At 41.6% G+C, this 110,213-nt stretch overlaps 9 protein-coding genes and 1 long non-coding RNA gene across 17 annotated transcripts; 5 read left to right on the plus strand and 5 right to left on the minus strand.

Moving 5' to 3' along the window:
- Positions 1 to 9,162: 9,162 nt before the first annotated feature.
- Positions 9,163 to 10,981, minus strand: LOC133027271 (uncharacterized). The gene is made up of 4 exons (XM_061094302.1): positions 10,967 to 10,981; positions 10,716 to 10,841; positions 10,451 to 10,601; positions 9,163 to 10,365 (listed from the first exon to the last, which is right to left on the minus strand). Exons 1-4 carry the CDS (start codon positions 10,979 to 10,981, stop codon positions 9,296 to 9,298), a joined length of 1,362 nt encoding a protein of 453 aa, XP_060950285.1. The 3' UTR covers positions 9,163 to 9,295.
- Positions 10,982 to 18,703: 7,722 nt separating this feature from the next.
- LOC133027273 (centrosome and spindle pole associated protein 1) lies at positions 18,704 to 28,623 on the minus strand. The gene is made up of 27 exons (XM_061094304.1): positions 28,575 to 28,623; positions 28,372 to 28,469; positions 28,189 to 28,269; positions 26,956 to 27,305; positions 26,795 to 26,872; positions 26,224 to 26,315; positions 26,034 to 26,130; positions 25,885 to 25,940; positions 25,170 to 25,264; positions 25,030 to 25,118; positions 24,817 to 24,941; positions 24,047 to 24,116; positions 23,822 to 23,915; positions 23,451 to 23,598; positions 23,214 to 23,354; positions 23,042 to 23,112; positions 22,738 to 22,865; positions 22,466 to 22,625; positions 22,266 to 22,383; positions 21,381 to 21,507; positions 20,609 to 20,739; positions 20,039 to 20,182; positions 19,915 to 19,949; positions 19,727 to 19,793; positions 19,213 to 19,316; positions 19,066 to 19,123; positions 18,704 to 18,888 (listed from the first exon to the last, which is right to left on the minus strand). The coding sequence occupies exons 1-27, from the start codon at positions 28,621 to 28,623 to the stop codon at positions 18,704 to 18,706; spliced, it is 2,991 nt and encodes a 996-aa protein (XP_060950287.1).
- A 1,595-nt stretch (positions 28,624 to 30,218) lies between these two features.
- On the plus strand, positions 30,219 to 35,450 carry cops5 (COP9 signalosome subunit 5). The gene is made up of 8 exons (XM_061093740.1): positions 30,219 to 30,491; positions 31,317 to 31,551; positions 32,379 to 32,507; positions 32,921 to 32,986; positions 33,269 to 33,354; positions 33,539 to 33,650; positions 34,399 to 34,547; positions 35,179 to 35,450. Exons 1-8 carry the CDS (start codon positions 30,355 to 30,357, stop codon positions 35,267 to 35,269), a joined length of 1,005 nt encoding a protein of 334 aa, XP_060949723.1. The 5' UTR covers positions 30,219 to 30,354; the 3' UTR covers positions 35,270 to 35,450.
- A 3,831-nt stretch (positions 35,451 to 39,281) lies between these two features.
- Positions 39,282 to 42,917, plus strand: ppp1r42 (protein phosphatase 1, regulatory subunit 42). The gene is made up of 6 exons (XM_061094231.1): positions 39,282 to 39,413; positions 39,493 to 39,659; positions 39,748 to 39,886; positions 40,781 to 40,897; positions 42,523 to 42,640; positions 42,778 to 42,917. Exons 1-6 carry the CDS (start codon positions 39,282 to 39,284, stop codon positions 42,915 to 42,917), a joined length of 813 nt encoding a protein of 270 aa, XP_060950214.1.
- Positions 42,918 to 45,781: 2,864 nt separating this feature from the next.
- Positions 45,782 to 46,634, plus strand: LOC133027087 (transcription factor 24-like). The gene is made up of 2 exons (XM_061094111.1): positions 45,782 to 46,234; positions 46,521 to 46,634. The coding sequence occupies exons 1-2, from the start codon at positions 45,782 to 45,784 to the stop codon at positions 46,632 to 46,634; spliced, it is 567 nt and encodes a 188-aa protein (XP_060950094.1).
- On the minus strand, positions 45,964 to 59,482 carry mcmdc2 (minichromosome maintenance domain containing 2). Its single transcript, XM_061094110.1, has 15 exons — positions 59,386 to 59,482; positions 59,156 to 59,286; positions 58,989 to 59,048; positions 57,788 to 57,983; positions 57,520 to 57,642; positions 57,303 to 57,404; positions 55,845 to 55,973; positions 55,429 to 55,666; positions 55,139 to 55,344; positions 54,845 to 55,002; positions 54,258 to 54,437; positions 54,013 to 54,152; positions 53,501 to 53,610; positions 53,094 to 53,283; positions 45,964 to 46,141 (listed from the first exon to the last, which is right to left on the minus strand). The coding sequence occupies exons 1-14, from the start codon at positions 59,480 to 59,482 to the stop codon at positions 53,117 to 53,119; spliced, it is 2,037 nt and encodes a 678-aa protein (XP_060950093.1). The 3' UTR covers positions 45,964 to 46,141; positions 53,094 to 53,116.
- On the plus strand, positions 48,057 to 52,877 carry LOC133026805 (uncharacterized). Of its 7 annotated transcripts, none has more exons than XR_009683226.1 (10): positions 48,057 to 48,161; positions 48,644 to 48,777; positions 49,529 to 49,600; positions 49,900 to 49,958; positions 50,350 to 50,864; positions 51,257 to 51,322; positions 51,709 to 51,775; positions 52,204 to 52,261; positions 52,616 to 52,669; positions 52,800 to 52,877. It is a non-coding gene; the product is annotated as an uncharacterized LOC133026805 (long non-coding RNA). The 7 variants fall into 7 exon arrangements; XR_009683228.1 differs by lacking the exon at positions 48,644 to 48,777 and having other exon boundaries at positions 50,350 to 50,691; positions 50,799 to 50,864; XR_009683225.1 differs by lacking the exon at positions 48,644 to 48,777 and having other exon boundaries at positions 50,350 to 50,415; positions 50,574 to 50,864.
- Positions 59,483 to 59,740: 258 nt separating the features above from the next.
- Positions 59,741 to 71,280, minus strand: sgk3 (serum/glucocorticoid regulated kinase family member 3). Of its 2 annotated transcripts, none has more exons than XM_061093558.1 (17): positions 71,064 to 71,280; positions 65,993 to 66,173; positions 65,797 to 65,880; positions 65,523 to 65,595; positions 65,278 to 65,353; positions 65,005 to 65,080; positions 64,576 to 64,625; positions 64,385 to 64,442; positions 63,969 to 64,052; positions 63,737 to 63,868; positions 63,122 to 63,234; positions 62,991 to 63,027; positions 62,042 to 62,128; positions 61,643 to 61,738; positions 61,323 to 61,478; positions 61,019 to 61,108; positions 59,741 to 60,518 (listed from the first exon to the last, which is right to left on the minus strand). In XM_061093558.1, the coding sequence occupies exons 2-17, from the start codon at positions 66,086 to 66,088 to the stop codon at positions 60,348 to 60,350; spliced, it is 1,479 nt and encodes a 492-aa protein (XP_060949541.1). In that variant the 5' UTR covers positions 66,089 to 66,173; positions 71,064 to 71,280; the 3' UTR covers positions 59,741 to 60,347. The 2 variants fall into 2 exon arrangements, with proteins under 2 accessions (XP_060949541.1, XP_060949542.1); XM_061093559.1 differs by lacking the exon at positions 71,064 to 71,280 and adding an exon at positions 70,813 to 70,893.
- A 3,754-nt stretch (positions 71,281 to 75,034) lies between these two features.
- On the plus strand, positions 75,035 to 83,361 carry mybl1 (v-myb avian myeloblastosis viral oncogene homolog-like 1). Its single transcript, XM_061094144.1, has 16 exons — positions 75,035 to 75,057; positions 77,416 to 77,521; positions 77,771 to 77,842; positions 78,109 to 78,201; positions 78,930 to 79,150; positions 79,239 to 79,440; positions 79,555 to 79,629; positions 79,924 to 80,034; positions 80,854 to 81,093; positions 81,180 to 81,572; positions 81,698 to 81,837; positions 81,974 to 82,088; positions 82,226 to 82,342; positions 82,520 to 82,624; positions 82,833 to 83,024; positions 83,236 to 83,361. Exons 1-16 carry the CDS (start codon positions 75,035 to 75,037, stop codon positions 83,359 to 83,361), a joined length of 2,331 nt encoding a protein of 776 aa, XP_060950127.1.
- A 12,300-nt stretch (positions 83,362 to 95,661) lies between these two features.
- rrs1 (ribosome biogenesis regulator 1 homolog) lies at positions 95,662 to 96,997 on the minus strand. The gene has a single exon (XM_061093846.1). The coding sequence runs from the start codon at positions 96,962 to 96,964 to the stop codon at positions 95,852 to 95,854; it is 1,113 nt and encodes a 370-aa protein (XP_060949829.1). The 5' UTR covers positions 96,965 to 96,997; the 3' UTR covers positions 95,662 to 95,851.
- Positions 96,998 to 110,213: the final 13,216 nt, after the last annotated feature.

A 110,213-nucleotide genomic window follows, 5' to 3' on the forward strand; every position in this document is an offset into this window, starting at 1 on the left:
TGAAGATGTGACAGTGGATGTTTTACTGCCACAATCAGAGCCCAAGACCAGAGCTGACTTCTTAAAATATTCACAGGAAATCACACTTGATCCAAACACAGCATACGAATATCTGTTATTACACAAGGGAAACAGAAAAGTAACTTTAACGAGAGAAGATCAGTATAATTCAAATTACCGAGACGATTTCACTGTTTGGCCTCAGGTCCTGATTAGAGAGAGTCTGACTGGATGTTATTACTGGGAGCTGAAGGTGAGGAGGAGAGGAGGAGTTTGTGTAGCAGTGGCATACAAGAATATCAGGCGAGCAGGACACTCAGATAATTGTGGATTTGGATTTAATGATACATCTTGGTTGTTATTTTGTGTTGGAAACGGTTATAACTTTTATTGCAACAACATCGACACCAGTGCCTTGTCCTCAGTCCTCCAGAGTTGGAGTTTACCTGGATCACAGTGCAGGTGTTCTGTCCTTCTACAGCGTCTCTGACCACATGACTCTCCTCCACAGAGTCCAGACCACATTCACTCAGCCTCTCTGTGCCGGAGTTACGGTTTATTCTTATGGATCCACAGCTGAGTTCTGTAAACTCAAATGGACTCAAGTCATTAAAAGCAGTGATTCAAAGTAATAGTTTAAATCTTTAATTTCTTTTGAGTCCATGTTTGTTGCTCAAAGTTCGTCATCGTGACGTTTCTGCTTCGCACAGAGATCAGCTGTCAATCAAACACTGCCCTTCCTTTATCACAGATATTTAGTTCTCTCTATAAAAAAAGAAAGCTATAATTACACTGACATGATTGTGTTTGAAAGAAATAATGTTGCTGTTGTTTTCTAAATCAATGTAGAATAAATTCCTCTGATGTGTTATAAACTGGATTGAGATGTGATAAAGATCTGAGAGGAAAGGGAAATGCTCAGTTTGTGTTTCTAAACTTTGGTTTTCAACTGTACTCACGACAAAACTCCACTTTCTGCCAATTCAACATCTTTAAATACGTTGTCAGTTCTGAGCAGTGGAGATTTGAAAAAGGATGTGTCACTCATTAGGTTTTAATCGATATAAACCTCAATGAAGTTCATGGAGCTGTGAATGACTGAACTGTTATTAGCTTCACCTGGAGGCTCCATGGCTTCCGTCTGCCATGATGTCTTCAGAGATCCTGTTTTTTCTGTTGTGTATAAATACTGTGTGAAGAGATGGTGGAACCAGAAAGAAGCAAAAGCGGGTTCAATGTGTAAGAGAAAATCTTCAAAGTCAGAACCACCTTGTAACCAGGTGTTTAAGACTGTGTGTGAGTCTTTCTTACAGGAGAGAGATTTTGTCCACTTTGTCCTGGGCTCTGAGGGTTTGAACTCAGGGACTCACAGCTTGGATGTCCAGGTCGGAGAAAATACATTCTGCTTCCTGGGTGTCAGCAGAGTCTGTCCAGAGGAATTTTCTGATCTTTATATCTGTTTTATTTTATTTATTTTTTCATGAAAAATGTTGGTTATCATTTAGATTTTGTGTGGATCCATGAAGTCGAGCAAACTGATGAAGATACACATACAAACACATTAACAATAACAGCTGATCATTGTTCCTATTCAACAAACTTTATTTAAAACTTTTTAGATATGATTCATGTTTCATTACATAAAGTCTGTTCACATGTGAAATAATCCAACATATATGAACATTTGTCTGTTCAATGTGATGAAGCCAAATTATTCCGTCTGTAAGTGTTTATTCAACAGCAGCATAGTGATACATTTGTGATTGTGTTTCTTATGTATATTAACTATACATAAGAAACACAGTTTTGACCTTTTTGAAGTTGAAATGTAAATATAAAGCCAAAATGATTCTGTTGTTGAATATACTGACTGAATATTTCATCAAAGTATTCAAACACAAACACAGATTGACAATCGAATTGTTTTGCATTACAAACGCAGCATGGAATACACACGTGTGAATTAACTGCAAACAATGATGGAGGAACTTTCGAGTTTGGTTTCAAAAGAAACAAGGGAAGTGCTTTAAAGTGACCTTGGGTCTTTCTCAAACATCCCAGGTTAATTATCTGTTGGAGGAAGTGATGGCTGTCTCTTTGACACACGAGAGGAACTGATGTGTCCCAAACCGAGTCGGGGGTGTCAGTATAAATGCCAATGTCACAAACTTTTGAAGCTGCAGTGTTTAAACTTTGTGTCCTCTGCCCCAATTTTATCACAGGACAAGAAACCAGGAAAATGCAACTGACGTGTTTATTGTCAGGGTCATCAGGTCAGAGGATAGAGTGATAAATAAAATTAGAATGATAAATAACATGCTAATCACAGAGAGCCACACTGGGAGCTCTGGACCTGGGTGCTCCTGAAGTGATGCTGTGATCGGATCCATCAGCTGTTGAACGACAGTAAGAGGTGTGACAACAGACATATTCCTTCACTGTATGGTGCAAGGAGTGAGAAATAAGACACAGTTACACATTTACGAACAAAAGAACAATTTATTAAAAAACAAAAGAACAATCAAATATAATAAGAACACACATATCATTTCTAGGTGGTGGGTCAAGGGCTGTAGTTTCCTGCCTGGAACATACAGAAAGAGAAAACTTAAATTGTAAATGCAGAATATCTAATGTAGATACTGAATATCAAGTAACAAGTATTCATTCATATGTCATGCGCTGTGGAGATGGATTCCTGTTAGATCAATGGCTCAAGTTTCTAAAACTTGAGTTCTGTTTATGTTGATCAGATAATATCTCATGTCGTACCTGCTGCAATTGCCCCTGTCTCATGGGACCGGCCTGCTGCCGTTGCCATCTCTCCAGGTCGTCCTGGTCCTTTCCAAACTCAAGAAAGGTAAAGCTAGAATTGGACAGGAAGGAAGAATGTGTAAGAAACACTGACAGAAACCTGGGGCGGCTGTTTAATATAGTATAGTATATTATCAAGAAGGTTTGTCCTGCCGGCTACCTCTTAATATCATCGTCCAATCAGCTGCAGCGCCGAGCCCTGTCTAATAGACTATAAGGCGATGTCCATATGGCTGAAAATCGCCCCACATCTCTTATAGACTTTCATTGTCAAACGTTTTTTTTTTTCCAATCTTCAGGCACTGCAATGCATTCCCTATGACTTCAGGGAGGGCTCGCACTAACATGATTTCATCATACGTAAGCGGTTACACGTGCAACTGGGCGGTCCAATCACGGCGCACCTATGATTACACTACTGTCAGTCATTTTGAAGCAAGGCCTTTGTTCTAAGAGACACGTTTTTTCACGACCATCTCCTAATGCAAAGGCATTTACAATCTGCAAATATATTTTCTGTGTGAACAAAAGAAGTTGCACATTTTGAAATTGCCTTAAATTATGTACACTGAATTTCATCTGAATGAATAAACTTGTGACTTATGATGGCCAATGACTCACGGGTGGTGAACAGGCGTGAAGTGCGCAGGCTGCCATTCAGGCTGCTGCGCCACTAGTCCGGGGGGCTGAGCAGCTCCTGACGCCACCGATACGGGCTGGACAACAGGTCCTATAGCTGCTGGAGGCCCGGGCTGCTGAACAGGTCCAAGTGGAGTAAAATTAGTAAACTACAGGGACTACACTAATCCATTACTTCAAATCATCATCAACAACATATATCATGTCTCCTTCCTCACCTGGACTAGACTCCAGTCGTTATATGTCAAATCTGAAAGGACCCAAAAACAGTCATCGTTACACACAAACCTTTTGGCAGCTGGACAGAGATTAGGGACATTAAAGTTCAGATCTATTTAACAAAAGAGCCAACAGTAAACAGGCTGCTGCGGAGCATTAATGTGGTTGTAAACTGTAGCTTTAAATAATTAACCATCTCCGCAGCGCATGAAATATGAATGAATACTTGTTACTAAGATAAATTGGACAGAAAGTGATTTATCAGTAAAAACTTTCTCAAACATGTCATTTGGTTCAGTAGCAGAGCAGTGACTCTAAAATACAAATATAATGATTTAGTGAAAATGGAACTGCTCCTCAGTAATAATCAATCCCAAAGTCACCTGTGCACTGCAAAAAAGGAGGAATGACGAGGTTCACTTAACCAAGCAGATGAAATCCCTACCTGTCGCCTGGCCACCACCTCGTCCCACTCCGCCCGCTGGGCCGCCTGCTCAGCAGCGACCTTGCGGTCTAGCCGCTGCTGTGCTGCCATCTCCTGTGCTTTCCTCCTCCGCTTGGCAACTTTTTTTTTGGCTTCCTGTCAGATTTGGTTTTAGTTAGTTACAATTCTTTGACTCCTTCAAAGTGGTCAGGAGCATAAATGTAGTGGTAAACAGTAACAAGTATTCATTCATATTTCATGCGCTGTGGAGATGGAATCCTGTTAGATCAATGGCTCACGTTTCTAAAACTTGAGTTCTGTTTATGTTGATCAGATAATATCTCATGTCGTACCTGCTGCATTTGTCCTTTTAAAAGCAGCCCAGCCTGCTGCCGTTGCCATGTCTTCCTCTGGTCCTGTTCATGTCCGAACTGTCCGACTGTCTCTTGTTCTGTTTATGTTGATCAGATAATATCTCATGTCGTACCTGCTGCAATTGTCCCTGTCTCATCAGCCCGGCCTGCTGCCGTCGCCATCTCTCCAGGTCCTCCTGGTCCTTTCCGAACTCAAGAAAGGTAAAGCTAGAATTGGACAGGAAGGAAGAATGTGTAAGAAACACTGACAGAAACCTGGGGCGGCTGTTTAATATAGTATAGTATATTATCAAGAAGGTTTGTCCTGCCGGCTACCTCTGAATATCATCGTCCAATCAGCTGCAGCGCCGAGCCCTGTCTAATAGACTATGGGGCGATTTCCATATGGCTGAAAATACACGTGCAACTGGGCGGTCCAATCACTGCGTACCTAGGATTACACCACTGTTAGTCATTTTGAAGCAAGGCCTTTGTTCTAAGAGAAAGACATTTTTTCACAACCATCAAATTAATTTATCTGCTGTTGAGTTGTCTTGCCTTTTACAAATACAAACATTTGTGAAAGCAAACTTTAAACACAAAAAAACACTGTATTACGGTCATTTAAACTCTCCATTAATTATTAACTGGATAGTTAATGTATTAAAAGTGAAATGATATGCCAAACATACAGAAAACAGCCTAAATCTTAACTCTGACTCAACTTGTTGTGTACAGTACCTTGAGTTAAAACTACTATATGAAAGTGCTGTACAAAATCATACACTGTCCAGCCACATATACTAGTCCACTGTTTTGCATTTAGCATTTCACTTTTTACTTTACTTTTTATATTTTTTATATATTTTTATTCAGAAATGTTTATCTCAAAATAAAAGTTACTTTGTATAAATTTTGGTAAAAGGTGAGTAAATAAGAAGTAAACAGTGAGTAAATATATACTGGTTTCCCATTTTTTATTGCTCTCCTATGCATGTTGTATTTATTGCGTTTTTATGTTTCTATGTTAATTGTTTGCACCAATACCCAGAGCAAATTCCTTGTATGTGTGAACGTACTTGGCAATAAAATACTTCTGATTCTGATCTGATTCTGATTCACAGTCATAAATGAATAACTGAATATGAAAAGATCGAATGATACACGGATTTTACCTTCCTAACTGTAGAGGATTACCACACAAGATGGCGGCGGTACTTGCGCGTCCTCTGGGACTTCACCACTGGCCTGGGAGTCAGGTGCGGTGACAGGTACGAGCAGGCTGGAGAATCCCAGGCTGCTGCAGCGTCCATCCGGAGAATCCAGTGAAGGAAATACACAAACATTGTACAGGAAACTGAACACAAAGTATGTAACAGCCCTCTGCTGCTCCCGTCTGCCAGCTTCTATTTCCAACGGGAAGAAAGAAAGAGAGTAAGAAAAGTGCTGCGTAGGCTGCAAATAGCTGGGTGCAGCTAAGACTAAACCATTTGTTTGTAGGGGTGAGAGAGGTGACCTCAGGAAACCTATTTGGATACAAATTTCTTTCAGTCAATCGACTTATTCAGTCAGTTTAGCCAATTACAGTAACTACTTGGAAATTAATTGAATAAGATTAATTTAAATGTTTTAATAATTAAAATTCATTCAGGCATTTAATGGCCCCCCCCCCCCTCCCCCTTGGAGCCCTGGAAAGTGGGGGCATACGTTTCCCGCCACTGCGCGTTCGCGGGTCTTTTCCGTCAAGGCCGCCAGAGGGGACAGTCGCATCTCCACGGCTCCGCTCTCAAACACTTCTCTGAGCTCGAATTCACATTTGTGTTCGACGTAAATCGTGATGGCGGCGGCAGCAGCGCTCAGACAACCCGGGAGCTGAAGAGCAGCAGCACCAGGAGCTACAGAGCCCAGACGACAGGTACTAACACGACGGAAATCTTCGCTGCGCAGCCCTGGACGAAGGAGTAAGTACACAACAGTAGTGATGCAGTGACTTGTTTGTTTTCGGGTAAATGTCTGAAACCTTGTCGTGTCACAATAGTTCAATACAGTTTGGTCATGAGTCAGCAGTTTGTCGTTAGCTAGCTGCGTGGTGGCTGGGCAGGTGGATGGTCATGGCAGCGAAGGGCGTGGCCCTCCCAAAGGAAAAATATGTTAGTGATGCATTTAGTTAATTATCATTCTTCATTATTATCTTTTAAATGAACTGATTATACACATTTTTCCTGCCTGCTGCCTCGGAATATCATAGTGCTACCAGCTGCAGCGTGGAGTCCTATTCGATTGATTGTGAGTGCGTCATACATAAGCTGTTAATCTTGCACTTTGGGCCAATCACGACGTGCCTTTCATCTCGTCGAGACACTTCATGTACGATGAGCTGAACGAATCAGTTTACATATGATGAACGTTCATCTTTTAAAGCATCATCGCATCACGTGATCGAGTAAAATACTTGGAGCCGCCGGCGCCAAGTGCCCCTGGCTGCAGCTCGCACATCGAGGAGGAGCTTAAATTTCCCTAAATGTGGGCTGGTCTAAACGTTTTGCTCGAGCTCGGGGGTGCCATCTTGTGGCGCAAATCCGGCAGCACATTCTCAAACGTCAATACAGCACAGCACAATGACTTAGAGACATACTTTTAACTTGTCAAATGTCTTTTTTTACTATGAAAAATGAATAAATAAATATATATAAAAACCAGACACATATTATTTTGAACACTCAATTATATTAGCTAAGTCAAATAAACCAGACAGAAGACTGCATCATTGATTTTTTTTATTTTCACCATCCTTCCAACCCTGTTCCCGGTTTGCAGTTTGTCAATTTCCCAGCGTCTATAAAGGAAACAGATTGCAGTTCTTATAGGCACAATAACAATGCAAGATGTAAAACAGATAATTGAAATAAGTGGAGGGATTACGATTTGGTCTAGCAATAGTTGACTACAAGACTAATTAATCACATGACCTCTCACCTGTAGCCCTTCTTCCACTCGTCGCCGTTTCCTGTCCTGCAATCGGTCTTCTTCAGACCTAAGTGATTTAATGACAACATACATTCACTATGAAAACATTCATGTTGGTCTGTTGACAGTGAGTAAAACTGTTTTTTTTTGTGATTTGATTCAAAAGTGTGATATTCAGGGCACTTACGGCATAGGGACGTTCTGCAGGAGAGTGAGACACCACCATCTCCTAATTTGCAGCATGTTTTCCTTTGAAGAAGGAAATGCAGGAAGATGTTAATATGTTGTAAAAAAAAATAACACCTTGTACACTAAGCATAATGTATCACGATTTACACATACCTCGCTGAAATCGCACTTGGCCCCCATTACAATGTACAGAGTGTACTGTAAGTCAAGAGGTACTGGTTAATATAATGTCAGGCGTATTCCCAATGATACATTTTTTTCAATACAAATTAATGTGGTTTTAATGTAGCAAGCAAACATTTTTACAGCAATGCTATAACATGCTGATTAGGTCTTACCATCAAAACAAACACGCCGCAGTTGTTGGAGAACTCTTGCTTTGTTAGGCCCTGAGGTGTGAACAATGTATTTTAATAAAAGTATGGCAAGAAAATAGTAAAAAGTTAGCAAATGCTATTATGTAATGTCTCACCTGGACATCATCCACACCAAGCTCTCTCCAGGGGCCAGAAGAGAGGCTGTGAGCTACGTGTCTGTACAAATAATAAGCGAAGTAAATAAAAGTAACTCAACTTCAATCAACTTTTGATTGAAAAGCATGCATAAACGCTTGGAACAAAGCTTGAACTGAAGAAGGAAGAGGTTGGAACTTCAAATAAAAAAGTTTTCATAACGGGCTTAAACAGAACTGCCCAACTCAAAAAGATAAATAGTTCTGTTTCCATCTGTTTAAGGAATGAAAATTGTTGGAATATGGAATGGAATATTTTAGATCAAATAAAAACAGAACCATTGATTAAAACCAACAAAAGGACAAGTGGTTTAAAACAGAACTACCACTGTCCAGATGGGATTATGTGAGTTGCCCTAAAAACCTGAATAGACTGGTTCTACTCTCATCTCTCCAACCGCTGCCCCAGAGGGAATCTAGGAAGAAAATCTCCCTAGCCTGTGGCCTCAGTATCTGTTAAATATTTCAATTCAAATAAAACCAGTTGCAGTGAGTTGTGTAATGTTCCTGGAATCCCAGCAGAACTCACATGGATTTAATTATAGAAAAACATTCAAATCAGCAATGAGCAACTTGTTGTGTAAAGAAAAAAAAGGAAGAAAATATAAAAAGGTATTTACACAGAGTATCCAATGTCCAGGTACGGACACTGGGAAAATAATCCACTGCAGACTGGCTGCATTATCCTGTAAAAAGACAACGATAGCTGAATATTAAATGCTCAAACTTCACTCAATAAAGCAAAACTTTTAAACAAATTACCGGAAGGTGATCCATGGGGTTCCTCGATGATGGTGGGAACCAAGAGGAAATGTATGACATAATATAAATTATGTCACCCATTAACTGATAAGAACACAATAGAAAGACCTGTGATGGTACCAACCTTCAACTACACCTGTGCTTGTCAGGATCTTGCCTTTCGCTGTTATCAAATGTTCACAGAGTGTGTATTCACATTCTACACACTTTGTTTCTTTGGGGATAAGGTGCTTAGGAAAGCTGTCGTCTCTTCTCCCCTCTCTCGACTGCTCTGAGAGCCTGGGGTATATTTGCCGGGAGCTTTTTGTTGTTGAGGAGGTATTTAAGCATCCTTGCGATTTTTCTGTCATCTGGTGGATAACTGTCCTCAGAGTCGCTGTCGTATTGGACTGTGCTGATCTCGGTAAGATTAAGTGTCTATTCCTCTGTGCTCTTCACCTTCCTAAAAAGCTCCCTCTTTGTTACAAACAGATGCCATTTAGCAACAGCTTTATGGATACAGGATTGTCTCGCTTTAGAGCAGGGACAATGCCAGGTGTTTTGCTTTGCATCATATGCCACAATAACTCTTCCCAACCTGCTGTGGTATGTTACCTTTTTTTCATAAACAGATATATGAAATTTAGATGGTGGACCACCTACAGTCAAGTGCACAGACAGAGGCACACCCTCAGCATCAGCATTTTTTTGGAAACGCAAGAGGCCGGCCTTACGCTCCTCACCAAACCACTTGTTTTCCACCATTCTTTCCAAGGCCTCACCTGGAAGTGTCACGGTTTGACCGTCAGTGCGTGGGCAATACAATAATGATTGGATGTGGTGGCACTCGAAAGGCAACATCCCGCTCCTTTGAGCAAAGTCAGCATTCAAACGACACTGGTCGACCTCACAGATGATCTTCTGTGCTGGCCCCCACATATTCTTGATTACATGTATGGGTGTTGCAGGACCACAAAAAGATTTTTCAACTGCAAACACACCATGTGTGCCATCGATACACTGACAGGCCAAAAATCTGTCCTTCGTTATTGTCTCAAGGAGGTTGGTGTGTTTTCTCCTGCTGTGTGTTTTGAAGTTTTTTTTGTTTAAAATCAACTTGCAATGAGGACAACAGAATTTATTTTGCTCACTTGATGCTTTAGTGGCAGTGGAACATTCTGCAGGAGCCAATGGGAGCTGAGCGAGGGCCACAGGGAGCTGAGGGACCTTAGCGAGGGCCACAGGGAGCTGAGGGAGGGCCACGGGGAGCTGAGGGACCTTAGAGACCTTAGCGAGGGCCACGGGGAGCTGAGGGAGGGCCACGGGGAGCTGAGGGAGTTGAGCGGGGGCCACAAAGTGCTGTACAGGGGCTGCAGCTTGCACCTCCTCCTGGTGTATTTGTAGGTGCCTTACCAATTGCGATCGATTTCTAAGTGTTGCTGCACAATAGCAACAATGAAAATGTGTTGCCGTCCGACAACTTAATCCACACTTGATTATTGTGAACTCTGTAAGAGAGGAATTGAGGGAGTAAGATTCATACTTGTGAAAAAATACAGAGTAATTCATTTGTGTAATATTTTAGATAAGCACCTTTGTGTTTCACTGACGAATGGCCTTTTACATGGTAGTCGACCTTGAATTTTGCACCCACGTATTTACAGAAGGGACAGTGGAACAGTTCACTGTTGGTGATCTTATTAATGTTTGGTGTATCACCATCCGTAAGTATAGTAATGTGTCTCTATATATCAGAGGGGAAAAGAATAAACATTAAAAGGCACAGCATCACTTAAACCCCTGCTAAAACATAACTTTTACCATCTGAAATTGACACTGAAATTGTTATCTTTTTTACCACATTGACGTCATCGGGGGTGGCCTCAGGAAGAGGATACTTCAAATGAGCCTGAGCTTGAGCATGAGAGGCCTCCAGCCCAGGATGTGGGGCTCCATGTAGCGGGGGGGGACCGCAGTGGGACACCTGTCACGCACATACACACACACACACACACGCACGCACATGTATGAAGGCAACACAAGGTCAATCAAAGTAGCTGTGGGTAACAAATGGACACACATAAGGAATAAAGGAATGTATTTCATTACATTTATTTTGACCATTGTCAATGCAGAATTCCAATTTCAAAATGTAATGCACTATGCAAAGAATAAGGCCATGCATTAGATGTTGATATTGGAATCCTGTTATTATGCCTTATCATACTCTAATTCCAGTGAATGATTTATTGATTAACTTCTTTATTTCTCTCAGACATACTATAGGGTAGAAACACACACAAATATAGCGCATTAGTTACTGTTTTTATAAACCTGGATATGAAATATGATTTTTTTTTAAGCATTGCAGTGAACCTACCTGACCAGAGAAAATCAGGACAGTGACTGACAGTCAGACAGACACACAGGCAGACAGACAGACAGACACACAGTAGTTCTTAAAAGAACTATTGGTTTTGTAATGTGTGTGTTATGTGGTGCAATGTGGTGCAATATGGTTGTGCAGTGTGCGTGTGCGAGCTGTGGTAGGATGGCGATACAATGGCGATACAATGTAGGCAAATCTGGAGGGGAAAAGCAAAATTTAAATCAGGTTTCAATGTTTCACGAAATATATTTCACCAATGTGGTTTTAGAGAATATTACCATGATAAGCCCAAAATATTGGAGTTTATTTAATTGTCGTCATATGTGGACGCCATGCACAAAAGGGTTAAAAAAGCTGGAAAAACACTGCCTAAATGCTATTATTCAAACGACCTCATGACATAAACATTAGGCCTATGCATGTTACTTGCATGAATATTTTAATTATCAACTTGTTGGTCTATCCATACATTAGTTTACAATGTACACTAACAGAGAGCGGCAACTTACCTCTAGGCAGAAAAGCGCGCAGTATTATGGACTCAGACGGAAATACGATCTCCCGCTTTTTTGCTTAAACGTTTAGACCAGCCCACATTTAGGGAAAATTAAGCTCCTCCTCGATCTGCGAGCTGCAGCCAGGGGTTCCTCGCCGGCGCACACACAGGCTCCGCCCCCGCTCACATGCTCAATACGAGACGCGCAGTGAGATGAGGAGCGTTACCGTAAAGCCGGTAAGAGACTTTGTTAAAGAACAGTGAAAACACCAGGTTTCTCTCTGGTCACAGCTGCTGAGTGATCAGAGCAGAAGCTGCAGTTGGTTTGTACCGAACTGGATTTTCCTGCCTAACTAACTAACTTAGTGTTGGATTTGCTTAAGAATTTATGAGGCTTCATTTAAACATCATGAAAAATGAATGGTCAACATTTTGAATGACAAGTGACGTGAACAGCAGGAATCATTGTTAAAGTGACCGGAGCGACACGGATTCATGTATTTACCCATTAAACAGGTCACCTTATATATACCTGGTGTTGATCAGGTGACGTTTCTTTGCCTCAGTCACCACTACTTCAACAACTGTAAGATCTCAGCTCGGCCCTGCTATAGATGGTGATGCACGCCAGGTCCGGAGGAAACCTGGAGGTGATGGGCTTCATGCTGGGGAAGGTCAACGGCGAAACCATGATGATCATAGACAGCAGTGGAGGTCGCAGAGACCAGAGTCAACGCCCAGGCTGCAGCCAAAGAATACAAGGCAGCGTACAGAAAAAATGCCAAACAGGTCTGACACCCACACATCTGACTTTATTCATGGTTGAGATATTTAGAATCAACCCCTTCACTGTTTAGTTATAACGTGATGCTTTGTAGTTCATCACTGCCTGTAGATGTTCAGAACCATATTTATTTATAAGACATTATAAAATATACTATATCAATATTAAGGTATAAAGTTCACATTCAGCTGCAGAGAATGGTTATTCATATCATGCATCCCTGTGTCACCAGTATTGTGTAATTCTGTTTTAATTTCTGTTAAAAGTCAAAGCTCATTGTTTTTCATGTTTAATACTCTTTGACATTGCTTCTCTAGACATGCTTCTTCTCTTAGAAAACACAACAATAATCAGTCAATATTTCAGACTATTTGTGTTTTTCAATATTTATAATGATAATAATAGTTTTCAAATGGTAAAGGCTTCATATCTTGGGTGACATCGTCCGTCTTATCTCTTATCCCTCAGGTTGGCCTTCTGGAGAACGCTATTGGCTTTTACCACAGTCATCCAGGCTACGGATCACAGAACACACCACAGATTAAAGTGAAGGTAACGGATTTGCACACAGTCAGCCAAAAGACACCTGTTACTATGGTGCTGTGACCTTAAAAGGATTGGTCTATGGATCCTTGTCAGCTTGTTTGCCGTGGGAGGCTGCTGTCGCTCATGGTACTCAGGGCGTGCGGGATTCTGGAGATGGAGATGTGCCTGCAGTCTCAGCACGTACACGTTCTCCCCTGCTGGTGCCGCGGCCCGCTGCCTATCCATTCAACTCGCGTCGCAGGTTGACACCTCGGTTCACCCTTGCACAGACACGCGTTCACTTTGTGGGGGGACAGTGGGGGAGGTTGGTGAAATCAGTTAATACACTGATAGAAATCAAGGTTCAGAATTCATTTCTGAGAAGTTAAAAGGTTTTATTTTGAGTTTCAATTTGTATTTTGTCTGTTCTTTCTGGTTTTAAAAGATGAGCCTTAATATATGTGCATGTAACAAATGAAGCGGGACATTTTTCTTTTGTATGTGTTCAGATGTTTATGAGGCAAGTTTTCTTTTAAGTCAAGTGTTGTGTGGCGTACAATGCGTCACATTCAGCTAGGGGGAATTAACAGACCTGATCAACCTCTTTCTTCCCTGAACCATGTATATGGGAGGTCACTTCTAAGTTGATTGTGAGGACTAGGTCATTATTTCTGCTTGTACCAGATTGCGCCATTAGCCACCTACCCAGTGGCAACTAACGTGTTTATTGAAAGAGACAGCAGGTCATCAGGTCAGAGGGTAAATTAGAGTGATAAATAACATGCTAATCACAGAGAGCCACACTGGGAGCTCTGGACCTGGGCGCTCCTGAAGTGATGCTGTGATCAGGTCCATCAGCTGCTGAACGACAGTAAGAGGTGTGACTACAGACATATTCCTTTACTGTATGGTTCAATGAGTGAGAAATAAGAGACGGTTACACATTTTTTTAACAAAAGAACAATTTATTAAAATAACAATAAAATAGAACTAGAACATCGAGACTGTCAGGGAAAGCGTGGCGGGGTGGTCCATCCCAGCTGGAACATACAGAAAGAGAAAAATTAACTTGTAAACGCAGAATATCTAATGTAGATACTGAATATCACTGTATCCAATGTTAAATACATGTGAACATTACACATTTACACATCACTTAACCAAGCAGATGAAATCCCTACCCCTCGCCTGGCCTGCACCTCGTCCCACTTCGCCTGCTGGGCCGCCTGCTCAGCAGCGACTTTCGCATCTAGCCGCTGCTGAGCTGCTTGATTCCTGGCTCTCTCCCTCAGCTCCGCCGCTTTTTTTTGCGATTCCTGTCAGATTTTGTTTAAGTTAGTTACAATTCTCTGACTCCTTCAAAGTGCTCAGGAGCATAAATGTGGTGGTAAACAGTAACAAGTATTCATTTATATGTCATGCGCTGTGGAGATCCAATCCTGTTAGATCAATGGCTCAAGTTTCTAAAACTTGAGTTCTGTTTATGTTGATCAGATAATATCTCATGTCGTACCTGCTGCAATTGTGCATTCAACAGCGGCCCAGCCTGCTGCCGTTGCCATTTGTCCCGGTGGTCCTGGTCCTGTCCAAACTCCAGAAAGGTAAATCTAGAATTGGACAGGAAGGAAGAATGTGTAAGAAACACTGACAGAAACCAGGGGCGGCTGTTTAATATAGTATAGTATATTATCAAGAAGGTTTGTCCTGCCGGCTACCTCTGAATATCATCGTTCAATCAGCTGCAGCGCCGAGCCCTGTCTAATAGACTAGAAGGCGATGGCCATATGGCTGAAAATCGCCCCACATCGCTCTTATAGACTTTCATTGTCAAAAGTTTTTTTTTTCCAATCTTCAGGCACTGCAATGCATTCCCTATGACTTCAGGGAGGGCTCGCACTAACATGATTTCATCATACGTAAGCGGTTACACGTGCAACTGGGCGGTCCAATCACGCGTACCTATGATTACGCCACTGTCAGTCATTTTGAAGCAAGGCCTTTGTTCTAAGAGAGACGTTTTTTCACGACCATCTCCTAATGCAAAGGCATTTACATCATCATCAACAACATATATCATGTCTCCTTCCTCACCTGGACCAGGATCCATTGATAATTTGTAACATCTGAAAGGACCCAAAAACAGTCATCGTTACACACAAACCTTTTGGCAGCTGGACAGAGATTAGGGACATTAAAGTTCAGATCTATTTAACAAAAGAGTCAACAGTAAAAAAGGAAAGATGTATAACTATATATTATATAATATAATCATATTTGTGCTTCCAATTCCGCTCTTCCCTCCTGAGTGTCTTCACTACACTGACTCTGGGTCTGTGACGTAAGTGTGACCTGATTATCAAGTAAAACTGTTGCTCCTTAAAATTAATCCTGTGTGTCATCAATGAAGAGAGTCTGTCATGACTCCTGTATTGAAGGCAAATCTCCGAGACATCTTGTCCTGAACAAAGGAGGTGAGCATAACTTTAAACAGTACAATTTATTAAATTAAAGCAGCCTGCTGCATGAAATCCCTACCTGTCGCCTGGCCAACACCTCGTCCCACTCCCTCTGCATGGCCGCCTGCTCAGCAGCGACCTTGCCATCTAGCCGCTGCTGCTCTGACATCTCCTGGACTCTCTCCCTTTGGTCGGCAGCTTTTTTTGTTGGCATGCTGTCAGATTTGGTTTAAGTTAGTTACAATTCTCTTACTCCTTCAAAGTGCTCAGGAGCAAAAATGTGGTGGTAAACAATAACAAGTATTCATTCATATTTCATGCGCTGTGGAGATGGATTCCTGTTAGATCAATGGCTCAAGTTTCTAAAACTTGAGTTCTGTTTATGTTGATCAGATAATATCTCATGTCGTACCTGCTGCATTTGTGCTTTTAACAGCAGCACAGCCTGCTGCCGTCGCCATTTCTTTTTTTCTTCCTGTTCTTGCCCAAACTTTGCGAAGGTAATTCTAGAATTGGACAGGAAGGAAGAATGTTTAAGAAACACTGACAGAAACCAGGGGCGGCTGTTTAATATAGTATAGTATATTAACAATAAGGTTTGTCCTGCCGGCTACCTCTGAATATCATCGTCCAATCAGCTGCAGCGCCGAGCCCTGTCTAATAGACTATAAGGCGATGTCCATATGGCTGAAAATCGCCCCACATCGCTCTTATAGACTTTCATTGAAAAACTTTTTTTTTTTTTTCAATCTTCAGGCACTGCAATGCATTCCCTATGACTTCAGGGAGGGCTTGCACTAACATGATTTCATCATACGTAAGCGGTTACAAGTGCAACTGGGCGGTCCAATCACTGCGTACCTATGATTACAACACTGTCAGTCATTTTGAAGTAAGGCCTTTGTTCTAAGAGACACGTTTTTTCACGACCATCTCCTAATGCAAAGGCATTTACAATCTGCAAATAGATTTTCTGTGTGAACAAAAGAAGTTGCACATGTTGAAATTGCCTTAAATTATGTACACTGAATTTCATCTGAATGAATAAACTTGTGACTTATGATGGCCAATGACTCACGGGTGGTGAGGTGGATGATACTGGGCCGGCTGCTATTCAGGCGCCACCGGAATGGGTGCTGCTGCAGCCGCTGGAGCCCCGGGCTGCTGAACAGGTCAAGGTTGAGTAAAATTAGAAAACTACAGGGACTAAACTAATCCAGTACTTCAAATCATCATCAACAACATATATCATGTCTCCTTCCTCACCTGGACTAGACTCCAGTCGTTATATGTAAAATCTGAAAGGACCCAAAAACAGTCATCCTTACACACAAACCTTTTGGCAGCTGGACAGAGATTAGGGACATTAAAGTTCAGATCTATTTCGCACAACCTCAACTCTGGCAGCAGCATCCTCTCTGGGTCTTCTGCTCGTCCTGAACAAAGGAGCAGAGCACAACTTTTAACAGAACTGCCTCTGATGACCTGCAAGTCTCCTTCTGAAAATGTGGTAACAGTACATTGTCTTGGATGTTTTCTACAAAGTTCCTTTTCTGTGTTATCAGCTTATTTTGTAACAGTTCTGTGTGCGAAAAGCTCACTTGGGATTTGTAACTGGCTGCTAACTTGTTAAGTTTATGCAATTTGTTTGTGATTATTTATTATTTGTGTTGGGTTCATTTTGTTTTTCATATTCTCCATACAATGTATCTTGTTTTTTAAATATGTAGTTTGTTGTCCTTTTAATTTGGCGTCTCACCTCGTAATTGCCTGTAGCTTACGCGGAGGGGACCGATATTATGCACGAGAAATCACTCGCTCGGGTTAATTAGAGACTTCCTGTTTGAGCTTGATAAAACACCTGCTGCACATCGAAGTCTTCAATTGCAGCAGCGGGAAAACGGTATATGGTTTTCGGAATATGAAGAAGAATGCTTTAACACGGAGAGGAATGAGGTACGAGGCGGTTTAATTCCCTTTGCTACAGGTAGTGCGGGGTGGGAGTCGCTCATTCACGGTGGTCAGCTGTTCTCTGTTTACATTGACGACGCACATCGTGTGAGTCGTGTTCACTTGATTGAGATTCAGCGTTGTAACCTTTGATACCTGTCAAACTTCTCATGTTTTAGATGCTCTGTTCAATATCTATGTTATAGGAATTGGGGTTATTTGCCTTGATGTTTAGATATTTTGAATATTTGTATTTCATTTTTATTAAATTATTATCCTGTACTTACTGTATAAATTATTTACATTTTATATATTTCCTCCAAGTTTAACTGTTTATGCTGAGATGGTGAATTGTGTGATTAAAGAGCCTTGAAGCATCAGTTTGGGACTCTTGAGTCTTTTGTTTTTCAGTCAGGAGCTGTTAAAGAATTTCTTACATTTTTTATCCACTAAGGAAGTTGTGTTTTCACCCAGCAGGATTACCCTTAAACTGCTTTTTAGATTTTCGTGAAACTTGGTTGAAGGTTGAAACAGAAGGCTAACATTAGCAATGACAGCCTCTTGGATGAAACTAGTTGTACAGATCAGCTGCTATGTAATATACTCTCATAACATTAGATTTCATCTATCTTTGTTTATTTCTTTCTACTGGAGATTTTACTTTGTGATAATTTATTTTGACTCCATCTTGTGCAGATTTTCCTACACAGTACATTTAGTATTTTTTGAGCAAGAACACGGAAAGTGAATGGTTAAATTATTACATTTTATGTTGTTAGGTTTGTCACAGAGAGATGATAACTGGGCTTCTGAAACTGGAGGACGAGAGAGCGACCTGATGCTAGCTGCTTTTACGTCACCTGTCTGTTTTCATGTTTGAGTTTAGTTTTCACTCCTGTGTACAAAATCAAAAGTTCATATTTCATGTTTTCTTTTCCTTTGGTTGCAGGATGGTCAAAGATGAGAAACGTTAGCTGCGCTTTAAGTATGAATGGGGATGCGTTCCTGCTCATGGAGCTAAAGCTAAATGTTCATGATACAGCAATGTAAAGATTAAAAATGAGCACAGACAAAATTTGAATCAGGACTTTATTTTATTAGAAAATAGTCTGTGACATACATTAGCTAAACATAACTCAAATTACAGCATATTTCTTATCTATTAAGCTTTTTATTGTCCACCACTTGTACATATAGAGAAGTGAGGTCAGCAAACTAGGTTCTGTTTTCCCTCCTTGGACACGAGCTACGTGACGCGGTGTGTGAGCCCCGGAGATGGAGTATCCAGCCTCTTCCTACAGGCTGAGCCTTCCATGTTTGTCGAGGTGCCAGGCCGCAGCCAGGGCTCTGAGGCGATGCTCTCCACGGAGACACGCCTCTCCGGGGCCGAACGCAGAGACCAGATGTCCCCTTCGTCAACGGACAGCCCCTCTGGAGAAGACGGCAGCAATCAGACAGGGCGATTCAAATCCAAATGTACATGTCACATACATATTTTTATCAGTTTCACAGTTAAAATGGAGTGTTAGAATGAGACTGTAGTGTTGTTGTGAACACCAGCGTTTGAGTCTCGTCTGCTCTGGCTGTGCCCTCTGACCTTGACCTCACCGTTCTGACTGGTCGGCAACTTTGGAGGCTCAACCTCTGGCTCAATGTCTCGCTCCCTCTGATTCACGAAAATCTGTCAAGGAATAAAATTTGAAAATTACAGGGACTAAACTAATACAGTATTTCAAATCATCATAAGCAACATACATCTCGTCTCCTTCGTCGGGACGTCCTCTCTTGGTGCTCTGCTGACGGCTGAGGGGATCCACGCTGATGAGCCTGTTGTCCACAGGTGTCCCCGCCGTAACCATCTGAAAGGGCCCAAAAGCACTCGTGGTTACACACAAACCTGTTTAGCAGCTGGACAGAGATTAGGGACATTAAAGTTCAGATTTGATGTGTGAATACCAACAAGATGAAAATGAGCCTATCCACCAAAACCTTTTAATAAAAAGGCAGTGAAATAAAAAACAAGCGTCCCTTCCTGCATCAGGCTTTTAAATAAAACGCCTATACTGGCGTCCAGCAGCTGCCACGGGCCCCTTGCATCCGGTGCTGGCAACAGATGCAACACAGAGACACAAGCTGGCAAGTAGGCCGAGAGGTAAATAAGCCTGGCACCCAGACAGATGTATTGTGAGGGAAAACACCTGGAGCCCCCCCCAACGTGTGTGTTGTGTACTGACAGATGTAAACAGAGTCTGTGTTTGGCCCGAATTACCTGTTAAAGTTGACGGAGTAGATGGAAACAAGGAGTCATTGAGGACGAAGGGCGTAGGCTTGTTCTTCTGAGAGAAGATGCAACAAAGGAAGACACCAGTCAAACATCTCCACTGAAGAACAAGCCCGACTCATCAAGCCTGTCAGAATAAACGTGCATCACTGCTGTATGATGTCATGATCACTCACATGATGATAGCAGTTCAGATACACCTTCCAGAGGTCTGTAGAGAAACACAGCAGTCAGTGTAAGATCACAACAATCTGAGAGGTGTGTGTGTGCGTGTGTGTGTGTGTGTGTGTCCTCACTGACCACGGTCACCGTGTTCTCGTATCCTCATGAGGCTGATTTTGCGTCTGTACTCTTGGAGGAGGGCCTGCTGCTGGACGTCCAGAGTTTGTCCATCAGTGGGGGTGTCGGGGAACATCTGGAGGACCTCATCACGAGATGATGAGTCTGACAAATGAAAAGGCGGTTGAGCCAGTTTTTGAGATATTGTCCAGTCATTGTTTCTGGCAGGGAAATATATGATAAAAATAAACTAGTCACCTAGTCACAACAATAACCATCGCAATTTGTTAAGAATTTTTATGTTGTACGCTTTTGTAAAACTTAAATGTCTTACTGCTGTTAAGTATAGTATAATAAGTTTATTGTATGGCCTCTTCTTGCAGCAGCATCTACTTTGCACCTCTGGCTCCTTAAGAAGTACTAACATCAGCTTTCAGACGGTCACTGCTCATTATATTGGACACATTTCAGGCAGATCACACATAAAACTGACTCAGGGTCGGTGACCTAAGTGGGATCTGATCATTAAGTAAAACTGTTGCTCCCTAAAATGAATCCTGTTTGTCATCAATGAAGAGAATCGGTCATTACCCTTGTATTTAAGCTTGTTTAACTCACAGAAGTTTTTTGTGTTAACTGGAGCAGTGGAGTCAGTTCTCGACGTTGACGGCTGTCCGGCCTCCCTGTGCACAGCAGCATCCACTCTGGGTCGTCTGCTTGTCCTGAACAAAGGAGCAGAGCACAACTTTTAACAGAACAACTGCCTCTGATGACCTGCAAGTGTCTTTCTGAAAATGTGGTTACAGTACATTGTCTTGGATGTTTTCTACAAAGTTCCTTTTCTGTATATATATTATCTTGAAAGAGTTCTGTATGCGAAAAGCTCACTTAGGATTTTGATTAGTTTTGATCTGTTTCTTTTACTGTGCCATTCAGCGACATTCTGACTCCCTACTGGATCCTGCACTGCAGCTGACCATGCTGGTCTTGCAAGGTGAAGACAGTCGGAGGAAATAAATGTTCTTGTCAGGGATCGTACTGTTATATTACTGCAGCAATGAGTCGCTGAAACAAATCTTTATGTGGATTAGAAGATTTGACCTGGGTCACTACATTAGCATGGAACACAAGGATGCCCCTTTAAATATCCAAATTGTGAAATTGCCATTCCACAAGACAGAATTAGTATAGTGTCTTCCCCTCAGTGCATCTGGTGAAATTTGTAACTTAAAGGGTAGAGAACATCTAATAGCCTTTATATATTATTCATGTCTCTGCTGAAAAATAGTGAAGAAATACCATTTATCCTGGACATGTTATAGCAAAATTACCAATGGTGCTCAGGGGTGTCTGACCTCATTACCTGATGGAGGGAGTGTGGCTACTCTCCTGTCGATCTGTTTGGTTCATCTGTGCCTCCAGTTGCATTTGCTCTTTCCTCAGGTGCCTCCGAAGGACTGACAGCTCTCTGATCACTTCATCTTTAGGGTCTAAACCAAGCAGAGAGGGTGTGAGTAGGGACATTGATGGATTTGATTTTTAGGCGTTTGGGTAAGGACAGTCTTACCTCGTGGTGGGAGCATTTTCACAGGGAGTGAGTGTGGTGCCCACGCAGTGTGCTCCTGTTGTGAAAAATCCTTTTTATCCTTACAGATTTACACCATAGCAGTCTTGATGTGAAAATATTTACTGCACTTATTGACTGAGAAGAGTTTTGCTCACATCAGAGGAAGGTCTGGATGCCACAATGTTTGTCTTCTTCCGCGGGGCTGGGATGGGAGGAGACTTCTCTCGCTGCTAAAGTTATGAGAAGAATCACATTTGACAAGGCCATTCAATATAAATGTAAGCAACATTACCAATGTCTTTTCGAACATACAGTACCTTGTAACTCAAAGGTGTGCTCCTCTCCTCTCTGTCCCTCAAAGGTGTGCTCCTCTCCTCTCTGTCCCTGGTGCTCCGAGGCACATTTTTCTCCATCTCTTGTTCCTGCTTCACCTTCTTTTCCTCCAAAATCCTCATTTGTTCTATCAGATTCACCTCCTTTCTCTTGCTTTCTTCTATCTGTCAGATTTGGTTTAAGTTGGTTGGTTAAGTGTCAGAAGAACACACTGTCACACACCACAACTAACCTCTGTCTCTTTTGCAAGCATTTCACAGTCACAGTGTGCTCCTGTTGTGGAAATCGTGAATACTTTTTTATCCTGACAGATTTACACCATAAAAGTCTTGATGTGAACATATATACTGCACTTATTGACTGTGTGACTCCTGGAGGAGAGTTGGCTCACATCAGAGGAAGGTCTGGATGCCACCATTTTTTTCTCCGTCCGCAGGGTTGGGACGGGAGGAGACTTCTCTCGCTGCTAAAGTTATGAGCAGAGTCACATTTGACAAAGTCATTCAATATAAATGTACATTACCAATATCTTTGCGGACATACAGTACCTCGTAACTCAAAGGTGTGGTTTTCTCCTCTCTGTCTCTGGTGCTCCAGGGCACCTTTTCCACCGTCTCTTGTTCTGGCTTCACCTTCTTTTCCTTCTCCTGACAATGTGTGTCAGGTTGGTTGGAACTGCTGTTTACCTGCAGAAAGTACAAGGAAATGCTGCTCAATTCTAATCAATCTGGAAGCCACCAACTCACTACAAAGAAAGGAGGACTGACGAGGTGCCCTTCAGCAAACGGCTGAACCGCTCACCTTATGCTTCTCTTGGTGCCTTCTTTGCTCCTCTTCATATTTCTGCTGGAGGCGAGCACATTCCTCCTCTATCCTCCTCATATCTTTCTCCTCCTCCATCCTCTTTCTTTCTTTCTCCTTCTCCTTCTTTCTCTTGTTTTCCTCCATCTGTCAGATTTGGTTTAAGTTAGTTACAATTCTCTGACTCCTTCAAAGTGCTCAGGAGCATGAAAGTGGTTTTAAACAGTAACAGGTATTCATTCATATTTCATGTGATGTTTAATCAGCCTTGTCAATTGTATCCAGGTATCTCCACAGATTGAAGACTGTGGCCTGGGACCTACCTGCTGTTTCAGGTCTACTATGTATGATTCCTGCAAGTTGAGTCGCTGTGGAGATGGTTGATCATTTAAAGCTGCAGATACAAGTTAAACAGAAAGTGATTTATCAGTAAATAAGATGCACAGCCCACAAAATTAACTCTGTGACAGATTGCTTTGGTACAGTCACACAGACCTGATATCTGCTGAGAGAGGGGAGCCCTGACTTCGTCTCCAGGAGTGTCTCCATTCCTCATTAAGAGGTTTTGCTCACGATTCTTAGGCACAGGATTGTTGTACAACTCCATATTGATCCTGTGCATTTGACCCAAGTCGCCTGAGTGCATGGAAACGGTTATAAGTAACTAAAACATGCTGTGTGCATCGTCAAAATATCTCAGGTTTAAGAAACTTCATTAGGAAGTGAACTTACTAATAAGATTGCCCTTTTGGTCTTTAATCGGAGCGCCTCCCCCACTTCGTCCCCAGGGGTTGTACACCACCATCTTGGCTTCTGTCTCGGCTTCATGTCGCAACTTCTCTTCTTTTTCTCTTCTTTTACGCTCCTCACTTTCTTTGATCTGAAAGTGTCAGGCGTTTAGACACTGTCACAGACCACATCTAAACTCTGTCTCTATTACCATAACTCCAAAGTGATCTACTTTCTGATTGGCAAAACATTGAGATCTGCCCCTAGAATGTAAATAGTAAAAGTAAATGTGCTGGATTCCTGTTACAGCAATCGCTCAAGTTTCCAAAACTTGGTTTCTGTTTATGTTGATCCGTTAATATCTTGTGTTGTACCTGCTGCTTGAGGGCCTCCTGGTGACTCACTTCATTCTCTCTCCTTTTCTTCGACTTCTCTTCAGGAAACTCTCCAATAGCAAGGGGAGATGCACTAAGAGGGGACAGGGAGGAAGAATGTGTTCAAAAAATTCTGACAGAAAGACTCATTTTATAAAAGAGAGACAATTTGTACAATGAATTTCATCTGAATGAATAAACTTGTGACTCATGATGGACACTGACTCTGTGCGGCGACCAGGTACCAGAGCAGGCTGGAGTGTCCCAGGCTGCTGCACCCGTCCACGCTGAGAATCTAGTGAAGGAAATACAAAAACATTGTACAAGATACTGAAAACAAATTTATTCAACAGCTCTCTGCTGTCACCATCTGTCAGCTTCTCTCTCCAACAGTAAAAAACCTGGATGAAGTCAGGTCCATCCGGCTCTGCTGAACTCGTGTCCAACAAACTGTACATCCCCTAGTCTAACCAAATCAGTTCTGCTGTAAAATGAGATTGATGAACTGATGTCAAGTCCTCTTAGCCATTGATAGGGTGTCAAAGTGGCACCATAACGAATGGTGATTCTCTACAGAGAAGCGTTGCAGTTTATTGAAGGCAATGTGAATTAGTCCCATCGAAGTTGACAGTGTCAGATACGTAAGTCATTTTATTGACTGACTGTACTCCCAACTAGTATCACTAAAATATTGCATTGCAGACTTGCATTGTTGAAACTTGCAGGAAAGGCAGCTAATCCCTCATAGTGAAGTCTGTTTTTGTCAATATGATTTTGCTGCATTTTGTTACCACTGCATTGCTACACTATGACACGTGACGGTTTAGAAGTTCACTTCAAACCATATTGAGAATCAAATACTGCTGTACAAGAAAATGTAATCTTGAAAAATGGTCAGCAGTGATGGAAAGTAAATATTACATTCAGCAAAAGACAAAACAGCTCAAACATTTCTTATAATTAACGTTTTTTTGTCAAAAAATGTAAAACTATACTTTGATGATGAGGAAGATTCGGTTCCAGGGGATTTCTTGAACCATAATAATAATAAGCTTCATCATGTGGAGTCCTGTAAATATCATTTACAGTGGGAGGAATTGGAGGTGGAACACCAGCAACCCTAATGACAAACAAAAACAAAAGCTCAGAAACTACAATGAATTAAAAGCAGAATTGTTGTATGAGAACATTGAGCAGCGGTGAACTACCTTGGGATGGTCACCTCTCCTAGCATGTTTGAAAAGTCCCTGTGGTAGTCACCATTGAAATAACCCAGTGAGGGGACACCTTGTGCTGGCTCTGTGTTTCCCGGGGTCCCTCTCTGTGGATTGGGTTCCATCTCCTCGGCCTCCAGATCTACCCCAAGCATGTGGGAAATCTCGTCTCGTCTCGAGCTGACGTGTCGCCGATTTACGGCTCCAAACTGCTTGATTCGGTCAGGCGGAGGAGGTGATACATATATATATCGAGCAGGAGAGATCCATAAAAAGAGAGTGAGACAAGAATATTGAGAAAAGATGAAGTGTCGCTCAAGGTGGCATTGTGCCATCACATCAATCATAACCATCATCCACGATTGTGGTGATGTGAGAAGTGTTGACTGAGCCGTAGACACTTCTCCAACACAAGTGTGAAAGATACAGCCACATGTGCTGGACTGTGATGATTCTATTACAACAAAAGTGTATGGTATATTATTTTATGTTGTTATGTTGTAATACTATGTCATGTTACAATATGCTATGTCATCAGAATCAGGTCTATTGCCCAGTCGGTTTACACATAGAAGCAATTTGCTGTGGTGTGTTTATGCAAGTATAAATATATAAAATGTAGGGAATATAAAAATACCAAATTAAATATAAAAAAAAAAAAAAAATTATGCTGTGTTGGGTTGTGTTGTGTTGTGGTGTGGTGTGTTGTGCAGCAGGGTTGTGTTGTGTTGCGCTATGCTGGGTCGTGTTGTGTTGTGCAATGCTGGGTTGTGTTGTTTTGTGCTATGCTGGGTTGTGTTGTGTTGTGCTATGCTGGGTTGTGTTGTGTTGTGTTATCTTATGTTACCGTCTTTTCCGGGTTTGTGGCTCCAGTGGCTTCAACCCTGAGCTCAAGTTTCTTCTCCCTGAAGACAAAGACGAGTACAAATGACTCCTGATGTACCAGATGAAATAACACCTTTTAATAATAATTTGTAATTTAGTGGATAAAGACTTACCTAAACTTGTTCCTCTTCTTCTCAGCAATTTGTTTCAGAAGCTCCTGCTTAAGCTGTTCTTTCCTCATCTGAGAGGCCCCCTTCTCTTCTGTTGCCCCTGCACAAAAACAGATTTTAAGCGACTAATTCCATCTGTAATCCCACAAGTCAATGCATGTCCATACGCATCATGAATAAGACTGTTATTTACCAATAAGTAATCCAGTAGCAAACTCAGCCTTATCATTGTTGCTGACAGGACCATATCTTGCAGACCTCCTCCTACTGTCTTGCAGGTGCAGGCTATTGAACACAGAAAGAACAAGACACGGCACAAGATACACATGTTTAGCTTATAAAAGTAACAGCACAGCAATCGATTTACATCTTAGCCACACCCAACCACCAGTTTCCCTGCAGAGCTTCCTGTCCTGTCACCCACAGACATTGCCAAATCAATCCAGCTCCTCTGTTCGAACCGAGGTGAGTGATTGTTTGTCTGGAGCTGGGCTTCCCGTTAATTATGTACCGACAGTAGCTCAAGTTGATGGCATGAACCGGAAACAATGAGATAGCATGGGAGAGAAGAGCAACAACTAAGTATGGCAGTAATTGTCAATACCTGCCTGGTGTTGCATTTACCCTTTATTGGCTCATTCAATCAGTGCTCTATTGATTGAGAGAAGTTATGTGACCTTCCATGAGGATGTTAGTGGCTCTGCATGTGAATACTGTTGCTGTCTGGAATCATTCTTAATGAACGTGGTATGAATCTCACTTACTCTGAGTTCCAAAGCAAATCGTTGTTGTTCTGATCATGAACAGTAGGGGCCTCCATCTCCTGTATGTCCTGACGAAATCTGCCACAGAAACAGACAGGTGAGACTTTATTACCCAGGCCATTATTCTTTAGTAGCAGAGAATACCAGTTAAAAGCTAAAACCTGTTTGCTCTGCGTTCTCTCCTCTCTTCTTCGACCTCAGACTCTGGAGGGTTTCTCTCCTTTCTCCTCCTGGGTCTAAAATCCAGCTCCTCTCTGCCTGTGAGTGACTCCTCCTCAGAGTCACAGGGCTCTACTGGTCTGTAGAGACCGTGCGTTTGCCGACGTTGGCTTAGATTCCAGGTCCCTCCGCTTTTTCCATTATTCCCTGCCTCAGTCCACATGGCAGCTTCTCTCTTGGAAGCAGGGATCCTTCTGGTTGGAGCGGGCATGTTTGTGTGGTTGTTGGAGGTGGGCAGGGGAGAAGCTGGAGAAGAAATGTGTCCAGCATCTGGAGATTGCACCTGTCCAGGCTGAAAGTGAAAATGTGGACATTAGATTAATTTTATATGAGGGTGAAATCCTCTTTTTTAACAGAACAAGACAAAAATCTGTTTCGACAAACAATAAAGAAATGACATGTGTTTTTAATTGATTATTCAGATTACCTTAAAAGTAATAGGAGAAGTTCTGCTTTGAGCTTTTTCCTTGAGGAAGAGGTTGAATTCTTTCTTCCTCTCCTCTCTCAAATTTTCCTGTGAAAGAAACAAATTCAACTCTCTGAAGATGATATCGTTCAGACAGTGCAGGAGCTACATATTTCCAATGCTGTGGTTGAATCTGACAAATTAATAATGTGTCATCGTGTCCCTTTCCCCAACTTTGATTCAATGCTATGTTGATGTCTAAGTAATGAATCTAAAAGATGTATAAAATAGCGAGAACATTTATAAATAAACTTAATATATTGTACAAAATCTCCTTTTGAAAATATGTGAACATCCTGTGTGTTTTACACATCACAATCTGTAATGTCATACACCACATACACACTCAATATTCTTACACAATGATGCACACATGCATTAGCAGATGCTTCCAAATTGAGGGGTTTTAATTTTTGTCAAGTTAAAAAGACACACTGTCAATTAGAACCTATGCTATACTGACTATAATGATGGATTATGGTTCAGACTGAGAAATTTCAAATATTCTAAATACTAAGTACAGCACTTTGGCATTTCCTTAAACTATGACCTTTCTTTAACCCAGGTGGGACTTACACCCACAATCCCCAGCTCCGGAGGCTGATCCTTGTCCTTTATTTTTTTTTTATAAGCCTGGAGCCACATGTCAACAAAAGCAGTTGCCATGGAATAATGTGTATTATGTGATTATCACACAGATTATCCTCACCTGAGCTTTTTTCTTCTCAATAACAGGTAGGAAGAAAACTTGTGGTTGTGGACGAGGTTCACTGGTTTTCACATCCTTTTTCTAGAGGAGGAATAACAAAGGACGGGGTGGTAAATCAGCAAAGAGAAACAAGGAGGCAACATAAAATTAAAACCGGTTTACAAATCATTTATTTTTTCAGACCTTGGCAATATAAAGTTGGTATTCCAGCTGACGCTCCTGGTTGAGTTTCTGTTTCTTCCTTTCATAGTCTGTTCCCAGCAGCAAACTTAAGCCCCACCCTGGAAAACCACAGAATATACCGTATAATACACAGATTGTATAATGTTCACCAAAGGCTAGATAATGCATCCTCTTCACTTTCATATGATGGTACAGTACAGTACCTCTGTCTGGATAAGAGTCTACTCCTTGTACTGCTGATCCTGGAGGCATATTCACTGTGTTGTTTCTTTCACCAGCTCTTGACTGAGGAGAACATTCACATATCAAATTGAATAAAACCCTAACAAGCACATTAACAGTTACAAGGGGATTGATAAAGCATATACATTTTACATACCTCCATTTGCATGTCTGCATGCAACAGAAAGAGCTACTGATATGCAGAGGCAGCTGCATCTGCATTCACTGTTTTTTTGCCTATGATGCCAAACTGTTTAAAGGCAGCAGCCTTTGTTGCCAACTTGCCACACTTTTTAAAGGCATCTGCATTTGTTGCCACACTGTTTGGAGGCAGCTGTCTGTCACAGTGTGTGTGGACAACTATCCGTGCCACCACACTGAGAGCAACCAAAGCTGCTTGTGATTTATTCAATGAGATATACACTGGTTTATGAAACTTTATTAGATAGATCTAAAAGCATGATATTGGTGCCTATGGATAGGTAAGAAGTCAAAGACTGTATTGTCAGTATCAGTATCTTTTATTAATATCTTTCGACTCCTTGTTAGAGAGAGCATCATTGCGTTGCTAGGGGCAACCATGAAACAAACGCTCCTCCTGGGAGAAGCTACATATAACCTAGGTAAAACAAAGAACATATATCTGAGGACACTGCTTCCTTATATCTGTTTACATTCACACAGCACTCCAGATTACATTTGGTGACGTTTCATGGCTCGATTCCCGAGAAGTAAAGTGAACAAACGGAGTAAATAATCAAGTACCGCGATTCGTCGTCGTCGCCAATAGAAGAATTGTCCTTCCTTGTTGACGATTAGCTGCAGTTTTGTCGATTCGTGAAAAACCCTCCGTGTTAACCTCTCATGCTAGGTTAACACGGAGACCGCAGTCGGGAAGTACAGGTGAGAAGCCTGGTTTCCTCCCGGGCTGAAGCCGCTTCTTGCTCCAGGTTAAACAAACATCACCTTGTCAGCAGCTGAACAATGATGGAGGACACTTCACCTGGCCTGGAGAAGCTGCTGTTCTTATTTCCCAGCACTGTACAACTATTCTCTATTCTATTCACTTCTTCTTTTACTTCCTTTGCTCTTCCTCTCTCTCACTTCACCACTCACTCTCTTACACACACGCACACACGCACGCACACCCACACACACACACACACACACACACACACACACACACACACACACACACACACACACACACACACACACACACACACACTTAAAGGCACTGGCCTAACATCAGGCCTGTTTACAAGTTCAGCGCTGGGAGCTGTAGAGTAAAAAAAGAAAAAGCTCGTCTCTGTATTTCTAACCTGAGACTGTGCAGTTCCACTGAGCGCCGCTAGATGTCAGTGCCTCATTAACTGTCAGTTCGCGTCCTCTCTGGGACTTTACCACTTTCCTCTGAGGGAGGGGTGCTTCTACTTTAAATCTGGATAACACTAGATAAATAGCTGGAGTGCCGTGTTAGATTATGACGAACGCGGTTTAGTTATAACGTCAATAACGCTGTGTCACTAGCCAAACACATTAATGTTATATAGCGTGGACATTAGCACGAACGTCCCCCTGTGACTGCGAGTCGTGGTGTTGGTATCACTCACTGTCATGGCCGCCTGAGTGAATGGACGTTCTCGCCTCTGCTCCGCTAACAAACGCTTAGAAAACAACAACAACAACAACAACAACAACAACAACCGAGTCCTCGCTTCTCTGAGCTCGGGTCCGTGTGTGTGTTCGTCACAGCTCGTCATGGCGGGCAGCAGCACCGCGCAGAAGACATGGGAGATGTCCAACAGCATGCAGGAGGTGCAGAGCATCGATGAGATCTACAAGTACGACAAAAAGCAGCAACAAGAAATCCTCGCTGCCAAGCCATGGACGAAGGAGTAAGTACACAACAGCAGTGGTGTAGTGACTGGTTTGTTTTCGGGTAAATGTCTGGAACCTTAACGTGTCACTATAGTTCAATACAGTTTGGTCATGAGTTAGCAGTTTGTTGTTAGCTAACTGCGTGGTAGCTATTCACAACCGTATCGTATTCCTTGAATACCATACGTAATAGGGACGGGAATCGGCAGGGACCTCCCGATACGATACTATCACGATATTTAGGTGGCGATACGATATGTATTGCGATTCTGTGGGTATTGCGATTCTGTAAGTATTGCGATTCGATATTACGATTTCCTGGGATTTCTTTTGGTTATTTTTTTTTTTAAATACTGGACCATGGAAAAATGTTGAATCATACCTTCAAATACAATACCAGTTATTCACTTAGAGCTTTACAAGTTTTATTTCAAATATTAACATTAACTTAATGACTGCACACAAACTGACAGATTAAGAAAAGTATGCCACTTTTAAACAATAAATAAAAGGTAAATTAAATAGAATGAATAAAAGTTTACTTAAAATATAAACTTTGAAATAAACAAAAAGTAGGCTATCGTTGTTTGCATGTAGGCGATGCAAAGCTAGTGCTTGGGTATGTTTAGATTCTTGGGCAAAAACAAGAGCTGGTCAAAATGCTCTGGGGTGATGTTGCTCCCCCCATATATCCCCTCGGTATAAACCAGTAAATATGTTTAAAAAAAAAAAAAAATCGTCATTCACAAGAATCGCGATTTGTAACTGAATCGATTTTTCCCCCCATCCCTAATACGTAATGTAGCTGGTGTTGATCAGGTGACGTTTCTTTGCCTCTACAGTCACCACTACTTCAAGTACTGTAAGATCTCAGCTCTGGCCCTGCTGAAGATGGTGATGCACGCCAGGTCCGGAGGAAACCTGGAGGTGATGGGCCTCATGCTGGGGAAGGTCGACGGCGAAACCATGATGATCATGGACAGCTTTGCTCTGCCGGTGGAGGGCACAGAGACCAGAGTTAACGCCCAGGCTGCAGCCTACGAGTACATGGCAGCGTACATTGAAAATGCCAAACAGGTCTGACACCCACACACCTGACTTTAATCATGGCGAAGACATTTAGAATCAAACCCTTCATGTGTAGTTATAACGTGATGCTTTATAGTTCATCACTGAACGTAGATGTTATCAACTATATTTATTTATTGGCCAATATCAGAATCAGAATCAGAACGTATTTATTGCCAAGTAGCAGGTTTACAACTACCTGGAATTTGCTTTGGTTATTGGTGCATACAATGAACATAAAAACACAATAAATACACCACACATAAGAAAAACAATATATATTTACTCACTATTTACTTCTTATTTACTCACTTTTTCTAATATTTATACAAGGTAGCATTTATTTAGACATAAACATATCTATATAAAAATATATAAAAGATAAAAGCTATAAAAAATGAAGTAAAAGGTGAAATGCACAATGCCCTCTAATATATAATTTAATATCAGATATATCATCACTTCCTGTAGATGTTATTAACCATATTTATTCATAAGGCAAGGAAGGCAGTTCCTATATAAATACTACAGTATAGTATATTTCTCATCCAGTGACAGAGAATGGTTATTCATATCCTGCACCTCTGTGTCATCAGTATTGTTCAATACTCTTGTCATTTCTTTTAAAGTCCAACCTCAAATTGTTATTCATGTTAAATACTCTCAGGCATTGCTCCTCTAGACATGATTTTTCTCTTAGAAAACAAAACAATTATAATCAATCAATATTTTCAGACTATTTGTGTTTTTCAATAATTTTTCCAGTGTAATAGTTTTCATATGGTAAAGGCTTCATATCTTGGATAACAACCTCCGTCTTATCTCTTTTCCCTCAGGTTGGCCGTCTGGAGAACGCCATTGGCTGGTACCACAGTCATCCAGGCTACGGCTGCTGGCTGTCGGGCATCGATGTCAGCACTCAGATGCTCAACCAGCAGTTTCAGGAGCCATTTGTGGCTGTTGTGGTAAGACAGGAAACAGGAACCATTGCTATTTCAAGTCAAACACTTGTTAAACAGTGATTTCTAATTGCACCTCATTAAAAAGTAGTTTTGGAAAGTGAGCTCTTTTCATTCTTAATATGACGATACACGTTGCTGTGGGTGTAACTGAGAACGGGGTGACATTTTTGATTCATGAGTTGTAGGTTTCCGTGTTGTACAGATTAATATTTTGCTATTGCAACCATATATGTTATTTATACTTCATTCGGTTCAGCGGTGCTTAAATGCCACGGGCATTGTCTAATTAAGTGCCTATTTTCAGCACACTGACAGCAACAGCAAAAGGCTCCTGGTGGCCAGATCTGAGTAATCCCCAGAGGTTCGTTTGACCCCTGACTTTGTTTTCCTGTTCTACTGTATCTTGCTTCCTACAGATCGACCCCACTCGGACTATTTCTGCAGGGAAAGTCAACCTTGGCGCCTTCAGAACCTACCCAAAGGTAAAGCAAAGACCGCAGTTCCCTTTTAAGAGTATACATTTCAAAGTAATAAAAAAAAATGCTATTAATGATTCTTATAACCATTTTCTGTTCATATTTGTAGTTTACAGTTTTAGTTTAAGTCTTGTACTTCAGTTCTATTGCCTTTATTTCTTATTTGGTTCCATTTTAGGACTAGGCGATACAATCATCTCTTAATTATTTGTTTATTATTACCTATAGATATATACATTGGAGAAAATGTTGTTGTTTGTTCTCAGTATTTCCTCTTTGGATTTTCAGGGTTACAAACCTCCTGATGAAGGACCCTCAGAATATCAGACAATACCTCTCAACAAGATTGAAGACTTTGGTGTTCACTGCAAACAGTGAGTGTTAACATATACAGTCTATTAAATTGTTCTCGCCATATTTAATACTAACATAAGACCCACATTGTGTACATAATTTTTACCTTAATTACAGTACTGTAATGAACTTTGTTCTTTACTGTTCGATTGTGTTACTATGCTGTACATAGCTGATGTTTTTGTTTTGATTCATCTCTTTCAGGTATTATGCCTTGGAGGTAACTTACTTTAAGTCCTCCCTCGATAGAAAGCTCCTGGAACTCCTTTGGAATAAATACTGGGTCAATACCTTAAGCTCCTCAAGTCTCCTCACGGTAAGAAGGCAACTTCAAAAATCCAAAATGTTCGCTAATTGTTTGACATTTTGATTTATGGTTAAATATTACACTATAACTCATTGAGACATGCAGTCATCAGCTTGTGATGCTGTGATTTATTGCTGCCTATTAGCAAAGCGCCTCTGTTTATTGATGTTAGTAATAAGCTTAATTTGAAACTTTCGAATAAGGGTTATAAGTATTAAAAGTTGGACCTGGCGCTAATGACACAGACGCCGTTGTGATTCATCATGGATCATCTGCTTTCACCCAGGAGTTCATTGTAAAGATTGAAAAGCCCTCATGTGAATTCCCATTGTGGTCGCAGTCACTCTGTCCCGAGCTTCACTAAGCAGTCTAAATAGGCATCGGGCTTATCCAAACAGTTAGCTCTTTGGCATTCTGGATGAAGATGAATTGACTAGATGTCAAGAACGAGCTGCTCCACGGGTGACGGGCTTTGTCAGTTGCTACACTGTCACCCTCGTCAGGGGCCCCTGTGTCATTGTGGTTTAATTACCTTTTCCACTAAAAACATGGCCTCACCTTAAGCAAACTCTTCTCAGTCTTCTTTTCATTCACCGCGGAGCACAGGCGGCTCCTGCAGCTTGTTACACAGATTTGCTGCAAAACAATCTTGTTCTTTGTGGAAAATCGGTTGTCAAGCTTTTGTTGTCAAATTGTGCATGAATTGGCTTCTATGTGTTTGTTTGTGTGTGTGTGTGTGTGTGTGTTGGATGGTCAGAATTCGGACTACACCACAGGCCAAGTGTTTGACCTGTCTGAGAAGCTGGAGCAGTCAGAGGCACAGCTGGGCAGAGGCAGCTTCATGCTCGGGTTGGACACACATGACAGGAAGTCTGAGGACAAACTGGCCAAAGCAACACGAGACAGGTAAATGTTTTTCTTTATTTAACACTTGTGGGCAGTAAAAGATCAGCGCTGAGTGTGGCTGCTTTCACATCGCTTGCTCTATATTGTACATCCTAAAAGGAAAGTAGTGGATGGTGTAACTTTTATAAAAATTTTACAGTGTGATTAACAGCATTTAACTCAATTAAAGGATAATATATATTCTTGTGTTTATAATTAATATGTATTTTTTAAAGTACATTTAACAAATTATTTCAATTAAATTCTTTTTTAATTTCAATTAAAAATCATTGTTAGAGGTTTGAATTTGGGCCGTCACGGATTATGTTTATTATTGAATAATCAGATTATTTTCTCAATCAATCAATATATCTCTTTGTATACAAAATTACTAATTGTTATTATTTCAACTCTAGACTAAATCTAATTCCTTTTTTCATTGATTTGGTCTTTTTTGTGCTATATTATTAAATATATTTGAGATTAATTATCACTGATATCAGATTCACAGGAAGACACAATAGATATAACTTTACTATGTATTATTGTTGGAGGTCTACTGGTACCAGGGTGAATGTTACATCTCTGGACACTGTATCTGTTTTGCTGGAGGTAATTACTGATCTCCATTTTCCACCGTGTTCTGTTTTAGCTGCAAGACGACCATCGAGGCGATTCACGGCCTGATGTCTCAGGTCATCAAGGACAAACTCTTCAATCAAATCAACACATCTGCCAATTAAACCTGGACAATGAGCTGATTTGGATTTCACCTGGAAATGTTTACTTGTGCATGTCCAGCACTTACTGGTTTATGGTGATTCTTTTTTTTTTTTATTCAAATTTTTTGTGTTTTAGGTAGCTAAGGAATACAGCAAGGACTCCTGCTCCAAAAAAATAAAAAAAGATATATAAAAAATGCCAGTACTTAATGTGTGTATTTTCATACTTTTAGATAAAATTTTGGTATTTTTTTCTGGTCAGTGTTATGCAGCTTAAGCAGATTTTGTACCTGGGTAGTTTATCAAATTCACTGGATATTCGTCTTCATGTATTCAATCTTCCATATAAATATAATACAGATTCTTAAGGTGCACTGCGTTATTGCTTGCCGTCACGCTCTGGCTGTTGTTACAAATCCTCTTACACATCGGGCCTGTGCTCAGCTGCAGCCCGGCCGAGGACCAGTCAGCCTTTCAAGCGCAGTCTGTCACGGCGTTACATAATGGAACAACAAATTCAAGTCTCTGCATAGGCTCAAATGGAATGGGCTGCCGTGTGTGGGACGTCTCTGCGGAGTCACTCCCTGCACAGTTTGGCTCTTGGTGGTACACAGTCCAGCGAAGTGGCCGGCTCGTCAGGTTGTGGTGTGGCAGTGATGCAGTGCAGAAACAGAAGCCGCACACACTGGAGTCCATTCACCCAACGTGTCTGCTCTCCATCGAAGCAGACACTCGCCGAGTCTGCCTGTGTTTTTCACAGACAGCTGCTTTGGCCTGGGTTTGTGTCATGTCTTTTTCATGGTATTGTAATGGCTAAATGTATATTTTTTATGTCATGTATCGCAAAGCAGAGAATCCCAGCGGGGCAGAGTAGGCGTCTGTTTTTTCTCATATGCATGAGCTTTGGCACCACTTCTTATAATGATTTTCTTTAAGTATTATAAAGGTGTGTCTTGAAATTCAGGGTGCTCAGTGCAGTGGTTTAGGAATATGACATTTATAGCGCTATATTTTAATGTAATTTGTTTTTTTTCTTAGATTATTGTATAGGTTCAATCGAACACATGTTCCTCTGAAGAGCTCATGTTTTTGCCAGATATTTAAATGTTTTACATGGATGACTGTCACAGAGCTGAGAAAGTATTCAGAGTATGCACTTAAAATAGTTGCTTCCAATGTTCTGTCTTCCATGGTGATTTAAGAACCAATGAAACACATTGAACTCATTGGACATGTAAATATTTTGATTATCACCAGATGGACATTTGTATGCATGACTAAAGGTGGAATAGGTAAATGTATGTAAATTCTAATCAAGTCAAATTGTGGGCAGCCAAAAATCAATTTCCCTTACTTTATTATTTTAATATTTAGCACAAAGTATGTTCTCCATTACTATAAAAATGCTTTCACATATTGCAGTGGAATGCCTTCAACTTTGCTGTTCCCACTAAAATATATGATGGTAAATGACACGGGTATGAGAGCAGCAGGTTGATAAAGCTCATGACTAATAGCTGAAGTATTCAGATGCTCTGTTTAGTTTTGGCTCTCAGCAGAATGAACCCTACGAGCACAGTGTTGTGTGTGAAGTGTTGGAGCCCGGCTCAGAGAGGTGCTACACCCCCTCTCAGACATGTGGTCCTGCATAAGTGGCGTAAAGTCGCTCCCTCACAGGAAACCCAGGTCATGGCATGATATAGATCAACAATGCAGGGGTCAGTGGGAGAAGAATGCTGTGGTCCTGACACATCACGCTGTGCACTTACACTTTGACACATAGGCACAGAGTAGCTTGTGCCACAGTAGCTGCAAAAAGCGTTAGTTAGTAAATATGAACAGCAGAAAGTTGTACAGTTAAGGACATTGTAAGACCCTCAACTTTATTAGTATTCATTACTTATTAGTAACTTTTATTTAATCCAACTTTACTAGAAACTAGAAGGTTTTGCTTGAATTTTCAGAATTATATTAAATTAAATGTGTCCCACACTGTGATTGTTGTAAAGCGTCAGAAACAAGCAATAGGTTTTTAAAGCATGTTAAATCATCCAGTATCTAAAATCCAAAAATATAAAAGTAACTTTTAAGTAAGGCTGTCAAATATATGTACTAGAGTAGAATATATATACAATGGTTTTCTCTGAAATGTGTATCCAAAGCAGCATAAAATGATTGACTACTGATTGACTGCTGTTGTAGCTCTTAGATATTAGGATATTACCTATGAAATAAAATATATACTAAAACCAGGATTGCTCAACCCTGGAAAGTACCAACTATCAAATACAATTTCTGAAATGTCTAGGACTGCAAAGCAGCACTGAGCGGCCGAGCACATGCATTTTGAAGCGTTGCATGCCTTTTGCCTTTTGCCTGAAAAAATGAATAATAATTACAACAACTTCATTTTCACACTGATTGATAGGTGGCGCTATGAGCCTGAGGAAATATTGACACCTAGAGCTGTTCAGGCTTGGACTCTGATCATGAAAATTCCTCCGGAATACGTACATTTTCACCACTTTCTAATTTTCTGCAAATTTTTGTAAGAATGTTAAAGCCCTCAAAGAGCCAATTTATTGAATAATAATAATAATAATAATCCTTACAATTTCAAAAGGGCCTCACTGTCTGTCAGTGCTCCGGCACCTAAATAGTTTGCAACATTCCTGTTGAATTTCTAAAATCTATGAAATATTTGAAAAGAAAGCATTATTATGGTGTAGTTAGTAGAATAACAGAGCAGGATCTAATTTGTCTGTCCAGTATTTGCAGTTGTCCATGTATTTACAGCATTTAAATAAATTTCCTATTCATATCAATCAATATAATTTAGTTTAATAAATATTGCACTTGTCCCATAATATTGATTATAGTTAAAAAGGTTTATTTTTTAACCCAAATAATATTTGTTAAAGATAACAAATAACAAGATGAGTGCTGAGTTACCCATCATAGGCAGCTGCCTTTCAACCACTGGGGCAACAAAGGTCCTTTACATATCAGTGGCAGATTCTGTTGACACCGGAAGTGCCTGTACGATCTCCTCGCTCGTCCTGACCGATCAGCTGTGACAGCGGCGCTGCTTCCGTAGTTTCCACGGCAACTGCGCTTCTCGTCTCAAACAAAACGACATTGCTCCGTTGCTGTTCGCTGTAAAACTTCGTAGAAATGGCCTAACATGCCCGTTTTTGGAAATTCTTCATCGAGCAGAGAGGTAGGAGGGTTTAACTTATAACTGACACATTCAACGTACAAAGGGGAAATTCGATTTTTGGGCTCCTGTAACTACACGTGGATGGTATCACCGACATGTTGTGGATATTTACATTGTTTTAATCTATGTTCCTCACGAACTGCACCCGGACACCTTTGAGTGTGGCGCACTGTGTTTGACAGTGATAAACTGCTGCTCCCAAGCGAGAGAAGATCCTCCGAGGTTCGTAAGTTCACGTCATTAGCGTCTGTCCATACTTCAGCTCTTATCGATCACCCCCTACCAGTCCCTCTCCTTGTGTTAGCTAGCTACACTCTGTACAACCAGCAAAGGAGAGGTGATGTAAAATAATGCCTCTGAGTGGAGTTCAAAGTGCAACATTTCATATCTCAGTGTCAGGTCCAGCTAATATATGAGCCCCGTGGGTACAGAAGAAGCTCAGGGAATTGAACCCTCTAATTGCAACAAAGATTGAGTGGTCACTCTACGTTTGGCCTCTTAGCAAGTTTGCTGGAGAACAATGATGTTTTTCCATCAAATATCCCCAACTGTGAATGGACAGTTCGGATTTAGGCCGCTTATAGTCTAGTGTTTGACAATTTGTCATCTATGATCCCGATGGCTGAAGTAAGTTGGCCTCAATAGATAAACAGAGGAAACCTCGGTTTGCCTGCTTATGTCTTTTTCAGCTCACACGTGTATTTGTCTCCCAGACCGACAGATGGACAGACAGCTGTAGTCTGTGCTGCGGGCTGAACGCTTGGCTGAAGCTGAAAAGGATCCTTTCTGAAGGTGTGTCTGTGAGCAGCCACCATGGTACAGCTGAACATAGATCTGATCGCTAAATCCAGAAACCACTTCAAGAAGAAAAGGGGCCTCTCCTTCCCAGACTACCTCAAGACACTCACGCACCTTCACTTCTCCAGCAAGAACATCGAAGACATTGTAAGTGTCCGTTAAGGAACGTCATCCATTCTTTGCTTTTCTTGCTCTTCTATGCCTCATGTTTTCATTTGACTTTCAGGGAGATGTCTCCATGTGCAAAAACCTCACTGTTCTGTACCTGTACGACAATCAGATCACAAACATCTGCAACCTCGGCTCTGCCTCCAACCTCACCCATCTGTATATGCAGAACAACAACATTGCTCGTATAGAAAATCTCTCCAATCTGCAGATGCTCTCCAAACTGTGAGTGTATAAAGTTGAACTCATTGTTGTCCCGTTCGTGGAGCTTGAGGTCTGTGGAAACATTAGTTTGGTTTTTCCGTCTCTGCAGGTATCTTGGTGGAAACCGGATTGCAGTATTGGAGGGCTTAGAGCAGCTCCGCGAGCTCAAGGAGCTTCATCTGGAGAATCAGAAGCTGGCACCAGGGGAAAAGCTGCTCTTTGACCCCAGGACTCTCCTCTCACTCGCTGTATGACGTATTTTCACACTGTTCAGTACAAGTTTAGTTTGAGAAAATAAGGTTCATACACACTCCCTAAATGATTTGAGTTGTCTTCCTTTGAAATTATAGGTATTAAGTCATGAAAAGGTCAGAGAAAAAGGCTCATTTTAACTCTTTTAAATAATAATGTGTGTGGCGTATCAAGCCGGTAGGTGATCACATCCAGTGTAAAAGATTTCAGATTTCTACGAGACGAGTGATCCCTGTAAAAGCAGAATATTGTGCTGGGTTTGATGATGTCAAAGGGACCTCTGTGGCTCTCTCTGGTCTGACAAATCAGTTAGGTCTGTTTACTGCGTTTACTGGCCAGGCCATGGATAAACACACCAAAAGTCTCAGCTTCTTGTTTGTTTGGATAATTAATGAAATTGCTGTGCAAATTTGAAGAGTTCCAGCTTTTTATAAATGTGCCGTTAGAGAACTTCAAACCAAGATGAATATTTAGCAGCAGCACTATCTAAGAGTATGATTTGGACATGATCCTATAAGTTCAGGCTCATAAAGAGGCCAGATGCAGATGCTTAATCCAAATGGATCAAAAACCAATAAAAAGATAAAAACTGTACCATAAGTTTGGATTTATTTTGGACACACACAATAGTTTTGTAATGTTGTTCCTCTCAGAAACAAATTGTAGACGGTGGTATTTTCTTTGAGTATGTGTGTCCATAATAAACACATTTTAATGTTCCATGCGATTTTCTCCTTTTTATGGGAAGTTGTGTTCATACTGTTTATATTTTAAATGCAATTGATTTGCTCCGTCTCCTCCTTTTCTCCCGGGGCTTCTTTATGTTATGCTTATTTGTGATATTCTCTCATTTTATTGACTGTAAAATGAAACCTGTTTTATTTGCACAGGAATCTCTTTGTGTTCTGAATATCAGTAACAACAACATTGATGATATCAGGGACCTGGCAGTGCTGAGGGAAATCCAGAATTTTTCTGCTGCTGACAATGAATTACACAACCTGGAGGTAAATATAGCTTCTTCTTTAAGTGTCTGAAATTAGCTGCACTTCAGGGATTCTTCTCCAGTGCGACAGAGGTAGATACTGGCTGTGTGCTGTGCGCTGCAGTCAAAGTAAATAGTCCCACATCACAGCATGACATGCCATATTTAAGTCAACATTCCACGATTAGTTGATCAGGTCATCATGAATATTGTTCCGTAGCTTTCTGCAGTGATGTGTGAAATGAGATGGAGAACAGGGTTCTAAAGAACCAAATCCTGCAAATCCTGCCATAGGTTCCCAGTCTGCATGACTTGCACAGGGTCAGAATTATTCAACAAATCAACCAGCCTTTCCCCCTGAGACTTTTCTCGCTGACAGCTTTAAACAAGCACAAGTTTCTCCTTTTCCTTGGGAGGCAGATTTTTCCTCTCTGCCTTAGAATCCTCTGTTTGATACCCTAAACCACCGCTACTTAACTTTATGGGAGATTCATCTGATGCAGAGATATGATTTATGCCCAGTCACTTCTTTGAAAAATGACCTGCTTGATATTTCTGTTTGAATTGATTTACTCACTGAAACGGTGGATGGCTTCATGAAAAGGGAATAATTCCTCTTCTCTTTTTTATTAGTGTTTCACACCCGGATGACACATTGAAAGCATTTAGTTATCGACTACTTTGCTCAGGCTACTTTCTCAGCACCAATGATTTGCTTTCGAGAAGTTGATGCAGGTAATTGTTGTACACGTGCCATTTTGAGCAGATAACTATAATTTATTCAACCCATCTGCCAATATTGATTCTGCAAAGACAGCACTCCAAAGTATCAGTCCCTTCTTCGGTGCATTTGGTCAGAGTCCAGAGGAAACGTTATGGATTTTTAAAATAGATTATGACAGGCAGTCAGCCAGGGTGACAAATGGGGAGCATCTTCAGAGGCCGTTAGCTGTGTGCAGGGCAGAGAGGACGGGGGAATTGAAGCCCTGGTCAAATACAGGTTCATAACTGGCCCATCATTAGTCCAGGCGAGAGAGCTGGCCAAGCTCAGCGAGTATCCAGCCTTCGCTGCTCTCCACACCCCCGCGTGGGGGGCAATTTGGGGCTGGGCTGCTCTTCGGTGAGGGCCTTCTGAGTGACAGCCCTGACACGATCATTTATCAAAGCCTGGGAGCGCGCGGTGCTCAGGGGTCCCCTCTGAACTGATTGCAGCACGAGCTGGAAAAGTGGAAGCGCTTTGGCCAAGACAGGAAGGCAATGAACAATCAGAGCGTGTCCAGAGAGTATTCATATTTCCAGGCTTGGATTAATGTGCCTTTAGATAAACATACAACTGCAGGCAACTCGCTGGAGGAGCCAGCCTCACACTGCCCCAGGAGAAAACTTGTAGTTACATGACACCGGCGACACTGTTTATTAAAATAGACTGATGTGTTGTTTATGCACTTTCCCCTGGCCCTTGTACTTCACATTAGCATTCACTTACACCGGGTCTTTAAAAGTTTTCTGATGTTTGTCTCTGATTAGTTATCATATCAGAAAAATGTGTTTCAGAGAAAGTTTTCTATTAGTCATTGAGTGTGGATTTGCCATTTGAAACGAAAACACCTCACATGAGTAAAAGATTCTCTTTTTCTGCATTTTCAGGAGTTAGAGGATGTGTTTGGCTTCTGGCCTCAGCTGCTTCAAATGGATCTGAGAGGAAATCCTACGAGTAAAAAACCAAAGTACAGAGATCGTCTAATAACCACATGCGAAACACTCGGTAGAGAATTACAAATTTTCTTGCTCAATGGCATTTGACTGATAATTATTTATTTTCATTTAATAGTAACATGTTCACTTTTATAATTCAAAATATATTTTTTTCTCTTTTTTTGTATTCCTCATATATTTTTGCAGGGGTTCTTGACGGAAGGGAAATTAATGAGTTCACCAGACAGTTCCTCATTAGATGGAAAACATCCAAAGAGGCCAAGAAGAAAAAACACAACCCGCTCCTGCTGCCTGGACCGTTGAGCTCCGATCCCTTTACAAGTTAGTCTCTCAATTCTGAACCTTTCTTTTATTGTCCCACTCTCAATCCACGTTTCTGATTTAATATGGATGTTGGTTATTAAGGTTCACTGCTTATGTGATAGTTTGGATACTGGGCTACATTCTTGAAACATATCATTTTTAATATATTTCAAAATCCCTAAAAATGTGTTCCCTTGATTTTAATGACTTTTATAGTATTTTCTGTTCCCATTTTAGTCATTATTCTTTACTTAATTATTCTGGGTCAGTTTTACACATTTGAGTGAGTGTGTGTGTGTGTGTGTGTGTGTTCTCTTCTGACTTTGTTTGTATTCCAGATGACTTCAATATGGCTCAGCGTCCACATCCCGGTCACGTCTGCAGCCATAATAGGCAGAGGTGGAAGCCACAGCAGTCTCTCAGCTCCACTGTCATCGCTCGCACAGATCTCAGCTGTGAGTACACGCTTTTTTCTAGACTGACTCCATTTAATTATTGCCTTTTGTAGACACACACATTCAGCTTTTCTATAGAATTTACATGCTAAAGGGTCTAAATTCTGATGGATGACAATGTCCAATAGGTTTACAAACACTCTAATCTGTCTTCTTTCTCTCCAAAATTAAATTTAAAAAATGATCTCTATTCCAAGCCAAAATTCTGATGATTTCAATGCTTGTTGAACCATAATCTGCTTCCTTTTGGTTTTATCTGAACTCTAAGGACATTAACGACAACATTGAAGATTCCTATGAGGGGGCTTCACAAAGTGGCAAAGGTGCTGAGGACAAACCCACCAGTCCGATGACCTGTCCACCCACAGCCCAGAACTAACAGAGCTTCTGCTTTATTAACTGTTCAATTCAGCTGCAGCTCTTTTATCATATTGTTATTTATAGTCCGTGTCCTCCACTCGGTGTGAGCTCCATCGCTGTCAAGTCCTTGCGGTTCTTGACCCATTGGATTATATCGTCTGCCTTGTCTGGTTTCACAGAAATACTGTCACATGTTCTAATGTTTTGATTTGTTCTTTGTCTTAACTTAATCTGCATTGTTATGAATGTAGCTTAATAAGGCTGGAATACGTTAAGAAGATCAAACAACAAAATAATGAATAGTTTGCTTTATGTTCATAATTTTGACCCCCGCTGCATTTCTCCTCCTCACTTTCTGATTCATCTATAATTGTATTTTTTGGGGTCTGAAGACATTGGTAAATTTTACAAATGAATCCGATGTTGTGTGTGTGTGTGGTTTTTCTTTTTCTACAAATGATCCAGGAGACGTGGAGTGGCACAATCTGAATGATGGCTCTGCCCCGACATTACAAGGCCAACAACACATGCTTCTTTTCATCTATTCATCTGGGATCAATGACTCATCCCTCTGTTATAGTGTGTAATAAAACGGATGTAGCTGTTGTCATCCTTGTTACTAGATGTTTAAATGAATTTTTAGGAGCCACGTGGGCGTGTAACCCCAGAAAGATGTTGGGGGGTAATTAGGGAAACCAGCTTACTTAACCTCCTCTTACTTCACCTTGTAATTAGCGTCCCGGGGCAACGCTGGTATACTTCATCCTTACAAAAACAATGTTTATTAAGAACAGTCCGAGGACATACACATTATGAATAATTCCTTTCATTAATTTGCCGACATCTCCGTTTGGAGCCCTGGAAATCAGAGTGATTAATTTATGACTCTCCCAAGAATTTCCCCCAACGCCTGCCTGTTGATTGCAGCGCTGCAGTTTATTTATTAGCTGCTCCAATGCAATTCAACACACCCTGACAATTAGTCCCATGTTTTGCATATCGCCTTACACTTGTCAGGTTGTCTTCACGGTCCACTGCAAATAGCCTTTTGACGATATAGCCTTTATAGTGAAGCACGATTTTGAGGTAATTTCGACTCAATTTCTTCCCGTTTCCCACTGTTTGATAGGCTTGAAAAAAAATACAGTGTCAGGTTCGTAGCCAATTAGAGCGAGGATGTGGCCCTACCACATTTCAGCGTTCGAGGAAAAAAGGGAGTTGTGCCTCTGGCGTTGAAAACGAGCCTCTGCTGCCCTCAGAAATAAGTTGGGAGAGGGGGAAAGGAGCGGACTTCTCCTTCAGGAGGGAGTGATTAATTAGGTCGGAGGGAAATACTCGTCCGCCGCTTTGTGTATCCAATAAATTAAGGGCTCCTGAGACTTTTACGCACACAGGTGAAGGGTTTGGATGCGCGCACAGGAGGGAGCGTTGCGCGCCTTCTCTGCAGACGCGCCACTTTATTTAAGGATAAGCTGGACGTCGACTGGGACTGTTCCAGGTTGAAGAGCCAATCCTCTGTCCCATCGAAGCACTCTTTGGATCGCCTTCATGTCGGTTCTCAAGACGCTGAGAAACACCAGAGGTAATAAACTCCATAATACAGAGATCCCAGCAGTTTGTGCACCGCCTGGCTGCAGGGACTCTGACATGTCACCGAGCCATCAGCACACATTCTGTTGGATTTGCCGGAGCTATGGATAAAAATCTGTTGTCATACGTATTGTCAACGTTTTGTAAGGAGATTAACTGTAGGATTAACAAGAAGTTGTGTGTTTGGATCACCATGCAATTTGACAACAAACATCTAAAAAATTGGAACTTAAGTTATCGTTTAATAAATACACAAATACAATAACTTACATGTACAATTGTAGATTTCAGTAGGCTATAAGTTAAAGGGTTACGTTTAACAGAACAGAAGGTAAATGACTGAAAATATCCTAAATAAATAATGTGTTATCTAAATTACTCTTTTGCAGTATTAACTTAAATTCATATAAATCGTGCCAAGCAGGTTAAACTATTAAAACTAACTTCTAGTATCTAACTTCCAGCTCTTTAATCGCACTCTGATGGTGGGAAGACAGACGCTCCGAATGGACAGCGGCACTTGCTCCGGGACGGTGGCGGACGAAAGCCCCGCGTCGAGTCCCAGCTCCAGCCCCAGTCCGGACGGTGGTCGCCGGGAGCTCCAGCGGGCCAGGGGGCTCCAGGGGGCCAGGGAGCTCCAGGGGGGCTGCAGCAGCGGCCTCGGGGGCAGGGGGCGGCCGGCGGCGGCGAACGCGGCCCGGGAGAGGAGCCGCGTACAGACGCTGAGGACCGCGTTCCTGGAGCTGCAGAGGACTTTGCCCTCGGTGCCGCCGGACACCAAGCTGTCCAAACTCGACGTGTTGATACTGGCCACCACATATATTGCCCATTTGACTCGGACACTGCAGGAGGAAGGTGCGGAGGAGGGAGAGAGCACAAAACAAACAGAGGCGTTACGCTCATTGAAGGGAGATGGCTACCTGCACCCTGTGAAGGTCAGTGCAAACAACAATAATAACGACCATCATAATGATAACCGTAATTTAGATTTGTTACATTTGTTTTCTGTGTCAGATTGTGTATTCAGCATCAATTTAGTTTCTAAATTATTTTAGTAGATCTGAAAAAAGGAAAACGTATTATTCTTATCTTATATGTGACTTAAATTGACATTTTTTCTAAGCATGCAACATCCTCCTCACTGGCCTTTTGGGGCCTATTTGAGATATATACATATATATATCCATTTCTCTTTTACTAACATATGAAATGTCCTTGCAGAAATGGCCGATGCGCTCCAGACTGTACGTCGGTGCCTCCGGACAGTTCCTGAACAACACACACTCCTCAGAGTCAGAGAACCAAGGTCCATCATCGTCCACCTCCAAGAAATAAATCACTTGTGTGGAGCAGTTTCACAATTGCATGAGTTGACGCTGTTTCGGCCTCATCACTTGTCCACTGACTGTAGAACAATTATCCTTCACCTGATTCCACTCCCCCTACAAGCCCTACCTGTAGGAAGACGTTGTAAATTAATATATTACTTGTGAATTTTTATTGTATATTTTTTTTCTCCAAAAGAAGGCATTTTACATTTTGTTGTTATTTTGGCTGGTCCTTGTTTTGCCCTGCATCGTGCAGTTCCATACATGTCGCGATCATCTTCGGAAATTCCGCGGGGTAACGAGTCCGTCATGCTTGAGGTGTGCACTTTGAGTTGAAAACATTTGCACTAAATGCATGTGTGAATAACTTAACATCTGTCATGTGAAGTGGTCTGTCAGCGAGAGTCAACAATGGGGGCTCTCCAGCTCATGTTCCGGCTCATTTTTACACGCATGCTTGTAAATGTGTTTGTGAATAAATGACCTCGGTGAAAGAGAAGACGAGTCTCCGAAGGTCTTTGACGATGATTGAAAGAAAAAGAAAAGAAAAATGAATGAAAAACGCCCCAGACGATCAGACCTGTTTATGGTATTAAAAAGAAAATAATACAATTTATATTTATTTGAATAATATATAATCCGCATTTTTAAGAACATATTATTATTATTATTATTATTATTATTATTATTATTATTATCTGATCATTTAAGTTTACTCTTGTGGTCATTGGTTGATGTACTTATACTCAGTTACAGGCTAGACTCAGGTTTTAATAGGTGAAAACACAACATTGATTTACAGCATAAATACTGACTTCAGTATTCTTTAGTCTGGTAGAGATCCAATGCGTTAAATGAGAAAAGAAAGAATATTATACAGATAGATGACTAAATGTCTGTAGAACATATTCTTTCAGTTTCAGCAGGGCTTAAACGTTGACCACAATGAGTTTGAAAAATAAATCCAACAAGAATCAGGCTACCCATATTTCGAAAAATCAACACCAGCTATTTTCATAACGTAAATAATAAGAAAATAAACCTCACGCATGAAACATTTCAACATTTAAGCAAATACAAATTTGGAATGATTACGTTCATATCTGTTCAATTCATATATTTCAAAATGCGCAGGCAGATCACAACATTTTATGGGGGCGGAAGGACAGTACATATTTAGTTTGTAGGATATCGGGGAGGTTGCAGTTAAAAAAAGGTTGTAATCTATTTTGAACGTTTTTTATAAATATAATAATATAACCAGGATTCCAGTTCTGGCACTTGTGGGTAATGAAAAGGATTCAATGCATTAATCAGCGGGTTACCTTATTGAAATAAAAACGTCTTAAATAGTGCGAGGTGTTTGACCCTCCTCGCCACCTCTAGTCGCAGTGCGCAGATCTACGGCGCAGTTTCCGGAGCCGGGACCGGAAGAGCTGCCTCTCGTCCCGGAGACATGGTGGAGAGCGGTCGTGCTTCCTCCTGTGTCCCGGCTGAACCATGTCCTCTTTTGGAGGAATCTCCACACATGCAGGTAAGCGACGGTGGAGTTGGGTTTGTGTGTTAAATTGTGCAACTCGTAGCGAAGTTGGAAAAACCGGTTTGAAACCGACCCTGGCCTGCTGGCAGTTAGCATGAAGCTAGTTAGCATGAAGCTAGATAGCATGTCCGCCACGTGGGTAACCCGAGAGTGTGCTACAGCTCATCTGCAGTGGTTGTCGTGAAGATTTCAACACCGTAATTACCTATAATATGTTATAATACCCTCATTCAAAGTTGATCAATTAAAGTCAGTATTGCACGGTAATTTCTCTGATCTCTTGGCAACTAACCTGTAACACGTGGATTTGAAATGGAATTCAAATTAGGGCTTAAGTTGTGTCTCATCCGAATTACTTTTTTTGGTGTGTTTTTGCTTCTAAGGCTCATTTTAGAGTAGAAAAAAACCCTGCCATGTTGCAGGCGGAATGTAGAACCAGTCGAACCCACTGATTCGGTTTCAATGTCTGTCTATAGACGGGTCCCTTCCCTGAAGAAACGCAATAAATCATTCTTAGAGACAGTTCAAAGGCGGAAGGCGCCCCCCCCGTCACTCTGCTTCACACAGCACCGTATCTGGCCGTGTCCAGGGGTCAGCAGAACAGCGGCTGGTAAGGGAATCGACCCCCTCCCCTCCCATTATTTCACTGTGGAAAGTCATCATGATCTCTTCTGAGGACTGGAGGTCATGGCAGAGGTCGTGACCTGCTGTTGAACCCGTCCTCAGACCTGCGGTGGTCGCCGTGCTCCCAAGCTGCGTTACACTGCCCCCTCTGACCTTCGGGTGATCACTCATCTGTCCTCGCCATATTGGCTATTCCTTCAGTAGGTCTTATTCATGTGAGCTTTGAATCAATACGAGACTCCTGAGGGCAATTAGTTGTGAGGTTTGGTTAAGTTACTGCGACAGACTTGTGGGGTTTGAATCGTGGCTGAAATAGGGATGAAAACAAATTAAGACTGTAAATGTATCATGATTTTTATATGCATGTGGCTTTCGTCTTTTTAGGAATGCAGGGGGAAATGGCTGAAGCAATAACTGGCCCATCATCTGCTAATATAAAGGGATATATTAATAAATGTTTGAAATCAACCATAATGATAAATTACCAAAGTCTCCAGATGCTCAGTGTTATCTGTGTACTTAGTAATCCCTCTGTGGATGTTAAGGCGATTTCTCAGGTGTTCAACATTGTGCTGCTAGAATAATTATGACTTAACTCATTCATTATTGCTGTCCAATCAGACAATAAGGTGGTGAAACTGTGATTTACTAAAACGGCAGACGAATATTTGTTTTTATAAAGGATGCAGATAATTCTTTTCCAACGTTAATCTTAGTCCTGTCATTTCTCGTTTCAGATGCTTCAGGTTACAAGATGTGGTGCCTGGAGATGCACCTGATGTTATCATGTGTCCTGTGTTAAACAGGAGGTGAGTTCCTACATGTATTTTTATATTTTAAATGATTGTGGTAGAATTGCACTGGAGAGCAAGGCTCAATGCGTCAAACTTGGACAGAATTCCCAATCCCAATTATTTGTTACGCATTGGCCGCTCTTGCAGCTGGAATAGTGATGATTTAACAACTTTGCCGTTTACCCGTCAGACAACACAGTGGTGAGATTGTGACTACTGAATTACCAGCTGCAACCTTATTGTCACGCTGCTTAATCCAAACCCTATGGTGTGATAGTTGGTCAATCCCATTTCTGTTTTTGTTTTCCCTTCAGTTGCCAAATGAGGTGACAGGATGAACCTGGTGTCATCCCTTGGGTCCTGTGCTGATGTGGTGAGTTCCTTACTACACTACGTCCTTTTTAATGCTCCTGGAGCACGTTATATTTAAAATGTTTTGTTTGTAGAATTGGAAACAATTTCTCAATAATTCCAAACTGGTTAAATATCTTAAAACTCTGATAACTAGTTTCAGTTTAACTTACTCAATAGCAGATGCATACAAAATGGCACAAGTCTATTATCTTTCTGGACTGTGAGCGATGGCAACTTTTGCAGCTGGAATAGTGATGAGTTTACAACTTTGCCGTTTACCCGTCAGACAACACAGTGGTGAGATTGTGACGACTGAATTACCAGCTGCAACCTTATTGTGGCCCTGCTTAATCCAAACCCTATGGTGCGATAGTTGGTCAATCCCATTTCTGTTTTTCTTTTCCTTTCAGTTTCCCCTGATTACATGAGGTGACAGGATGAACCTGGTGTCATCCCTTGGGTCCTGTGCTGATGCGGTGAGTTCCTTACTACACTACGTCCTTTTTAATGCTCCTGGAGCATGTTAAATTTAAAATATTTTGTTTGTAGAATTGGAAACGATATCTCAATAAATCCAAACTGGTTAAATATCTTAAAACTCTGATAACTAGTTTCAGTTTAACTTGCTCAATAGCAGATAAATCCAAAATGGCACAAGTCTATTATCTTTCTGGACTGAGCCATGGCAACTTTTGCAGCTGGAATAGTGATGAGTTTACAACTTTGCCGTTTACCCGTCAGACAACACAGTGGTGAGATTGTGACGACTGAATTACCAGCTGCAACCTTATAGTCACCCTGCTTAATCCAAACCCTATGGTGCGATAGTTGGTCATTCCTGTTTTTGTTTTCCCTTCAGTTTTCCCTGATTACATGAGGTGACAGGATGAACCTGGTGTCATCCCTTGTGTCCTGTGCTGATGCGGTGAGTTCCTTACTACACTACGTCCTTTTTAATGCTCCTGGAGCACGTTAAATTTAAAATATTTAGTTTGTAGAATTGGAAACTATTTCTCAATACATCCAAACTGGTTAAATATCTTAAAACCCTGATGACTAGTTTCAGTTTAACCTACTCAATAGCAAATAAATCCAAAATGGCACAAGTCTATTATCTTTCTGGACTGTGAGCGATGGCAACTTTTGCAGCTGGAATAGTGATGAGTTTACAACTTTGCCGTTTACCCGTCAGACAACACAGTGGTGAGATTGTGACGACTGAATTACCAGCTGCAACCTTATTGTCACCCTGCTTAATCCAAACCCTATGGTGCGATAGTTGGTCAATCCCATTTCTGATTTTGTTTTTCCCTTCAGTTGCATCTGATTACATGAGGTGACAGGATGAACCTGGTGTCATCCCTTGGGTCCTGTGCTGATGCGGTGAGTTCCCTACTACAGTACGTCCTTTTTAATGCTCCTGGAGCACGTTAGATTTAAAATATTTAGTTTGTAGAATTGGAAACGATTTCACAATAATTCCAAACTGGTTAAATATCTTAAAACTCTGATAACTACTTTAGTTTAACTTACCAAATAGCAGATAAATACGAAATGGCTCAAGTATATTATCTTTCTGGATTGTGAGCCATGGCAACTTTTGCAGCTGGAATAGTGATGAGTTTACAACTTTGCCGTTTACCCGTCAGACAACACAGTGGTGAGATTGTGACTACTGAATTACCAGCTGCAACTATAGATGTACCCTGCCCAACACTATTTTTCTTTATGGTCAATCTCATTCCTGAAATTTCCTGTTATTCCCTCAGGTGCTTCGGATCATATGATATGGTGGCTGGAGATGCACCTGAAGTATAATCCTGTGCTGATCAGGAGGTGAGTTCATAACTACAGCATGTTATTATTTACATTGCGAAATTATTGATGCTGCACAAAACAATATGATTATATCTGAAACTATTCGGAAGGCAATGTACAACTAGTCAAACCTCATAAATTATTTCCCAAACTATTACTTGCACCATAACGGCTAAATTCTTAGGTGATTTTTTTTTTTTTTAACATTGAGAGATGGTACCTCTTGCAGCTGGAATAGTGATGAGTTAACAACTTTGCCGTTTACCCGTCAGACAAAAAAGTGGTGAGACTGTGACTACTGAATTACCAGCTGCAAGTATAGTTTTACCCTGCGTGTGGCGCTGTTGTCCCAATGTTCTGGATTTCACAGGAAATGCCATCTTGACCCATCAACGTGTAAGGTTTGAGTGCTGTGTAGAGAACTGATTCATTTCCGTTTTTAACAGATAAGCAGCTGCTGTAATGGAGTCAAAGTCTCTGAGAACTAGCGTTATCTCATCCCTGGTAAGTAGTGAAAAGGGTTTTTAGTAGTTTTTCCTTACTCTTGTTGAGGGTTAAGGACAGAGGATGTCACACAATGTTAAAGCCCCATGAGACGAATTGTTATATGTGAATGTGGGCTATACAAATAAAACTTGATTGATTGATAGATCTTAAAATCTATTCTTATGTTCATTTCACTGGTTTATGCCTTGTTTTTGAAGTAGTTATGAATTGATTTTATCGCTGTTTACCCATCAGACCAAAATAGGATGCTGAGAATGTTACTAACTGAACTAAAAGACAAAGATGTAATACCATAGAAATGTTTTGTTTTCCCCTCAATTAAACTGAAATTTATTTTGTATTTATTGGCAGGGTTACGGAGCCAGTTGACTGATCACATGTTTATAGGAAAACCTAATTTCAAACGTAGGTACCAACTCCAAATCCCTGTCAACTTGTTATCATTACATTTATGTTGCTATTGAGTATTGACATATAGCTCTTTGCACATCATTCATTCTGTCATCTCTCTGACTGTTGTCCATGTCTTTTACAGTGTACCTGGAACTGATGGATCACCATTTGGCAGAGATTATTAAATATTTTTCTGAATAAAACTTGTTAGCAAAAAGTGCCTGGGCTTTATCTGAGTTTTTTTTCTTTGCAAGTCTTTCTCTGTTACATATTTAAGATGTTTTTGGTTACCAGTTTCTAGCAACTCTTTAACCACTGCTACACTAAATTCAACATGTCTTTGTGTGCCAGTATCTGTTTAATGAGTACACAGCTGTGAAGGAATGAAAGGATGAACACTAGGTCTAATCAGTTCGTGGGATCTTGTGCTGCTTACCTTTTTATTGTTGGATCTTAATGTTACTCTTCTGTGATGTAATTGTTTGCTCCTGGTGCGTAGGCGTAAATGAAGCGCAGGATATTCTGGTGGAGCATATCCAGTGCCATGTCTCTTCTGTGCAAACCGTCCACATCTTCCAGGTCACAGAGAAACACTGCGTCGGGTGGAATAATGAGAGCAGAGGCCCCTGGAGGAAGAGGGAGGCAAACTTAAAAAAAAATATATAGTCTACATAGCCACCATTTACAACTAATCACAACTAGGATAAATAACAAGAGACTATCACAACAGCAGTACTTAATTTCAATGATGGAACATGTGATGGACGATTTTGCTTTGAGAAATGATTTGTTTTGTAGTTGGTTTACTCTATGGGAAGGGTGGAGTGATCATTCATTTAGTACCGTGCTTGAGAGTGACTGAGTTTTCACAGAGTAGCACAGCGATGACAGCGTCTTCCTCCAGCACGTGTGTTCTGAGACTTAACTTGCAGTGAGCTTCAGCCAAAGAGATCCTTAAAATAAAACATGAATAGTGGCATTTAAATGAACTACTGCACAAGTAATATGCTGTATGAAAAGAATTAAAATTTGGATCAAGTGGGATAACATGATACTAAGTTGTACAGGTAATGAGAATACATTTTGAATTAAAACTCCATTTAACATCTTTATTCAGATTTATGTCCACAGGTTTACTTCTACATAAAATAGGTCACTGTGGTGAAAAGGTTTGTAAACATCTGTCATTGCCAAAAGAAAAATGGTCTTATGAAGGAGTTCTCCACCTAGTGGATATTAAATTACATTACACCAGACTGGCTCGTGATCTTTACATAGTCTCTCTGGTAATTCAAAGAAGTGAAAATGGAATATTAAAGAGTCAAGTATCAATATTATATAAGTAGAGTGCTTACAGTAGTTTGATGGAGGCCACTGATATCTTAACACCCTGACTCTGGGTTCTGACTCTACGGCTGGCCATATAGTAACCATGGATCATTTTCTCAGCTCCAGGACTAAGCTCCACTTGTAAACTCCGAGCGTGGGCTACCAGCTGGAAGATAAATAATTCAGAACAGCAATATAAATTCAAGTTAAATGAATAAACGCTAAAATGAAGACAGTGGATTCGTATAAAAATGACTTGGTGATTGTTAACCTCCTGGTAGTCTTGAGAGGAGAACTCCCAGCCGGGTGGGTAGAGGGGTTTTCCAGGCTGTACTGACTGCTGGAGGGTGTGGACAGTCTGGGCGAGCAGGGCCTGCTCTCCCATCATATCCCTACTCCGAATGACCAGGCCAAAGTTGTCTGCCAGTTGAAATGGTACGGGACCCATTTCCTGCTCACAGAGAAGAGACTTGGCATCAGAGAGAGAGTTGTCTAATTTTTTTAAAGTTCTAATATGATAATGATAAATAGGAAAATAACTTTATATCTAAAGAAAGCTCTACAGAATTGTTATACAGTTTGTTGTCTACAGCTTCCCTGCAAAAGAGGAAACTAAAGCATTGAATATTCTCAAGGGCTTTGCTGTGAAGTCATGTTTTCTGGGCAGGGCATTTCCTTCAACAGAAGTAAATTGTCTCAATTTCCTGTTTTGCATGTGCTATCTACAAACAACATCTGAGTGGAATGGAATGGGATTTTACACAAAAACCTTAATTCAGACCTGTTGGTCCACATTGAGATGATGTTTTAAGTGAGCTATACAATACTAATACGACATCATATTGTGTTTGGACTCACTGCTGTTCCCAGTACAGTACAGTCTGTCCTCCCTGAACGCTGAGAGGGGTCTGTGAGGGCCCAGAAGCTGCAGTGGAGCGGGAAGGAAAGCTGCTGGTCAGCATCCTCACCGTATTTCTTTCCTGGGATGAATACAGACACCGTGCGGCTCTCCAGAACTGAGATAACATTCAAAGGATTAAAATACAATTATTAATATATATGGCAGAAATTACCCATTTTTTTTAAAGCTGACATAATCCTCTCATTTAAGCTAATGCAAAACATGTTTTATTAATCCATTTGGTGCTTTACCTGACTGGATGGAATCCAACTTGTCCTTCTTGTAACACCCAAGATCTCCTACCATGCATATGCCCCCTGTGGCTAGCAGGGCAGAACCAGCATGGATGTTGGCAGTGCCTGCTCCATGTTCGTCCCGGGACAGGGATGCAAACATCTCCCCTGAGGCCTGATGTCTGACCCCGCGAATGGCCAAACCCAAACTGTGTGTCAACAATCTAGCACAAACACAAAGGGTGATGGGTAATGCGGAAGAGTAATGTCTTGGGTGGCATCATTCAAGTCACCTAACTCTCCTTTACCTGTCTAATACAAGGGTGTTAGTCGTGATGACGAGGAGATCCAAGTTGTGACATGTTTCTTTTGCATCTGCTCTGGTCTGCACTAAGCTGAGCAACAAACCCAGCTTCAGTGTGTTGTACAAGCCTGGAGGAGATACATCCAACCCAAAGCAGTGAGCTGCAATAGCAGAGAACCTCCAGGGAGAAGAGGCTGTGGCTTTCAACAGCTCTTGGAACCTGACACTGACTTTATGGGGATCTGTCGGTAGAATTGTGACACATGGCAGATATTTAAATGTAGTAACGATGCACGATTTTGCATATAAGATGAGAAATGTATTATCAGAATCATATCATGTTAAGATGTTATCAATGTGTCTGTGGCAGGGATTTCTGTAGACTTGATGGTTTTAATATGAAATTATTTACTGCCTTACGTTCTGGCTCCCACGGTCGGACACTATTGGCCTCCACACTCCAGGTAATATTGGGCCACTGGTGGACATGTGCAGGAATGCCAAGCACCCTGTAGAGTCGACCAATTCTCATCAAGTTACACAGCTCATCTGTGTGAGTAGGGGAAACAAAGCAATAACACTCAAAGGGGTTGTCCTCGATTATTGAAGAAACATGCATGCCACCTACAAACCACTGCCAAGAGAAACAGAGCGAGGCCTTAAGAACAAAGATTTCTCTGTGTGCGAAATGCACAGCCAGCTAATGAGTGTTCCTTCTACTTATTAGCATATATGTTTAGTAACGGGAACCCTGTGTATTGAATTCCTCCACAGGACTGGGTCAACAGAATATGTTAATCCTGGTGCTGAGATTTGCTAAGATCTCAGGGGTACTGACTGGACAATGTTATTAGAGGGGACAGAAACACTTAATATCCCTCCAGGAGGCACTGTGTGCGGCTGCCTGCACGGAAATCTGTTTATTTGAACTCTCCCCCACTTAGTTTGTGTTCCAAAGTTATTCTCATTTAGGAAGCTGGAGAAAATTAATGACAAACCTCAATACATCTGACTGGGTGTAAATACAAGCTATGACAACCACATTATTCAGGACTGGGACTGAATGTAAGTAATGAGAAATTGAGTTTTACAAACAAACAATACCCTTTGAATTGTTTGAGGATATTAATCAACAGTACAGTGTTTTCATTTAAGATGTTAACTTGCAAATAAAAACTTGGCCTTTTAACCCAGTTAAATTCAAAATGTGCTATTGTTCGATGCAAATAATCAAAAAAAGGCTAAGTGCATCGCAGGATATGGTCTCTGAGGCTGCTCCGGCTTGGTCGAGGACTCCTCAACAGAGCAGCTGCATTCTGACATGGATGGTTGAACCAGCTGCCTGGTTAATGGGCAGTTTCCATCAGTCTTCATACCAATGCTGCCATACAGTAAACTGCCAAACCTCATAACACTAGAGGTTTTCATTGCAAATACTTAGAAGAAAAGATTAAGATGATTAAAAGCTTAATACATGATTAAAAGCTTAATGCTGCTGAAAAATAATTCATTCTGCAGGGATGCTTATTGTAGGGTTCAAAAACAGCCAAGTGTATCCTACGTGTGTCAGGGATGCATGTGTATACCCTACCAGAAGGAGATGAACTAATTCTGGACTTTTTTACTTCAGTAGTTGGATAGAAAACAATCTTGTGTTCTTTAAAGGTTCCATGTATTAAAAAGAGGATAAAATATGCCCCCCCAAAAAGCTATTTATATAAAAATTGTATTTTCTATGTTGTTCTGCAATTATATCACTCTGATGTGGACCATTATGCTATAGTTAACACATTTTTGGGATTTAATTTAAAGAAATCAATAACTATGTTGACTGGAGGACATTATATGTAGGTGGAGAGTGGACTTTTGTAAACCTACCTCTGAGAAACAGGGTGACAGACTGGTATCTGAGTGAGCTTTGCTGATGCCCATTTAGAACGTCCAGTGCTTCGACATGGATCAGCTCCACCAGCTGTTTGTCTGTCTCCACAAAGACACACACGTGAATGAATGCAGAACATAAAAAACACAACACAAGTTTTTCTTTTCACCACTTCTGCCCAGTTATCACTTCTGGTAATAACCCCATCGTCACCTCCCAAAACTCTGAACTTCACATCCTCTTTCAGTGGAGAGTTGCACATCAGGCAGCTGAAGTCGTTTCTCACAGTCGCCGACTCTGTGGCTCCGGGTGCATGAACTCGGATGTGGTGGAACCCTGGGGCCGGAATCATGGAAATGCAATCAAATGTGAATTTAAACATACAATTTGATTACAAATCCCACTGAGTGTGATCTGTCCTAATAGTACTACTTAAAGCTGAGAGAAATCTGTAGAGAGGGTTTGGGAGGTAACAAAGTACCCGTAGAGCAGGGGCAGTCGTCGTCAACGCAGAGGAACCGGGCCCCCTGGGTGTATTTGGTGACCCTCGTCATGGCAATGACCAGGCCCTCCATGGAGACAGGCCTCATGGAGCCACATCCTCGGGGGAAACTGCCAAGGTCCAACGTGTACTCAGGGTACGGAGGCAGGTGTGTCAATTTCAGTATTACATTCACCTCAAAGAGAACAGCCACATGAGTCAGGATAACAGGATGATCCAGTTCAGTCAGATGCAGGCATGTAAGGTTCATTGTGTTAACTGCTACTTGTTATGGCTCTTGAAGGGATAGTTAACCTGAAGAAATGAGAATTCACTCATTATCCACTCAGCACTACGTCGATGGAGGGGTGGGTGAAAGGGTTTGAGTCCACAAAACACTTTAGGAGTCTCCGGGGGAAACACTGACTCCTCTTCAGATGTAATAAAACAACAGAAAAAAAACATAAAGTGCCTCCATACTGCTCATTCAAATTCGACCTGACATGAACACCATGTTTTTAGCCTTAATGTGCTCCGATATCTTCCTGGGCTAGTGTTTAAATGATGCTGTTTCAAGTCAAATTTGTATGTCTGAGCTTACAGGAGCAGTATGGAGGCATGTTATCATTATTTCAGATTTTTTTTGTTTACATTTAAAGAACAAATCCACATTGACTTCAATTCCATTTGATTCAGCTGCGATGCGCATAACACTAGAGTTTTTCATTGCAAATACTTAGAAGAAAATATTTAGATGATTAAAAGCTTAATACATGATTAAAAGCTTATTGCTGCTGAAAAATAATTCATACTGCAGGGATGCCTTTGTAGGGTTCAAAAACAGCCAAGCGTATCCTACGTGTGTCAGGGATGCATATTCATACCCTACCAGAGGGAGATGTACTAATTCTGGACTTTTTTACTTCAGTAGTTGGATAGAAAACAATCTTGTGTTCTGTAAAGGTTCCATGGATTAAAAAGAGGATTGAATATGCCCCCCCAAAAAGCTATTTATATAAAGAACAAATCCACATTGACTTCAATTGTATTTGATTCAGCTGCGATGCTGTTTACCACTGAAACTCCAGAAGTGTGTTGTGGACTCCTACACTTTCATTTTGGGGTGAACTATCCCTTTAAACTAAACACAGTGAGCAAGGTGAAGAACACATCTGTGGTTCATCTGTTTTATTGTTCCTACCTGACTCTCTGTGACTATTTTCTCAACAAGCGAGAGGGTCTTTATGGCCAGGAAGCAAACCTGAATGAGGAATTTCGAAAAAGTAAATAATCCACCTCACAGAAGTTTACAATGTAGATAGATGGCTGTGCTCTGTTTGGATTACAGCTGTTTGCTTTGACACATACAGACTGAAACAGTGCTGTGGCCTTCAGGGGTTCGTGCAGGACACAGTGGCCCAGCACCGCGTCCACCTCCATGACGTCAGAGGGATTCACGGAGATGCAGAACCTGTACACCGCCTCGACATGGTGGGGATCTGCTGAGTCAGCACAGTGGGGAGAGCTAGCTTAAATGTAGCACGACGGGTTTTTAGCATTTCTTGTAGCGACTAGCATGAGTTCAGATTCAGGCTCACCGTCGAACTGCTCGCAGTCCTCGGTCAGCTTCTGAAGACCACCGCTCCGGTCCAGATAGACCACCACGGATTCTTTCAACGACAACACGTCCGTCATCTCCACTCAATAATAACAACAACTTTGCTGAACAGCTAGCATGTCGGCTAACCAGCCAACGTTAGCGCGCTAGCTTCAACCAGGTTGCCATGGAGACCACTCACAGGGTCATCTGAAAACTAATTTAATAAATAAAAATACAAGTTATACATTAAGGGAAATAATGTATTACAACAGAACACACACTCAGATTATTTATTAGATTTTTTTTATTACTCTGTATGGAACTACTAAAATGACCAGGTGAAGCAAAGCATCGTGGATCTTGAAGTATTTTATGAATAAACACAGACAGTTCACAATAATAATAAAAACCCACACAGTCCTTGAAAAGACAAAGTGAAAATTATCTGATAAAAGTACATTTATTTTTTATTTTATAAACGTGACCTATAAACCAAAATGCATATTTCAGTGGTCTTTCAAGTACTCCCCCTATTTCCCACCTAGTTAATATGATACATGATTTTGTTTTGTACAGTAATTACATGGACAGTCAAACAGTGACATTTTAAGTCCAGTGAATTGCTCAAGTCTTTCAGAACCTGATTCTTTGATGTCATTGAAGGGACAAATTTAAGGCTTTATAAAGGCTCATTGTTGAAAAGTACAGAAATTGCATTAATAGCGAATGGTCGTCCTTAATTCTTAAAAACATCATCTGTTATGTATAATATATTTATATAAATACAAATAGGTAAAAAATAAAGACTTTTCTGGCACTTGTTTTTCCAATCACAATATAGTTTAGTGCTGTTTCCTATCAGCTGGTTGCTTTGGCTTCATAGAACAAATTCATCCATGGTAAAAATTGCTTCCCTTTAATCAAAATAAGTTACGATGGTTAAGGCTTTCGGGGAATGTTTCACTGGAAAGAGTCATCAGACGGCGGGGCGTAGGAGAAGCCCACAAAGGCATCGTCGGCCTCCATTACACTGGCGTTGACTATGGAATGTTCTTGAGACCAACACACAGAGTCTGAGACCATCTCCTCTGTGAACTCGGTGTCAAAGTTTGAGATGTCACAGTACGAGCTCTGGGGGGAGAGAGGAGTAAAAGTATGAGTCGTATTAAAAATCATGGAACAAATACAAGACATGTCTGTGTGTATTCATAACTTTACAACAATAAAGGTCTTTCAATAAAGAGATGAAAGAGTAAAAGTCAAACAAACAGTGCACTTAATACGCCTTTAACATATATTCCACTTTGTTGATCAGTGTCTATGAAGAAGACAAGCTGGCCCTATCGCTAGATTTAAGCATACTTTAAAATATAAGGTTAATGTTGTGCTCGGTCTGTACACACACACAAGAAAAGAGCTCTAATCAGGTGGAGAAATATTAGGATGGGTACATCACGCTGTGGGGTCGTCTAAAATCATTTTAAATCAGACTACTTGTCTTGTTATGAAAGACAATTAGTCTTACAGGCTGCATCTTGACTGTACTGGATACACAAATGCGACTTTTAAGCCAGAAATAGTTAAAATACTAAAAGGATAAATAAAAAATAGAAGAGACTCAAAGTATTTACCACTTTGGGTAGGAATGGGGGAGTGATCTTCTTTTGTTCAAGGTCATCCCAGTTGATGGAGAAGAAGAAGCTGTGGGCTTTGATCTCATTCTGAAAATGAAGAATATATAGTACAGTAACCTGGACATAACTATGCATAAAAGGAAGTTAGTAAGATTTAAAATCCTAGATGCCATACATTTGTTCAGCATCACCAGGTATAGGACGTTTACAGATCCGCCACCAGGGGGAGCTAACATTTGAAATTCTGTCATACATACAGTGACTCTTATCTGGATGGTGAGAGTTCAATAATCCCACTTACAAAATCATCCCTGGACCCAAGTCTCTGTGTGCCGTCTTTCTCCAGCAGGCCCTGGAGCAGAGACCAGGCGGTGCTGGACGCACCGGGACGCATCGCCAGCTGCTTGTGGAGGATGTTGTCATACATCTCATGTGTGTCCCTGCTGTAGAATGGCGGCTGGGATATGACAAATAAAGAAAGAGATGTAGAGGCATGTAATGACATGTGTGATGACATTAAAAAAATACATTAATAATAATCTTGACTGTGTGGCAGACTGGAATAATAACAACAATACAGAGGGAGATTTAGGGAAGGTAGGGATCAAAGCACAGACTTACCAGGCCGAAGAGCATCTCATACAGCACTGAACCCAGACACCACCAGTCTACTGTATTGTCATACGGCTGTTTCCTCAGGACCTCTGGAGCCAAGTACTGGTCATTTGAAGCACGCAAACATAATAATATAACATTAACTTTGACATTTTGCTTAAAATAAATCAACCAAATATATGTAAACTACTATTTTTATCTTCACTCTGGAAAAAGTGACTTATAGCCCACACATACAGCAGTATAGTGAGTTAGAATATACACATACTTGTGAAATGATTAACCACAGCTAATTACAAGAAGGGTGTTAATACTGGTATCTTTCTGAAACTGAGGGTGAGACTTCTTTGGACTATCCTGTTGCAAAATTGGCAGTAGGCAGACAGGTACAAAATGAAAACATACCTCAGGTGTTCCACAAAACGTGGTGGTGGTGTCGGTCTGGGAAATGCCTTCCTTGCACAACCCGAAGTCGGTCAAAACGATATGCCCCTTTTTAAAGAGAAGAGGACACAGGGACATTTTTAGACAACATATGCTGCACAAGCAGCTCATTATCCCCGGGGACTGAGGGATCTATTGTTGCCGAGGAATGTTGGCAGCGGCGTAGCTCAGTCAGACCCATTCACTTTCTCAGTAAGGCTCTGCAGGAAAATCATTAGTAAGTCCTAATCCAATCACCCTCATTCCAGCTAGAACTGGAAATGACACTGTTGTCAACTGGTGTTTAAATGTTACACGTGGAAAAGAATGAAATGCTGTAAATTGTATGTTAGGTTCTTAGGTAATAAATATGACGCCCATAACGCTCCATAAACTCCATAAAGTCTTCTCAACATCAGTGACTTTGGAACTATTTTCTGATAACATCACCTGTAGTACATTATAGACTGACGCAATCACGGGGTGTCGGAATAGCATCACCAAATTCAGAACCACAAGTCAACTCGAGAATCGGGACCTTCCCAGAAGCAGGTGAATGAAAAGTTAGACCCTTATCACATGACCCTCCCTGAACAAACTTAACTATAAATTAACCAAACCCAAGGCTTTAAATTCAAATTTTTAAGTATTAAAGTATTCAAGTATGCAGCCATTAGGAGTAACTGGAAAGTAATATTGACATGTTTACAAAGCATCTGCATGTAGGCTATGGAGACAGGCCCATCAATTCTGAAAATCACATTGACTACAGCGTAAAGTAAGGAAATATGAAAACAGAATCTTAAGACGGACAAATCTAAGCAGCACTTATGTATTAAAAACAATTATGTGCGGTTAAGGGAAGCTTTTCGATTACTGTTATTTACTGTAATAACTGTCAAAGTGAATGTATAAAAACAGGAATACTCACTTCTTGGTCAAGGAGGATGTTTTCTGGTTTCAAGTCTCTGAATGAAAATTCAATTTCAGTAAGTGACATTAATTTAAAATACCCACTGCAAAGCCACATTTCATGTGTTAACTTATTAATCTCATTCATACCTGTAAACAATGTTGAGCAAGTGCAAATATCCAAGAGCACTTGCCATTTCAGCGATGTAGAATTTTGCTCGGGGCTCTGGAAAGGTCCGCTCTTTTTGAAGATGGAAGAAGAGCTTAAACGAAAAGTTTCAGGTTGATTATTTGATAAATTGTCAAATTTTCACTGAGCTTTTCATTTTTTCATTGTACCTTCATATTCCAGTATATAATAATGTATTATCATATTGACTGGAAACCATAAACACTGATCTGATCTATTTTCATCTGACGTTACAGGTTTTTGTAATCGTCCTGTTCAGAATGTTTGGAAGTTGATGTTCTTGTCTTCAGACTGTAGTTAGTCACTCACACATGGCAGCTTTAAAAAGGCTGACCACACTTGAAGGACATCCATTTAAGAAGTCACTCTGAGTCATTCTTTATTCTCAGTAATTCAGTAACCTCTAGTAAGATTTTAAACAAATGAAGGTATGTTAACAAGCAGCAGTTCTTACCCTGAGGAAATGTATTAAAGCTATTTAAGACATAATGTGTTTTAGAGTCATTCTCATCTTGTCTTGACCGTGTGACTGATTTCGATGTGAGTGCATTATTCACAAAACTGAAACCACTCACTTCTCCTCCATTGATGAAATCCAAGACGAAGTATAACTTGTCTGCGGTCTGGAAGGAATAATGAAGCCCAACCAAGAAAGGGTGTTTCACATTCTTCAGCAGCACGTTCCGCTCGGCCATGATGTGCTTTTGCTGATTTGAAAAAGAGCTGATTTTAGTAGAAGAACAATAACTCATGCGCACATTACTGAAATGTGAATAGGCTGAAGGTCATATTTGATTTCAAAATTACCTCTTTCCTGTTGAGAATGACCCTTTTCTGTAAGACCTTGACTGCATAATACTTTTCATCGTGTTTGAGTTTCGCAAGGAAAACCTGCATCACAAGGGAAAGAACACAGACCGTGTAAACCAGTAAAACATTCCCGATTTGTTTTTCACTTCCTACATGGCCAGGCCAACATATGCAGAACTAAAACCTGCTGCCACCTCAAAGTCAAAAACAACACAGAAACATTTCAAAAAGTTTCCAACTCGAATGTAGGTATATATCCATAAATCTAACTGCCAAATTGAGTTGTGAAAGTGATTTCGATGTAAAGAAACTATATTCTATCTATGTAAACAGAGTCACTATATTGCAAACTTGTGAATTCTCCCTCTGTGCTGAAACTAAAGTAACTGTACTTTTCAGTAATGTGTACATACCTTCCCAAAACTCCCCTTTCCTATGACTTTTAAAAAGTCAAAGTCACTGGGTTTGGCACTGAAACAAAAAATTACACCACATTCATTTGTGTTTCACGTGTTTAAGTTTAAAACAATCAATAATAAACAGCAAGGCCATCTGCCTTGTGCTAAAATATTAACAATGTCAGAGCACTCAGTAGTGAACATACAGTGGATTTCCAGAGGGTCCCAGGTTAATGTTTCTGGAGGTAGAGTTGTTCTGTTAAACAAAAGGGAAGACATCAAATGGGTCAGACACAAAGATAAATCTAAACGCTAAAAGTGAGACTAACACAACACTGGTTAACAGACGAGGGATTCAAGATTCAGTGAATAAAGCCTTTATCTGTGCTACGCTAAGAAAATATCAGTAGGTTAATCTGTATTCATATTTAGCCTTGAGACTCTTATCAGTGCACAGCATCTACAACTCTCTGGCACAGCCTGGCCACATCAGAAAAACAGAGGTGGAGGACCTACTGACTCCACTACATAACATATTAACAGAAAACATGTAGTCAGTAGGAAAACAAAACTACAAATGAAGAAGAAAAAAGAGAATGATTCATCAAATTGCTCAAGACTAATTAATTGCTTACTTTGTCATCTTCATCCTCAGAGGCATCTGAAAAGTTCTGCATTTTGTCCATCAGTAGAAAGGTCCTCACATCTGGACTGTGATGTTTAAAAACAAACCAAACATAAGAGACATGTCATGAAGTGAAGCACAAAAACGCAGAACCTTCTTGATTTTCTTTATCTCATTTTTTTCAAGTGTGAAGCCTGGTGAAATCATTTTGACTTCATTTGATTATTGGACTCAAATAATAATAATAATAGTAAAATGACACAGAGAGAACGTGAAAACGTACTGGTTGCATAGCTGAGGATCTGTTACAATCCTCTTGATGAACTCGTGCAGCCCTGCTCTTCTTTGCTTGATGAACTCTGTTGGATGGATATTTTGTTACAGAAATACAATCAAACACAGCACTCAAGGCCATAAACATGCTATTAAACATCTGGAGCTGTACTTCTGTTTGTGTTTCTGTTAGATGATGGTTGAAGGAATTTGTTACTTCATATTGTGAAACATGAGCATTGAGTGAACACTTACCGGGGTCAAAATTATCCCCAAATATTCTCTTTGCTGGAATTTTCAGGTTCATAGATGGAAACTGTTTTCTTAACTATGTTAAAAGATAAGGGAGAAAATGACATATTGGCTGGTAAAACATCAATGGCTAAAAGTATACAAAGGATTCAAAATGTCAATTTGAACAGAAAGACGTTTAAAGAAAGACAATAAATACATACAAGACATCATTTCTGGTTATGTGTTCCAGATTTCATATGCTGTAAATTGCAAATGACAATAAGCCACAACTTACTATGTTGTAGAGTTTGTCAAATTCGGCGTATCGCCTGAAGACAAACCATTCTTGTTGTCGAACAGAAACTATTACTTTGTAAACCTGAAAAAAAAGAAAAAGGAAACACAAGGGGTCAATGCAATATGATTTAATTCTACACTGACAATATAATTTTTCTGAATGAATTCTTCTCAAAAAATGCTAATTGACGCACTGTGTAACGCTTTTTCTTGTCCCTCTGCTCATTGTGGCAGGGTATGCTGACATTGGGGAGACCGGATTGCTCCTCCATCTTTGGGGCCGTCGGCATTCAAAGGTGCAAGGTCATCAAGTAATGAGTCCTCCAGGATGAGACTTCAAGTATGCAACTGGTCCATGGCCACTCCGGGTCACTGCTGCAGAGGAGAAAGCAGAACAGGCCAGTCTGTTATTCAGGAAGGGAAACTGGGGTTTCTGTGCCCTCCAGACATTTCAACCCACAGTGGTCATGTTGCCTAGACCTGATATTATAAACAATCAATCCCTGAGTTTTACTTTACAAGCAAATCCTCATGTATTAATTACATCATAGACATATATGTCTGTAATGTCTGTAATATAATTAATAGTAGACAAATTCAAATTAATTCATTTTCAGAAGTTCTTATCAAAGTAAGGTATATCCAACATTGCTTTTCCTTCAGTTTTGTTTAGTTATTTGATGATTTCAAAACTGGGTGAAACGTCATTATAGTCAGCTGAGACCGGCTTGTGATTCATCGAGAGTTATAGTGTCACAAGAAACAAACGGACACTTTTGATGCTAATGGCCAAAAATGGAAAAGCCGCTTGTTTACAGCAATGCCAGCTATTGTAAGGTTTTGCCTGTAAAAGCATTCCTGGTTGAAACCTCATGAAGAGGTGCTTTGAGAGTAAAGTGTTGTGAGAGTGCGCAGGAAGCAACAGGGGGGGGGCAGTCAGTGAGCTGTAACATGACGGCAGGGAGGCTGCCTCCTCCTGAGTGACCAGTTAACTCACTCCTTCCTGTGAATAAACCACCCTCCCTCTCATCTGATTATTCATTGTGAAAGAACACTTTCATATTTCCCACAGATAAATATCATTCACCCCAGTGAGAAACAAGAGTCTGTCTCTTCCACGTGTATCACACACCGACCTGTTTAACATGTGAACACGTAAAACACAAACACACACACACACACACACACACACACACACACACACACACACACACACACACACACACACACACACACACACACACACACACACACACACACACACACACACACACACACACACACACACACACACACACACACACACACGCGCACACACACACACACACACACACACGCTGGGTCTGTGACATTCTGGCTGGTTCCCCTCAGTGGAGAGGTATTTTTAAATAACCATCCAGGGGTCTTTGAAGCTGGAGTTACACAGTAGGTTGAGAGTAGAGTAAAAGCCTGCAAACTCCTCCTTCTTCCTAACCTTTAAAAGAGGGAAATAAAGCTCCTCGCTGAAGAGACTCCTTCCCCTGACAACTGCAATAACAAAAGAGTTCATCACGAGGAAAAGAGTCAAAGAGCTTAATTCTAATTTGTTGCAGTAGAAGTTTTCTCCTGTGTTCATCTGTCAGATCAAACAGAGAGAGATGCATTTCTTTTCTTTCAACACGAGTTATGTAATGTCTGTTTTTTTTCCCAACAAAGCTCTCTGTCTGCTGCTCTGACTGGTCCATTGTTTGATGTTGGTGAGGTCAGCCTAGTTTGTCCAGTTGTGCTTTCGCCCCTTCAACCGCAACCCTTGCTACTCTCACTACCGTTGTTTGTTCACAACACACAGAAAACCGGCTTTTAGCTAATCTTCTCCAACTGCAAATTTGTCCTGAACGCATCCTGGATGGTCATCTCATTCTGCTCACGTTGGGGGGGAGGGAACAGCAAGAGAGAGGCCCTCTTTAAAATGCATGTGCGGAGTCAGAGGGACCTTCACGGCCTCTTCATCACTAGCTCCCTTCTACTGTTTTGTTTGAACTTCTGACTTTCTCCTACATTTGTTTTAGCTCTGCCTATCTCTTATCTCCAAGACCAAATAGAGATCCAAGGTTTGAACCATTTCCTTTTTTCACAACTCTTATCTTGAAACTGTTACATCTTAGGTTACAACACGGCCTAACTAATCTTTCTTTTTCCATTTCATTGGGCCAAAACGCCTTCAATGATTCATCATACCCTAAGGTGAAAATGTTTCATCCAACAATAATCGTTTTTCATTCATCAATGACTATAAAACAGAGATATGCATAAACTTCTGACAGAAAAGTCTATTAAAACTGTTGCTAGTTTGGTTTAGTCAAATCGGATTTGAAAAGCCATCATCACGTGAAATCAGCAGCAGCTAGACTTAGATTTCAAACACAGGATTGGTCTCGTCTAGCAGCCACTATGAATGGGAATGCTTAGATCATCTTGTGTGTTTGAAAGCTGAGGTTTGTGCAGCTGTGGCTGGTACACACATAAGTGCCCGCACACTTCCCTGAGCTTCCCCACATCTGGGCCTGTTTTACGGTCAACTATCTCTGTACGTCACAGGGTAGGTCCTGCTTTTTGACATTCCAGAAATATTTTCTCTACAAGGGGGAAATAACCTATATCTGTCTGGTGCAGCTTCCATTTACAGCTGACACTGCTTCTCCTTCATAAGGAATGCTGCCTCCTACCACACCCGCAAAAAGACGCCAACGAGTTTGTTATGAGGAATGAAAACGTAAGGCAATGATGTGGAAAAAGATGAATGTTACGCAATCTCCCTAGCTTCGGTACCAGCCCAGCAACCCCTGCATTCATGCCACAACATGAATTAACTTGTGGTGACAGGCGCAAATATGCTGGGCTACTACACAGGTTCCAAAATAGCCGACTTCCTGCCAAAGCTCGAGCACACGCATCCTTGCCGGTGGATATCCTATGAGGAAGTTGCACATACAATTTTTCTCTGTGTGTGGCCTGGTGACATGTGTGACAAGCACTTTTTAGTGAGAAAACAAAGCAGAAGTCTGGCCATGAGGGTTAATCCAATGTGAAAGCTCGAACAAGCAGGTTGTTTCCTGATAGACACAGACCCCTGCAAGCTGATAATGTTAAGTGGAGATAACTTGCTTATCAGAGCATGAAGAGCGAAACGGCCTATTTCAGTTATAACCTTTACATTTAAATTAACACATTTATTAAAATAACTTTAGCAGTTTGAATATATTTAAATTAGATCTGTTATTTCCAGGATAAAACTGAATGCCAAACATGATTCTAGCTTGTAAGTGTCTTATTATGATGCAACAGAGTCAGGTCTGTGATAAAGACGCGCAGCTGAAGCAGGTTGAACTCGAGTCAACCCCAGTGCGTGCAAACGGCCTCAGCATCTGGACCAATTCCTACCAGGACCTGACCGTCCAGACAGCTTACACACATCCACTGTGGCTCCAACTTCCTATTAGAAACAGGTTGGAATCAGCCAGTGCACTGCATGGGGAAAATAAATGCCTCATGGTCCGTGTGGGAAATTAGAAATGACACAATGTTCAATGCCCCAGCTTGGCAAGGCGGAGCAAATTCTCTGCACATGAGGTCGACATGTGAACATTTGAATTAATGCGTGTGTTTTTAGTGTGAGGGTTTTTACACTCTCACATCCCAGTGATCACAGAGCTGTCAGATAGTTGACTGTGTAAACTTATTAAATCCATCGTCTTCGTCTATTATCGCTGAGAACTTGTCTCGTTACACACACACAAAAAAGGACACGTTCTTCTTAGACAAATGTTACGATGAGGAACCAGCTGAGATACTTCTGAACGCATAAATAAAAAGTAAATGAAGCAGGTTTCTACGTTAATACTGAAGCATAGTCAGAAGAGAGGAGATTATATGAGGAGAAGGATTGTGAAGGCAGGTTATCCTTCCTGTCACTGCAAAGGTGCATTTGATGTGAACTTAAATATACGTAAAAGTATGAGAGGAAACATATTAACATACACATCATCCACCTTAGAGATGGTTTAGATTAGATTAGATTCAACTTTATGGTCATTGCACAGTACAAGTACTTATACAACGAAATGCAGTTTAGCATCTAACCAAAAGTGCAAAAAAGGCAGTTAAAGTGCAGAGTATGTGCATATTTAAAGAGAAAGTGTAAATAAATAAGATCTGTACAATAATAAATACATATGGAATATTACAGTATTAAGAGATATTGTATGTTATAAGAGCGATGAATACACTATGAGCAAGATAAATATATATAAATATGAATACACTATAGGCGGGATAATACAGTGCCACAGGCAATTCAACGCTGATGACTCAACATCCACAGTGGGGGTTTCACTTTGACAGCGTGTACCTTGTTTGATTTGACAGTTTGTCAGTTGTTGACTACACAAAGGCGTTTAGTCAAATATTTCAATGTATGATCCCACTGACTCACACTTTATCTGGAACTCTTTTTTTTTTTTTTATTGAACACTGGTCGACGAGGTCTGACACAATTTTTCTACAGTCCCAGTAGAATTGTGTGTAGGTGGGTGACCTCACCTACTTCTGTTTTATTTAGTCATTTCCTCAGCTCACACTCGTTTTTAGTCACCCGGGGGCTTTTGTGTGTTCTCACACCTGTACAACTTTTAAAAAGAGAAACACCAGCACAGATCACGTGTGTTACGGGAAGAATTCTCCAGGCCAGGAGGAAAAAGAGAGAGAGAGGAGAAACGAGCCATTGAAGGAGGAGCACGAGTCAAATTAAACACATACACACACACACACACACACACACACACACACACACACACACACACACACACACACACACACACACACACACACACACACACACACACACACACACACACACACACACACAACAAGAGGGTTGACATGTTCTAACAGGCTCTCATATGGCACACACACACACACACACACACACACACACACACACACACACACACTATAAACAAAACACTCATATACTCACACACAGCATAAAGCTGCTACATCCAATCAGCCAACTCAGCTTTGTTCTTCTTCCGTTTAACTTCTCCTCTACTTTTAGTGTTTCCCTCGAACACAAAAGAACGTTATGTCTAACTTTACTTAAACACAGCGTTAAGCCACTTTGATCACTGTAAAGCTCGGTTTGCAAGGTATTTAGCGATCAACCCGGCCGAGTGGAAGCTAAGTCAGCCAACATGACACCAAGGTTCCGTCTCCATGGACATCACGTACCTTTCAGTCGTTCTGACGCGGTGTTCGTGTATTTCCGTAGTTTCCAGTGAGGATCTTTCTCTCCACAGCGTTCAACCGGTCCCCACAGAGTGCGTGTGTCCCGTGTCAGAGAGGACAGAAGCCCCGCCCCCCCATGGACCGACAGTGTGTCCCCTCTCTGTCCAGCAGCGTGTGACAGGAGGAGGTGAAGGACACATCGATCTGTCCCAAGCGAAGAAAGTTCCAATGAGATTTGTCACGGGACCTCACAGCTACTACCACTGTCAATTCAGGGAGGACACTCAGGAGTGTGTCCGGTGCAGCCCTTCAAAACAAGACCGGAGTAAAACCTTATACTACATACAATACTCGCAGTAGATAGATAGATAGATAGATAGATAGATAGATAGATAGATAGATAGATAGATAGATAGATAGATAGATAGATAGATAGATAGATAGATAGATAGATAGATAGATAGATAGATAGATAGATAGATAGATAGATAGATAGATAGATAGATAGATAGATAGATAGATAGATAGATAGATAGATAGATAGATAGATAGATAGATAGATAGATAGATAGATAGATAGATAGATAGATAGATAGATAGATAGATAGATAGATAGATAGAGTACTTTATTCATCCCCGAAGGGAAATTAAGTTGTCATAGCAGCCGGTATATTCGAATACAATAAAATACAATACAATAGAATAAAATAAAAAATATTGAGGTAGAAAGAATAAAAAACAGAAGCACAAGATAAAATAAAATAAAATAGGTAGATAAGGTGCAGTGGCAGGATGATGTTAATAGTACTGATGATATGATGGTAATGGTATTGTTAGACAGTATATAAGAATAGTACAGTATATATAGTATATAATATAACATAATATATATTTATATATGATAGTAATTATACCAATATAAAAGCAGTATATAGTAATAATGGCAGCAACAGTATATATAATAATAATAGTAATAGTGATATAATAATAGTAATTATAACATGTACACATTTATAAATATGTGTATATAGACCTATGTATACAAAGAATATACAGAGAGTATGATATAATATATGATATATAGTAGAGGTATGAATATAAGTATTTGACTATACAATAGGTAATGTAATATACTATGAGTGTAAGAATATGTAGACAGAGTGTGCAAAAGACAATATTATTGTATAAAATTATATATAATATCAATATGGTTTATATGAACACATGTCACATATGAAGTGTATATGGAGCGGAGTGTTGTACAGGGTACACAGTGCAAGGAGACAGGTTTAGTGCAGTTCTGTGATGGTGGCTCTGACAGAGGTAGAGGAGTTGTACAGTCTTAGAACTACAATACAAGGTCGTAGTGTAATAATAATATGAATATTTAGTATTTCATTTTCATACTACTTTAAAATCTGACTTTGGTTACTTTGTGGGAAAAGTTTTATATTCAAAATATATGGACAGCTTATAACCACCTGTATTTATTGTTTATAACATGATTCGTAATATATTATAGAATTATGCTTACTCTTAAATGCAACGGGAATAATAATACAATAATATGATGGATATTAACATAACTTTCATGGGCTGTACTTTTACTTTCGTTACTTTAAGTAGACTTGTATGTGTTTCCAGTTCTTTTATTTTGATTTAAGTAAGAATTTAATACAGGGCATTTATGTAGTATTTGTATACAGTAGTTTATATATAAATACTATATATATATAAAATAGGAACATGCACTATTTTAATAATAAACAAGGAGTAAGAATTTGAATACAGGGCATTTATGTAGTATATGTATATAGTAGTTTTTATATAAATACTGTATATATATAAAATAGGAACATGCCCTATTTTAATAATAAACAAGGAGTTGAAGGACATATAGTGAGTTTATAAAACTGCTATTAATGTTTACCAAAACTCATACACAGCATAAACCAGCAGGCTACTAGTTAACATCATGGAGCTTTTGGGGCTCTTGAGAGTCTGGAGCCAAGGACAGCTAAAAAAAGTGGAAATCCTAACAAACTGAATTAGTTTTGTATAGAACTACAGCAAATAAGAGAATTGATACTTCTAGTTGTGTTTTTGTATGATATAACATTAACATGATCGTTTTTTTTGTGTGCGATTACATTTCACATTATTATTTATTCAGAATCTACAGGTTCCCCAAAAGCTTTTATTTTGGAAGGCATACCAAGAGGTATCCGGTCTTGTGTTGTATTTTTCTTAATGCAAATTGGTTGAGACTGAGGAATGACAACATTGAGAACTCAAACAGTTTAAGAGTGTCACCTGCAGGTAGAAAGACAGGACAGGACTCATCTCCAGATATCAAACAAATCCTAAATTTGCATGAAGACACAGAGAGAATATATGGCCCAAACAACTCATAATGTTATGATATTATATGATATAACAAGCATGACTAAATTTAACTTATCATGCAATATAATTCATTAATGACTTAATTATAAATGGCAAGTGTGGAACAATATAATATATAAACTACCTTAATTTTGACTGGTAGAAAACAGCAAATATCCATCCTTGGGTATTGCACTAGTTTACTATGCTGATAATGCAGAGAAAAACAATAATCTTATGTGCTGTGATCGATTAAAAGAAAAAGTGGAACGAATTGAGATGTTCAGCTCAGTTAGAGATAAACTAAACACATTTTCAATAGAGAATTTTATATTGTTTGCTTTGCATGAATGGAGCCATAAAACCGTGGTTGTACAGGTTTTGCCCAGAGGGGGTCAGCAGAGTTCAGTTTAAAGTTGTAGCAAAATGAAATGTGGGCAAGCAGCAGGTTGAAAGCAGCAAATATTCTCCAGAGGTTTTGCTTGAAGATTAAAACCTCAAAGCTTCTCATACATTGGACTGTTAACATCAGGATGATCCTCTTATGTGCAGGAGGTAAATAAAACATAAAAAATTTAATTAAATTAAAAACAAATAATTTAGTTTTTCTATTTGTGACTTTTTGCAGCGCAAGTGTCATCTATTGGTTGTTTTACTATTTGCATGCTTTTTCCTAATTTGCAGTGCATTGAGCTCTCTCGGCCACCGTACATATAAATCATACAAACACTCGTGCGCTCCAATACAGATCTGCAGCCTTTGGTATAAATGCTATATTCTAGGTTCAGTAGCCCACCTTCTTGCCTGGCATTTTGTCATTTGATATGACAAAATAAAAGTGTTACCAGATTAGATTGCGATTTATTTATGTGACTTGAAATGAGTGAAACCAGGGGGCTGGGAACCCCTGAGTCCCCCTCAAGGGCCCCTGAACGCCCCCTGCACCTCCTCGCAATGAAAAGCTCCATTCTGCTACAGAAGGTGACAGCAGAGTCCTCCAGCCGACCGCCCGCCTCCTCAGAGATCCAACCAATGACACCGAGCCTCCTCCGGCCTCTGGCCAATCACACGTTAGCACCCGCCTCATTCCCGACCAATCACTTTCGAGTGTCGACTCCTCTATTCACAGCCCCCGTTTCTGACCAATCGGAGGCGAGGCCGCCTGCGCAGAGGGCTGGGCGCGAGAATCGGCGGGATGGACAAACACCGTGAGGCGAGCGGAGGAGAGAAGTGACAGAGCCCGGGGAGAGAGGAGCAGCAGCGGCCACCTTCCACCCGGTTCCACCGCAGCAGCGCCAGAGGTCCCCAGAAGAACCGAGAGGCAGGAAACACACACAGCGACGCTTCCCTCTGGAGGACATGTTACCGACTCACAGCCGGGCGTTTACCCAGAGAGCGTAGCGCCATGCACCGGGTACAGCAGTGACTTAGCCCGCTAGCTAGCCGAGTAATGCTAGCTGGAGCCCCCCGCGTCCCAGGAGGAAACCAGCGATGACTGACAGCGACTCTAGCGGATCCACGCTTGTTAATGTGAGAGCTGCCGCCCGCAGGTTCGTCTCTGAGAAGCTCCAGTCCTCCCGCAGGCGGCCATGGACACCGTGAGGACACGCAGGTGGGTGTCTTCTGCTGCTGGGGGTGCGTCGTCCGGTGCGGTGGACATCTGGTTGTCCCTGCCTCATTGGAAATAACGGTGTCAGTGCAGATAGGATATTCAAAAAGTTTGCGATTTACTACTTCTTTCTACTACGCAATGGATGATTAACAGTGTGCATTCTCCAGCAGCCTGGAAATAAGCACTGGTAGTGTAAAATATTGAAGTTATGGCTTATAAATCCTGCAAAGTGTTCAAATCATGGGTTTGCATGGTTGCTGTTTCTTTAGTGTTGTTCCACACATACTACAGGTTAATAGAATGTGGTTAGTATGCATGGGAGGCGCGCAGTCCATTGTCAAGCAGCAGCAGCATCTTTGGAAACACAACACTTGAAGGTGACAGGTCTGTTAGATAATAAGGCTCAGATGCTGTCTTGTCCAGATCAGAAGAAAAGCACAGATAAAGAGGTGCAGTAAAATGTGTGTTGTGTATTTTATTTTTTTTATATTTCACCTTTTTAACATTTTGCTCTCTAGGAATAAGTGGTTTCTGCCACAAGGTAAATAAAGCCGTGGAGTAAAGAAGTAGGTTGCTTATAGTTCTCAAAGCCCCTCTTTGTTTTTCAGGAATGGCCCCTGATAGAAAGTGCCTAAGAAAACAAACAAAACAGATTAGATTGGATGTCTTACATGTTGAATTATACCGACCAAGACAGACAGAATATTGATTGTGCACAATACTGCATCAAGTGTTGTCAATCGTAATAATTATGGCTATTAAAAGCATTTAATTTAGGATAAATTACAGTTAATTTAATGATTGAGCGATCACCATATTAAGTGGACACTATTTTGATAATTGTTCCATCTGTAACATTTACTTGTTCCACTGACTTTTATTGTCATGAATTGAAGAAGTTTCGGAGCCAAACAAACTTTGAGAGTTAAACGTAGGTTGAAGGAAATTAATGTGAACCTTGTTTAATATTGTCTGACATTTAGAAATGAAAAGGTACAATTTTTAAAAAAAATTGATCAATCATAAATGTAAATAACTGTTGGTTGAAGCTTTTTTATGATTATCATCATCCAGCTTGTTTATGTTTCATCCCCATCTGGACATATAATGGAAATGGATGGGTGGCTCCTTTCTTTCTCTTTCAGCGCTTTTGAAAACCTCCTAATTTTTATTATCTGGCGATTATCAAAGTTAAGCTGGTGAATAACGTTTTAAATCAAATATGGAGATGTTATATAAGTCTGTCTGTTTTTTGAAACTTTTTGAACAACTGGACCGTTAGAGCTCTGCCATTCCCCTGACCACACCCCTCCCCCATCTAAATGACGCACACTGGCACACCTCTGGAGGTGAAAGAGCCTGTTGATCGCCCCTTTCGCTCAGCCCCTCCACGTCCCTCCTTTCTGTTCAGAGCCCAGTCCAGACTCATTTCCCCACTTCTCTTTGCTATAGTGAGAGAATCAGGCCACCCCAAATCTCAATTGCCATGTTCGGGCTTCCTTACAGGGCTGATGAAAAACCTCAGGAGAGCAGTGTTTTCCACTTGTGTGTGTGTTTGTGTGTGTGTGTGTGTATGTGTGATTTCTGAGGTTTTCTGTATGGTAACAGCTCTTGGCAACAGCAAACTTAATTTCTCCTCTATTTATTAAAGTCTGCTCCACTACCACAAAGAAAGTGTTGCCCAGCAGCAACTTTTATGGGAACACAGACGTCCAGTGTTACCTGCCAACTTCTTATGTCAGGAGAGAGGAATTTTGTGTTCATTTATTTATACGCGAATACAAAGTCTTTCTCTCTTACTCTGAAAGGGTGGCTGCGAAGCAGAATTGTACTAATACACAGTTATCATTTTACTATTAATATGTTGCTCGAGTCACTAGTCTCTAGAAAGGCTGATTGCCATTGCCAAATTAAATGCGTACGGTGCGAAGTGATGTTCTCCTCTCCTCATACAAGCTTGTTGAATCAAATTGTTGGTGCTTATACTGCTCACAGTTATTAGTTCTTCATTAGCCACATCTTTCATTCACCTGCATTATAGGAAATAACAAGCCAAACAATTTTAAATGACAAAATAATTAGAAATATTTACTTAAAGCTGAGTCTCTGGCTTACCCTAACACTTTTCTATAGCTCGAGAGCATGTTCAGTGACAACATATACTTTAGGTAGCTCTATACATACTTTGGTCATCTGTGCATTTGCACAAGCATTGATTTTATTGTCTAATCTGGCAACATTTCCATAGCACTATGGATTCATGCAATTTTCATTCATATCGGTATTCCTTCCTGGAGTTATTGACCTTATAAAGAAATGCTGGCTCTGTTAATGAAATCTGCTCTTTCTCCTGTGCAGTTTTAGCAATGATGAGGATGAAGAGGTGATCTCCACAGACACCGAAAGCAAAGAGAGGATCAAAGATAAAAAGACACTTTGCAAAGTGAAGTGGTCCCGAGATGAGGTAAGTTTATCAGGGACTTTTGTAGGTTATTTTGATATGTGAAATGGAGAAAGCATGAGATTGGAAATTTTTGTTATTGCTAATAAAAATGGGTTTTGTGCTGTTCATTACATGGGAACCTTAACAATTACTGCTTGTTTGTTATTACATAATAGTACAATGTAGAAAGTTCCTAAGGATGGATATTAAAGTGCCTTCACTCTGTTGTCCCCCCCCCCCCCCCCCCCAACTTTCATCCTTCCTCTCAAGGATGAAAAGCTGAAAAAACTGGTTGAGCAGCATGGAGCTGAGTCCTGGAAATTAATAGCCAACTTTTTTCAAGTAAGTAAAGTGTAATACGTTTGCATTGTGTATCTCATTGGTTTATGCAATACTAGTCTGTCCCTACCCATTCTAACAGTTAATAACAACCAAAACCATTTACTAATAGTATTTTTTATATATTCCCTTAATAGGATGTTTTTCACAGTGGAGTTAAGTCATGAGTGCAGTCACTGACAGATTTATTTCCAGCTGTCAGGAGTAAATATAACTGAAGTAGTGGTGTTGTGTAATGAGGTGTTGTTTTTTGTGTGTCTCTGTCACAGGGGAGGACAGATGGCCAGTGTCAGCACCGCTGGCAGAAGGTGCTCAACCCAGAGCTGGTGAAAGGACCCTGGACAAAAGAGGAGGATCAAAAGGTAAGAGGAGCTGGGAGTTCCTGCTGTGGACAGAAAGAGGGATGACTACAAATGTAAATGATAGGTGAGACAGAAGGAAGATGTGGGGAGTGTCAGGAGCTTAGTCTAAATGAAAGAACAAGTCCCACAGTATGCGATGTGTTTTCAACCTGTAGAACAACACAGGCTGTGCACATGCACAACTGTACGTCCCGCCAAAAACATACTTTTCTTTTTTGAAAAGTAAATCCATGACTATGTCATCCCTAATAAAACACAGACTTTCCATGTCACTTGTTTGGAGCCGAGCCCTTCTTTGTACAGTGGGAAACTCGAATGTCTTTCCCGGCTCTAAGATGAGCAATGCATTCCTTAAATGGATCACTATTCTCTAAGAATGTCGGGAATGCTCCTCTGAAATCTTGGCATCATAACAGAAACACACAGCTATCAGTAATGTTCTGGAGCTGCCAACAGTGACATCAGCTGCAAAAGGCCAAACAAGCTCTGCTGCTGCAGTCAAAGCTTTCTGAACGCTGGAGCTGTTGTTGGCTATTAGAAAAGTAGAAAGATCACATTTTTCCTTATCTTCTCAGAGCTTGTTGAATGAATCCAAGTAAAATTTGACTCCATCCTTCATACAGTAAAAGATGACAAAGACAACTCACAGAATAGAATAGTGTATGGACTATTATTTTTCTGATTTACGGATCAAAACTGTCTATCAAATATCAATTATGTATTTATAGGTTGTTGACCTGGTACACAAATATGGCCCCAAGCGTTGGTCAGTGATCGCAAAGCACCTCCAGGGGAGGATTGGAAAGCAGTGTCGTGAACGGTGGCACAATCACCTCAACCCAGAGGTGAAGAAGTCGTCATGGACTCAGGAAGAGGATCGAATCATTTATGAAGCCCATAAACGTCTTGGCAACCGCTGGGCAGAGATCTCCAAGCTTCTTCCTGGACGGTAAGATAGCGCTGCTCGTTCATTGCTTACTGTATCTCTATAATGGAGGAGGTGATTTGCTATAAAAGCCATATCTTATCCCCAACAGGACAGACAACTCCATCAAGAACCACTGGAACTCCACCATGAGGAGGAAGGTGGAGCACGAGGGCTACCTGCAAGATAACAGCAAGACCCTGTCCTCCTCTCACGGTGGAGGGAAGAGACGCCACCACAGGCTGTGTCCCCCGACTCCAGCAGAGCCTCAGAGCTGTGATCACAGTCCCCTGTCGATACCAGGACCCAACCAGGTCCACTCTCACTTTCCTCTTCATACTGTGTGGTGTTTGAATCATTAATGTTTGTCGTCAGTGGGTTTTTACTTGTGTTTTACTTGTGTGGTTGTGTGATTCTCTGTGTTTAAGATGGGGGGTTATACGTGTGACCCTCACAGTGGACACATGATGGATAGTCTTCCTGAAAATTCAGGCTTCATTCAGGTGAGTGTTTCTGTATTTCCTCTGCATGCTGGTGGGGAGAACTTGTGACATTCTTTATTTTCTGGACTGTTTCTAGATATCCTTGTGATTGCTAACTCTGGACTCCAAGTCAAATACTTGAATGTCCTGTTATTTTCATCTAACATTCAATAACAGACAAAAAGGGGGCTGATCTCAAACCCTCCCTTAAAATATTTTATGTGTAAATCTGTTGTTTTTTTTGTCTGCTTTTCTTAACACCTTCCTTTCCTCCTGTCCTCTTGACCTCCCCTCTCTGACGTTTGTTTATTCCAGCCGTCGTGCCTGGACGATCCTGACAGAGAGCAAAGAATTAAGGAGCTTGAGCTGCTGCTTATGTCAGCAGAGAGTGAAGTCCAGCGACAAGTGCAGTGCAGAGGTCCATGTGTAAGAACACACTCCCAATGTGTGTTAGCGTACTTAGTCAGCATAGCCCGCCTGTGTCTGTAGCTTACATACACTGTAAAAAGGGCCATTAACATGAAATATCCCATTTAACTGAGTCTTAAAATTCAATTAAGATGAGATAAAGAAAAAATTATGTCTGGTTCAAAAACGTTATGTTATTTTTTAAGCTTTTATCAGAATTGATTTAAAAAGGAAAAAAAATTACAGTAACACTCGATTTTTGAAAATTAATCTCTACAATTGACTTTACCTTGCTTTATGGTCAATACGATTTTAAGACTCTCGCTTTAATTGACTCTGTGATGGACTTTTTGCAGTGTATAGTTGTGAAAACAGGAATGGCGCACATGTATGCGTGCCTGATGTGCTGTAGTGTTGCTATAGTTACTACCTTCCCCATCTTGCTACTCATTCAGACTGGCCTGAAGCTGTGCTTGGACGCCACCTACACCCCTTATTACCATTGTTCCCTCCACCAACCCGCTCCCTCATCTCCCCCGGTCCCCATGCCCACACACAGCCAGCAGTTTGGATTTGGCCCAAACACTCTGTCCCTCCTGTTCCTGTTCTGTTCCTGTTCTGTCCCCTCTGACATTTCATTCACTACCTCATTCTTCACAGTGTGATTTCATATTGTGAGATTTAGTGGTCAAGATTTGTTGGTGTTTTCCACACTTTCTTTCCATCTCGATCATTTCACAATGAAATCATATCAGTTTTCCACAACAAATAATCCACCAAACTTCCGGTGCAGCCAAAGATCCAACACCTGTGTTCTCTTCCTCCTTCCTCCCTCAGAGCTTGGAGCAGTACTCCATCTGGTCAGACGGTTTGTCCGATGACACGTTGACCACAAGTGGCAGCAGCTTGGAGGAGCAGGCAGAGAGAAAACCCTGGAGGGACACTGACATTCCCCAGGCTCCTGCAGCACAGCTTCCAATCTCTCCTAGTAAGTTCCTGGCATTGGAGGCCAGCACCGTGCTCTCCAGCCTGCAGACCATACCGGAGTTTGCAGAAACCATGGAGCTCATTGACTCCGTAAGTAACAGGAGGAGCAGAGCACAGATGTATCGCAATATGAATGTGTTGAAAATACTCTTGAATATATTAAAGATCTATTGTAGATGTGTTTTGCTCTGCAGGACCCGGGTGCGTGGAGTGACGTGGCCAGTTTTGACCTTTCAGACACAGCGACACCGCCCAGGCACAATCTGGCAGGCTACACCACCCTCCTGCAAGAGAGGACCATGGATAATTCAATGGATTACACTCTCAACACTCCCATTGCCGTATCAGGCCGAGACAAGAACTGTGCTTCCTTTGGTCTTGGGAGTGTCACTTCTCTGACTCCCATCAACTCGTCCAAACCTTCCCAAGCATCCACAGGCCGGAGGAGGAGGAGAGAGAGGGGAGAACCATCTCCTTTACGCGAAAGGACCTGCTCGTCTTTCTTGGAAAATAACTCAAATTCTCCAAAGAAAACGCCAACAAAGTCACTGCCATTTACCCCATCACGGGTAAATGAAATATCTTATTTTTTCCTCTTCACACACACACACACAAATCCCTACCTCAGCTGACTGCTTTGTGTTTGTGGTTGTATTGGTCCTGTGACTGACCCGCCTTGTGTGGTTGTTCCCAGTTCTGCAACATATCAGGGGCGGAACATCTGAGTCTGGATAACCCTGCCCTCACCTCAACTCCTGTGTGCGGCCAAAGGTGTCTCCTGTACACGCCGCACCACAAAGAAACCACACCGAAGCACCAGAAGGAGAATGATGGGTAAATAACAGCAAAACATAAAATCCAGAGGCTTGCTCTACTTACTTGGGCATTTTCTACAGTCATATTTTAATCTTGATTTTGTCAGATTGTAAAGAGAGTAACCAATGTGGAATATTCTCTGTCAACTCTCTAGTTCGCGGACACCCAAATTCTGTAAAACCATAATGATTCCAACCCCAAGGACACCGACTCCTTTCAAAAATGCTTTGGCTGCTCAAGAGAAAATGCACGGGCCCCTAAAGATGGAGGTAAGGTGTCCAATGTGGCTGCTTGCCGTATTTATAATAACTTCCTTATAAACATATACAAATGTATACAGACAACAATTCCATACAGTACACTTCCACTTCATGGTTATATTTATGTGTCTGTCTGTGTTTTTCAGCCGCAGCCTTTAGCATTTCTAGAAGAGGATATTCGAGAAGTTCTGAAGCAGGAGACCGGAGCAGACATCTTTAACAGAGCAGACCACCAGCCAGACTACAGAGCATGGAAACATAATGTATGTGTAGGATGCACATCGTTTCTCAGTACTTTATGACAATTCTGCTTTGAACAAACACTTGCAGATACACATATTTGAATATTTTCCAAGTTAATCGTAGCTCTGAAATACAATTCTAGTCCTTCCCTGATGGAATAAGATTTATTGCTTGTATCTTGCTCCTTTTATTTTCAGATCGATGGCCCAGCTAGAAAAGTGCGTAAGTCCCTTGTGCTAGACCCTTGGGGTAAAGACTGCCTCAACACCCAACTCTTCCAGGAGCAGCGCAACAACACAGAAGTAAGTCACTTCAAGAATACTGGTATAGATCCTGTAGCTAGATGAGAAAACAAATGTGAAAACCTTTGCTGGGGTGATGGGCCTCCAATGGTGCCGTTGCGCTGCCTGTACGGTCGTCAGCCAGGAGCCACCCTTTCACTTCATCAATCATTTAGTTAATCTACTTCTTTGTTATAAGATTCACCATTGATGGAATGTCATATTGCAGAAGCAGGAGGAAAGTCTTCTGACGAGCTCCTCGCTGGTCACCTCGACCCCTGAGCAGGAGGAGTGCAGTCGCCCTTTGACTCCTGCACGAGAGGAGCCGTCACTCGTTCCCGTGCATCCCCATCGCTTTACGAGCCTGCGGGTGAAGAAGCTCCCCTCCTCCCACAAAGCACCAAAACACACAGCTGTTCAGGTAATACCCAAGTCAGTTGATTGCCAGCTGTACAAAAAAGCAACACATTTGCAGGTCATTCACAGTAAAGCTGTGGCGGCAGAGAGTCTGCTAATTTGATACGTTTCAGACAAAATGATGTGAACTATTAAAAAATGGGTGGTGTCATTCTAACAAGTATTGTTTTTGGATAGTGAGCCACTCCTGTAACTCCTGGTTATTTTCTCCGCAGGTGAGTGAGTGGGAAGCAGTGGTTTATGGGAAGACAGAGGACCAGCTGATTATGACGGAACAGGCCCGTCAGTACCTGAACCCTTACCCGTCCTCTGGCTCTACCTCAAGGACCCTTGTGCTTTAAAGCCGTCCCCTCACTGCGCTGGCAACACTACCACACCCATCCCAACATCGAAACCCTCCACTGAATCCTGTAAGAGACAATCCAGTGAAGACAAATGATTTTTGTCTTTATTTTGATACAAAAACGCACTGCCAACGACGTCCACACAAAGGCATGGCTGCCTACTAACACACATTTCTACGTCACTGCCCGAGTAGTTGGTTGTTTACAGCTTGGACTTGTGCTCTCTTTTGAAAACACAACCTGGCTACATGAGCAGTTTTGTACAGATATGAAAAAAGGCTAGATTTGTTCCTGCACTAGTTAGAAATGTTGAAACAACCTGCACATACAGTAGGCTGTAGAAATAGTGTTTATTACTAGCAGTGGCTGCTTCTGAGTTTTATATTGTTAATATATTGTTTAAATAACCAGCAAGACATTTTATGACGTGTTGCAACTCATTGTGTATCAACTTGTTTCGCTAAGCTGCCCCGTGCATGCAACATCTGTAGCTTTTTATTGACTCCCATGTATCTTTAAAATCCCACCGGGGGTTTTGAGCATAGACACTTACAGTACAGAATATAATATTAAGCATCGCAAGCATTTAAAACTAGAATGGCGATCAGTAGAGCGCATCAACTGTGTCCCTCATGATACCATATTTGAATTCATTGTATCTGCACCAAATTGCCCACACTCATAAATATCAGACCTAAACAAGCCGGATTTTTTTCATCAAGGTCTTCGGAGTAATCATGAAAAAATGTTGAAAACGCCAAATCTCGCTTTGTTAAAGAATGTGACAAAATTTCCTGGTTTCTCACCAAAATTTAATCAGTTCTTCACTGACTTTTACCGCATCCCTCCACCAAGTTTTGTGGTAATTAAGTTAATAGTTTTCGCATAATCTTGCATACAAACAGACAAGTGGATGGTTGTGAAAACACATGACATTCGAAGGGACAGCAGTGTTATTGCTGAATCACGGTGATGTGAAGTTTGTCGGGATGGAAATAGAAAGCGGTCAGTATTGCACTACTGAGTCGATTTTGCTGCTGAGAAAGAAGCAGTGTTTTTAAGGGCTAACTGGATAGCACTTGTGATGGTGTCTTCTTCCTCTTTCTTCTTTAACAACACATTTCCTTTCCAAGGCCATAGTGTCCGTTGAGACATCGGTTGAATGTATTTCATTGCAATGTACATGTGTAAGAACCTCAAGAATGGAAGGGTACTTTTTATGTTTATTTCTGTTTGTTTTATTTATTATCTGCTTAGATTTTAATATAAATCGGATACCATGAGTTTTTAAAAGAAGTTTAACTTTGCTGACATAACAGCCTCAAAAATAGAAGAAAAACCCCTCACATGCTCTAAAAGCTGTTCTGAAGAATAATAACCGTTTCTTTGGTCAGTCGTCACTGACTAGTTTTCATATCTTTAGTGTTCTACAGGCATTGGGTGGCGAAGGATCTAATTTTTATGTGAAGGCTGTAGGTTTTATTTATTTAATGTTTACTAATTTATTTATTTCTTTAAAACAAATCATTTAAGAGAAATTATTGAAGAATTTTATTGTCTTTTTAAAAAATAATCAGGATTGGGCTACCGTTCGGTTCCATTACTCCAAGTTAGACAAACGTGCACTGCCACTAATTTAAGTTGAATTTCTTTTTTTTCTTGGACAGGCAAGATCTAGCAAATAATAACCAGTGTCTAGTTGACTCTTGTAACATACAGAGAGGTCATATTCCTTCTAGTTACTCAAACGTGCTCTTTGCTATAAGGTAGCAGGACTCCATCTCTGACCTCTAATCATAGACAAATTGCACTTTTTACTCATTTGATTTGAAATGCTTGTTTGTTCATTCTGATGATGTAGCTCTTGTCCTTTTTATTTGTGTGTTTGAGTATGTGTGAGTGTGTTAGATGGATGTCTCCTGAGTTTGTTATGCTGACATTAAGCTCAAGCTGCTTGATTTGAACATATATTTTTTTCTCCTGTTCTGCTGCAGAAATGTGTAAATACACTACATTTAATCCTTCCATGAAACATGTTTAGACAAAAAGTCACAGCTAACACCGAACATCCTGTTTCAACAAAATCTGAATTGATCACTGCTAGAGCAAGCATGTCAACAACCTTGTATCCTGCTGAACGCCCTTGATATATATTATATATATATACAAATATATTAATGATAATTTCCTTTTGAGGAAACACTGTGCTTCCACGTTCCATGAAGGGAAATTTTTTTTAATCTGGTTAAGTAACACGACAGCTATAAATGGTCTTTGTATTGTCTGCATTGATGGAACCAGTATTAGTTATAATCTGGATTATCCTGCGTTAAGCATTGGAGTGAGAATAAGAAGGGAATCTTGTCAGGGAGATCAAGTGGAAAGATCTGGAGTAAATGGTACACAACTCTAAAACAGAAAGTAGAGTAACATCCACATATGACATTTGTGTAAAAAAAATTGTGTGTGTGTCTAATCTGTATATATTTGTTCTGTTGCTTTGACTTGTTTTTGTGCATTCCATATTGTTAAATTCAAGTTAACATGTTTGTACGTTAACAAAACACGGCCACGTAACATCATAGGTTTTGAGGGAAGTACATAGACAGGATGGTAGCATTTGTCGTATACTACTGTAGTTATGCATAAGCGATACACAAGATGCTAGACTCTGCTTTTAAATACAGAATCACAGACTTACAACTATGTTTAGTAGCATTTCCAGTTGAAATCATAACCAAGTCACCATAGAAATCCTGCCAACTGTCTTTGTAACCGTGTACTTAATTTGAAAAAAATAAAATAAATGCGTTTGTTGCATGACTTCTGTGGTATTTTGAATTTCCTTTCCTCCATGTGTCCAGACAGTACACACCTCCACCGAAGCCCAGTACTCCCCTAATGAAACTACATTGAGTCTAACTCGCTTCAAATTGCACTAACTCATGTATATCAGCCGCCTAAACATGCCTACATTTGAATAAAAACAAATTAAATTAATAAAAGCATCCACAAATCTCGCAATGCTAAAGAAATTAGATAAACGATTCCTAAATCTGCCTCCTGATGTGGATCCGCACCACAATGTAATGGTTTCTTTCCAGACCCATACCGTATCCTTGGTGATAATCTGTTCAACAGTTTTTGCATAATCCTACTAACTAACAGACGACAACATAACTTCCTTTGCGAAGATAATAATTAGGTTATGTTACATGGTGTTTCCCGTGTAATTAAGTATAACATGCTCACAGCAGTAATAGCAACCATCTTGACTTCTTGCCAAAATTGTAGTTCTCAGGAAAAGAAAATACAGTACTTTTAATTGTGTTCAGTCACTTTTCTCCAGGTGGATCCGACTCAGGCAGGTGAACTGGTGAAGCCTGCGTCTGACGTCTGATAGAGTGGTTTGAGCCCCTTCCTCCTGTCATGTGTGCATGTGTATGTTGGGATGCTGTCAACTTGGCCTGGGGTCCGGGGACACGAGCCCCCTCTATCAGAACAAGAGGCCTCTCCACAGGGTCAGCTGCTGGCCCTAAAGGGGCCCACTCACCCATGACTTAATGCCCCTGGGCTCCTTTTGTCCTCGGGGCTGTTGGTTTTTTTACGGGCCCATTCGCTCAATTGCCCCCCAAATGGAGGGCGGCAGAGAACGTGAAGACTTGCCTTACGCAGAAGCAGCAGCAGCGCACACGCACACAAACAATGTGCACATGAACACACGGCCGCCGCATGCACGCCGTGTCCACTTAATCAATCGGCCCTCCCTTCCCTCTCATTCTTGTACAAGAGGGTCTTTTGTTCTTGGGTGACCCGCACTAAGCTGAAAGATGTCAGGGACCTTTTGCCTCTTAATTGGTTATTGGCAGCCGCCTTTCCACCTTATGCTCCATGGATGGATTTAGGGACATCAATCATCAGGTTCTAGTGACTTGTCGACGTGTAGGCAGGTACCTCTTGTGCACAGACTTGGATTTACAAATCTGCTACTGTGGGAATCATTTAAAGTACAACATATTCCATCTTTTTAATTTGAATATAATGTAAAAGCTTGTCCTCTTATATCTCCTGTCATCGTGTTAATGGACATCATGTTTGTTAATGTTATTGTTTACCTTATCGCCAAGGACGTGAAACACTCGGCAGAACCAAATCTATCTCCTCTGCCTTTCCTCTGAGCACTTACACATAAGCAAAACGCACAAACTCTCTCTCTAGCACACACACACACACACACACACACACTGTTTGCCTTTGTGTACGCTAGACAGCAGATGGCAGCCCATTATAAGGCTGACAGAACAGTCATCTGGCAGGCACCCTGTTACCCCTCCTCCCCCGCTCCTTCACCCCCCAGTCCCCCAGAAGACAACCCGGCACAGAACTGAACAGCAGGGATAGGATACTTTTCGGCGGGAGAGTTCCACAGACCTGGGATTGTGTGTGTGTGTGTGTGTGTGTGTGTGTCTTAAAATTGGACCCTGGCCCTTCCGCCCCTATATAGGTCACTGTTTCCACTTGGGTGTGTGAGCGCGGTGTGAGGTGAAGTGAGGCTCCCGTTTGACTGAGGTCTCGCCGTGTTTCAGAGCAAAAGCATGAGGTCTAATCCGAATTTGAATAAATCGCTGTCAGGCGCAGATAAGCGAGTTCTAATCCTCTTGTGAAATGAGCAGCCAGCAGCTATCAGATAACAGATCCGTTCTCTTTTCGTTCACCTCTGATTGGTGCACATCTCGTAGATTAGATTTCATTGAGGAAAGCTTGTTTGTCTGGTTTGTGCGAGGTATTCTCAGATTGTGTCGCGCTGAGATAAGACGCAACACTAACATTCTCTCTATTCTTCGCCTCATGAATCTCAGTGTGCTCCAGGGACCAGTGGAGCTGTCTTTTTTTTTTGTGTTGGTAACATTTACACCCTTCCCTGCCTCCAAACACTGGCCCCAGAGTGACTGCCTCCTACAGCCTCTCTTACAAAGGATTATATCAAACAGTGGGGGAGGAGGAAGGAGGAGGAGGAAGGAGGAGTGTGTTTCCCTGCAGAGGTCAAGGCCAAGGTGAGGATTAGGCTCTGTGGTTGTGTCCTCTGCGGGGATGTAATCTACAGCCTACTCTATAGAGACAGTACGACGCGGGGGGGGAAGCTGGGAGGCACCGCAGAAGAAGAAGAAGAAGACGACGAGGACGACTACGTGTGACTTCTGAGAGCTGCCTTGGCGTTGCTGGGGCAACCCGCACAATCCGTCAGCGAGGCTTTCAGCGGGCCTCAATTCCACTTCCTCTCGCTTGAGAAAGCTCGCTCTCTGCTAAATAGGAGGGAGGCCCCGAGTGTTCAAAAAGGAAAATGAGCAGGAGTTGAGGTATGAGGTAATATACTGAGGCATTTTCCACTGGAATAAAAAGATGTGAGCCAGGGAACGGGTTCGCTGGTTTAATAACTGTAATTATAATGTTAAGCAGCATTTTACACATACAGATTCACATGAGGAGATGAAGGGAAGAAACTAAAATGGTGAAACAGAAGATTGGATCCCTTATGACATCACTGATTTCCATTAAGGTGTTATCTTACTTCCCTTCATAACCCTAATACTGCAGTGCCTGTTGGAAACCTGCCTGCTTGTTTGACCTGTGGTGATGCAGGTTGCAGCTTTTCTTTCTGAATCTGTAAAAGTGACCTGCAGGAACTGAACAAGTTTAAAACACAGGACTCAGTGTGCAGGACTCAGTCTGCAGGACTCAGTGTGCAGGACTCAGTCTGCAGGACTCAGTCTGCAGGACTCAGTGTGCAGGACTCACTATGCAGGACTCAGTCTGCAGAACCCTGAAGCCACCGCTGCTGCACAAACAGCTGTTCACCTGTTTATTGAAAGTTTAGTGAAGCTGGACTCACCTTAGAACCCCGATCTGGAGAATCAGTTGTCCTTGTCATTGTCATGAACAAGCACTGGTCGTCCGTTTATTAAAATGAAACATTCAATATTACACAAATAAAAACCAAATTCGACACTGCACTTCCTTAGGCCTAAGAATACACAAGCCAAGTATGAGATAAACCGTTGTCAAGATATGCGTTCCACATACAGACAGAGATTTGTGGTATTTCTAGATTAGATAGATAACTGCTGTCACTGTGATTATATATATTGACTTGTATATATCATTTTATGAAGCATATACCTGGTGTTTGAACTTGTCATGCGGAAAAACAAGGAAGAAGTCAGCAGCCGCTCAGCTTGCTGTACGTTCATGCTGCCCTTCTAGTCACACCCCCATCAATGATGTCTCAGCAGGCACTGTCCATCAGATGTAATTGAAAAAGCACCGTCTGTGACATCATTGAATCATGTGTGTGTGTGTGTGTGTACAGTCACAGAGAGGAGCATTGTCTTGATTCTTGCAGCCATAGTCAAGGATGCCCAATAAGAGTTTGCTCAGATCAGGATGTCCAGGACCTGTCCTCCACATTTCAGAGGTGCCTCCGCTCGCCCCACCACAGAGAACTCGCCTCAGCCACCCGGCACAAAGAGAAGGGCCTCCTAGTCGCCCTCGAAGGCCCCATTGGTGGCTCCCTGGCATTCACTCTTTTTCCGGCACTTGGACAGAATCCTGTGGAGCAGGCCCGGGGATCTGTGTGTCTGCTGGGAGGCCACAGGCTGAGGCGGAGGGGTCTGCAAGGGCCTGCGTACCGGGAAGGGGTCCGCGCTCTCGCCCTGGCCCTGGTCCAGCACCATCCCTCCTCCTGCTGCTGCTGCTGCTGCTGCTGCTGCTGCTCCACCACCTCCTCTGCTCCCCCGCCTGAGCGCCTGCAGGATGTGTCCACTGGGGGACAAAGAGGAAATAACAAACACAAAGGCCCTGTTTATTCCTCATGACCCAAATTCCACCGCTAGTAGACAAGACAGGCATGGAGCTGTACAGAGGGTTCTGTGTAGTGTGTATATGTGTGTGTGTTTGTGTATGTGTGTGTGTGTGCGTCTGTGTGTGTGTGTGTGTGTGTGAGTTTGTTTAAGTGTGTAAGCAAAGAAGGCTGTCAAATATAAACACCACCTACACTCACACAAACTGGGAGATAGTTACAGCACCCAATCAAACAGCTCCTCTTAACTATAGATGAAAATATTTACAATTTCCAAAGAAAAATATTAATTATTTGTAATGAGGAAAAAAAATATGATTGTTCTGTCATATTTTCATTTCCTTTTAGGTGAATGACTACAAAGCCTTTCCTTTCCCCCGCTTTTCTTTGGCCTTAATTTGATGCAGTGAGAGGGGAACGACTGGTGTGTGTGTGTGTGTGTGTGTGTGTGTGTGTGTGTGTGTGTGTGTGTGTGTGTGTGTGTGTGTGTGTGTGTGTGTGTGTGTGTGTGTGTGTGTGTGTGTGTGTGTGTGTGTGTGTGTGTGTTTGGGGGTTTAGTAATCAGTGTGCTTTGTCGACTAATGAGGGACGAGAGGGGCCACCTGTTCAGGGGCGCTGGGCGGAGAGCAGTGGGATGGGACTCTGTGATGGGGGATGTGGTGAGCAGCTGCTGGGTGTGTGTGTGTTTGTGTGTGTGTACATGCACCTTATTGAGGGGGGACATCTGTATTTGTTGTTGTTGCTGCTGTGTGAGTTTACACCTGACACTTACTGTCCATATCTGCTGCGTCCTCCAGCCGAGTCGTTGTCCCATGCCGAGGTTCTCAGAGACAAACTCCTCTGCCGGACTCTGGGAGGAAGATTCAGCTGAAAGGGGAAATAAAGTGTGTTTCACTGAGGTGCTAAAATAAGCTGCACGCTGCTTTTTATATCCTCCTTAATCTGCCCTCTGTTTCTTCACCTGAAATCACATTAAACAGCTCAAACTCTTCATTCTATTTTTACCTCAATTCATTCCTTTATTTAGACATTTGTTAAACAATAGCTTTAAATGTATTTGTACCACTTGATCGTCCGAGCTGCTATTACAACAAGTGTATTTTATCAAGTTTATTCAAACAGTAAATTATGCCACTTCCCAGAACAATACCAACTTATTTGAAAGAAAATTATATATGGGAGATTTTTCATATTCTTATACAATGTTTTACATCTATTGTATATTAATATACATGAATTTCAGCCACATGCTCTGTATATTGTAAAAGTATGTATGTTCAATTCATGTTAAATCAAATTCAATTCAATTCAATTTTTAGTGCCATATCATAACATACATCATCTCAAGGCAGTTGATCTAGTCTTTCTATATATATATATATATGCATATAGTGTATGTTTTCACATATAGTATATTATTTATGCATTAGAAAGTTAGGATTATATTCAAATTTTGTACAAATTATGACTTAAATCATGAGTCATCTGAGCTGCGAGTCTGATAGAGAACCCCTCCATCCTGCAGTGCACTGATGATTCACTAGAGGGCAGTTATCACATGTCGTTGATAATAATAACAACTGATGAAGCTGAGGATTTGGAGGTCTCAGAAAAGTTTTAAATATGGTATAAACCTGTAGGGATTAGAAAGTAGTCGAGCTCTCCTGTTAAAGAAGTATTTCTCTGTAACTTGCATTACATTTCTATTGGGGTGCTTTTCCAATCCAATCCAAGAAACACTGGATGCTACACTTCATTGTGGATATTTATGTTCTTTATTTAAATATTCGTGGCTGAATATGCAACAATCAGAGTTTCTCAACCTTAGGTAAAATGAAATTAAGAATTTAAATAACACAGAAAAACAGCGTGAGACAAAAATATCTCCAACAAAATAATAAATGTTTCCTATTTTTGATATATTATAATTATATCAACTCCTAATCCTCATAGTAAGAAGTTTAAACCCTTCACTGTTCTATGATACAGAATTTAAACCACGATTTGCCCTCAGACATTGGACATCATCCTGGTCCTGCTGCATTGCTGAGCACATTCAGGCAGAAAAAAAAAGGAACCAACCTGGCTCAGCTCCATCACACAGGAGGCGGGGAAGTGGCCCTGCTGGCCGTCCTGCCTCCGCCCAAACCAAATCCCCTCCTCATGCTTGGACAGCACCAGGACTACGTCACCTGGACACAGCTCCAGCTCCTCTGGCCAGTGGGGCCTGTAGCTGTGCACCACCACCATCTAATGGACAAGAGGGACACTAACAGCTTGACTCTGCCAGAAATTGCAAGATGCATTTTCAAATCATTCAGATCAGGTGTCTGCTGCAGCGATAGAAGCTGTTGTCAGAGTCCGAGTGCACTTGGCAGTTGACAGGTCGAACTAAGTGAATGGAGAGGATTACACGTCAAGACTCGGAGATTATAACGGGCTGTGCGGTGAAACAGAAACCCTAAATCTGGGTGTACTCTTCATTATGTGTTCCGTCTAAATACGGCACCAGGAATTACATAAATGAGACACATAATGGAGCTGCAGGAAATTGACTTTACATAACTTCAATGTCAAACTCATATCAATCAATGTGGGGCAGATGCAACACTTTAGGGGGGGATTTAGGAAATGTTGTTGTCTATTTCTGTGATTAAAAGTGGATGTGATCAACAACATGCAGCCAAAGACTGAAGCTTTCGATCAGTGAGTGGATTTTTGCATTGAGATGAACGGTTAACTTGCCTTCTCCACATCTGTCCTGTATCGACACCTCCCTGTGAATCAGCAGGAGAAAAAGCTTGTTTGATCAATTGCCAATTGTCTGCAAGTGCACATCTGATCCTCTTCACATAGCTGCATGCACATACAGTATATGCTATGCCCTTTACACAGAGAAATCAGATTTACATCATTATTCATTAATCTGACATTGATGTGTCATCTTCCTCTCACTCTAGATAATGTCATGCTACGCCACGCTTCACTGCAGATATGATTCCACTCACCTTGTGGAGCAAGGACGGTGGTGAACACCTCAATGTGCTCATGGCCGTGCATGTAGATGTGCTGCATCTCGGTGGATCTGCAACTTGCACCCTGGCTCCTGCTCTCACTCTCTCCGTGCACTACCCTCAAACAAATGCAGCTGACTAATCCACTGCAGCGCTGACTGGAGCTGGCCACAAGCAACAACACATCCTCCCAGGAGTGCAGCACACACACAAGCATGCGCAGCACAAGACTGGAGACACACACACAAAATAAAATCTAAGCTGAGTGCAGAAAAGTGTAAGATTATGAGGCTGATTCGGGTTTTTAAGTGAAATATCTGCAGATACAGATCTGTATTCAACATTTTGAATGTCAGCTGCATGTGGGATACAAGGCGGCCTCCATCCTCAGGCTCATGCTTGACCACCTCGTCTCCATCCCTATTGTTGTTTGACCATCTGGTCACCAGCAAGATGAGTTTGGAGCCCGCCGCCACTTTCCGCCTGACGTGGATGAGAATTCATAATTTCCCCTCATCAACAGGGCCTGATTGATTTGGGGTTATTGACTGTGGACTGTTCCATGGGCCTGGGTGAGCAGGGACAAAGATGAATGGCGGCTTGGGGAGGGGGGGTGGACAGGGTGCGCATTGTTCAACAGATGGTGATTGAAGCCCCCCCCTCTCCCATGCCCCCCCACCCGTTCATCACCACCACCACCACCTTTGCTGTGAGCTGCGATTAAAGAGCATCCATCAATAACATGAGAGATCAGCGAGCCACATGGGGGTGTCTGGCTGGAGTCGTCCGGCAAACCTGCAGCAATCATGAAAAATAGCATTTGATAAACATTCAAATGTTTATTACACTTGCACCATGACTTCTCTAACTTTATATGACTTGTATCCTTTTATTGTTTTATCTCTGTAAGTGTCTTTAGGGCAGGTCCAATATTCAACTCACTTTTATTCTGCATTATTATTCTGGGTCTGTTTTTTTTTTCTTGTTAAGAAAAATGTCTCCATGGGGACAAAAAAGTATATTCGATTTGATTTATGTTCAATGTGAAATGTGCATATTATTTCCCACATGAATTACAAGCTGTTACCGGGAATTCAGGTTGCATCAGGTCCTCGGATTAGCTGCTCAACAAGTTTGTTAGTCGGATGAGAGTTAATGGATGAGGCCACTAATTCACCTCATTATCTCAGTTGTCACAGTCACACACACACACGGCTCTAAAACACTTGAACATGACATAATTTAGACCAAAACACTATTAGTTACTCATGTTATACAAATATGCATCTCAAATTTGTTATTAACAAGTTCTTATGGATTTCAGACGCCCACAATATCATTATAGGTGACTCTTGCTTGAAGAGATGATCAGCCACACTTCCCTCTGCTCCCAGTTCAGCTCTCAGCCTTCAGTCTAGACACCGAGGCCAAAGCAAAGCCTTTACATAAGCAGAAACCACAGCTGAGCCCCTTAGAAAACCGATCTGATGTTTACTTCTAGGAAGAGAAAAACCACATTGAGTGAGAGCTGAGCTGCCCAGAGTTCATTTATGTGTTTGGACAATTTCGATCAGTTTAAATGAAGAAGGTATTAAAAACATATTAGGACCATATGAACGACAAAGTTCAATCTGTTGCTTTAATAATCTGATTAACAGAAAAAATATGATATAATATGAATTGGTCTATGTCCGAATGATAAGATTAACTGAGCAGGTTTCTCTGAGCATCATTGCAATTTTTTCATTTTATTTTGAAGTTGTTAGGCTGGTGCGACTTTTGGTTTCCTGGTTTGTGCTCCACAACACCGACCTGTGACAATTTAGACGATAAACCTAAATTTAACAGATGATTTGTCTTGAATCATTATTATTAACTCTATTATATTAACTTTTATTTGTATAATCTTTAACAGAAAGTGGTGACTACTGTGCACTTTGCAATAACTCAAATTCTCAATGTTTTGAAGCACTGACAAATCCCACTTCCTTCTTATTACCTTTTCTATATTTATACTTCATTGCTGAGATTAAATCGTGTTTCCCCTGTTGTCTTGTGTTGGTCACCAAACTATATTGCACAATAACAAAAAAGCAACGCACATTTCAACAAGGTGTATACTTATTTTTTAACCTTTGACATGTACAAATTGCTCATTTTGACCGACTTACAGGCCCAAAGTGAATTTTCACGATGCTACAAAAGAAAAGCAACACATGTGAGAGGAAAAGTTGTGAAAACTGACTTAACAATTAGTTTCTGGGTCATTTTCGATCGGTCGACCAATCACATGAGGGGCCCAGAGTGGGACACAATCAGGATGAATGTTATTATTTACTCAGTCTGTCTTAATGTTTGAAATAACCTGGTTAATATATTTCAATGTTGTGCTGTGATGTCAATAAATTCTGGATTCCGAAAGGCAGTCATGGGATTTTTATTTACAGAGACTTATTTATTTTTTTTTTTTTAAACATTAATATGAGGTGGAAGATCCACATACATCCTGCACAGTCACAACATCACCCTCCTCTTCATCATCATCAGTCATTTGAATGTTGCATCAAGGATGTGTTGATGCCAAGGCACAGCCAGGAGACACAGGAGGCGAGAGTCCTCAATGCTTCCCAGGTTTAGATCTCCTCTTCCCTCCTCCACCACCTTTACCTCCCATTCCACCCATTCCTCCCTTTCCTTTACCTCCCATTCCTCCCTTTCCTTTACCTCCCATTCCTCCCTTGCCTTTTCCTCCCATTCCTCCCTTGCCTTTCCCACCCTTCCCTGACTGCTGCCCCTTGCGTCCCTTCTTCCCGGCCATCTTCCTGCTCTTGGCGGCCTCCTCCCGGTCCTCCTCCCTCATCTGCTTGTTCACGGCCTTGGTGATGTTCAGCTGCGGTGACTTGGTGCCCAGGACCCTCAGGAGCTCCAGCTGCTTCTTCCTCTCGCCGCCGAAGTCGCCGATGAGAGCCTCGAACTTCCTCCTCTTGCCGGTGTTCTTCGGCGCCTTCTCCTTGGGCAGCCGGTCCTGGAACTGGCCTACGGAGGCCGTGGAGGTCCTGGCCACGCTGACGGCCCGGGACAGCTCGTCCTTGTTCTGCGAGACTTTGGGGGTCAGACCCACGCCGGGCACCTTGAGCTTCTGCGACCGGGCGATGTTCCTCAGCCGGTTGAGCTCGTTCTTGGCCACCCGCTCCTTCTTGGCCTTGACCCGCTTGGCGAACTGGTCCTCGTTGGGGTCCGCGGTCACCGGCACCTCGATCAGCCAGTCCTTGGTGTCATCGTTGGCCCTCTTGTGGCCCCAGCGCCGCCTCCAGTCCTTGGCGTTCTCGTCCCACACCAGGTTGGTCTTCTTCTTCTTCTGGATCCCCTTCAGCTTGGCGAACTGCTCCCACTTGGTCGGGGGTCGGGCCTTCGGGGGCGGCTTCTCCCGGGGCAGCGGTGTGGCCGGCACCGGCAGCTTGGCCACGATCGCCTCCTCCACCCGCTCCGTGGGCTGCTTCCATAGCTCGTTGATGAGGAGCTGCGTGTTGTCCCGGGCCAGCGACAGCAGGAAGTCCTCTTTCTTCTGGGCCCTGAAGTCCCTGGACTCCACCCGGTTCTTGTCGCAGGCCAGCAGGTTCCCGACGTCGAACTCCAGGTCCAGCTCCTTGTGGACCGTGATGCTCCGCAGCTTCTCCGCCTCGTCCCGCTCCGCCCGGGCCAGCAGCTCCTCCGCACTGCACGCTGCCATGTTGCTCGGATGCTGTGGATCAGTCAGCGACACACGTGTGGAACCAGGAAAAACACCACGATGCTCTTCCGGGTCACAGTTCACCCCGGAGCGGCGCTTCCACCGGTGACCATTAGAGGGCGACACCGTTCCGCTTCTCTCTGTGTGTGCTTTGAGATTGATCCATCGATTGAACCATAGATCCATGTAAGTAACCAATGAGAGTTGATTTAATCATAAAGAAAACATCAGATGTGAATAGAAGAAGACTCAAAGAAAACTAAAAACTTCATGACACGAGTGTGGGACAACCTCAGTGTCTCCTTCAAAGAGTAAGTATGAATTATCAGAATCAGAAGTATTTTATTGCCAAGAACGTTCACACATACAAGGAATTTGCTCTGGGAATTGGTGCAAACAATGAACATAGAAACATAAAAACGCAATAAATACAACATGCATAGGAGACTAATAAAAAATGGGAAACCAGTATATATTTACTCACTGTTTACTTCTTATTTACTCACTTTTTACCAATATTTATACAAAGTAACATTTATTTTGAGATAAACATTTCTGAAAAAATATAAAAAGTGAAGTAAAAAGTGAAATGCTAAATGCAAAACAGTTAACAGTGTCATATTGCAATATGCAATGTAATGCAGTATAATTTAATATAATATGATATAATGTGTTAATTTAACACATCCTAGAGGTGTGGGGGTTGAATAAAAGTCAGAGTCAGGTGGGGGTCCCGGGCCTTGTTGATAAGGCCAACTGCTGTTTATATGCCAGTGAAACACTGTAAACCTGTTTTTGAAAGGTGCTGTACAGAGCAAGTTTATTATTATTATTAAAGTTATTATAATTATTATAATTATTATTACTCTTATTATTATTATTATAAGTAGTAGTATTACTCCTATTATTATTGTAATCATTATTAGCAGTAGCACTACTACTATTATGATTACTGTTATTATTATTATTAGCAGTAGTACTTTTACTCTTTATTATTGTTATTATTATTATCATTATTATTATTCTACATGCAGTCATTTAACATATGTATCCTCACTTCCCTCAGTGAAAATCCATCATCCTCATCATCGTCATCGTCATCGTCATCACCTTAATCACCGTCCTCAGAGGCTCCAACGTCCTGACGAGGTGATAATAAGCAAACACGGTTTTTTTTGGGGGGGGGGGGCATTTATATATATACACTTGATCTAATAACACAACGTTCATACAAATGAGCCCACAGGGTCTGTTTAGTTTCGGCTGTGGAGCTTTTGAATGTATCACACGATCTTCATCAGCATATGGAGTTTGTCACAGATTTCACATCACATGTTATCCAAACTGACCCTGGAAACATCACACGTTATAAATACAATTTCAAAAAGCAAGAAATTATTTCCAAATTGACACATTATTAGTGTTCAGTGGCTGGTTTGTATGGTGTTTTCTTTCTTTCATTTTGTTATGATGTTTAAAACACTCAACAGGAAATTTAAGTGCATCTCCTGTGCTACGAAAGAATATTTCTAACAACAATTCAAAGGCGTTCTTCGTGATCTGGATGTACAAACTCTTGTTGTGTTTAAACACCAGAATTATATCACTAACAAAATACAACAGTGCAAGAACTCTCCCAAAAAGTGACAGTTTAATAATTTCAAACAGATGAACAAAATGAAAATGGAAACATTCTAATTTGCCCTACATAGGCTACATATATGTTATAAAATGGTAAATGCTTTGTATGTATATAGCGTTTTTCTTGTCTTGATGACCACTCAAAGTGCTTAACAGTACAGTGATGTTGGTACAGATCATTTTTAAGTTATGGAGTTGTGATAAACTTTGTAATAGGATTACTATGAGTGTTTTCATGACAGATTAAATCCTGTGACGTATTAATTCCCCTACTGGCCTCTGAAACATATTCTCTATATGTTCCTTCCATAGATCCAGACCTATAATAACTCTATTTCTGTCCATGTCTGCACTAATTTGGAGGAGGGGTCTTATTACCACTGACTGACTGGTCTGCCGGTGGCATAAACACAGTGGTGTTATATTTTTGGGCCCCGGTAATTACATTCATCACCACACTTGCCAATGCGGACGCCAACACTCTGACAGCCGCAGAGATAAGGTCACAAGTGCTGCTGTGTTTGGAGATGTGAGGAGGAAATGCGTAATTAGAGTAGCCAAAGAGCCTGTCGTGATTCAGAGATTCAGCTATAAGGTCCTCTGTGACGTAGATCCCCCCAAAGTCACCCAATTTACACACAGTCCGCCGGTCGGTCGGTCGCTGGCCTCGGCCGCCCGTGTCATCCACAGTCCTGAGGATTTCATTCCTCCTTCTCCTTCTTCTTTTGATCCATTTGTCCAAACAGGATTACTTTTCCATGGGGTTTCTGTTGGGGAGGAATACACAACCCAGTTCCCTTTGAGTTTCGACCACGGAGCACAGCCCAGTCCTAATCGTGGCTTCTGCGTCTCAGACACAGCTGTTAGACGTGCTCAGTGGGATAAAGTTGATAACGAGTTCCTCCATAACACATTGATGCTTTCATATGAAATCACGCGCCGTTTTTTTCCATCAAATGTTCTCATTTAGTTTCAGCCAAGGGAGATAAAGCTTATTCTTAGACTCCATTTCCCCCCCAAAATCCTTTGAAAATTACCTTTTGGATTTTAAAAAGGGGTTTTCAATGACATTCGTCCTACCTGAGGCCACAGTGTCCTCACAGCAGAGTGTAGCTCCAGAAAGGCGACAACAGTCCCCTTAGGAAACTACATTTAAATAAACTAGATTCAAATCTTTACTTGCATCTTCAACAAACTGGACACCTTCACAATTAGCCATCCCTTATCTTTTCCATCACGATCCGTGAATGATCCTCTGGGAAATTGGTGAAAATGTCACACTTAACAGAAGATTATAAAACTTTCCAGGATATGCTTCTTTGTCTCTATTCACACCAAAAGTGAACAGTTTCTTTCTTTGATCATGACCCGTCCTAATAGACTGTTTCAATGGAATCACTTCGGTAGTTTTCTGCATAATCCTGCGGACAAACAAACAGCAAGGAAAACATTACCTTCTTGGCAGAGGTCATGAAAACATAGACTGGATTTGGACAATTGTTGTTCGAACTCCGACTGCAGCACATTTAGTTTAAATTCAAACTAAATGGTGCTCCGTTTTTTCTTTCATTAAGATTCATCTAATATAAATCAAACAAAATGTGGTCTCGCAATGTTAAAGAAGCTGAAAAACAAATCCTGCATCTGCAGCAAAATATATTGAGTTCATTTCTGATCCTTCCACCAAGTTTTATGATAATCCGTGATAATCCGTCCGTTTTGTTTGCATCATGAAAACATAACCTCGTTGGCACAGGTAATAATAGACACTACATTAAAGCGCCATGTCTTAGATTTAATTTGCGTATAGACAGAACTTTATCCCTTAACACACCTACCCAGATTTAATGGGTTCAAAAGTAATAGGACGGATATAAAAAAAGCATCCTTTGTGGAAGTACTTTTTTAGTCAGTGTCTTGGACCCGCAGACGTCAGCAGGCTCTTGGTATCCTCCCCATTGCTGCTCTCCTGGAGGTTCACCATCACAACACACATCTGCTAAAAAGACATTTAGAAACCAAGCGCACAAACTTGTGAACCCCTGAAATGTGGGCCCCTGTGTATTTAAAGGTCTGCGTCTCCCGCACAGTTCTCTCTGTATTGATGTAAACCTGTGTGAGTGTTGACAGCTCGGAGTTAGAGCACCGCCCTGGTAGGTTGGGTTGGAGAGCTCCCTAGATGGTGACTGCTTTGTGTATGCAGGTAAGGGAGACTGGGAGAAAGATGTTTCGATTTTTCAGCTTGACATCCAAGGCTGCTGTCTCGGCCATGTCATCTCTGCGTTTTGTTTTTCATGTTGGTTCATTATCACTGATTCATATGGACCTGACAGAGAATACACAGCGTGGTCCGTGTGCATTACTCACAGCCATGAAGATAAGCCTCATCCTGTGGAAAACAGCATTTTATTTAAACCACACGTCTAAATCATGTTTTAGAAGAATCTAATGATTTTAAATGGTCACATTTGCTCTCGGGTTGCTCTCAACTGGCTCTTTAACCAGGGATGCTCTTGCTGTGTTTACTTTTCTTATCGGCATATGACCTTAAACTTAAAAAATCCAGATAAAAACGGATGATTCTTTAAGATGATTTAATACCGTAGAGTGAGTCGCATTCAATTAGAAAGGGATCCTGTTACGTAATGACATAACTGAGATATGGAGAAAATATGAAGCACATTTTAAAATGTTTTCTTATGAATGAAAGAACTTGTGAATACTTCACTAAGCAGAGAGAAACCATTACTCCGACCCGCATCAGTGGTTTGCATCATCTGAAGGGCTGCAAAGACGACTCCCCCTGCTTGTTGTGACCTTATTTACTGGGCACGTTTGCACATGTGCAGTTAAAACGTTGCATTTGCTCAATTCATTTGCAGCGTTCCACCTCTTTGTGAGTTATCTCTATTCTGTTCTGATTCCATCCCAGACGAAAAAACAACTGGGGTTGGTCATGAGATGATCCGTGTGCTTCTCTCTTTGGAATCCTCGTCTTGAAATACCTGCGGAGTGGTGGCCACGGCAAATCCATGAATCACAGGGGGAAAGAAAGGACACTCATTCATGCTGAAACCAGCCTGTGGGCACGAAAACTTCGTCCTCCCTTCAAAAGTTGAGCCGTTAGCATTAATGACGAGGTGAGAGCGCCGGAGGAGCAGAGCATCATAATCTCATCAGCACCATCCTGCCCGATCCTGGCATAAATAAACTGTGATTAGCTGCTGACAGTTCCTTTGTGTGATTTAGAGTAACAGTGGTCACGGAAGGTTTCAGTTTTCTGTCCTCAAAGAAAAACACATTGGCTGTGTCACTCATTAATCTCTTTATATTCCACCATACAGTGAATTCGCCATTTTTTAAATACCCTGTATAATGGATGTATTCTATCCCACAATGCACCGTGAAGTAGTGTGCAGCCGATGGTCTCTAGCCGAGCGATATCTAACATTTAATGCATTGCGCTTGTGGTGTTTACAGGAAGGAAAATGATGGAGAGAGGACAGGACTTCTCAGCCTGAACATTCCTTTTTATGCTTTTCCAAAACATCCAAATTATTGTTAGGTTAAAGAACGACAGGTTTATGTTTTCACAGACACTAAAACAGTCAATGGCGTAGTGAGTCTTTTATTATTCAAACCTACGAGTTGGAACTTGACATAAGAGCAGAGCAGCACATCAGCAAGTTTATTTTTACATTTAATCATGGTCTTTTCTACCAAAAAGCATTAATACTAAAGATTTCCACCAGCCGAGGTGGTTGTTGTAAGTCATAGTTCTGCGACAATTACTTAATTATCGGTACCGATAAAAATGTGGCAAAAAGTTTCTGAAAGCGTTTATTTCTTTTGCTGATGAGCTCACTATATAATCCTCTACATAGATGTCCCTATGGGGATTTTGGACACAGTCATTGTATTCTTCTAACAAGCGGCTTTTCTTCAGGGAAAAGAAGTGGCTGAGCTCACACGCGTCACAGAGGCCCTATAGGAGGCTTATAAATATTCCCTGAACATACAGTGAAGCTACAGATCCATCACTGGAGTAAATATCACGGGTAACAGCTTCACGTGACATGATTTTCTCAGGGAGGAATCGATGGACGGGCCCGTCCGTCCTTGTTAACCCAAAGCCGCTCATGCAAAGCGAACAACCCGCGCGACTGAGCTGTTCGCTGACAGGCTTAGGCACTTTTGTAGATTACATCCACTCTTCACTTCCTGTTTCCACGGCGAAGGGGGAAATGAGCACGGAGACTAAGGAGTTTTATCGGCTGACAGTTGAGGTCAGAGCTTTATTTTCTCATTGATCTGCTGTGGTTGGGACAGAAACACCATTTGTGCAAAGCCTCACAGCTTCCTGCTGCTCACAAACGGCCGCCTGCGCCGCGTGGCATCTCCCACTCTGAGAAGCACAAGCCAGAAGATGAACTGCAGCGTCTGTTTTTTTGTTTTTCTCTGCAGGGGAAAGGGGCAACGAGCAGGCCTGCAGAGTTCCCAGTCACTTCGCTGCATCTCTTACGTTCATTTCAAACCTTTCAGATCGTGACAAGAGTAGAGACAGGGTTGTTCTGTGTTTGGAGCCCTTGCCGAGGCAGGTGTTACCCAGCTCTCTGGAGCCAGACCTCCGCTGGGATTGCAGGTGATCAGGAAACAGCTGCACGCTCCCGGAAGTGCATGCTCCCGCTGACCCCGGTGAGTCAGTTCGGAACCTGGCCTGCGTCCTAGACCCAGCACGGCGTGGAGAGGAGAGTCCTTGAGATATCATTCCAACCCCTATGTGAGTGCGAGGTGTGCGCGCTGCAGCGGCTCCACGCCGGATGCTGGAAGCAGACAGAGTTGGGAAGCGCCCGGTGTCATGGAAACTTGCAGAGGTCGTCCCTCAGTTTGGTATTCAGCAGCACTGTGGGGGATTAGAGCCAGAACCTCCAAGTCAACCAACTTTGTGAGAATAATGATGAAATGATTAGAAAGTGATTAACTCATCTTTTTTTTGTCTCTTTCATCATAAACGGGAACTATCGTGCTCTTTTTAGTTATTGTGGACTTTATTAAATGCTCTTTTTATATTAGAGATATAAGATATGAGGATGTTTGGATATTAGACTCACAGTATTTAGGATTCATATTGATTACAGCACCTCATTGCAGGTCACAGGTTTTCCTCTTGTGATGTGCTGCCGAGAGTTAGACGAGAACAATATTACCACTCATGTCTGTATGTCCCATAAACTGTACATAAAGATGGAAGATGTGACGGCTCCCAAAAGTGAAGCCAAAGCGTTTTGATCGCCACCTGCTGGCTAACTGCAGTATAGCTCATAAACCCCATCTTCTTCATATTAGCAGATGGGACATAGACCAAACATAAAAAGTAAATTGATCACACTGATGCATGTTCAAGTGTTGGTATTAATTTGTTATTTGATATAAAAACAGATAGATGGACGGATGATTGGATGGATGGATGGATAAGTAGGCAGTTGGTTGATAGGTAGATGGATTGGCATATAGAGAGATAAATGGATAGATAGATAGATAGATGAATAGATAGATAGATAGATAAGTAAGTCACTGCCCTCAGAAAGTTAAGTCAAGTGCAGTCAAAAAGCAAAACCTGGGGCACAGTGCAATTTTGTTTGTTATTATAGTTATTATTAATATTGCTTTATTATTCAATTTTCTTATTTATTAGTCTATTTTCTAAAATGCCAAACTTTTCCTTTAAATGCAGCACACAATAACCAGACATTACCCTTATTAAATTAACTATCAATGCAGGAACATTGTGGTTCATTTGTACAGTCTTTCACCTCATAATCGCGTCAGAGCTCCAAGACTTGTGTCTTTTAATAGCTTGTCATCGGTTTATGCAGCCTGCGGTATTTTTCACACACATAATATAATCACACACACAAACACACACACACTAAAGAGGAGAACGAGAGGAGCAGAAACACCAACTTTTGCCAAAACTGTGCAGCCTAATGTGTCATCCGGCCCCTGGAGAAGAGCCGGAGAAATCCTCTTTGAAGCCTCGGTGCAGCTCCAGTAATGAGGGGGCTGAGCGCCGGGGCCCCCCCCTATGTGAGGGGCATCCAGGGCCTCTATTGATTCCCTGGTAATTAGTCCATAGGTGCACATTGGCGCATAATTAGACTGATACTGAGCTTAATGAATGCAGACAGCCAATAGTTCCTCTGGGGAATCGTTCACTGCAGGGAAGACGTGGAATCTGGTCAATCAGACATTGGTTTGGCTTAATATGCTTGTGCCAGATATGATGTTACACAGATAACTATTTATAATCTAACGTGGAAAGCGTTTGTGATGCAGTTTAATGAGCACAGGTCAGCTGGTGTGAAAATGGAGCTTATAAAAAGAAGGGCAGCTGTCTGGATGACGTACCGCAGGAAAGAGGGCTTTTAGCCTCTGAGGGCTAATCAACCTGACGCCAACTGATTTGACGGCAATGGACCATGGAAAGTTTTTAAAAAAAGAAACGTATTATCTCAAACTCAGTATGTGTTCTGACAGGTGACAAATTGCCCTTTTTAGAGACTGACTGTGGAAGTGCTGTCATCTCCGTCGTGGGCTGCACATCACGCCCGCCACTGATGTTTCAAGAAGGATTTGCAGGGTCATTCAGACGTCTCATCCGTCTGTCCGACTTCAAAACTCAAAAGTTAAGTCGGAGAGGCAATTCAGGAAGTAAGTGATGATTCCAAGTCGGAGACATGAGCTGTGTCTCCATTCAGGGTGCGGTGTGACTAAGCCGTCCCATGATTCATTGCGCTTCAATTGGTTTTCGAAGAGAATCAAGCTTTAACTTGACTGAACAACTAAGTGCACGTGTAAAAAACAAAACAAGGGGCATTGAAACGTTCTTGTTGCGTCCAACTTCAGCTCTGCTTGGCATCAGCAGTAAGGTAGGGACGAGCTGGTCACCCCCGATCACTGAGAGCCTCTGAAGACCAGGCCGTCGATGGAGGGGGTCTTCCTGGGCCGGGTAGACCGAGTCCTCTGTGGGACGCAGACCCCGAATTGAGGCACAGCTACAGGCCAAATTTAGAACTGTTTTTCTTTTGGCTTGTGTTTCAACCGTGGCGATGATGCATTTGTGTCTTTTACTCAGGACTGACTTAACAATCCTTTAGTTCACCTCTGGCCTCAGTTGACCGTGCACTGGATTCCCATCTTCACCTGGAGTGATGCCTTTACGCTCTTCCCCTGTGATGTATTCAGAGCAGAGAATCGCACCCTGAACCGACTGATCTTCCGAGACATCCGCCAGGGTGTAGTGACGGCGCCATTCAGCGGGAGCGACTCCTCCCGGATCAGTCGATGTTGCTGAATGACTCAGAGAAGCCGTGCTCATTAACAAAAGGGCAGGAGTCACCTTGCTCCGTTCATCCTCGGGGCCACTGTCACTTAACGCTAACAGAGTGTCGGCGTGTCACCGGAATGCTAAAGATCCCCGTGTGATCACATCCGAGTCGGAGCAGATGATTAGATACAGTCCTCCTCCCGCTCTGACGCCTGTGTGACTCCTGTCAGACACTTTGCTTTCTTCTCCCAAAAGGTTGTCTGATCAACGACGCCACCGCATGTCGGTCACGCACCGTGCAACGCTTTGGCCTGACGTGATGCAACAGTCACCTAATTGCAAGCTACATTCACCCAACTGCCCCCTCTCATAGCATGACAGACCCCGAACAGCAGGGTCCCGGGGGACGTTTCCCGTGCTATAAATAATATGGATCACATACATCTATGCAGGGACCCTCAAGCGTTGGTATGCTCGCTTTGATATGTAAATCAAATCCGTGCTCCCCCTCCTCATGCCCTGGAGTTTGAGTATGGGAAACAATTTAGAAGAATTTATCAAAGAGTGCTCCCACACCCCGCCTTTAACTCTTGATCTTAGAGTTAAAGCGTCTTTTGTGCTCAACTGTGTCAAACTCGTCAGATTAAAGTTGCCATCTTTTATGTTCAGATAGATGAGTTAAGATTCTGATTTCACTGCGGAGGTGGAGGTTAATTCTGTGTGATTTGCCTTTAAGAACTAGTTTCATGTTGTGTACAAACAGCAAAAGGTGAAAGTGCAAATAACGGACTTGTCCCAACAGCAGGTGCCAGATGGAGAAAGTGCATTTAGCAACGAGAAACACAGATCACTAATGGACTCTTCAACAGCCTCGAATATGACGGACACATTAAACGGGCACCTCAGTCGTCACTCTCGAGAAACCTGTAGTTCGTGACCTTCGGCTCACAAAGATTCAAAGAATGGCAGGGATAGAAAAACCCTTTTTATCCAGCTCCTGAGCACAAAGAAGCAAAACACCCTGAGCTAAAGAATGCAAAATCTGCCACCTTAGTAAATGAATAGATCTGAACATCAATGGACCTTTAAGGGCAGTTTTGAATCGCCGCGTGAAAAGCAAATTTCCACCTGCTTCATTCATCATAAACACAGTTTCACACGGTGGCAGCATCTGAAAGAGGCTTGAATCTGTTTCAAAGCAAAGTGTGACACTGCCCCCGCTCTGGTGCCTGATACTGTTTGGCGTTTCTGCTTTTTGTCCACGGTCGCTCAGGCTCAGAGATTTAGACGCGAGACTCCTGCTGCTCCGGTATAAATTGTCGGACTCCACGGGAAGTTGCTCAAATGAGCTGCGATCAAAAACTGACTTCAGTTCTGTAATTCTCCGAGGGAATTATAAAACAGAGGGAGTTTCATTTCCATTACACGCGGTCGCTACAAAGAATACACACTCACACCCACACGTTGACTTTTCCCCTAAAATAAGAACCTCCGAGCGAAAGCAAAACATTCCCCGGCTCTGTGCTAATTCTCAGGTTTATTTTGAGTTTTTTTAAATATAAATACTTTTTCTCCGCAGCAGAGATTTTTTAGATAACTTAACACTCCAGTTTCATTCGCTCATTGCCTGCGTACATGGTGTCAGAGGAGAGTAACGTGTGTGTGACTCCCAAATTAAACCTGATGATTCAGTGTCAATAACGATTAAGGACAGATAAGGGATTCATTTATTCAAAAATTCTTTACGTGCTTCTGCAGGGAGGGGAGGAGCGGGGGGGGGGGGGCAGCATCCTGACTGTAAATGTGTGAATGGCCTCGGGCGAAGTACAACCTACTTGTGGTTAGTTAGGCTCTTGTTCATTCTGCCCTGTTTGAAAGTCATTGCCAACCCAAGTTAAATGAAACTATGTCCCCCCCCCCAGGGCTCAGTGTTATATCACACAGCTCAAATCAGGCAGACGGCTGCATGTACTCAGCTCTTGCTCTCTGAGTTTAACGTATACATGGTCGTGAGCATGACGGACACACACACACGCCCGATGTGTGTGCACTGGAAGACGAAAACAGACTCGTGCAGAGTGGAGATTCGATGGCTTCCGGCTCAATGCGGAAGCCAGAGAGTGGCGCTGGGCCAATATCCAAATCCCTCGTCTAATTAATGTTTACATAACTGTGGCTAATGTAATTCATGCCGGCCCACGCCGAGAGAGGGGGGTCAAGGAGCTCGGGGGAAGCCCACCTGAGTTGACAACAGCCCCTTGTGGAGGTTGTGTGCCCAGCCCAGTGAACTGGACACATCAGTGGGGATTGAGAGGAGGAAAGAAAAGACAGAAAACACTAATTACAAATCACCTTGCAAACACTGGTCACAGAGCAATTTGGTAATGACGCTGGAGGTTCTCGGGGAAACTTGTTGACTGCAAACTGTTTGCTAAGTGGATATTTGCTTTCCGCACACATCTTGTCTGGTTAAAGCAGACGTAGAACTTCTAAGCATCAACATAACTTGGGTAAATGAACATTATTTTAACATTAAAGATGAACAATTTGTGACAATTCTCCATTAAAACGTCTAAAAATGACAAGGCACAGTTATATGTTTTATTGACACGTGTATATTAAGTGTTTGTTTCCCACAAAGCCACAATTTGATTCAAGGTATGATTCGACGTCTCATTTTCGGTCGCCTTTGAATTAAGTCATACCCATTTTAAACGTGGCAAACTGGAGCTTTGTCTCAATTTAGGAGCTGTGTCCTTCGGAGGCTGCAGATTGTGTCACAACAGCGAACACTCTCAAATTAATCCATAACGATTTTCAAATAGGTACCAGTGCCAGCAAGCAATAAGACGACCCAACTAACAAAGCCAAGTCACACTTATGTGAATCTGAAGTGAATATCGGCAGTCAAAGTTCACCAAAGTTGAACTCCTGTGGCCAAAGCTACTTATTGCACATTTAAAGCAAAGTAATTAGACAAATATTACTGACTTGTGTTTTAAAGTGGAAACAACAATTAGCTATGTAAATGCAGATGCTCAAATATAATGAGCTACGAGGGATTTCATTTCTTCCATTTCTATTCTAAAGCAATCACAACCTGCTGCCATCACAGGGCACTTAGTGACTATTTTAAAGGTGCTCTACTTTAATTGAAAGGAATAATGAGAGCTGATTTAAATCGCTTCACCTTTACTCCATTCAACATATGTATTCAATTTTATATCCAATGCACAATAAAGGTCACAGCGTCTCTATCATCAACAAAAAAAATGGATTTAAAGTCAGCGTTTTTGTGCAGCATCACATCATAAAGATCAAAAAGTGCATTGTAATGGTGGCGAGCCACGTGTCGGAGTGACACAGCCATCAGTTACAATGGAAGACGTCTGTCATCACCCTCACTCGGGGCATTCGCACGGCCAGTGTGTGGTAGGAGAGAAAGAAACCACACTGTTTATGCCAAAGATCCAATTTTGTGGATATCGGAGAAGCTTTTCCACAGATTAGGAAAGATGTTATAATGTGAACCGTGCAACAAAGGGGAGATTTAGAGGCTGAGGCCGGATGTGGTATAAGCGGCTTAGACGGCAACACAGCGTCGGGTCAGTGTTGAGCGAGGAAAGTGACATTGTTGAATCTACAGATAGCGTACGTCTATCTAAGACTTACACATCCTCACATATGGTGGGATATGTAGACGGGAGCAGATGATTTACAGCGGATAAATCTACGGAGCCTCCCCCCTTCTTCAGGAGCTCAGGCAGCGTCTTGTGTGAAGACCACGAGTACGTATCCTCTGGGCTCGGACAACACAGGATGAGAAAGTCTCTCACGGGTTCAAGGTGCTTGGCAGCTGCAATGGAGAGCACGTGAACAGAAGCTAATTTTTTTTTACGCTTTAGCGGAAAATCTTAATTTACAGGGCTAAAGTTCGTGGCAGCTACAGAGGCATTATTTTTATTTATTTGCCTTTATTTAATCAGGTCGGTCCTGTTGAGATACAATGACCTCTTTTCCAAGGGAAGCCTGGCCAAGACAGCAGCATACAAAAATTTTCAACAGTCACAAGACACACAGAAATCACATAACACAGATAAAATACATTTAAAAAAAAAAAAAAAAAAAGATAAGGCAACAGGACTAAAGCTCCGGATTCCAAAACAAGAACAAGTGCGGTATGAAGCCGCTCCAATTTCTCTTACACGAGTCTTCAAAGTTTCAAGGTTTATGAGCTCCTTTAACTTTAGAGTTTTTTGCAGTGCATTCCAAGCAGCAGGT

This window comes from Limanda limanda, chromosome 20 (assembly GCF_963576545.1).
Source record: "Limanda limanda chromosome 20, fLimLim1.1, whole genome shotgun sequence".
Lineage (NCBI taxonomy): Eukaryota > Metazoa > Chordata > Actinopteri > Pleuronectiformes > Pleuronectidae > Limanda > Limanda limanda.

What these genes read in the sequence shown, in the direction of transcription:
- LOC133027271 (XM_061094302.1), bottom strand. An exon ending in CCCCCGATGACGTCAATGTG is followed by an intron (nt 10,602 to 10,715) that starts GTAAAAAAGATA and finishes TCTGATATATAG; the next exon opens with AGACACATTACTATACTTAC. An exon ending in TTCGTCAGTGAAACACAAAG is followed by an intron (nt 10,366 to 10,450) that starts GTGCTTATCTAA and finishes CCTCTCTTACAG; the next exon opens with AGTTCACAATAATCAAGTGT.
- LOC133027273 (XM_061094304.1), bottom strand. Translation starts at nt 28,623, where the DNA reads ATGCCTCCAGGATCAGCAGTACAAGGAGTAGACTCTTATCCAGACAGA. An exon ending in GAATCTTCCTCATCATCAAA is followed by an intron (nt 24,117 to 24,816) that starts GTATAGTTTTAC and finishes TTCCTTCACTAG; the next exon opens with ATTCTCAGCGTGGACGGGTG. An exon ending in AAACAAGCTTAAATACAAGG is followed by an intron (nt 20,183 to 20,608) that starts GTAATGACCGAT and finishes TTCATTTGTCAG; the next exon opens with ACTCATCATCTCGTGATGAG.
- cops5 (XM_061093740.1), top strand. Translation starts at nt 30,355, where the DNA reads ATGGCGGGCAGCAGCACCGCGCAGAAGACATGGGAGATGTCCAACAGC. An exon ending in GCCAAGCCATGGACGAAGGA is followed by an intron (nt 30,492 to 31,316) that starts GTAAGTACACAA and finishes TTGCCTCTACAG; the next exon opens with TCACCACTACTTCAAGTACT. An exon ending in GCCAAAGCAACACGAGACAG is followed by an intron (nt 34,548 to 35,178) that starts GTAAATGTTTTT and finishes GTTCTGTTTTAG; the next exon opens with CTGCAAGACGACCATCGAGG.
- ppp1r42 (XM_061094231.1), top strand. Translation starts at nt 39,282, where the DNA reads ATGGTACAGCTGAACATAGATCTGATCGCTAAATCCAGAAACCACTTC. An exon ending in GGACTCTCCTCTCACTCGCT is followed by an intron (nt 39,887 to 40,780) that starts GTATGACGTATT and finishes TTATTTGCACAG; the next exon opens with GAATCTCTTTGTGTTCTGAA. An exon ending in AACCACATGCGAAACACTCG is followed by an intron (nt 42,641 to 42,777) that starts GTAGAGAATTAC and finishes ATATTTTTGCAG; the next exon opens with GGGTTCTTGACGGAAGGGAA.
- LOC133027087 (XM_061094111.1), top strand. Translation starts at nt 45,782, where the DNA reads ATGGTGGGAAGACAGACGCTCCGAATGGACAGCGGCACTTGCTCCGGG. An exon ending in GCTACCTGCACCCTGTGAAG is followed by an intron (nt 46,235 to 46,520) that starts GTCAGTGCAAAC and finishes ATGTCCTTGCAG; the next exon opens with AAATGGCCGATGCGCTCCAG.
- mcmdc2 (XM_061094110.1), bottom strand. Translation starts at nt 59,482, where the DNA reads ATGACGGACGTGTTGTCGTTGAAAGAATCCGTGGTGGTCTATCTGGAC. An exon ending in CCACAGCACTGTTTCAGTCT is followed by an intron (nt 59,049 to 59,155) that starts GTATGTGTCAAA and finishes TTCCTCATTCAG; the next exon opens with GTTTGCTTCCTGGCCATAAA. An exon ending in CTCAGTCACTCTCAAGCACG is followed by an intron (nt 53,284 to 53,500) that starts GTACTAAATGAA and finishes CTCTTCCTCCAG; the next exon opens with GGGCCTCTGCTCTCATTATT.
- sgk3 (XM_061093558.1), bottom strand. Translation starts at nt 66,088, where the DNA reads ATGCCGACGGCCCCAAAGATGGAGGAGCAATCCGGTCTCCCCAATGTC. An exon ending in GATCCTCAGCTATGCAACCA is followed by an intron (nt 65,081 to 65,277) that starts GTACGTTTTCAC and finishes TAAACATCACAG; the next exon opens with TCCAGATGTGAGGACCTTTC. An exon ending in TTGCTCAACATTGTTTACAG is followed by an intron (nt 63,028 to 63,121) that starts GTATGAATGAGA and finishes ATTTTCATTCAG; the next exon opens with AGACTTGAAACCAGAAAACA.
- mybl1 (XM_061094144.1), top strand. Translation starts at nt 75,035, where the DNA reads ATGGACACCGTGAGGACACGCAG. An exon ending in CGATACCAGGACCCAACCAG is followed by an intron (nt 79,441 to 79,554) that starts GTCCACTCTCAC and finishes TCTGTGTTTAAG; the next exon opens with ATGGGGGGTTATACGTGTGA. An exon ending in TGCCATTTACCCCATCACGG is followed by an intron (nt 81,573 to 81,697) that starts GTAAATGAAATA and finishes GGTTGTTCCCAG; the next exon opens with TTCTGCAACATATCAGGGGC.
- rrs1 (XM_061093846.1), bottom strand. Translation starts at nt 96,964, where the DNA reads ATGGCAGCGTGCAGTGCGGAGGAGCTGCTGGCCCGGGCGGAGCGGGAC.